At 43.3% G+C, this 144,179-nt stretch overlaps 3 protein-coding genes across 9 annotated transcripts in view; 2 read left to right on the top strand and 1 right to left on the bottom strand.

The window, feature by feature from the left end:
* LOC311223322 (tetratricopeptide repeat protein 16-like) overlaps positions 1-12,251 on the bottom strand; it is a gene marked incomplete at both ends in the record, with an annotated part of 22,408 nt that extends 10,157 nt beyond the window's left edge. Inside the window, 8 exon segments of the mRNA XM_084308114.1 lie at positions 517-682; positions 1,179-1,320; positions 2,800-3,095; positions 3,320-3,461; positions 3,866-3,996; positions 4,285-4,343; positions 4,346-4,387; positions 12,225-12,251. Coding sequence (XP_084164240.1) covers positions 517-682; positions 1,179-1,320; positions 2,800-3,095; positions 3,320-3,461; positions 3,866-3,996; positions 4,285-4,343; positions 4,346-4,387; positions 12,225-12,251 — 1,005 coding nt within the window.
* Positions 12,252-14,672: 2,421 nt separating this feature from the next.
* Positions 14,673-33,482, top strand: slc2a8 (solute carrier family 2 member 8). 5 transcript variants are annotated; one of them, XM_084338035.1, is made up of 11 exons: positions 14,673-14,788; positions 14,887-15,063; positions 15,298-15,460; positions 15,951-16,157; positions 20,735-20,834; positions 25,125-25,336; positions 25,940-26,092; positions 28,965-29,073; positions 31,377-31,553; positions 31,827-31,972; positions 33,062-33,479. In XM_084338035.1, exons 2-11 carry the CDS (start codon positions 14,966-14,968, stop codon positions 33,206-33,208), a joined length of 1,512 nt encoding a protein of 503 aa, XP_084194161.1. In that variant the 5' UTR covers positions 14,673-14,788; positions 14,887-14,965; the 3' UTR covers positions 33,209-33,479. The 5 variants fall into 5 exon arrangements, with proteins under 5 accessions (XP_084194161.1, XP_084194162.1, XP_084194160.1 ...); XM_084338036.1 differs by having other exon boundaries at positions 14,693-15,063; positions 15,303-15,460; positions 33,062-33,482; XM_084338034.1 differs by having other exon boundaries at positions 14,693-15,063; positions 33,062-33,478.
* A 33,939-nt stretch (positions 33,483-67,421) lies between these two features.
* On the top strand, positions 67,422-129,871 carry jak2b (Janus kinase 2b). 3 transcript variants are annotated; one of them, XR_014619414.1, is made up of 24 exons: positions 67,422-67,928; positions 69,288-69,524; positions 71,938-72,061; positions 72,152-72,269; positions 77,902-78,047; positions 78,660-78,951; positions 88,853-88,975; positions 90,129-90,286; positions 93,890-94,001; positions 94,160-94,346; positions 96,613-96,737; positions 96,874-97,008; positions 98,913-99,000; positions 100,413-100,540; positions 104,599-104,737; positions 108,711-108,862; positions 110,809-110,959; positions 111,549-111,685; positions 112,111-112,300; positions 115,562-115,686; positions 119,089-119,229; positions 124,209-124,326; positions 128,229-128,342; positions 128,582-128,712. XR_014619414.1 is itself a non-coding variant. In XM_084308706.1 (24 exons), exons 2-24 carry the CDS (start codon positions 69,302-69,304, stop codon positions 128,687-128,689), a joined length of 3,363 nt encoding a protein of 1,120 aa, XP_084164832.1. In that variant the 5' UTR covers positions 67,422-67,928; positions 69,288-69,301; the 3' UTR covers positions 128,690-129,871. The 3 variants fall into 3 exon arrangements, 2 of the variants coding, with proteins under 2 accessions (XP_084164832.1, XP_084164831.1); XM_084308706.1 differs by having other exon boundaries at positions 88,856-88,975; positions 119,089-119,261; positions 128,582-129,871; XM_084308705.1 differs by having other exon boundaries at positions 119,089-119,261; positions 128,582-129,871.
* The last annotated feature ends 14,308 nt before the right edge of the window (positions 129,872-144,179 follow it).

Raw genomic sequence — 144,179 nt, 5'->3', positions numbered from 1 at the left:
CTAACTTAGCACAATGATTGGAAGCGGACATGGCCGGTTAGCCATAGGCATTGTCCAACTAACACCTCTCCCGAAGGCTAACCGGCCATGTCCGCTTCCATTCATTGTGCTAAGCTAGGCTAACATGCAGCCAGATAGCTTTCTACTGAACGCACAGAGAGGAAACTGGTATCTATCTTCTTGTCTCTCTCTCTCTGGAAAAGATGGTAAGCTAATTTCCCAAAATGTTGGCGTGTTCCTTTAACCTAATGCTTGTGGGACACCACTAGGGTGTGAGTGACTGAATGAGTGACAGAATGACTGAATGACTGAATGAGTGAATTAATGAATGAATGAATGAATGAATGAATGAATGAATGAATGAATGAATGAATGAATGAATGAATGAATGAATGAATGATGCATGAATGAATGAATGAATGAATGAATGAATGAATGAATGAATGAATGAATGAATGAATGAATGAATGAATGAATGAATGAGTCTGTGACATTGCCAGCCCAAAAAGGACTCACCCCCTCATTGGTGGGGTCCAGTATAAGCGTGCTGATGACATCCTGTTTGGTCCCCTCCATGTCAAGGACTCTGTTAAAGGCCTTGGCCCTGTTCACATAGTGTTGGGCGGCTCCTGGGTTGTACTGGATGGCCAGTGAGAACCTGTCTGCCGCCTCCTGGAACTTTCTATGACATGACCATAGAGATATACAATCACGATCATCCTGTCACCTCCCAGTAAGTTTGACCAGTACAAATACCTTATCTATGAGTTTAGAAAACACAATATGAACTAGTTAAGCTAAAACAGCAGAACATCACACCCTTCTCGGGTGATACGAGGATAGCTTTTTTTTTTTATGCTCCAATATAAATGCTCTGTAAGAGGTACGCAAGAAGATTGTCCTAGTTGTATGGCGAAGTGTGTGTGTGTGTGTGTGTGTGTGTGTGTGTGTGTGTGTGTGTGTGTGTGTGTGTGTGTGTGTGTGTGTGTGTGTGTGTGTGTGTGTGTGTGTGTGTGTGTGTGTGTGTGTGTGTGTGTGTGTGTGTGTGTGTGTGTGTGTGTGTGTGTGTGTGTGTGTGTGTGTGTGTGTGTGTGTGTGTGTGTGTGTGTGTGTGTGTGTGTGTGTGTGTGTGTGTGTGTGTGTGTGTGTGTGTGTGTGTGTGTGTGTGTGAGACAGACCCCTTCAGGAAGATGTGTGTGCCCTGGGTGTTGTGTATGACAGCGAGGCGGGCCCAGATGGCTGGGTCATTAGGACTCATCTCCCCAGCCTGCTGGTAGTCAGCCAAAGCAAAGTCCCACTCCCTCTGCTGGAAGAAACAGTCTGACACACACACACGCACGCACGCACGCACACACGCACGCACGCACGCACACACACACACACACACACACACACACACACACACACACACACACACACACACACACACACACACACACACACACACACACACACACACACACACACACACACACACACACACACACACACACACACAAACCACAATGTACCTTTTCTTACTAAGAGAGGGTTGGCACCCTGAGAATTACAATGGTGACTTGCTAGTCTGACGGAACCCTATTATGTTTTGAAACAGATATCAATAGTCCTCAAGGAAATCTGTAAGGAGGAATTCTACTTTGTTTTGCTCTGTCTGGGTCCTCTAAGAATTATTAGCCTCTTATTTCCAACCTCCAACGTCACAACGCCTCAGCCACTGCCGTTTCACTTATCGGGCTATGCTTTCAGTCTGCACCTGTTTTCTTAAGATGGACAGAGTAATAAACGTCTCTTCTCTTCATCTGGCTGTTGCCCTTCTCTCAACATCCTCCCACCCATGAAAAAACAATGTCTTTATTTTCTTTTCCCGTGACTTGACACTCCAACCTAATTCAAGGTTTGGTAGACGGGTTCTTATAGATCAGTTGTGCAGACCGGGATGGTGAGTTTAGTCTGACTGAATTGTGATATATATTAAAAAAAGATAATAATAAAGCTATTAGCACCTCACCAAAACAAAAGAAAACAATGCAGATTTATTTTGCACACAACAGTTTCACACACTCATTTAGTTGTGACAGTTATTGAGAATAAATGAGTTTGAATGATGGCCACCGGTGATGTCATCAGGGACATTGAATTACATCACCATGAAATGATGTAGATACCTTGTTGTCTTATAGGAACTGCTACCTTATCATTTCATTGGGCTGTAATTAACACAACACAAAGGATTCAATGTCCCTGATGACATCACTGGTGGCCATATTCAAACGAATCTACTTTCCATAATTGTCAAACTAAATGAATGTGTGCAAAACTGTTTCGAGTTTTTGGATATGTGTGAGATTTTAAATAAATCAAGCATTGATTTTTGGTGAAGTGCCCCTTTAAGAGATTTGCACGCTGTTCTATTCACTGGCTGGCTTTTTCTGGTGTTGGACTTGGACTTGGACTTGGACTTGGACTTGGACTTGGACTTGGACTTGGACTTGGACTCAGACTTGGACTCGGACTTGGCCACTGTATGACTTGATCGTGGCTCGATCACGACTGCCTTGATCTCAGCTGGGGTAGTCCTGACTATGAAGCTGACGTGTTATATAGTGTTTTATACAATGCTTGCTACCCTGTGTCCTTGTTCACTCTTCCTCAAAGATCTGAGGGTGTGTGCTGATGATTCTGTCTCCAATCTGTGGAGAGGAGTGAACAACTTTATGGACTGGTACAAAACACTAGTTCCATATTCCTCCAAGGCTGCCTGATGCCCTAACTCACTCCTCCCTGCCGCGTCCTCACCTCCTCGGTTCATGTACAGGCCGCTCTCCTCCTTCTGATCCTGGATGGCCTTGTTGAGGAGCAGCGTTGCCTCTGGGTAGAGGCCTTTGGAGAAACAGTCCACGGCAAAGTCATTGTAGGTGAGCACCAGCTGCGCCTGGGCGTCCTCCTGGGTGGCTTTCACTTCCTGCTGGGTGTCTTGGGCCTTCGCTTGATCATCGATCTGGCCCTGGTCTCCAGCCTGCTTCTCCCTCACTTCCACAGCCAGGACCAGGTCCTCGATGGAGGAGTCTTTCAGACACCGGCACAGGATCCCCCTGGAGATAATAATATATTTTTCAAGAATCGATCACAGCCAAAACATAGAAGATACTTATCTCAAAATGTACTCAAATGCACAATTCTCCATCGAAAATAAGGAGTAATAGGCCGACACCTCATCATCAGCTCTAAGAACAACATCAGAACAGGACAAAATATGACATGAATAGAAATCGGAGGCAGCGGTATGCCAGTATCCCCGTGGCTGGGACAGGATCACCTGAAGAGGTAGTGGCGTGCGTTCTCTGGGCAGTGGTCCAGGGCCATGTTGACCTTGAATAGGGCAGTTGTGAGCTCTCCAGTCAGGGCCTTGTTGACGGCCTCCTGTCTGGCCTGCTCGCCGCCCTCCTCCAGCTGAAGCGCTGGCCTCTTGACATGCCGGGTTCAGCTCCAGGGCCGACCTCACGTCATAGTAGCACTGGGCCATCTGGAGGGAAGTGAGAGTGTTTCATCTCTGATACTATAGGTGGATACAGAAAGATATGAAAAATATAAACAGGTTTGAACATTTCTAGTATTTTCATTTATTCATTCATTTATTCAGGCGTTTTTACAGATCTGTTGATTAACTTGAGTATTTGATTGATGAAAATGATTTTTGACCCATCGTTTCTTTAATCAAGGGCACTCTTAATCACAGTTTAGCTGGAGGAGTAGAAGGATGAGGTATGTTATTGAAGTATGCCTGATATCCTCATTTGAAAACATTAGCATTTGAGTTGTGTCCCCTCCAACCTGACCATCTAGCATCAGGCTGTCTGCTGACCTGGCTGTGTTGCTTGTATAGTTGTGCTCTGAGGGTGTAAAAGGTCAGCGTTTGGTTGGTCCGACTGAATCCAGTCGTCCACCTTCTTCAGCCAGTCCTTGTACCGACCCAACGCTTTCAGACAATCAATGCTGCAACACAAACAACAGGGGGCAGAGTAACATTTGATTTGAGGTGTGCAGTAAATGTTGGATCCTTTATGAAAGATGGTAACATTGATAGATTTGTATGAGTCTGTAGCTCCTTCTGCTGGCTGCACATAGTATGGTCAGATGTATTATTATTATTATTATTATTATTATTATTATTATTATTATTATTATTATTATTATTATTATTATTGAAACCTGTATGCACGACCGAATAGTAGAGAATAGTGCAGAGGCTTCTGGTTCACTGAGAACATAGAGGATTCTGACCTTCTCATCTGATGGGACCTACAACCAGGCTTCAGCTCAGCAGCCTTGGAAAATGACTCTCAAGAGCCTCCCGGCACATCCCCATGTCATACAAACGCTGGCCCTGTGGACAACGAGAAAACATCAGGATTATTAGAATCTATCCATGTGAACAGTTCACAAAAACAATGTTACATTTCCAAGCATTAAAATAAGAGCTGGAGCAATAGTTCTGAAGTTACAGTCCAATCCGAAGTGTTATAATTGACCAATAATCCTATGATTAACCTCATTTAAAATAATTTTTCAAAATTCACAGAACAGTAAATAATAAGTCTAAATATGCAGCAATAAAATCACAAGATATGGGGGGGATAATGATACAGCCACCATGTTAAACCATGATAACAATGGTATATATGGCATACTCTTTTAAAACACATTAAAATCTTTTGTAGGAGGAGTTAAGGAGTTGTAGTGGAGAGAGTGAATCCTATAATCGATTTCATACATTCTCTTAACCCCTTCACTACCACACTACAAAGGGTTAACACTTTCACTACCACACTACAGAAGGTTAACCGTTCACTACAACACTACAGAAGGTTAACCGCTCACTGGTATTGAAAGGTTTAATGTCCTAACTCCATACTATTGAAACAATGAATAAAATAATAGTAAAATATCCCTCATCTTGCTGCAGACCTGCAACTGTCTCATTGCTTCTTCTCCGTTTGAAAAACTGCAAAGTGAAAACCATGTGAGATGCACCATTGTTTGGATTTGTGAAATCATAATATAGTAATAGTTTTCGTCATCATCGCCCCCCCCCCCCCCCCCCCACCCCACCCACCCAACCACCTCCAATGTACACTCCCCCCCCCCCCACCCCTCCTACCCAACCCCCCCCCCCCCCCCCCCCCCCACCTCCTCCAATGTACAGTTTCTTCGTCAAATGGATATACTATATATATATGTATATACTATATATACTTTTTTTTTTGAACATATACTTTCCCTTTTTTAACATAAAACTAGACTCACAATACATTAACAGTAGAAATCCACAATAAATCACAGGACTATGACCGACATAATAATAACAATAATGACAGTCCATTACTTAAATCAAAATAAATGTAGATTAAAAGATATACACGTAATAAATACAATACAATACAATACATATGCTCTTGCTTGCTCTTCCTCACTCTTTCCTTCTCCTTCCCTCCCCCCCCCCCCCCCTCAGGACCGCCTCTTGGACTATCCATCCATTATTCCGTTTAACATCAGGGATTACAAATTCATATGCTATCCTTTATCTTCTCCACCACATCTAACCAGATTGCTATGCTGGCTTCATTAACACCTAAAATTTGTGCGGTAGATATCTCTAGATAAATCACATCGAGATAGGTAAGAACCCATACCTTCCGGCACATTTTATCCGGTTGAATCCAGCGTGATGCTATCAACTTTTTGGCAGCCGTGAGACCGGATAAAATTTGTCTCTTTACATGTACAGAGGTTGATAACTGAGAAACATCATTCAACAACAATACAGAAGACAGTACAGGTATGGTCAGAAATAAGAATTCTGATAATTGAGTGGTTACTTCTTCCCAGAATATCTTAACAGGAGGGCATTCCCAATACATATGCATAAATGTACCAATATCACAGTTTAAACACAAGGAGCATCGAGGGTCCTGTTTAAGCCCCATTAGGTGCAAACGTCTAGGAGTTAAGTAAGTCCTATGAATAAAATTAAGATTAATCTGTTGATGATCCGGGTTGCGTGACGACAGCCGAACGTTTGCCCAGACTTCATCCCAATCAAAATCTACTTCCAAGTTTGGTATATCCTTCCTCCAAACTAAGTCTAGGGGAAGGACATCATATGAGGACGTAAGTAAGTGACGATAAAAGTCAGAGACGAAGCCTCTCGATGTCTCCTTTTCATAAAAGAATTTGTGATATCTGTGGTGCTCAAGTGGCATCTTTAATGAGACTACATGAGCCCTTAAAGCTGCTCTTAATTGTAGATAGAAATAATAAGTGGAGCTGGTGAGGTTAAATTTGTTAGATATATCTTTATAGCTGCAGAAACCCCGGTCATTGAAGACATCCCCCAATGTATGTATGCCCTTCTTTTCCCATTTCGTAAATCTGATAGGTTGTTGTGCAATAAGGAGTAAATTGTTATTAAATAGGGGAGAATGACTATGCCATTTATGTTGGTTAGTAAATTTTTTCTGTGTGTCACGCCATATCCGGATCACATGTGTAATAAGAGGGCCAAATTTCAAGTTGCATTGCTTAATTGATAAGTTGGTGTATACTATATCCTGCAGTCTATGTGGTGCCACTATGTTCTCCTCTAATGGTCTCCAGGATACAGATGCTTGAGAATCAAACCAGGTGATCAGTGGTCTTAAAGAGAACGCTTTAAAATAGTAGTTGAAGTCTGGAAATGCTAAACCCCCGTTGGCTTTATTTCTCTGTGCAGTGGATCTTTTTATTCATGGAGGTTTGTTGTTCCAAATAAATTTATATGCAGCGGAGTGTAATTTTTGCCAGTAACCAACAGGGGGGGGTAACGGCAACATCGAGCTGAAGAAGTTAATTCTGGGTAAAATCCATCATAAAATCCATCTTAACTATTGATGCTCGGGCCTGTACTGAGTTTTTTAGTTTTGACCACCTGCCGAAGTCATTTGTGATCCTATCTAGGAATCCGGTATAATTATACTTCACCGTTTGGCATATAGTGGGGAATATTTCAACTACAAGACATCTAAAGTGTTCTACCATTGGTATATTTACTGGGAGGGAGGTAGCCTTCGCAGTCACATTAAGTGGAAGGAAGGCCGATTTTGGCCAGTTTATCTTAAATCCCGATTGATTGCCAAAATCATCTATTACCTTGAGAAGATGAGGCAGTGAGGTGGTAGGGTTTTGCATGAACAATATTACATCGTCCGCATATAAACTAATATGATTCTGTGTGCCCTTAATTGATATCGGCTCTATGGACTGGGATTGTCTTATATACTGTGCCAAAGGCTCTAGGGATAGAGCAAATAGTCCGGGACTAAGAGGACAACCCTGTCTGGACGAATGCGACACAGGGAAGTGTGGGGAGGTGAATTTACCTGTTATAATCATGGCAGACGGATCTGTGTATAGTACTTTGATCATATTAATGAATCCATCTCCTAACCCCATCCTTCCAAGTACTGCCCATAAATAAGACCATTCCAACCTATCAAAGGCCTTCATCGCATCCAAGGATAATACAGCTATAGGAGGCTCGGCATCCTTGCTGGCGTCTATCACATGCAGTAACCGTCTAATATTATCAGTGATCAGGTGGCCTCTTATGAAGCCTGTCTGATCAGGGTGAACTAAAGATGTCATATGCTTTTGAAGTCTGATGGCTAGTACCTTAGCGTACAGCTTGAGATCGGTTCCGAGGAGGCTTAAGGGTCTATAACTACCGCATTCGGTGGGGTCTTTGTCTTTCTAAGGAGGACAGATATGAGTGCCATATTAACGTCCCTGGAGAAGTTCCCCTCTTTGATTGAGTATAAAATCATATCAAGTAATAGGGGTCCAATTACATCCCAACATGAGAGGTACAGTTCTGGTGGGATACCATCCCATCCAGGTGCCTTACCACTTTGCAATTCAAATATAGCCTCCCTAAGTTCCTCTAGTGTAATAGGTGCATCTAACTGTTTAGCATCTTCCTCTGAAAGTTTAGGTAGGTTAATTTGATCAAGAAATGTATCCAGTTTATTATGATAGAAAACCACTTCTGATTTGTACAGGTTGGAGTAAAACGCACTGAAAGTCTCGTTGATTTTTTTGGGGTCTGTAACAAGTCCCTGTTGGTCCTTAATAGCAGGGATATCAGCAAATTGTTCATTGGATCGTATCTTCATAGCTAGTAGGTGACTCGGTTTAGAGCCATGAAAGTAATAATGTTGTCTTGTACTGCATATTTGAAATTCAGATTGTTGTCTTAAAATGGAGTTAATCTCTTTTTTTAACACTTTAATTTGAGACTCCAATTGACACGAGTAGTTGCGTTGTAAAGAGGAGAACAACGACGAGTGAAGCGTTTCCAGCTCTACCAATTTGGATTGACGTTTCTTGCGGAGGTTGGAGGCAAAGACAGTAGTGTTTCCCTTGATAAAACTCTTTACCGATATCCATAACATTCTGGGGTCTTGTACCGAACCCTATACTACTATATATACTGTATATTTTTTTAACTCTTTTTGTATCACAAACAGTACTGTATTTGTAAATCTGGTATGTCATGTATGTCATTATGTTATGATGAATTGAAAATGGGGGACCCTGATGTAAACAAGATGAAAGTCTTTCTCTGGTCTGCATCCCCTTAACAATTGTGTGTATTGAGCTGTACTGTATTGTACCCGTTCTGCTATCTGTTAATAAAATTAATCAATCAATCAATCAATCAATCAATCAATCAATCAATCAATCAATGCTTACTGCTCCAAGGCTTTGCTCTTAACACATCCACCGCCAATCCCGTTGTACAGCGTGTTTGCCGGCCATGCGAATTCTGCCAAACCACGCTGTACAGCGATATTGAGATCATATTTCATTTTTTCGACATGGCATTCATAATTCCGCCACCCAGCCTCTGGTGATACAGTGGGACCCTGCACAATAGTACAACGCCTCAATACCGCCGCCTGGTGGATGATCGGGCGAGTTACAACCGGAAGTGGCCATCGGTGCATCTGGGAAATCCGTCCGGCAGTCACATATCGTTGCGGGACTACAGACAAACACTGGCGTGCATATGGATCGCTGCCATAACTCAATAATCGATATGATTTGGGCGTTTATTGCGCCATACAAACCGGAAATGGATCTAGTAGATCGACGTCAAATAAGTGGGATCTTTTTTCTCCAGTCTCATCGGCGAACGGTAAGACGACAGTAACGTTACTTTCAGCTTGATTGTTTATTCTTTTCACTGCAAAACCGATCAGATCAATATATCACCCATACTACATAAAGCATTTACTGACGATCACGGAATTATAAACAACCCCCCCCCCTTTCATCCGCGCATGATGAATCATAACGTATACGATCATGTACAGTTGAATTTTTTAATATAGCGTGTATCGGCAATAAACGCAGTTGATAATCTACGTTTATGCCTATAACTCACGTTCTATGAATTACTGCAGAAAACGATAAAAACATACTTATATTCTAGAAGGTATTTTTGGAAGAATCTATGAATGAAAAAGTATAACGTTCCTACATCCTGAACGATAGATAATCGATGTTGAATGGGCCATAGTAATGTCAATTTAACAAGTTCAAGTTCAAGTTCTTTAATAGTTGTCATACAGAAGTACAGAATACTTTCATACAAAATGCTTCTTACTGTTGCGCTCCAGAGACTGTGCTAGACAAGATAGTATCAAATAACATAATAACATAATATAGCATGAATTTAGAAGAAGAAAATGAGGTCACAGTGTTCGGTATAGACATATGTACAATGTTCTGAGTTACCATATAATATACAATACACAATACTATGCAGTGTACTAATGTACAGTACTATCTAGTGCAAAGCAGAAATGGGATGAGGTACAATTTTAGGTACAATTTACAGTAAGGTGTACGAGTTGTAGTGCAATCCTTCATCCATAAATATAAAGTGTGGGGAGTGGGTGCTACAGTGTGTTTGTTTAAAGTGGGTGTGTGCTATAAAGTGTGTGGAGTGGGTGCTACAGTGTGTTTGTTTAAAGTGAGTGTGTGCGTGTGGATGTGTGTGCTATGTGTGTTTGGTGGTTGTTGTTGTGTAGTGTTCATTCATTGTTCGTTTAGCAGCCTGATGGCCTGGGGATAGAAGCTTAACAATACAATTTAAAAAGTTATAGCCCTGCAAAGAAGGTGAACATCTCCATAGGCTTAGAGTGGTGGCAGTGAGCCTACATTGATGGATAGAAGCGTGGCAGGGAATGTGTTAATGATGAGGTCAGCTTGTAGGTGTGGTCTGCCCGGGCCTTTCTGCCCACGTGGCAGGAGAATGTTGCTGGATCCAAATAATTGATTTAGGACACTTTTCCGCCTTGCCTCCTCCAGTTTTGTTCTGACACAGCAGTGGGGAACACACATTGATCTTCTACCAGCCTGCTGGTGGTAATTCAACACAAATAAATCATTAAAGGTGCTATATAACAGTCAGCCACTTGATGTCCCACTAGACTAGAGCAGGGGTTCCCAAACTTTTCAGGCCGGGGCCCAGAAAATAAGGCGTCAGAGAGCCGCGGCCCAATGCACATCGTCTGGCTTTTTTTTATTTTTTTTGCCAGGCGACCGATTTTTTTTGCCAAATATCACTTCAATCCTATTAAGTTAGTTCAAGTTAGTTATTCATTTATATGTGCTATTTATGAGAGGGCTAACTTGTTGCAAAATAATAATGATAATAATAATAGCCTCATTAAAATACTATTGTTGCTTCGGTTGTTTTCAGCGTTTTATGTGCATAATCTGTTATTTAGTTTGAAATGTTCGTTGAAATAAGTCGATTTTTCGTTTTTGTTTATTTATTAAGTTAATATAAAACCATATAGTCACATTTTAGAATACAATAGAATAGAATTTTAGAATACAACTAGAAACACTGTCCTGGCCTGCTTCTAAGTTCAGTGGCCTGACAAAAAAAATTAAAATAAAAAAATAAAAAAATAATTTTTTTTTTTTTTTTTTTTTTTTATCATCTCGCGGCCCACCCGTGGCTGCTCGCGGCCCACCTTTGGGTCGCGACCCCGACTTTGGGAACCACTGGACTAGAGCACCAGCATGGCTCACCTAGCAGCACGTTTATCCAATCAAGTGCATGCAACATGTAGATGACATTCTTTTTGGACCAGCCAAATTTTCTTTTATAATAAATTCATAAATCAATCATTTATTTGGGAGAAAATAAACATGTTTATTCTGCACCATTCTAAAAGCTCTGTGGATGTATTATTTTTAACAAATGATGACTCTATATAAAAATCTATAGCACCTTTAAATAGGACCTTTAAATAGGACCTTTTACACTATACACAGCAGGAGTTGATACAACTAAGTCCACTGAGTAAATGGACATTCAATAGATGAGAGTCTGTATTGTAAAAGTGTCCCTCCTCCTCATCATCATCAATCCCCACCACTAATCATATTTGTGACTTATTGTGGGAACTGAAATCTTCTACTCCATATTGCACACAAAGACGATTTCAGTTGTCTTCAGTCAGCTTGTACAGACAAGAGCTGTGACTCCAGATAAGCTGGAAAAACTAAGCCAATTGTTGACATATATTCAATCAATCAATCAATCAATCAATCAATTCAATCAATCAATCACATGGTGATAACCTGGGCACCATATAACGATGTAAAGCAACATTTTGTTTGTTTGTTTGTTTGTTTATTAACACAGTTAAACAGAAGTAAAAACAATACATAATAAGTTATAACGATTGTGAAGGAGAAGTTAGAAGCCTAGAGGCTTATCAAGAACTTCCCCTGTTTTATAAAATCAAACATACAAAAATACAAAAATATGCATATTATAAAATACCAGAATACATTAAAAAGATTTGTGTTAATACAAACATACATACACACAGTACATACATGCATATACTGTGTACATAATAATATATAACAATGTGTAAATGATGTAAAGCAACATTGCATCTCATATTTCTTTTACATGGCTGCCCAAATAAGCTATATTCTTTATTTCACTCTCTCACTAAGTTTCTGTTTTTGGCATGTATGCCTATACTTTGCCCTGTCGTATTGTAACGTTAACTGAAATATGTGTACCTTCTTCAAGCACCACAACTGACAATCAAGACTTGTTAAACCAAAAGACAATTTTACAAATATCTAACCTGCTCCATTCTCACTGGAGTATCCATTGTTTAGTCCACTGATTGATTGATTGATTGATTGATTGATTGATTGATTGATTGCTTGATTGATTGATTGATTGATTGATTGAAAACGTTATTAACAGATTGCAGAATGGGTACAGTACAGTACAGCTCAATACATACAATTGTTAAGGGGGTGCAGACCAGATAAATACTTTCGTCTTGTTTACATCAGGGTCCCCCATTTTCAATTCATCATATGACATACACGACATACAGATAGAGACAGTACTGCTACATCTATACATTTATGACATACCAGATTTGCAAATACAGTACTGTTTGTGATACAAAAAGAGTCTAGAAAAGAGAGTATATACATTTGACGTAGAAACTGTACATTGGAGGAGGTTGGGTAGGTGTGGTGGGTGGGTGGGGGGGGGGGGGGGCGGGGGGACTGTACATTGGAGGTGGTTGGGTGGGGGGGGTGGGGGGGTTGGGTAGGTTGGGTAGGAGGGGTGGGTGGGGGGACACTGTACACCTGTACAAGCAAAACTGTACATTGGAATATTGACAAAACCATACTTGGTAATTTGCTGTACATTGGAGGGGATTGGGTTAGGACATTTACAGGGGCCAGTTTAGAATTGCAGTCTCCCGGATGTGTTCTTTGAGAGTGATTTTGAAAGTGGGTAGTGATTCACATTCCTTTACAGCTGTGGGTAGGGCGTTCCACATTGATGTGGCATAATTGCGAAACGTGTTGTTTAGTCCCTTGTTTGAGCCGAATCTGGGTTTAACATGATTTGTGGAGCTCCCTCTGGTGTTGTGATCGTGGTATTCACTGACCTGTTTGCGGACGACTCAGCCCTGCTGGTCTCCGACAAGAACAAGTTACAGGTTGAAAAAACCCTCAGCTCGGAACTAGGCAGAATCTGCATATGGCTCGCTGATAACAAACTATCATTACACATGGGCAAAACAGAGTCCATTCTCTTTGGTTCAAATAACAAACTCAGTAAGACCGACGGCTTCTCAGTTACAGTGGGTGACAATATTGTCACAAAGATGAAATGACCTACCTGGGTTCCATCCTAGAGACTAATCTCTCCTGTGACAAAATGGCATCCAATGTAATAAAAAAAGTCAATCAACGAACTCGATTCTTGTACCGGATCTCCTCTCTGGTAAACAGGAATACCCTGAAGACTCTGGCAGGAGCACTCATTCAAGGGTACTACGACTATGCTTGCACCTCATGGTACCAAAGCACCTCAAAGGCGCTAAAAACAAAATTACAAACATCTCAAAACTAACTGGTCAGACTACTGCTTGACCTTACTCCTAAGAACCCACCTCACCCCTGCCCACTTTGACAACCTAGGATGGCTTAGAGTAGACGACAGAGTACAGCAACTTGCAATGGGCCTGGTCTACAAGATACACTACACGACTAAGGTACCCATGTACATGTCAAAAATACTTCCCAAAGGTCAGTGAATACCACGATCACAACACCAGAGGGAGCTCCACAAATCATGTTAAACCCAGATTCGGCTCAAACAAGGGACTAAACACGTTTCGCAATTATGCCACATCAATGTGGAACGCCCTACCCAAAGCTGTAAAGGAATGTGAATCACTACCCACTTTCAAAACCACTCTCAAGGAACACCTACGGGAGACTGCAATTCGAAACTGGCCCCTGTAAATGTCCTAACCCAACCCCTCCAATGTACAGTAATTTACCTAGTATGGTTGTCAATATTCAAATGTACAGTTTTGCTTGATTGTACAGTGTTCCCCCCCCCCCAACCCCCTCCAATGTAAATTACCTAGTATGGTTGTCAATATCCCAATGTACAGTTTTGCTTGTACAGTTGTACAGTGTTTCCCCCCCCAACCCCTCCCTACCCAACCCCCCCCCCCCCCCCCCCCCCCCCCCCCCCCCCCCCCCCCTCAACCCCACCCAACCTCCTCCAATGTAGTTTTTACGTCAAATGTATATACTCCCCTTTTCTGGACTCTTTTTGTATCACAAACAGTACTGTATTTGCAAATCTGGTATGTCATAAATGTATAGATGTAGCATTACTGTCTATCTGTATGTCATGTATGTCATATATGTCCTGATGAATTGAAAATGGGGGACCCTGATGTAAACAAGACGAAAGGCTTTCTCTGGTCTGCATCCCCTTAATTAACAATTGTGTGTATTGAGCTGTACTGTATTGTACCCATTCTGCAATCTGTTAATAAAGTTTTCAATCAATCAATCACCTTTGGGAAGTATTTTGACATGTACACTGACATTGCGAGTTCGGGGTAGATTTGTGTTTGTGTTGATAAATCTCGATGTAACCAAGGAAACCCAAAGACTTCACTCTCGCAGATTGAAACTGTTGTTTTCAGCACGTACGAAGAAGACTTTTATTTTGAAAAGAGAAAAGCAGGAAGTGATATCAGGCATGCACAGATCAGCTGAGTGAAATGTTGACAATATGCGTGTCGTTGACTTTGCTCTTGAAGTTGACCTGATAGATTTGCTGCGGCAGGGAGTTGATAGATAATAATGTTTGATGGTGATCACTGTTAAAACATTATGCACGTTATTTTTTATTTAGAGTGTGTTTGGCGTGTATGTAGTTTTTAAAAGTGCACGGTCCTTTTTTGTGTTAAGACTAGAGCTTGCTAGTTGGCTTGCCTATGCGGGGTCTTCATCCATGGTCCTCGTAAGTGACGGCGGATAAGGAGTCAATATGGATATCCAAAATGAAACGAGACGGCTACTTGATCCAGAAGATGGAGATGACGAGTCCCCTACTGGAGTGCGGTCAGAGCAGGATACATATCTTGAGTGAGTTCGTTATTTATTAAGTGGATGTGCATGTAAAGTAAACTGCGAGCGCATTACCACCACCATCACAGATACTAATTGCTCCCCATCCGTTTAGCAGTTGACAGCATAGTGCTTTGTGAATTGAACTCTGCAATGCTCTATTAGTTTATACTATTCTCAGAACACTTTCTTCTGCTTGAATATACACTGACCATTGACCCGTCCGAATATTGCCTTGTTCCTTCTCAACAGCACAGTGAAGAATGGGAAGTTGTACCTCGCCACAGGTGCCGCCGTCCTGGGACCTCTGAGCTTTGGCTTCGTGTTGGGTTACAGTTCCCCTGCTATTCCAGACCTCTCCAGAATTGCAGACTCAAACTTACGACTCAACGATGTTCAAGCATCCTGGTTTGGGGTATGATGACATTCATGAATGAACAACCCTTTCACTACCACGCTACAGAAGTTAACCGTCTGTAGTGTTGTAGTGAACTGTTAACCATCTGTAGTGTGGCACTGGTAGTGAAAGGGTTAACCTTCTGTAGTGTGCGTGGTTGTGAAAGGGTTAACCCTTTGTCGTGTGGCAGTGAACGGGTTAACCTTCTGTGTTGTGAATGAATGAATGAATGAATGAATGAATGAATGAATGAATGAATGAAAACTTTATTTAACAGATTGCAGAATGGGTACAATACAGTACGGCTCAATACTCACAATTGTTAAGGGGATGCAGACCTGAAAAAGACGTTTGTCTTGTTTCCATCAGGGTCCCCCATTCGCAGTGAAAGGGTTAACCCGTTGGTAGTGTGGTAGTGAATGGGTTAAAGCCAATGTTTTAAATGTCAAATCAAGCAAATCAATGGACCTCCACAGAGCTAACTCTTTTTTTCTTGTCTGTTCTGCAGTCTATTGTGACAATTGGTGCAGCCTTTGGAGGCCTGCTGGGTGGCTGGCTGGTAGGGAAGATCGGCAGGAAGTTGAGTCTCATGTTCTGTGCCATACCCTTTGTGTTTGGCTTCACCGTCATCGTGGCAGCTCAGAATGTGTGGATGCTGTATCTGGGGAGGGTCCTCACAGGGCTGGCCAGTGGAGTCACCTCACTCGTGGTCCCAGTAAGTCACCTCACTCGTGGTCCCAGTAAGTCACCTGTTAACTGTCTGTAGTGTGGTAGTGAAAGGTTTTCTGTAGTGTGGTAGTGAAAGGGTTAAAAGAAATTGGGGTGATTAGTTAATCAAACTACACAAAAAAAACTCCTACTCTACACAACTGAAGGGCTTCTGTGATCCTGGCCTTCACAAAACAAATAATCATAATTGTGACTTGTTCTCCATTGATTAGTTGAATAAAAAAGGAAACCAAATCCAATTAGTAAAACAATTAAATAAATATCAGTAGGCTAGGGTGCGGCTACGTGGCGTAGTGGGCAAGGCGCTCGCCACGAATGCGGAGACGCTGGGCTCGCCTGTTCGAGCCCAGCGCTCCACATTGCTTTCAGTTTAGCTGGTCGTTCATACTAATACACATTGGCCGTATTAGGGGGTGGGAAACTGATGGGTGGGGATCGGGCGTTGTGGACAGCGACTCCTACAGGTCGGTTGGTGCGCCTGCGCAGTAGAATCAGGAAGTGTCGGGGGCAGCGTGAGCCTCCCACGCGTTACTCCTCGCCACTGAGAGATCGAGCTGCGCAGGTGAAAAGATGCGACTGCTGTTACCTCAAGTACCGGAGGGGACTTGTGCTATGTATGACTTAGTCCACATTGCAGCCGGCTTGTGGGAGGCAAGAAACAGCGTTCGTGACAGGGGAGGGTTGAATTGGATGATACGAAATTGGGATGGGAGGAAAATATAGAAAAATGGAAGAAAAAGTGGATAAAAAAAAGAAAAATATCAGTAGGCTGAATCATTTTTAAAAGAAAAGTGTCCTTTATTTAAACAGGCAAGCACCTTGAGACAGGGCTGTACGCTGCGATGATATCGTCGCGAATTGCCCCTTTAATTGGCCGTTGCGATTGGTAAATATTATCTGGGGGCGGGCTTGCGAGTAGTGCTTTCAAGCCTTGGATTCGCATTTCACTCCTAAATTATCCAAGGCGTGTGATGACGCGATGACGTCACTCACGCGAGCTGAGCAGTGAGCACTCAGCAGGTATGATCAGCGGGAACAATCGACTGAGCACTCACTCTGATAGACTGGCTGACTGTCTGATTTAGCTATGAAGAAAAGTAAAGTTAGTATTGCTTCATATTTTCGACGCGTTGTTCGACCTCCTATAGTGAGCCGAACTGAACTGAACTCAGACACACGGAGAGAGATGTGGCATCTGCTTCTCCTCCAGCCCTCTCGCACCCGTGGCTGTTGTAAACACTGGGACCTCGGTGAGCCTGCCAGCCGGCTAGCTACTGATAGCTATCAACAAATGCTCCAGTAAGTCTAGTAGTGCATGATAGCTTGCGTTAGCTTACTGTTCAAAACGAAACGTCCCATTAACCTGTTCCACCCCACGGCCACGGTACCGACCCCTTTTTGACATTATTATCATACAGTATATTAGTATTTTTATGAGTGCTGCAATAATTTAACGTTTTTAAAATCAAACGTTTTCAAGTATTATTATCACTACTATGTCACAAATACATGTAGAATGTAAAACGTTAGGTTGGCAATAGTTTAGCAATAGGTTAAAAGTGAGTTTATATCATTTTAAGTTTTTATTTTTCACTCGCGTTTTTGACGCTGAAGCGTAAATGGAAATGTTGAACCATGGGAATTGTAGTTTTTTTGCGGCCATTTTGAAGAGCGCATCGCCAGCTATCTGCCAGCGTCGGAATTTCTCAAAACTACACTTCCCATGGTCCGCTATGGTCGTTCAAAGTTAGGCATTCTGAATGAATCATATCAATAATTGTTATGATTCGCGATAATAAGCTACAAAAGGTAACGTTTTTGACAAATATTGAAACGCAGTCAGTTTCTCCACACTATTGTAATCATGTAGGAATAATTAGATCTGAAATTAGTTACAAAATGATTACACTGTGGGAGAAATAAAAAAGTACAGTCGATTACATTAAATATCTGTATATGTTATTATACATGCCTGGTGATACTATATCCAAATTGAACTCGGCCATTTGAAAGATACTATATGTATATATATATAAATGTGCGAATTGGCTATAATAAGGTAATGTATAAGCATATATTCTATATTCTATAATAATATTTCAAATTGCATTGGTCCGGATGGTAGAATTCAGTACTGTATATACAAAACCTTCAATTTTATCATCTTCCCTTTATTAATTTCCTTAGATCTTTTGTACACATGATCTCAAGAGGGTACTGAATTAGCTCAGTGGCAGTTTTTTAAGTTTGGTCATTATTATCATGGTTTTATTCACTGTCAAAGATGAAAAGAAAAATCATAATTCATATTTTCCTTTGTTTCATCAGAATTTAAGCAAGCCTAGTAATAGACACAATATTTCTGACACTGAGAATACATTCATTGAGGTCCATAGATGTTCCTAGATACCAAGAATATGCAAATAGCCCTTGTAGAAGTGGAGCAATATTCCATTTACCATAGGTATACATTTTATGCAGATTTCACCTGGGGTGGAACAGGTTTTAAACTAAATAGTTCAGATAGCTCCGTCCTGATATCAATGTCTTATAACACTGAGTCGATGCGTATTCGAGCTGAGGGCACGCTGAATATAGTCAATAGGGAGCAGCTGCAGCGCCGGAGAATCCTGGCCGTAGCTGGAGGCTACAGTATAGGGCCCAGCTGCAGCTCCGGAGAATCCTGGCCGTAGCTGGAGGCTACTCAGTACACACAGACAGTGGAGCTGGTTGCATATAGCGAGCATTTAGACTTGTTGCGTGGTGGCGATGTCTCGCAGATAATACAACTACAAGTATGATTATATAATATATATATTTTATTAAAAAAAATTATATAAAAACAATCGATATAAATAATGGTAAAATTGTTATTTAAAAATTTGCCCCTAAAAAATATTTTTTGCCCCTAAATTTCTCATTTAGGGGCAAGTGTGCCCCTAGTGAAAAAGCTTAGCGTACAGCCCTGTGAGACCGAGACCCGTGTACAACAGACATATAAAACACATTGGACAAACAAGTAAAAACAAACATGCATATCAAAGGAAACAAGTACAAGCAACATCTAAAATATCAGGGTTCTAAACTTCTAATGGAATTAAATGTTCTAACATCAAGGTATTCTGTAGTTCAGTCCCATTTGTATGGGACATAATATTTGAAAACAGTTTTGTCAAGCTCAGTTTTACAAGTGGTGTGTCTAAAGCAGAAGTAACCCTGTGACCTAGTACCACATGTGCTGTATTTAAAAGCAATCAGAGCAGAGATAATAGGGAAGTTTCATAAGCAGAGCCTTATAGATTAATTCAAATGCAATGCATATCCATTTGCTTAGTTAAAGAATGCCATCCCACTTTTTCATATAAAACACAATGGTGAGTGAGAAATGTATCTCCAGTGATAAAACACTGTACGCTATCGAGAGGTTTTAAGGTGGAGGGAGAGGCATGCATGTACAGAATTTCACCATAATCGGACATAATTATTAATTGTACAAGGGTCTTCCTACTGGCAGTAGAAAAGCAAAAAAAAAAATCTATACAAGAATCCAATTTTTACTTTCAACCTTTTAGAAAGGTGTTCCACGTGGGTGTAAAAACAAGTGAGCCCATTATCTAAGAAAATTCCAAAATATTTACAAGATTCTACAGTTTCAGTTTGAGAACCCTGTGGCCTGAGCTGTATGAATACTAATATTAAGAGTATTGGTCACAATACCTTGAAAATAAAATACACTTTGTTCTATCGGAATTTAAGATAAGCTTGTAGTTAATGAGAGATATCTGAAAGGTATCAAAAGCAAATTGTACATCTGTAGCGGCCAGTTTAAGAATTTCATTTCATTTTAATTTAATTTAAATGTATTAGAATGGAGTCGGTGGCATACAAGATTGTATAATTTCATCACATTATATTATTTAGATGTAATATAAATAAAAGTGGACCCGGAATAGACCCTTGTGTGACACCTTTACTAATGGATTCAAGAGAACTTGATTTTTTACCACCAGCAACAACAGCTTGAGTTCTCTCTGAGAGATAATCATAAAACCGAAAACCGCACGCTCATCCAAACTTATAGAAGATAGCTTATGTATTTAAATATGATTGTCAACAGTTTCAAACACTTTAGATAAATCAATAAAAAGTGCAGCACAGTACAAGATAGTTAACAATATTATTTATTAAGTGTTGCCGCTGTAACTCTACTCTGCCCTTGTCTAACCCCTGATTGCTCTGGTTGTTATAAGCATCCAGGAAGGCCCCTAAATGAGAATTAACTAATGATTCTAGGATTGCTTATTGCAGTTGACACTAACTAACAAAACAATCGGCTATAGTCGAATACCTATGTCATTTTTGAATAGTCAAATATTCAAATAACAATCGGGAGACATTTTGATGGATGGTCTGCATTATTTTGCAGTAACGTTACATGATTTAGGCCGGCTACTACACCCACTGGCCTCATTGTCTTAAGCTTCGTTGTTGTGATTTCTTTCCTCAGACATGAGATTGATATTCTTATTTCCCACTGTGCTTTTCCCCTCCTCCTCTGGTCAGATATACATCTCGGAGGTGGCTCATGAGCGTGTCCGCGGGACATTGGGCTCCTGTGTTCAGCTCATGGTGGTGGTAGGCATCATGGGAGCATATATCGGAGGTATGTGCACTAGCTGCGAGTTTGGTTGATTGATTGATTGATAACTTTATTAACAGATTGCAGAATGGGTACAATACAGTACAGCTCAATACACACAATAGACCTATCTCAAACCCTGCCCCTTTTCTTGATCCTCCAATCACAGCTGTCGCTTACCTCGGACAAACTTTGTTTGTACGAGGAAGTCCGAGGTAAGCGACAGCTGTGATTGGAGGATCAAGAAAAGAGGGCAGGGTTTGAGATGGGTCCATTGTTAAGGGGATGCAGACCAGAGAAAGACTTTCGTCTTTGTTTGCTTTGTTCGCTGAACAAGTCAGAAATTCAACCTTTTTATTGTGTTCAAAGGCTATCTGGTCAACAGCGAAATGTACAAGCTGTAACTCATTCAGGAGTTTTTCCCGTCATATAACCTGTAACTTTTATAACACCCGCCATTACAACGGCAGTCATGTGGTGTAAACTTCACTAAATGACGTATCCTTTAAAGGCTCTTGGGCTGATTCAGGGTTGAGTTGTTCCCAGGGCTGGTTCAAAAGCCAGTTGAAAGAGTGAACTAAAGCGACCTGGGAGCCTGACTCTGACGCTCATGTGATGTGATCGGTAAGCATGACCAAAAATTCCTCCCTCCCCTAGCCGATAGTGCTGTGCTGTCGTTGGTTCTGGCGTGTTCATAATTTGCTGCCATGTCCAATCTTGTTGGTGGCATGCCACTCGTGTAACTCGATTACCATCGCTCAATAGAGGCTACTATTGTATCATTGCCCAGCTAGGAAGGTTGTGTTGTGTCCCTTGGTGTTGTGGTGGAAAATAGGCGAAGCTAATAACTTACTCGATCCAAAGAGACCTGGTTAATATGATTTATTAACTCAATACATTTATTTATCATTTTATCAATACAAAATAGTAAGAGTTAGGCTGGATGACTCGCAACGAGGTGTTTAGCTAAGACACCACGGGAAGAGAGAGACCCCTCACCTGATCTTGAAACATCTAACTGAAAGGGGTTGGGGTCACGGGAATACACAACTTATAGGGGTGTCGTGACATTTTGGGGACATGGAATGGGGGGAGGAAGGAAAGATTGGTAGAGGGAGATCATCAAAGAGATGGGGGAAGGCCCACAGTGTCCTCTGTTGTATGGAGAATGGGTAATTCTCAGAGAAAATCTTGTCATCAGGGAAATGAGAAGGTGTTTTGGCTGTGCATACTCCTGCTGTCCTCTTACCGGTATGTCCCTCCCAACACCCTACCGTAGGGCTTGGCGATGGCCAAACTGTCATATGCCAAGTCAAAGTCAATGTGTTTGTTTGAGGGGACATAATACAAGTACACGACTGATTGATTGATTGAAAACTTTATTAACAGATTGCAGAATTGGTACAACACAGTACGGCTACAAACAATTGTTAAGGGGATGCAGACCAGAAAAAGACTTTCGTCTTGTTTACATCAGGGTCCCCCATTTTCAATTCATCAAGACATTTATGACATACATGACATACAGATATACAGTACTGTTTCATCCTGACATTTATGACATACAAGATATATACAGTACTGTTTAAAGAAAGAGATCATAAAAAAAAATATATATACATTCGAGGGGGAAGAAACTGTACATTGGAGGGGGGTGTGTGTGGGGGGGGGGGGGGGTCTGGACATTTACCGGGGCCAGTTTCGAATTGCAGCCACCCGTAGGTGCTCTTTGAGAGCGGTTTTGAAGGAGGGTAGGGATTCACATTATTTTACGGCTGTGGGTAGGGCATTCCACATTGTTGTGGCATAATTGCGAAACGTGTTTAGTTCCTTGTTTGAGCCCAATCTGGGTTGAACATGATTTGTGGAACTCCCTCTGGTGTTGTGGTCGTGGAATTCACTGACCTTTTGGGAACTATTTCGACATGTACATGGGTATCTTAGTGGTGTAGTGTATCTTGTAGACCAGGCCCATTGCAAGTTGCTGTACTCTGTACGGTGGAGCAGTGTTGCTTCACAGCAAGAAGGTTCTTCTATGGCCGGGGCCATTTCTGTGTGGAGTTTGCATGTTCTCCCCATGTTTCTGTGTGGAGTTAGCATGTTCTCCCCATGTTTGTGTGGAGTTGGCATGTTCTCCCCTCATTTGTGCGGAGTTGGCATGTTCTCCCCGTGTTTGTGTGGTGTTTCCTCCCGCACCAAAACGCATGCATGCTAGGTTTCCTGCCGCTGCCCTTAATAATATAACTTTATTTGTATAGCAGTTTTAATAGTTCATAGTCATCTTTACCTTCTGTTTGGCATCCACAGTTTAAAACCTGACAGTCTTCCCTCTTGTTTGATACCCACTTTGACCCTTCGAACCTCCCACTCAGGGCAAACCTTCATCTCAGGGCGCAGTTCACTCTCTCAGGGCGTGGTTCTTGGCCTGGGTCTTACACAGTTTTAAAGCCTGACGGTCTTTCCTTGACCAAGGTACTGGCATTACAACTGGAGTTGGTCCCCAGAATATAAAAGAATTGCAACAAAAAGCTATTTAATATGGTTGGCGATGGTATTGTAAAAATGTATACCTTTGTGCAGATTCATACTGGTAAACCTTAAAGGGGAATGCTGCACATTTTCAACATTGAAATATGTTTTTTTACTTACCTTCGGCAAGTACTATGATGATAAACAACCAACCAGAGTCCAAATGAAACAGTAAAGTACAATAGTAATATACAATGTACAGGTGATCTAAAATAATATATACATTTGGATTATAAGCAGGTATGTACAGACAGATATATATATATATATATTAATGCTGTCAATATATAAAAAGAATTTTAGTAATTAATCTCTCAATTTTCTGTAATTAATCTAGATTAAAAATAGCATTTTTCTACTTAAAACCGAAGCTTGTAACAGATATTTACTTGAGTAAAATCATGGAATTAATGTAAAATCAACACAAAGAAAGTATATTTAGATTCATTTCTTATTTCCGCTGCGCTTAGATTTTTCACTCCATAGATTAATCTAGATTAATTTATTTTAATGCTTTAAATAATTTAAATTAATCTCAAGTTAAAGCATTAATTTTGACAGCCCTATATATATATATATATATATATTAGTGCTGTCAAACGCTGTCAAACGATTAAAATATTTAACTTGATTAATCGCATGATTGTCCATAGTTAACTCGCGATTAATCGCAAATTAATCGCATTTTTTTTTTTTTTTTTTTTTTTTTTACCTTAAACAGATCTTTTTCAAGTTCCAAGTTTTAATACTCTTATCAACATGCGAGTCAACAAATGCTTGCTTTGTGCAGCCATTTAACACAAAAGGATGACCCTCATGCATTGCAAATTTGCATCAAATTCAAAACAGAGTGATGCACAAAATAACTTAAAAGAAAATAATAATTTAAAACAATGAATAAAGTGTGCATGAAATAATAGGGGAAAGAAAACGTTAGGAACTTGTTACATTCACACACACAAGGGCTGATTAATCACACACCCCCCTCTCTCCCTCACACACACACTCTCCCAGCTCTTTTTCTCTTTTGCTCCTTCCTCATCTCTCTCACCCCCCTCTCTCTCTATATCTCACACACGCACACACACACACACACACACACACACACACACACACACACACACACTTCAGAAACAAACATAGTATCAATGAGAGAATCAATAATACACCTGAGTGAAGTCTAGTTAAAAAAAATAAAAATAAAAATTTTAGTTAATCTTGAGTTAAAAAAAATTGTGGCATTAATAGAATCGGGAGTTAACGCGATATTAACGCGATATGTTTGACAGCCTTAATATATATATATATATATATATATATACGGTATATACAGCACTATTGTACATGCTATCATACAGAGTTATATGGGTAGACTATAGTATGAGGTAGGTAGTTATGATTACAGTCTAGGGCAGTTTTAGACAGTGAAAGCAGTAGGTAGGTATAAATTGAGTATAGGCAACAGAGTTTAAAGTTCGTACAGTATGGGTAACAGAGCCTAGGGTATAGGCAATGGAGTTCAGAGTTTATATGGTATGAGGGGAGGGGGTTGGGGGGGCTGTTCAGGGAGATGACAGCTGAGGGAAAGAAGTTGTTCCTAAGTTTGCTTGACTTGGAGTGGAGGTTCCTGTAGCGCCTCCCAGAGGGGAGGAGGGCAGTCCATGTCCAATTGTTTTTTTAATCAATTGTCAATGCACATTGACAGGCAAAGAGCCGCATGGCACGGGTTGGCCACCCCTGCTCTATCCTTTCCCCACAACCCACACCTGACCTGTCCTCTTCTAGGGCACTTTCTGGACTGGCGCTGGCTGGCTATCTGCAGCTCCGTCCCCCCAACCGTGATGATGGTCTGCATGTGCTTCATGCCCGAGACCCCCAGGTACCTGCTGTCCCAGGGCAAGAGGCGGGAGGCAGAGGAGGCGCTGCGCTTCCTGCGAGGGCCAGACGCCTCCGCCGAGTGGGAGTGTGCCCGCATTGAGGACGCCAGCGACGAACAGGTGAGTGAACCTGGGTCGGCCTGCCGATGAAACTGAAAGACAAAGAGACCAGCATTGTAGACGTTGTCAGGTTTATGGAGTCTGTTAATGATTATTAAAAAGAAGCTTAAAAGTAATTTCACTTTAGTAGAACTTGTCAAGTTTCATCAGTCTTACCTTTATGTAAATCCACAAGTAAGCTAGCAACCACTGCTATCCCTGTCGTTCGCTGTCTTAACACCACCATTCCTCCCAGGTTTCAGGCTCCTGATTCATACAATTTTGGGGACCTAGTCTAAATATAATTTAGCCTCATTCGAGATAGTTGAGTTTATATAGTGTCTGCAGTTCACCGTGTGTGTGTGTGTGTGTGTGTGCGCGTGTTCGTTCGTTCGTAAGACCCAGAACACGGCACATTTTTACGTCTGATTATCACATGTCCTCATCACAACAGGATGATAGGATTCAGGTAAAAAAATAGTTTTATTGGTCCAAAGAAGCACGACGACACTGTTAAGTCCAAATATATATTCGGCTTCATCACTAGTGCCCCTGTGATCTTTGTACTGTAATGTGCAAAGCGTGTGTTGCTTAATGACTCGTCATCTCTATGGCAATCCACAGGGGAATCATTTTCAAATGGCTGACCTGAAGGACCCCGGGGTCTACAAACCTCTCTGCATTGGAGTCATGCTGATGCTGTTCCAGCAATTTACCGGCATCAACGCCATTATGTTCTACGCCGAGACCATATTTGAAGATGCCCATTCCCCTTTGGTCCGTTCCGAGATCTGATGCGAACTCCCCCCTCCCTCTCCCCCCTCTAGTTTGTGTACACACTTCAGTCTTGGTTCGCTCCGGGTTCTGTTTACGGTTTGCGTTTTGAGCGTTTACGCTTGCCGTAGGCGATGATGTCACGTTCGAAAATGTAAACAGGAAGTGTTTTAACACGACGGCGGAGACTAGATGCTGATATAAAATGAACAAATAACTAATAAATATGAAGTTATATTTGAACCTCTGTTGTCAAGCCTTGTCAATATAACCCACCCCATTTTATCACGAATGGATGGTGTTGTAGAGTTCGCTTTTGAGCGTTTCCCAGGGCTAACGCTAAGCTAACGGCTAATGCTAGTTAGCTTAGCCTAGTACTAGTCTAGTATAGCCACTGGCACTGTAGCACTTATTTTTCAGCAAAGAACGTGCAATAAACAAAACGGATACATTCACTGCGTGTTCTGCCTCTCAACAAAACAAAACTAACATCAACACAATTGAACACCAAAAGCTGAGTTTAATCTCGTCGGCGCTGATTTTGTTAGCTTACATGCTAACGTGAATGGAATATGCCAGTATAACAGTATAGCATTGTGGCCTAATGCGAGCCAGGGAAGTGCTGTGCTTTGTAACGCGGCTTCATGTTTTCATCCACTGAGCTGTGAGGCTCCACATGCTTGTTTTTGGTTGAGGTCTGAACTCTCAAATTCCCCATAAATATCGTTTTTGTGGGTATTGTCCAGTTGTTGCTGTGTGGTTTTAACTGCCCAAAATTCAAGCAAGCATGAAAAGCATTACAGTAACGACGTTGTGTGTGTCACGCCCCCCGCTCCCACTGGCCCGCACCCGAGACCACCTATTTCAAGAGTCCCAGGTTCAGCGGGGGGTTTTCCGAATCAGCGCCGCTTCGCACCCAAAAGGGGAGTGTCCGTCTGAGTGAGAACACTCCTCCCCGTCCCCGGGGGCGCTGATTCGACCCCGATTGGTGAGTGAGAAAGGGCCCTAAAATCCAGGCATCTCGTGTATATAATATATATATAGACCCACCCCTACCTCAACCCTCACACACCCCAACTTAATCACCCATGGAATGCAGTGCATGACACAATATGAGATGCCTGGACCCTCATTTATCAACGTTGCGTACGTAACCCCCGTGCGTACGATCATTTCTAAGCAAAGTGTGTGACTTATCAATTTGAACGTGAACTTGACTTTGTGCGTATATTTTCGCTCAGCTCAGGGCATGCGTACCTGGCGCCCAGCGGTAGAATATGGATACTGCAGACGGACGGCATATGCTCTCATCAGTTTCATGCATTAGTTTCAACGCGGAAATAAGCTTTTGTGCATTAGTTTGACTGACGTGTTCTGTATGACCCCCGTAATTCATTATAGTTAATTGTAAAATAGCAACAGTAGTGTAATTATGGTCAAAACCCTATAAATAGCATTTGGAATAATAGGTCTTTCCTTCTGAATGAATGCAGCATGGTTTATATATAGCGTTATCGGAATATACGGGGTGTACTGACTGCGCTCCGCGTAACTCAACTTGTTATTATTTTGCGCATATATTGCAGAAATAAGGGAACGTTTTGATTATATTTAAAAGGCTTTGCCATTGTTAAACGAAACAAGTGGAATTTCGAAGCTGTAAGCAGAATACAAGTCATATGAACACCCACGATAGTGTTCTTCCCCCTTCCTACTGTATAAGAAAGAATTAAAAACGCATTGCAACGAGAACAGAGGTTATTTGTTGAGTTTGTGTAATACAAAACCGTTGCAATAAATGTGTCTTAAATTAATGAAAAGCATACATGCTCTGGATACAGGTAGCATATATCGTGTGGGTGATATGACTTGTATTCTGCTTGCAGCTTCAAAATTCCACTTAGTTCGTTTTGTGTCAAAGCCTTTTAAATATAAATCAAAATGTTCCCGTATTTCTGCAATCAATGCGCAAAATAATAACGAGTTGAGTTCTAACAAAGAACGTAATACATGCTGGTAGGCTGATGGAGTAAACTGTAAATGAAATAGCCTATAACATTATAAAGGATAGGCTATGAGAGCAGGGTCTTCCCAACCTTTATTCCCCAGAGCCCCACGATTCCTGGGAGACATATAGGAATATGATATGATATATTATATATGCGCAAGTTACTGTTTCATAATGTAGGCTATGGCTGCTATTATATGTAATTCATATAGGCTACCTAATACCGACAACAAAATAGATTGTATGCCTCTACAAATCATATGCAGGTAGAACATTGACGGAAAATCCATCGCGATTTGGAATGAAATTGAGGAGAACTTTAATCCCTGGGTATTAATGGAACAAAACGGAAAAAGGCAGTCATATTCCAGCACGGTCTTTATTAGTTAATATGGTCTTTAAGTTAATAGATATCATATCCGACATCACCGTACATGTCTGTCAGCCTGTCACGTATTTCTCCCATAGTGTAGACGGCTTAGTCCACTTTTCCACATTTCATGGGGGTGTTTCATTACCGTATATGGTTAATTACGGGGGGTGCTATATGCAAATACTTAAAATCGTGCACGAGCGCGGAGCGTAGAACAAGTGGCATTTATCAACACGGAGTACTTGCCGGTGTGCGTGGGACACGTCTACGCATGTGATAAATCCTGATTTTTTTTTGTGCGTACACACATTCTAAATTCTGTGCTTACGAACGAAAGTAGAACACTTTCTAAGAACTGTTGATAAATGAGGGCCCTGGTTTTTAGTGAATCACGTTTTTGGTATGGTATGAAGTTCAGAGTTTTGGTATAGTATCTTTTTGGTATGTCATGGAGAGGACTAAGCATGAACAAAGGGGTGTTTTGTCTGTTTCAGAATGGTGACCTGGCTGCAGTGATAGTGGCTTTGATCCAGGTAGTGTTCACAGCGGTAGCGGCACTAATCATGGACAAGGCTGGAAGAAAGGTCCTTCTCATTATCTCAGGTGTGCAGTGACTGCATGCGAAATCACCGCTACTGTAACTATACACAGATGTTAGTACCTTTTCCAAGGGGAAGCCTTGGGGGAGGTTCTACCATTGCTTTTGTCTGTGTGTGTCCAGGACATATCAAGTAGTGGCAGTGTTGTCATGAAGTTTGCTGTGCACATTCATGACCCTATTCATTTGGTGACCCCATGACCTTTCCTCTAGCTCCACCATCAGGCCCATGTGTGTCTGTGACATATCTCAACAAGTAATGACCGGATTGCCATGAAATCCATGACGCATTGAGGAGGAAACCTGTTGATTTCGGTGACCCCATGGTGTTTCCTGTAGTGCCACCATCGGGCCAAACTGAGAACAAGATATCTCAAAGTAATGTCGGGATTGCCATGCCACTCGCTGTACACATTCATGACCACCAGAGGAAGAAACCTATTGATTTTGGTGACCAGAAGACCTTTACTCTAGCGCCACCATCAGGCCGAATTGAAAGGTTATAGCTGGATTGGAACGCTACATAAGCTTGCTCTCTCCACTGGGTCTAAACGTGGCCCCTGCCAAGAAGTAAAATAGCCTCCCAGTGAAAATGGTCACCATTGGTGATGTGTTGCATTGTCCCTCACCTCGTAATAAGGCTGAGATGGTATGCCATTTGGAAGAATCGATAAATCGGGACAAAATTATCGATAAATATCGATATTTTTATTAGTATTTAAAAATAAATTATGTGGGGCGTCCTGCCGCCCTCGTGGCTCGCACACCCACACGGCGTGTCGTTGCCGCCATCTTTAGTGTTACAGATTTCCCCATTCAAAACTACCACAGTGATCCTTCTCATTTTATAGTCGGTGGGCTCTGGACGGATGTGATGGCGGAGTGCACTGCATATTGAGTGCAGAGTTGCAATTCAACTGAATTTACATGAAATGGGGATGTTTTAACTAAAACATGCCACAAGACCTAGTATTTTAGTATAGTATAAAAAATTTGTTTTAAATACATCGCCACTTATCGATTTCACGCAGTTATCGATAAATCGATAAGTGGTCTCAGCCTTATACTCAACCATCATAAAGTATTGAAAAGAATGTACTTTGGGGGTTTTCAGACGGCCATTATGCTGATATCTTTTCGGTACCTGGAGGCCAACTGACTTGACTGGCTGACTCCCCATTTTGAAATGTAATGGCTGGATCCGGCTTAACTAGGCTTTGCATAGTCTTGTTATGTGCTCATTTTTAGTCATTGGTCATTGTTTTTAACAACCTTTTTTTATCTGAACTGTTTATCTCTTTTGTCTGTTCTCTTATCTGCTCATGTTGTGCTGTGAATGAGGTGTGTGTGTGTGTGTGTGTGTGTGTGTGTGTGTGTGTGTGTTATAAGGCTCTAATATCCCTTTAGGATAATAAAGTGCATCTACGGTATCCATCTATTTAGGCATGGTTTCTTCAGTGTGTGTAATGTTCCGATTGAATTTGGTCGCGCACCGTTGGTGGGCAGTCAGTGGGTATTGGAATGTTTTTTTTCCAACTTTGCACTGAATGAATAAAGGCTTTGTGGAGGTACTGCTTCAAAATGGAGTGGCTGAAACAACACATTATCAAGCCAGACATCCGTTTAGCACACATAGCAACAGCATTATCAAGCTAGACATCCGTTTAGCACACATAGCAACAGCATTATCAAGCTAGACATCCATCTACTGCACATAGCAACAGCATTATCAAGCTAGACATCCATTTAGCACACATAGCAACAGCATTATCAAGCTAGACATCCATTTAGCACACATAGCAACAGCATTATCAAGCTAGACATCCATTTAGCACACATAGCAACAGCATTATCAAGCTAGACATCCATTTAGCACACATAGCAACAGCATTATCAAGCTAGACATCCATCTACTGCACATAGCAACAGCATTATCAAGCTAGACATCCGTTTACCACATATAACAGTATTATCAAGCTAGACATCCGTTTACCACACATAACAGTATTATCAAGCTAGACATCAGTCTACCACACATGGCAACAGCAGCAACATAGAACTCACGTATATCATTTATTTTGCCTTACCTTTACCTCAGCACGGGAAAATTAATGGGTTATTAAACTAGCTTTGGCGGGATACACACATGCTCTCTTTACCTTGAACGAGGCCTTCTGATATTGATTTCTCTCACTGATGAGGCAGGGGATTTAGAACTCGTATGTCCTGTTTGTACTTGGCTACTCCGATAAAGTTCTTCCAAATATTGTTGATTTTATTCCCCCTCTTGTTCCTTTTCTTAACCAAGGCATTGCCATGTGCATTAGCACAGCAGTCTTTGGGCTTTACTTCCATTTGACAACCAAGCTGCACAACAATGCTTCAGAGAGCAGCCTAGCATGGACTTCCCAGAGCCAATTAGCCCAGGAGACCCCGTTTGACCTGTCCTGGCTGGCACTAGCTAGCATGGGCCTCTTCATCACAGGTGAGCTGACTGCATCCATTCATAGTATTATCATGACGTGTCTTCAATCAGTATGGTGCAATGTCACAGCTCATCTGTTGTCATTTAATGATAATCGCCTGCTAAATGATTAATTGACTGCTTTTTGTCAACCAAGATGTCTGCAATGGAATACTATGAATAGCTTGTTTGTTACACTCTCCACACCATTATGCACCAGTATTTACCTTAGATCATAATCATGTCCAACAAAGGTTGCCACCATATCCCTTCATTCTTTTTGTTTTGTTTTAGGATTTGCCTTAGGCTGGGGTCCCATTCCCTGGTTGGTGATGTCTGAGATTTTTCCCACTAAAGTGAGGGGCTTTGCCAGTGCTGCCTGTGTCCTCGCCAACTGGGGCACTGCTTTCATCATCACCAAGAATTTCCAAGACCTGATGGTGAGTGGTGCTGATGAAAAATATTATTACATGACAGATATTTGACGGAGTCAAAAACTGCATTTCAGAGAGTTACATAACCTATTGTGGTCTTCCCCTTTAGGCAACATGAAATGTCGACCTCCAGGCAAAGGAGCCCCGCTTGGTATTGCATTTTATTTAATGTTTTTGTTTTGGTCTAATGTGTGGGTTGGAGTTGAGTGGGCATAGTTGAGGTTGCTATTTCTGGCCACACCTCAGGCTCTGCCAAGAGAGGTCTGGAGAAATTCATAGTATAATAAGTTAATAACCTCCAATCCACATATTGGACCAAAGAATTTAGGCAAACAAAGTGCTATACAAGTGGGGTGCTTTTTCCTAGAGGTTGTTGTTTGGCGGCATTGCAGATTCTACCTTAAGGCCCAGTTTAGACGGAAACGCTAGCAGGTGAATCCGCAAAAAAGAAATTTCGGATTTGCCTTTCGTTTTTACGGGGTGAAACCGCAAAAAAGTGAGACTACCTTCCAGGGTGGAATTCCTAGAAACGATAAACCTTTGCGTTCTCATCTAAACTGTCAAACCGCATAAAACGATGACGAAAGGGTTGTCAAGGCTCTCGTCGCGTGTACTGCTTACATCACAGGCATGCGCCAGTAGCCTAGAAGCGTAAACAAAGCATGTCTGATTCTATCCATGGCGATCACCTGAAGGCTTCATTGGCAGTACTTTTAAATACACAAGAATCTGTCCCGCGGCGTGACTGGACCCACTGTCTGTGAGTGACTCTGCTTTGGTCCAATCACATTCCCCACCCACAGTCTGCGAATCAGAGGCAGAGTAGGGTGGGTCTTCACAGCACGTCATAAACGCAAAATTAAAAGTGAACCCGTAAGACGACTTTTGCGGTTTCTGTTCAGACTCTCTCCGTCTAAACGTAGCCTAAGAGGCAGTATAGTCTTAGCTTCTGAATTAGGTTTGAATTGAAGCAGTCAAGATGCATATTCCTTCGTTTGTGTATATTTAGCAGCCACTGGGAACTTCGGGTTTGATTTGAGGAAATTATGTTAGGAAATGTTGATGTTAATCACTGTCTATTCTGATCTCTTCTAGGGTCTTATAACCAGCGCTGGGACATTCTGGCTGTTTTCCTGCATGTGCGCTCTCAACATAATCTTTACCATCATCTTTGTCCCTGAAACCAAAGGCAAGACGCTAGAGCAAATTCAAGCCTGTTTCAGAGGGACACCAGTCCTATAAACTGACCAGAAGCCAACACCAACATCACGTGCAAAGATAACGTAATAGGTACATTTATTCAAACCTCACATATATGAACTGACGAGTGTACTGTATGGGCATACTGGGGGTAAAATGGGGCAATGTAAAAACATTCTATTACGTGTGTTTTGGAATTTCTTTGTTGACACGTGCATTTAAAGGCATTTCTGCTACAAATGGGATTGTGCAGGTAGGGCTGGGTAATATGGAGGGGGTGTGGGGACAGGGGGGAACAATTTCACAATGTTTAGAATTAGAAGGGCTTCTTCCAATATACAGTATATCACAATATCTGCATAATATTGGAAATCACGTGATGGATAATCCAATCGATGTTCATCATATTGGACTGTGTGGTAATGGTGATACACCATTGAACTACATTCTCAAATAAAAATAATTTTGTGAGAAATATGACATAATATATTATTCACTTCATCATTCATTTAGACAACAAAATTGTGTATCAAAATTCACAATGATTTTTTTTTTTAAATAAATAAAAGATCCCACTTGATATGATAATACAGATAATATAAATTCCCGGATATTGCCCAGCCCAAGTAGAGGGCATTTTCGAATACACGTGCATGCCATATTTTCTAATTGGGATTACATTTAATTTGTCTCTGTATTTCAGTCATCTGAAGGTTTCTCTATTCTGAATGACCTCCATTCCCTAGGGGTTGGCATTACTGTGGCTCTGCTGTATACATACATACTGTAGATTTGGAGAATTCATTAGGCCTCGAGGACAATTCTTGTTAAGAACTGAAAAATGTAAAGCTTTACGCGCAATATATATTTATCACTGCCATTCTCATACATGGCAATGGTGCTATATGAGCTATAGGCCTTTTGGAGTCTGGTGTTTAATGGTGTTTTTGTTTATTTCCCTTCCCCACAAGTAGGCTATTCAATATGTTGGCATACAGAGATTCTCTCAATGTGTAGTTGCTTTATAAGGTATCTATCCACCTACATTTTCTTTTGCATTTTATTCTGCAACAATTTAATTTGAAATGGCTTTTTTTTTTTATTATTATTATGACAGGCTGGTACTGGTAAAAGTCTTTGCAACTTTCAGATCTGACTGCTATTCAAAATAGTGGTCCATTTAGCTACTGTACAAAAAACATACACATACAAATGTACAACAACAAAGCACATAATATGGTGGCTGAGATGGCCATTTTGTACTTCTCTGAACCTGTTGAAAGCCGTTTTAGGGAATTTTGAGTGTTTAGGGAAGAAATCCATATGATTAAGTATTGCTAAGATCAATTTATTAAGATATATCTGAGTTATGCTATATATAAAATACAAACATGGCAAATTTGAAGCTATTGTACGCTGCTGTTTCAGATACAGGGGGTTTATACTGTATGTCACTGCTGATTCGGTTAACATCCCGACACCCCCACCAAACGGGAGCATTGCACACCATTTGGAGGAAACATCGTTCAACCCGGAAACTGTAGCAAAACGTTTTCAGATTGAACATGCCCCTAGCTCAAGTACATTCCCAACCGTGGAGTATTGCAAACAAAAACGCACAAATAAAAACATCTTGGAATCCTTTTCCTAGCACAACTAAATGTGAAAAGATATTTACTGAGGTGAATTACATTGCATGGTGACTGTATTGTTTACACTGTTACTGTTTTTAATATAACTTTCCAAAGTTTACAGTACATTATTTTGAGATGCACCGTATAGCTATTTTATTCATAGTATTTGCATGACATGTGTTGCCACAATTCATTGGCCACGGTTGTCATTGTTAATGATAATCACCTGCTAGTTGAATACAATCGCCTGTTTGCTGAACATGTCTGTGATGGAATACTGTGAATAAAACTTTTCATAGAACTTTTATAGCTACTTCCACTGGCTGCCCCCATTAATTGAGATTCACTAAAAACGTGGTATCTTATGTACAGTCATGCACTGCGTCCAATGGGCGGTAGGTCCAATGAAATTAAGGTTAGGATTGGGGTTATACATGAGATACCAAGTTTTTAATGGAGTCTTCCCATTAATGAGTCACTCAGTCCTTCTAATCTACCCCACAATGCAAAGCATTCAACACACCCTCTTATGTAGCCCCTTTCGTGACTGTGATGCACGCCAACAAGGTTTGGCCGAGTGAATCCAAAAGGGGCTACCTCTTATGCTGTTCGCTAGAGTTTGCAGCCATTAGCTACCAAAATGTTGCCACTAACGCTAGCTATTGTTAATCAAAGATACATTTGATTAATGCTAATTAGCTGTAGTTGTAATATTTGGTTGCTGACATAGCAGTTCTAATGTTTGGTTGCAAATGTTAGTGGGGTGACCGTGGCTCAGGAGATAGAGCAGTCGTCTGGTAATCGGTCTGTTAATTGGAAGGGTCCTGGTTCGATACCGGTGAATGTAAGGCATTAAGTTAAAGGGCTCTGGATAAAGGCGCTATATAAATGCAGTCCATTTAGTTTGCATTGTGGGACAGACAGGCAATTTTCTATGGCTTCAAACATAGGGGCAGCCTTAAGTCTCCAATTAGAAGGAACACATATACTCTAGGCTAGGACTCTAAAACAGAAAACTGGACATATTTTGATACCTTTTGAAAGTATAAACTGATATGCTGTTTCATTCTGTATTAATCATGTATTTGGCATGGAAATGTATTTGCTAAGACCTTTTTTTTTATCTAGTTTTAAAGGGGCAGTTGAAAATGTGTGATTTTCAGAGTTTTAGATAGCATTCCGGGTAAAAGGAATATTTTCTTGGAATTTTTGGTGAATTTCCCCTTTAAGATTTTGTCTACACAAACTGCATTGTTATTACCAAACAGTTGTTAGCTATTCAAACGAATCTAATAGACTGTTAGCTATTATGTCTACAGGAAGCATTTTCTAAATTAAGGAAAAATAAAAGATGAATGGTAATTTTTTTTCCTTTTTATTATTTTTATGTAGTTTTACCCTTCCTCCCCAGTCCCCACAGTCATGCACACATTATTTTTGGTACAACTTGACCATGAAACGTACACAAGCTAGCTCTCAATTGGGTGAGTAATCATGGATCAAACCCAAACCTGCCAACATGCCCGTTTTCCCTAGGTCTCTTTCATTTGAACCTCGTCTCCCGCTGTCCTCCCTATTTATCATTACTCCCATGTCCTGTATTTGGAGCAATTTTCATTTCTCTGCACCTGTAACTTGGACTGATTGAACTGACTGGTTGCATGTACGCTCCTTCGCACATTCCCAATTTGGATATAAATGCAAGGAGTGATATGGGTTAAAAGAATATAGGAAATATTGGGAGGTAAATAATGGTATTGCCATCATAACGTCTAACACACACAGCTGTAGCCACTTTTGTGCAAATCAGTGAGAATAAGAAAACATTGGTTAATGAATGGGCGGCAGAATGCATTTATGTGCAGAAGACATGAGCAGTGAATTGAATCGGTAGGATACAAATTATGACCTCAATTCACATTGTGACAACCAACCCCATCATGGGGATGGTTGTCACAGACTATGGGGTTGGTTGTCACACTATGTGTCAGTGTCTTTGATAGGTGATTAACTCTTTGTTACAATACGTTGGAAAATGAGAGGGATACACATTTCAAGCCAACATCTTAACACTTTGGATGCCAGCGACGCGTTTTGTCGTTAGTTCATGCCGATCTATGAATGCCACCAACGCTATATAGCGTTTGTTTGTCGTATTTTTTTTTATTGGCGATTTGAATTCATATTTCATCAGTCGAGCCTCAGGTTAGTGCTGCAGAGTCTCTCTGAGCTCAATTGGGAAGATACCGCCCCCTATCGTTTCTCCCTGTGTAACTGCACCCCATTAGTTTAGACCAGGGGTCTCAAACTCAATTTACCTGGGGGCCGCTGGAGGTAGAGTCTGGGTGAGGCTGGGCCGCATCAAATATTCCACAAAAAAAGGGTTTCAAGCATTCAAAAAAAAAGTACAACTGATCCAATCTTCTCAATCCTTAGCAATAACATTTTAGAACATGAACAGTTCTTCAGAACATGAATGGTTCTTCAGAACATAGGCTTCTCAGTGGTGTCAGTGGACTCATCCACAGCTATGGAAATGCACTGCATTTTTTTTAATTCTAATACAAAGCTGTTTAATCAAATCACCAGCCAGTATTTCAGTTGTTCTGGTTGCTGTGCGATCTGAGGGGGCTTTGCTTTTGTTTGCCTTCAAACATGGTCTCCATCACTCAGTCATACATTCTTTTCAAATTGCCACCCTTCACAAGAGCTACCGTTTCTTGGCATATAGTCACATTGGTTTGGTGCTGGGACTCAGGATGAATGCATATTTTTCAGTCCATTCACCTTTGAATTGCAGTCAACTTTTCTTTACTGACCATCTTTGAAAATGGCTAGAAACTAGGCTAGTACAGTAACTACATTTATCTCACGGAGATAAAACTGGGAGCGAGTTTACTGTAGATGCGCTGCCAACTGACTCGGACTGAAAGAGAGAGAAGAGTAGACGACTTGCATTCCGTGAAGACCCGCCCTACTCCCCTACTCTGCATCTGATTCGCAGACTGTGGGTGAGGGGGGGGAACGCTGACGGGATGCTGAATGTGATTGGACCAGACCCGTACACAGACACAGACACAGACAGTGTGGCAGTGCAGCCAGCCGCTTATGCAGAGCACTGCTCGCAGTCAGAGGAGATAGCGAGGATGCATTTGTCTTCCACTTTACTTGATATCACTCCGGAATCACGTTTCAACCAAGTCACTAACATAACGTTGCTGTCATGAGCCTGCGCTATGGTAGCCTACAAGTGATAATATAAATAAAACGTCCAACTCTCGCGCAACGTCTCGGCAAACAGTAGGGCGCGGGCCACATTAACACTACACTTTGATGTCAAGTAGGGGCCGCAAAATATCATCCCTCGGGCTACAATTGGGCCGCGAGTTTGAGACCCCTGGTTTAGACTGATTGGGGGGGGGGGCGGGCCAGTTTCCTCATTTTACTTTTCCGTCAAGCCAACTGAAGAGACCCAAGTTGATCGCCGACCCCAGAACAGCATGGATTATGTATTTCCAGCACCCAACGCTGAATCAATAAACACGATCGATATTTGGAATGGCGATCAGGAATTGGAATAATCTTTTTGGATAACATCTGATCTGAGGTAATGAATCTATTTTACCAGTCTTGGGATAATCAGAGCTTTTTTCACAGATATATCAACGTGTCCCATATGTGTGTCTGTGTGCCGCTGATTAGGAAATGAGAGAATCGATATTTCAGCCCGCTTCTATAGCGTGCATAAGTACTTTTATACTATCGATAATCTAGCGTTTATTTGAAAACGATTCATAAATAGGCCGAAAAATGACAACCTTTTTGTGTATGCCAGAATATTCCAGTAAATGCCGTTTATCACTGAATCTTTATATTTTCCTGAAAAACGAGGGCTTTTCAAAATGCTATCAAACGGAAATGAAGCGATAAAAAAAAAATCGTTTCGACAATGTTGACTGCAAACAAGTCATTGATAAGCGACGGGCAGATTAGACACATAGCCATAATTTAAGACAGAGATTATGCGTTCACAACGCTATCATTGAAGTGGGTGCTGGCATTTAACCACGTTTTACCATGTTAACCAGTGGTAATCAAAGTGTTAAGCTTCAATTTAATGTAGGAATGACTATTGAAAGATGTTTTGATGATGAGCAATTCACACTAGAGTAAAAAGTGTGACAAAAGAAATCTTAAAAAGAAGACAAGAAGGCAGAACTAAATTTGAAAGTTTAATTGCATTAACAAGTTGACAAAAATATATAACTTAATGCATCTTAACATGAACAGGAAACATCTTTAGGCCATCCTATATAACAAAATAAGAACACAATAAATCGGCCTAACAATAATAGCCTACACAACATGTGACAACCAACCCCAAATCAAATGTGACGACCAACCCCAACTGGAATGTCTTGATAGCATCAAGGCTAACAGCCATCTAACAACTAAACTATAGCTATCCCTTCACACATTTTAAAGGGTAATAATTGTTTCATTATAAACCAATTGTGTAAAAGCCTAGAAGAAAAATACTGAAGAGTGGAATATTTGCAAATGGACATGAAAAACACAAAGTCCTCTCACCTCAAATTCAGCTTGTTTCACTCCAAAGATGACAATGTAGGTTAACTCTGACCCCAATGCTGGACATTTAAATACCAAAGTATGGGAGACAGGACCCTCTGGTAGTGAAATATAATGAATGTGACAACCTACCCGTGTGACAACGTCCCCCGTTCTCCCCTAGATGTGCTTCCATGATCCAAGAATGCATAAGTTTCCAATAATAATAATAATCTTTATTTATATAGCATCTTACACGGAGTGCAGCTCAAAGTGCTTAACAGGGCAAAGGAAAAAAATGCAGCATTTTACAATAAAGCAAAAAAAAAGTAAAGAAAAGAAAAGTAGGATTTTAAGACCAGCAAAACATGATTAAGAAAATGGCTAAAAAGCATAAATGACAACAGGGATTTTAAAATCAGCTAAAAGCAAGAGTATAAAATATGTATTGAGCTGTGCTTTTCAAAGTGCTTAACGGGGCAATGAAATAAAAATACAACATTTTACAATAAAGCAAAAAAAAAGTAAAGAAAAGAAAAGCAGGATTTTAAGACCAGCAAAACATGATTAAGAAAATAGCTAAAAAGCATAAATGACAACAGGGATTTTAAAATCAGCTAAAAGCAATGCTTTAAAGCTATCCACAGAGGCTGTCTGTTTTATATGTAGTGGGAGATTATTCCATGCCGTCGGCCCATAGAAACAAAAAGCTGCTTCGCCATATTTTTTTATATTTCATTGTACTTCATTTATACTGTGTGTCCCCCTTGTGGCTCTTTACCTGTACTGATACTATGGAGAAGAGGGAGGTTTCATCACCGGCCCCTGTGAGGTGAGATGACAGCATTGTTTCCTATTGATTCCTGTTTCATTTGTTCAATGTGGAGTATATCGGGATGTTTTTGTGTACCACAAGTTAAATGACTTTTGCAGTCTCTGCTTAAGTGTCCTCTTTTCTAACAGCAAAAACAGACTCCCCTTTCTATCTTCTCTGTTTTTTCTTCTTCATCTGTGGACACCGCTCCAATGTGTGACCACTTTTATTGCAGAACAGACAAGAATTGTGAGAATTGATTAATACATTTCTTTCCACTCCATTTGACTCCACTGCTGTTTCCATGGGTGTTACTGCTTCTTGGACCTTTCTCTTGGTTTAATGATGGTTGAGGTTTTGACAGTTGAAGTCTGTTTAGCATCCTGGATGTTTCCAAAAAGCGGGTCAGACAGTATTTTCACCTGTCTCTCTATGAAATTTACCAGGTTTGAAAACATAGCACGATGGGGGCGGACCTAGCACATTTGGTGCCCTAGGCGAGCTTCACCACTGCGCCCCCCCCCCCCCCCCCCCCCAAATCAAAACATCTTAACAGTTATACAGTAAAGTATTGCACCTTTATTTTTTTACAAGCAAGAACAAGAGCTAAGAATAAATGTTAAGTGCACACTAAAGAATTTAAACAAATAAACAACTTAGCTAACACACAATAATAATAACAATAACAACAATAAAATGTGCAAATTTGCTTTCAAAGAAAATTAAGAAATGTAAAGTGCACACTAAAGAATTAAAACAAACAACTTAGCTAACAATCAATAATAATAATAATAATAACAAACAATAAAATAATGTGCAAATTTGCTTTGAAATAAAATTATGTATTGTAAAATATGTTACACATATATAATCAAAATATAATATGCTAAATAAACAAACTAATAAATAAAAATTACAAATTCACTTTGTCTCAAGAACTATTTACATTCCACTCCCTATCATCACACTTCAAGGTTAGCCTGTAGCTCCTACTGGTTTCCATTTACAGTGCAATCCTTCTGGCCTTCCTCGCTGCAAAATCATCAATCACCACTGAGGCGTTCTTGAGCCATGGTTGACCTCGGGTATGTTTCCAAGAGTTTTAATTTGGAAGCTACTGTTACTGGTAGAGTTGCACTGATCCGCAGAGCAATACACAAGTTGGGATATATTTCTGTGAGCTGCTTTGTGTATGAATTTCAACAACTCAAGAGTTGTCATGCTCTGATGGCAAGTCAGGTACATTTTCCAACTCCTGAGCCAGCTCCTTCCCATCCAAATCAGATTGCCCTCCATTGTTTACGGTGTGTACAAGTGCCTCTGCTTGCTTCATCAGCTCTTGGTGTGGCAGGTCTTGGAAGTTGTACAAAATTGCATACCTTTCACCTTGAATGAATGAACATTTTATTTAACAGATTGCAGAATGGGTACAATACAGTACGGCGCAATACACACTTGTTTTTTAATTTTATTTGTTTACTGTCTTTTTTCCCCTCCTTTTTCCGATTTTTCTCCCATCCCACTGTTAGTCGTTATGCCAATTCCCAACCCCCTTCCTGGTTGTTGCACACCCCCCCCCTACTGTTGGTCCGGGAGGCCGGAGACTGTCGCATGCTTTCCTCCGACACATGTGCAGCCAGCCGGCAGCCAGCCTGGCAGCGCAGATTCTCACCGGGAGAGTGTAACGTGTGGAAGGTCACACTACCTTTCTCCAGATCCTACCCTCGCTGTGCAGGCGCCCCGACCGAACTGTAGGGGTCTGTGTCCACAATGCCCAGGACCCACCCATCAGCTTTCCCACCCCTAACACTGCCAAATGTGTTAGTATGAGCGACCAGCCAAGCTGATAGCAACGCCAAGAGCTGGGCTCGAACCCAGCGTCTCCAGCGTTGGTGGCGAGCGACTTGCCCACTACACCACCTAGCCACCCTCACACAATTGTTAAGGGGATGCAGACCAGAGAAAGACATTTGTCTTGTTTACATTAGGGTCCCCCTTTTTCAATTCATCAGGACATATGACATACTGATAGACAGTACTGCTACATCTATACATTTATGACATACCAGATTTGCAAATACAGTACTGTTTGTGATACAAAAAGAGTCCAGTAAAGAGAGTATATACATTTGACGTAAAAACTGTACATTGGAGGAGGTTGGGTGGGGGGGGTTGGGTACATTGGGATATTGACAACCATACTGGGTAATTTACATTGGAGGTGGTTGGGGTGGGGGGGGGGGAGACACACTGTATAAACAAGCAAAACTGTACATTGAGGGGGGGGGGGGGGGAGACACTGTACAAACAATCAAAATTGTACATTGGACTATTGACCACCATACTAGGTAAATTACTGTACATTGGAGGGGGTTGGGTTAGGATATTTACAGGGGCCAGTTTTGAATTGCAGTCTCCCGTAGGTGTCCCTTGAGAGAGGTTTTGAAAGTGGGTAGTGATCCACATTCCTTTACAGCTTTGGGTAGGGCGTTCCACATTGATGTGGCATAATTGCGAAACGTGTTCAGTCCCTTATTTGAGCCGAATCTGGGTTTAACATGATTTGTGGAGCTCCCTCTGGTGTTGTGATCGTGGTATTCACTGACCTTTGGGAAGTATTTTGACATGTACATGGGTACCTTGGTCGCGTAGTGTATCTTGTAGACCAGGCCCATTGCAAGTTGCTGTACTCTGTCGTCTACTCTAAGCCATCCTAGGTTGTCAAAGTGGGCAGGGGTGAGGTGGGTTCTAGGAGTAAGGTCAAGCAGTAGTCTGACCAGTTTGTTTTGAGATGTTTGTAATTTTGTTTTTAGCGCCTTTGAGGTGCTTTGGTACCATGAGGTGCAAGCATAGTCGTAGTACCCCTGAATGAGTGCTCCTGCCAGAGTCTTCAGGGTATTCTTGTTTACCAGAGAGGAGATCCGGTACAAGAATCGAGTTCGTTGGTTGACTTTTTTTTATTACATTGGATGCCATTTTGTCACAGGAGAGATTAGCCTCTAGGATGGAACCCTAGAGTGCCTAAGCTTAACCAGTGTAGAAACAGGCATCGGCCAATCAGAGAGCGTCTTGCCAGAAATGCGGCTAGGTTTAGAAATAACGCGACTAGGGGCCTCCACACTACACACTAGTACTAAATACCTATATGTCCCTATGCCATAAATGTCATGTATGTTGTGTATGTCATAAATGTCTATATGAATTGAAAATGGGGGACCCTGATGTAAACAAGACAAACGTCTTTCTCAGGTCTGCATCCCCTGCCTTAACAATTGTGTGTATTGAGCCGTACTGTATTGTACCCATTCTGCAATCTGTTAAATAAAGTTTTCATTCATTCATTCAGTAAAAAAAATAAAAGAGATACGAAAATTAGAAATATAGGCCTCTCTCTTATACATGCCTCCTCCTAATACAAGCCTGGTATCCACTACAGTTGAAACAAATACAAGCCGGGGTTACTATTAGAGGAATTACGGTATTCTATATATTTTTTAAAGTGACATATAAAAACGCCACTGTGCGTGTGTGTGGGGGGGCCTCCACAAGAATCTGGCCCAGGGGCCTCTGAAGTCTTAATCTGGCCTTGTATATACTATAGGTCATTACGATGGACTCCTAATTGGAGACAGGGGTTATGCATGCAAGCCCTACTTCATGACCCCCTATCCAGAGCCAGCACCAGGGCCTGAAGCCCGTTTCAACGGGGCTCATGCTCGGACGAGAGCCCGGATAGAAATGACCTTCGGCCAACTGAAGGCCAGATTCACGTGTCTGCGCGGGCTGCGGGTGGCACCAGACAGGGCATGTGACATCACTGTGGCCTGTGCAGTGCTCCACAATGTGGCAACACTGAGGAAGGAGAGGGTCCCAGTCATCCTGGACCATCCTGAGGATGACCTACAGCCAGTCCACTTGGACGAGCAGACCGGACAGGCTGCAAGGAACAGAATTGCCCACCATCATTTTGGTTAGGTGTTGAGTTAATTTAGGTTATTACATGGCGTTTTCACATTCGCCGAAATGCTTGCTTGTGATTGGTCAACAGCCCCCCGACTGCGGTCATTATTTTTCAATAATGACCGCAGATTTTTCAATAATGACCGCAGAGCGCAGCTGTTCGCAATCAAGCCCACTGACACACTGTTTCAGTGCAATTAGACACTGCCGTGCCGGCGATGACGGGGGCGGAGCGACGAGCAGAACACAGCGGAGCCAGAACACAGAGGCTGCCCGCCAGGCCCGGACTGGCCATCGGGAGCACCGGGAGTTTTCCCGGTGGCCTGGCATGCACAGATAAAAAAAAAATTAAAAAGAAATTATAATTTTTTTTTTTTATAATTATAATTTTTTTTTGTCAGGCCATTGTTTCTAGTTGTGGCGGCGGCGCAGCGCGATAGTTAGATAACCTAGGTGGGTGGGGAACAACCAGGATTTCACTGTGTGCGACAGAGTTGGAGAACTATCTGACTCTCTCCCTCGGATCACACACACACAATGGAGCCGTGCTGCCGCTTGTGATTGGTGGAGGCGGGACCAGGCGATACAACTGATTGACAGTGGAGGCGGCGAATGGAATGGCAAATGGCACTCTGCAGAATACTGTAACAGCCAGGCAGTGAGCCAGGTAGTTTTGTAATAATGAAAGGTCTGTTATTTAATGTTTGTGTAAGGGCTATTTTAACTGTTGATGGGTAGTGCATCAGTAAAGTGAATATGGTATTGTGCTCTTGCTCTGTTTGAATAGGTGGAGAGAGTGGTTAACTGTATTATAATAGTAAATAGACAAATATGTTGTGCTCTTGCTTTTTTCTTTTTGAAGGTGGAGAGAGTAGCATTGCTAGTGCCACAACAGTTGTATTTGAGGTTCATAACAGTACATTGTACTAAGCAATTGTTGGCTCATTAGTTTGTGATTCACATGCACTAAAATTCACCAGAATGCAGGAAATTAAGTCTTTGTAACAAAAAAAATCCTGGTGGGGGACCCCCAGACCCCCCGCTTAAAAAGTGGCCTGACTGGGGCTATATTTCACGCTATATCTCCCGGTATGAATTGTTTCCCCAGTCCGGCCCTGCTGCCCGCGATAATAATAATCACTTTATTTGGGCTGACAGAGCCACAGAACAACTGCGATTTGTCAAATGAATTAGGTATATTGTTAGTAAGTTAGCCATGTAATAAGCGGGATAATGTATAGCCTACTCGGTCATTGTCGCAAAATAATTGACCTTCACTACGTTTAAAACACCTCGGTGCGGCGCCTCGGTATTTTAAACTCCGTGTCGGTCAATTATTTTGCGACAATGACCTCGTAGGCATACATTATCCCTTACTTAATGTTGGACTCATTTTACGTTTTCCTCTTTTTATGTTTGCATGTTTAATTTATATGGTTATAGGCTTTGCCACCCTCTTTGCTTTCAAGTTATACCCATTCATAGAGGAACATGTACAAGAAGAAGAAGAGATCCATGTTGTAGAATAAAGCCTTTATTTATTTTGACTGCTGTCCGCCTGTAAATGAAAGTGCACACAAAAAAGAATTTCAGTTAAGTTGCATTTCATGCCAAAGCTCACAAATGCTTTAGGCAAAGCTTCACAACTTACATCCAGCTGCCGATCAAGCAATGCTATTTCTTTGTGGAGTTTGCGCATCTTGAGCCGGCGGTACTCGACGCCCGACTCCAAGAATAGGATCTCCGCCCTCAACTTGCGCTTGTACAGTGACTGCACACTTTCACAGTCGTTCTAAATTAAAAGAAAGAAAATGAATGTGTGGTGGTCAGATGGCAACTAAACTCAGACCTCCCCTCACAATGTGAGGGTATTAAATGATAACTCACCTCCCCATCCCCAGCAGAGTGAGAGGGGCCAGGCTCCGGCCGTGGTCCAGTACCTGCCTAAAGGAATGCATTAATTTAGTCCAAATACCACTCACAGCAGGGAGTGAGTTGGATAGGAGTATAGTTTCCACAACTTGTTTTTACCACATCACCGGAACACGCAGTCAAAGTGTCCTCGTCATCGTCTGGACTGTCCGCCTGTTAGTGAATTAGGAATTATTAGGAACTTTGGAGAATTGTCTTTGGTTTTTTAAAAGACACACACAATGAGCATGTATGAATTGATGGTTTTATTTCAGTCTTTTACAAAGCAAAGTAGTAGAACCTTTTATAAAAGAAAGAAAATGACCGAAAACGTGTAGGCTGAAGCAGAGGCTTATAATTGCTATATACCCTTTTTACATTACATTATTTACCAAAAACACCGACATAATTCAGTAGATAAAATTGCAATGGTTTGGGATATTTTTCAATAATCTTCTGATTATTGATTTTTTTATTGATGCAGCAATGTCAACTTACATCAGTGGTCTCCTCTCCGACCAACATGGGTGGTGGCTGCAGCACTGTCATGGAAGGTCCAGACACTGCAAAATGTGACTATGGTTAACTAAATGAATAATTATGAAAGAAACTCATAGAATGAAGTGCACCTATACCTTTGAGATGAGGGCTCCTTGTATCACTCCCAACCTCTCCGGAGGAGATGCCCCCAGCTACACCCTCCATGATGAGTCTACCCCTATTGTGCTGGAGGGCCAGCTCCTCGGCAGGAGTTAAATCTGGAGTCTTGGGTCCTCCCCCCGTCTTGGCCATGTCAGCCCTCTTTTTGTTTGCTGAAATATGAAGGATCATACGACATTGACAAGCTGTTCAATACAATACCATGGCACAAATTGTATTCATTCACTCACTCACCATTCTGAATGATATATTTGTGCTTGGTTTTAACTTGCTCCCATGTCCGTTTGGACTCTGGGTTGTTTCTATACATGGGGGTTGAAAGCACTCATAATTATATGACTGTTAGTAGTACTAGTACACCATAGCATATCATTATTGTAGAAAATGATTAAGGTGGACTCATGAATCATGATAAGAATAGAGAGAATCACACGCAATTTCATTTCACTGCTGTATTGAATTTCTGACCTAATACATATCCTCATATACGTATCTATTAATTCGTATCAATTATATGAATACGCTTTGGGCTTTTGTATCTACCTATTCTGAAAGTTGAAATAATAAATAATATACATTTGCCCAACACTTACACATTTCTTATCGGCAATATGTTGCCACGCACCCTGCCTTGCCCTCGCAGCGGTGGCAGTGTTAGACTTCGCTATTATTATGTGTTTGTAATAATCCTCATATGTATGCATAAGCATTTCCTGCTCCGCAGGGTTGAAAAAGGTCACTCTAACTTTAGCCATTTTCGCCGAACATCTGCATTTCTGCAATCGACCTCTGATGCCTTTTTAAGGTGATGCGGCCGCGCGCAATTATCCAGAGTAGTCAAGTCTGGTTTGAATTAACGAGAGTCAATCGGCCTTCGAGGAACATGAATAGCCTGGCTTCAATCATCTCGTTAATTGAATCTGGATAATGGGACTTTTGATCGACAATTGGCCCCGTTTAGACGGAAACGCTAGCAGGTGAATCCGCAAAAATATTTTTACGGATGTGCCTTTCGTTTATACGGAAACTGCGTTTTTACGGGGTGAAACCGCAAAAAAGTGAGACTACCTTCCAGGGTGGAATTCCTAGAAACGCAAAAGCTTTGCGCTCTCGTCTAAACTGTTAAACCCTATAAATCTGTTAAAACGATGACGAAAGGGTTGTCACGGCTCTGGTCGCGCGTACTGCTTACGTCACAGGTAGCAGGTATGCGCCAGTAGCCGAGACGTAAACAAAGCAAGTATGTCTGACTAACAATCAACGGAGATCACCTGAAGGCTACATTGGCAGTACTTTTAACCCTTTCACTGCCACACGACAGAAGGTTAACCCTTTACTATCACACAACCGGCTGTCGTGTGGCAGTGAAAGGGTTAAATACACAAGAATCTGTCCCGCGGCGTGAGTGGACCCACTGTCTGTGAGTGACTCTGATTTGGTCCAATCACATTCCCCATCCACAGTCTGCGAATCAGAGGCAGAGTAGGGCGGGTCTTCATAGCACGTCATGTGACATATGCGCCAATCGTGTGACAGCGGTTCTCCGTCGTTACAGCCTCGTCTGCACAGAGAATTCCACCCCAAAACGCTCGTCTAAACGCAAAATTAAAAGTGAAACCGCAAGATGACTTTTGCGGTTTCTGTTCACAAAACGCTCGTCTAAACGTAGCCTCAGTTGAACCAGGTACAGGGAATAGGGCCCAGGTGTCCAATAATAACAAATAATAAATAATATGCCACCATCATAATGGCTCCTACAGTGTGTACTGTATTGAGCTGTAGGCCCTACTGTATTGTACCCATTCTGCAATCTGTTAATAAAATGTTCAATCAATCAATCAATCCCCCATTTTCAATTCATCAATACATATGACATACATCATATACAGATACAGTACTGTTTCATCAAGAACATTTATGACATACAAGACATATACACAATATACAGTACTGTTTAAGAGAAAGATCTTAAGAAAAATATATTGATTGATTGATTGATTGATTGAAAACGTTTAACAGATTGCAGAATGGGTACAGTACAGCTCAATAGACACAATTGTTAAGGGGATGCAGACCAGAGAAAGACGTTCGTCTTGTTTACATCAGGGTCCCCCATTTTCAATTCATAATGACATTTATGACATACACAACATACAGATATACAGATATAAAAATCGAATCTAATCATGACATTTATGACATACAGATATACAGTAGTTACATTTGTGACATACAAGATATGCACATATACAGTACTTAGTCTAGTAGATAGAGGGGGGTATCATGCACCCGAAAAAAGGTGAGAAAAATGATAGACTATGTTAACAACTTAACAAGTTGTCAGAGTGTCCCATGTATAATTTATATGCAAATTAAGGACCGGATTATAAAAAAATCGCAAAGAAATCTGTTTCATATATCTCAGCCAATATTAGAATAGATAGAATAGAATAGATCTTTATTTGTCATTGTTGGTACAACGAAAATTTGTTAGGAACATCACCACTGGCATACAAACATAAGATATAGCATGTGCAAAATAATAATGTCAATAATAATAGTAATATAATAATAAAGTATCAATGTCCCAATGTCCTCAATAATAACATACCATCAAGTATTGTCCCAAGTGCATTTAGTGCTAGTGCAAATAAATAAATATAAATATTTCAGTGATAGTCCAGTGAGTTAATGGAAGGAGGGGGGGGGGGGGGGCGTTGACTTGCAATGGATGAAATAGTGTATAGTGCAGCAATGCAATTAAGTCCGGTTCACAGTTATTGTTGTAATGTGGAAGTGGGAGTTATGTCACCGGGGGTTGGGGACGGGGGATGCGGGGGGGGGGGGGGGCAAGTTGATGTTGATCGTTGAGCAGCCTGACAGCCCGTGGATAGAGGCTGTTGGTCAGTCTGCTGGTTCCGGACTGGATGGACCTATACCTTCTTCCAGAGGGCAGCAGTTTAAAAAGATGGTGTGTGTGTGGTATTGCAGATAACTATTTCAGCCAATATTGCAAATAACTGAACAAGTAGGTTGTCTAGACCCATATTTTGAGGGTCAAAAATCATAATAAAACTATTCCCAGAATGATCACCTGTTTGTGGCGAGCTAGTATGCAAATTAGTGTAACCTTTACAAAGAATAAAGCATTTTTACCAATAAAGACACATCATATTGTAGATGTCTGAACAAAAAAAATATGTGGACTCATGTTTTGAGGGTTAAAGATGGTAATACAATTTCTGAAGTGGTCACATATATCTCTGGCATGCTTATATACAAGAGTGCTGCTTTCACTGCCATTTCTTACGTAGGTCTACATGTATATAATACGGTAAATACGTCCTCTGTTCTGGATATCTTCTTTGTTGACACAACATTAAAGTATTTTTTTCTATTTGTATTTTGTGCCCTAAACTACTAATCATCATCATCACTAAAACAATTGTCAAAGTCTATCTCTTCGATCTCCATCTCTTCCTCCGCCTCATCACACTCGTACTCTCCATCCTCCTCATCCATGTTATTTTTTGCATAATCTGCCTCCTTATCAAGAGCTTCTTGCTCTTCTGACTCCACTTTCTGGGCCAGTACCTCAACAAGAGAAGGACGGAGGATGGGTCCAACCGTCCAGACAGGCTCTAACACCTCCTCATCCATTGTTTTTCCCAGTCCATACTTTGATCATAGGCTTTGGGCCTCTTGAATATTGGCTGTTCTGCTCTTTTGTAGCAGGCGACTCTGAAGTTGGCTCGCTGTACATGTGGGATGAGACAGACCTTGGGAGGAGGCAGGCGTTCAAGGTCTACTTTGGAGTTTGCATCCAGGACTTTATCAGCACCCATCATTTTCTGCAGCATCTTGGCTCACACAGCATCAACTGACTTCATCCGACCATGGCCATCCATAATGCATGTGAAGGACTCTATCTCCTGTTGGAGCTCATCTGTTACCAGCGACAATGCGCCAAGCTGACTAAAAACCTTCTGGAATCTAGCGTTCTTCTGCAGCTTATTCAACGGATTCACCCGTCTCTTTCCTTTTAAAGCGCTGGCACAGTCATCCCCAGAAAAGTCATAGTATCCCAGCAGAGTGCTACTCTGAGCCCAGAGACTCAGCCAGTTCGGGAGTTGTGGTCGGGGAGCCAGTGCCGTGGTCCAGGTATCTGGAGAGGTTGGTCATGCTGACATGGTAGATGAGGATCATCAGTATATAGAGGTTGGTCATGCTAACATGGTAGATGAGGATTTGTTTATTTGTTTATTTAAACTGATCCCCATTAGCTGATGCCTTAGCGGCAGCTAGTCTTCCTGGGGTCCAACAACATACATATACAAGATAACATACACCGATACACCGAACATAAGAAAGCATATATCATCATTTATGGGAGTGGATGTACACTGCCACCTGGTAGTGGGAACGCAGCAGAGCTGGGTCCGGCTGAGTCCCCGACTGTAGGCCAGGAATATTGGAGTGGAGGTTTAGCAGAGGGAGTGGATGGGGCCTAGGATTCACTAACCTAGGGGGGTGGTGCGCTGGTCCTTCTTGCCCTCCAGGGCGATTAGCAGCAGCTCCCCCACACCCACACTTCCCCCAATACTTCCTGTGCCCTCCCACACCCGATGGCAGTAATGATGGATGATATGCTTTCTCCCCAAAGCAGTACCCTTCCTGATTGGCGAGTAGAGACCTGTCCCAATGATGCATAGGCAGGGAGGTGGGGAAAGGGTTAAACAATAATGAGCATTACCCGGAAAGAAAAGGGTTAGACAGAATGCACATTAACAGACACACACAAGCGGTGCAGGGGTAAGGCTAAGAGAATCATCAAGGACTCCAGCCACCCGAACAACTGCCTCTTTGAACTGCTGCGGTCAGGCAAGCGATACCGGAGTCTCAAGGCGAGCACAGAAAGACTCAGAAGAAGCTTCTATCCCCAGGCCATCAGGCTGCTCAATGAACAATAAACACTATGCAACAACCATCAAATGCACACAGCACACACATCCACACGCACACGCACACACTCACTTTAAACAAACAACACACTGCAGCACCCACTCTCCACACTTTAGATCACCTAAACACACTTTATATTTATTGGTAAAGGATTTGCACTACAACTCGTACACCTTACTGTAAATTGTACCTAAATTGTACCTCATCCCATTTCTGCTTTGCACTATATAGTATTGTATATTAGTACATTGCATAGTATATTGTATATTGTATGGTAACTCAGTTACTTCTATTCTGCATCGAACATTGTACATATGTCTATACTGAACACTGTGACCTCTATTTTTACTTCTATTTTACATGCTATACTATTTTATTTCATACTTATCTTGTCTAGCACAGTCTCTGGAGCGTAACAGTAAGAAGCATTTTGTATAAAAGTATTCTGTACTTCTGTATGACAACTATTAAAGAAACTTGAAACTTGAAACACACAGTGTTCCCATTTAGCTCTCTTTTACTGAAAGTCTTTCTTTGACATGTATTACACAAGGCACAAGAATCAAAGCTCTTTCCACACTGGGCACCTAGTGCTCTCACTCTACGGCAATGACTAAAGTTCTTCCCACACTGGGCAAGACACAGTAATAAAACCCGTCCCTTTAAGGGTTTAGATACTTGTTCGTCTCCCTGTAGGTGGGGAGAGAGGGGAGGAAGAGGGGGAGGGATACAGGAGCTACTCAATGGGAATTTTATAAAAGAACACACGTTATCACACCACATTCAACCAAAAGACAGTGGGCCCACGTTGAAAACAAAAGTCCTATCTATAGCCGGCTTCCCCAAAATAATAAATGTCGGGGCGCCCCTAAACACTGTTACCAGTGTCAGTTCAAAGTACTGCTTCTCTTCGCCATTAAAGGGCCCGCTCTGCACAAAGAGAATGTCTACCGATAAAGTTCCAGCACTCGGAGCGCTCACTGTAACTGGCTTGAGTGTACTTAACCAAGGGCGGGCCTGCTCCCACCACCGAACGTCCGTGTGGTGAGATGGCCGTCGAGAGGTCCCGTGATAGCAGGCGGCGGGGCTGGATAGACGTTAGGCAGGTGACTGCTGGGGTAGCAGCTCGGAGGGGCTGGAGGTGCGTGCAGTGCAGTGACGTCCGCTGCTGAGCTGGAGGGGTGGGGCGACACGTGGGCTAAACTGTGGTGCTAGCCTAACTGAAGCTAAGCTGTGGGTCGGGACGCGTGTATGCCTTCTACGACGGAACTGCGTTTCCGTGTTCGAGTTTTGCGCTCTGATTGGCCAGGTCATGTGACATGTGCACCAATCGTGGGACAGCAAGTTCTGCGCCTATTTCCGGGTCTAACAGCCTGCAAACTACCTGGCGTTCTATCGCCATGCTCTAAGACAAACTCTAACCTTAACCAACTTCGAAAGAGTGCCTAAGCTTAACCGTCGGAATCAGGGCAGGCGTTCTATCGCCATGCTCTAAGACAAACTCTAACCTTAACCAACTTCGAACGAGCGCCTAAGCTTAACCAGGCTAGAAACTTGCGGTCCCACGATTGGGCGTACATGTCACATGACCAGAAATGACCTGGCCAATCAGAGACGCGGAAACGCAGTTCTGTTGTAGAAGGCATTCAGGCGGTCGGGACGACCCCCTGTCATGACGCCTATACTTTAGCTAAAACGCAACGCGTACAATATCTACCACACTCTTCGGCAGTAGCTTGTCTGCTTCTTTATTCTAGTCAAGTTAGACCGCGCTCTCAAGTTCTGATACTGGGTGCTGTAATCCCATAAAATTGAGTATATCAAAAAGCAGGGTAGCCGGACCAGCACTCTCAGGTTCAATGTTTTTAATGGCAGCCTGAATAGGAAACAGACATGTTTCGGACTATGTCCTTCTTCAGTGATATGGCTAGCAATGGAAATACATTCAAGATGGTAGTTATATACACCTGGCAGGTAATTACATGACACGGCAGGAAATTACATCACGACGCAGGTGTGCCTGTGCAATGTGACCAAAGGAATGACCTATCAAAGTAGAGTCCAATCATAAATCCTCAAATTATACATACTGTATATATAAATATATCTATATCAAAAACATATCTATATTATTAACAAAACAAAATTACCAGAAACTTGATATATAACATATAACATGCCCTTAGTTTCTAGGGCTAATTGAGTCCCTTTACATATTTAATTAAATAGTTTCAAATTATACATTGAGCATCCTTGAGAAACATACCTCTTGTTTAGAAACAAACAACAACTTTATTAAACCAGAAATAATAATGTAGGTATAAGGAGGTTAGAGGAAACAGGTTAAACCGTTCTCTTCATTCATTCCGCTAGGTTCGATGCAATTGAACAGGTGGATATAATAACATTCACGTTGCAACAGCAACTCGTGTCTGTCTCCACCTCTCGCGGGCCTGAGTACTAACTCTAGTCCCATATATTTGAGATTGTTGACGGTATGTTTACACTTGGAGAAATGTCGAGCTACCGACGACTTGACATCTGAATTTCTTACAGCACATTTGTGTTCACTGATTCTTGATTTAAAGGCTCTCGTTGTTTTGCCCACATAAGAAAAATTACAAGGACATTTTAGCAAATACACCAGATTAGACGAATTACACGTAATCCGTCCTTTGACAGGTATATTTTTCCCGGTTTTAGGGTGTGCGAGAAATGTACCTTTAATCATGCCTTGGCACTGTACACAGGCTTGACAGGGAAAATTACCATCTGGGCACACTAGTTTTTTTTTATCCACTTTTTCTCCCATTTTCTATATTTTCTCCCATCCCAATTTCGTATCATCCAATTCAACCCTCCCCTGTCACGAACGCTGTTTCTTGCCTCCCACAAGCCGGCTGCAATGTGGACTAAGTCATACATAGCACAAGTCCCCTCCGGTACTTGAGGTAACAGCAGTCGCATCTTTTCACCTGCGCAGCTCGATCTCTCAGTGGCGAGGAGTAACGCGTGGGAGGCTCACGCTGCCCCCGACACTTCCTGATTCTACTGCGCAGGCGCACCAACCGACCTGTAGGAGTCGCTGTCCACAACGCCCGATCCCCACCCATCAGTTTCCCACCCCCTAATACGGCCAATGTGTATTAGTATGAACGACCAGCTAAACTGAAAGCAATGTGGAGCGCTGGGCTCGAACAGACAAGCCCAGCGTCTCCGTCATTCATGGCGAGCGCCTTGCCCACTACGCCACGTAGCTGCCCATTGAGGCACACTAGTTACAACTATATTTCAAACAGGCACTCCATGTCAAAAAGGTTGCTGACCCCTGATGTAGACCTACGTAAGAAATGGCATTGTCCACAATCCACATCTTTTTTTGTTCAGTCATCTACAATATGATGTGTCTTTATTGGTAAAAATGCTTTATTCTTTGTAAAGGTGCCACTAATTTGCATACTAGCTCGCCACAAACAGGTGATCATTCTGGCAATAGTTTTATTATGATTTTTGACCCTCAAAATATGGGTCTAGACAACCTACTTGTTCAGTTATTTGCAACATTGGCTGAAATAGCGACATTCGTTTTTTGACGATGGCGTCATTAATTTGCATATAAATGATACATGGGACACTGACAGATTTTTAACATAGCCTATCATTTTCTACAAATTATTTCCAATCTAGAAACACTGGTTAACAATATATTTCCAGGGGGTGCATGATAGTATCCGCTTTCCTACTCAACTAATTGGTAATGTGATTCTTTTGTATTGACGGCACAGATTTGCATAGGCTACTTACATAGAACATGTGATCACTCTAGGGATAGTGTTATTGTGATCTTTGACCCTCAAAACATGGGTCTAGACACCTCATTTGTTCAGTTATCTGCAATATTGGCTGAGATATATTAAACTGATCTTTTTGCGATTTTTTGATAATCGCGTCCTGAGCAGGGACTCAGTCGGCGGTCATTATTGAACTCAGGTGTTACTGATTGCGGGCGGGGATGAGACGCTGAGACTATTGATAAGCCAGTGGGACTCGGATATCGAGGTCGGAGCACCTCGCTACATTTGGCATCAGCACCCTGTTAGGATTCCAGGGGGGAGGGGTCGATCATGGTTAGGTAGGACCACCGGCGACGAAGAAAAGACAGCGAGCAGCCACAGGTTCTGTATAGTGATAGGAGGGGAGGCCTATCCTCCTGAAGCTATACGAGGGACCGGGAAATAGAGGGTGCTGCTGTATCTAGCTCCCATAACACTACACTCGAACGTTCTTGCGAATGCGAGTCTGACTGCCAGGGTAAAAGCCACAACCTGGTGTACATGCCGTCAACCGTCGTTTTCCCGGAGCGTTGGACGGTGTCCAAAGAACAGACCCCCCGGGAGGGTCGCGCCGCGAGGGCGAGTTAAGTCCACTCATACCATTTTGTACTGCACATTTGATATTGTATTGTATATCGTGTACTTTATCCTGTGTTATATCGTGTCTCCTAATGTAAACCGGCATATTAGCCTTTATTTAATATATGCCCTTATTGTATAGCTCAGGCCGATATATTTTATATATATTGTGACCAGTTGAAGGGTGACAGGGGAAAGCGAGAGGGAGGGGTAATTAGTACCTGGAGAGTATTCCGTAATTAGATTGATACAGTTGATCTATTGTCTATTTGCAGTGCCTATTTGAGAGGGTGGTTAGCGGGCCGTGTGTGATTAGGCATATACCTTGTTCAAAGTGCAGTGCCTCTTAAAGAGGGTGTTTAGCGTGTGTGATAGGACATACCGTGTTCACATTTGCAGTGCCTCCTATAGAGGGTGAGTTACGTATATACCAGAAAACCTTTACGGTACCGGATTATTCCCCCTGATTAGAGACCCCTGGTCCCCTGTATGAATTGATTATGTTGTGTAGTAATGTGTCCTATTGTGCATGAGGGCTGAGTACTAATATACCTAGTTGGATGGTGGCGGAGGACGAGCAGAGAGGGAGGGTTGACTGGTAGCGGGAGGTGATTCCCTAATATTCACATGGACCAGTTGGTCGGCTGTAGAGTGTGTGTGTAACTATAATAAGTGCATTGTTCAAACTAAGGGTTTTTACCTATATAAAAGTGTGCTGTGATATGTGCTCTACCTAGAGGTGAAGGGTTTTACCTATATATAAGTGCTGTAATTTATAGTGTGCTTAACCTAGAGGTGATATAATTTACCTAAGGGACGCCTGGCTGTACCCGCTGCATTCTCTGGTTCTGCTAACCCCGTCATGTCTCAGGAGGGGATATTAGTATCGGCTTCATGGCTCATGTTTTAATTAATAAACCTTGTATCTTTCGTAACCTGGTTGTGCTGTTGACTCATTGACGGGCTTTGACAAAAGAGCAGCTTCCCCTGCTAATGAGCAGTTTCTCCTGCTCATAGTATAACTCACGTTTTTATTACAATATATACATACGGTGAGCTGGATTCGCCTGTTCGAATCCAGCTCACAGCTCCGGGGTTGTCACCAGCTTGGTTGGCCGTCCACACTAATACAATTGGCTGTATTAGAGGGTGGGAGAAGCTGGCGGGGTGGGTCCGGGTCGTTGTAAACAGCGACCCCTACAGTTCGGTCGGGGCGCCTGCTAAGCGCGGATAGGACTTGAGGGGGATAGTGTGATCCTCCCACACGCTACGCCCTCTCAATGAGAATCCGCGCTGCCAGGTGAAAAGAAGCGGTGATTGGCTGGACGTGTGTCGGAGGAAGCACGTGGTAGCCTCCACTCTCCCAGATGATCTGACTGTGGGGGGTAAGTGCGCAGCGACCAGGAAGGGACTGGGAATTGGCATACGCCATACGACTAACATTGGGATGTGAGAAAATCGGAGGAAAATGGAGGAGGAAAAAGACCAATAAAAAAGAATATATATATATATATACATACGAGGGGGAGGGAACTGTACATTAGGAGGGGGTGGGTGGGAGGGGGGTTCAGACATTTACGGGGGCCAGTTTCGAATTGTAGCCTCCCGTAGGTGCTCTTTGAGAGCGGTTTTGAAGGTGGGTAGGGATTACATTTTTTCTTTTTTACGGCTGTGGGTAGGGCATTCCACATTGATGTGGCATAATTGCGAAACGTGTTTAGTCCCTTGTTTGAGCCGAATCTGGGTTGGACATGATTTGTGGAACTCCCTCGGGTGTTGTGGTCGTGGTATTCACTGACCTTTGGGAAGTATTTTGACATGTACATGGGTACCTTAGTCGTGTAGTGTATCTTGTAGACCAGGCCCATTGCAAGTTGTGGTACTCTATCCATAGGTGCCTAAATGCCTAGTCTGGTAATTAAGAGTAATTTCAGTTAATAGAAAAGTATTTTGGACCTGTATTTCATGGTGTTTAAATAGATGGATATTATTATTAGTACAGAAGTTAAAATGTTAAGACAATTCATGTTTATTGGTAAGAATGATTTCTTTGTTAAGAGTTTGTTTCTTACGTGATATTTGGCTGATAGGCCGAGGGACTTTTAGTTTGACAGGATAACCGTGATGTCATTGATTACTGTCAGGTGCGGCAGGGTGACAGAATTTGTTTAGAAGGAAAATAACGCAGATTGGACTGACGGTCAGGCCGGGTGATGAGCGAGTGGAGCCAGACCGTTTTTAGACCTCTCTCTCTCTCTTTACCTAGAATTAACTTTATTCATCTCGCTCTACAAGTTTAGGAAACAAGAAAGTGTATAACCCGAATTGGACATTAAATAGTTAATACTACGTCGTGGTCAGTGGCTTTCTTGCGTGTGGATGTGGAACGGGAGTGTTGAAGGCAGAGGTTCTGTGTAGGATTGTTAGTAACTGTCTAACTGCATATAACTGTTTACACTAGTAACTGTCTAACTGCATATATAACTGTTTCCACTAGAGAGCGCTCTAGGCGGAGACTCTCAGGAACACCACCAGGTGGCGAGTATAAATAGAGGTGTCTTCTCCCACTTCTTTCTCTTTCCCCCAGTCTCTCAGTGAGAGAAGACCTGTAGTGTTACTGCTCTGCCATGTGAATAATTACATAATTAATAATAATAATATTTTTTTTATTTTATTTTTTTTTATAAATGGAAATGTATGGTTGAAACATGCACACGTTCAAACGCACACACTAATAAGCATTGGAGGCTTTTAACCAGGGCCGGACTGGGGAAATCATTCAGGCCAGGAAATATAGTGCAAAATATAGCCCCAGTCAGGACACTTTTTAAGCAGGGGGTCTGGGGGTCCCCCACCAGGACATTTCTTGTTACAAAGACTTCATTTCCTGCATTCTGGTGCAGGATTTTTTTTTATTTGTACCCTTTAAATGCCAGTGTTTGTGATGGCATCACAAATTATTGTTAAAAAACAGACTAGCATATGTATGATTAGCAACAACACTGATTTTGATGGATTTTCAGTTTTTTTGTAATGTCAGATTGAAAATAATACAATCTTTTATTCAACTTCAGCCCTGATCATAACACCACATATTAATTTTATAATTCTAACCCTTTAAATGCCAGTGTGTGTGATGGCATATATTTGCAATATATCAAATGCAAAGTAGATTTTTCTGGGGGGGATTATTACAGGCTAGCATGTGTCAATGATTAGCAACAACAGTTTTTTGTAAGGGTCCCGCCTCCACCAATCACATGCGGCTCCTTTTGTGTGTGTGTGTGTGAGAGCAAGAGAGAGAGAGAGTTCTCCAACTTGTGTGAGTTGCAGTGATCTCCTGGTTGTTCCCCACCTAGGTTATCTAACTATTGCGCTGCTGCAACTAGAAACACTGCCCTGGCCTGCTTCTAAGTTATATTTCGTATTTGCATCGCGTCCCGCTCTGAGCCTTACGAGATACTTCTATCTCCTGTGATACTTAATGTATCTCCCACGAATAAAAAACACATGCACCCCACCTGTATGGGGCCCCGTCCCTTATGGTGGCACCACCCATATAACCATGACTCTGGTCATGAAACACCCTTCCTCTGTTTTCGTCCCAGCGTATTGGATGCGTGCACCATACGAGTCTAGCGGAATGAAAAGATTAAGGAAGATTAATAATGTTGAGGGCTTACCGGAGAGTTGTTTTTCCCTGGATTCTCCGGAGCTTGTTTCGGCGACACATGAGACCTGTGCTGGTGGTTCCTCGGTTGACGGCGACGGACCGAGGGGCAGCGTACAAGGTTTGGCTAACGGGTCGGCTTGTACAAAGGTGAGGTCTGTGTCAGTAGGCATCGATGTCGGTGTTGGTCGTGCTGTGGAGTATGTTTCGGCACCAGGGCCGGGGCGGCTTGGCGATCGTTCCACTGTAGTGGGCGATGTCTTGGCGATCCTGGAACATGCTGTTGACGCTAATGCTAATGCTATTGCTAATGCTAATGCTACTACTGCTTCTTCTGCTAACGCTGATGTTGACGCTGGAATGTCTAATAATCCCCGCCGCGGGATTCCGCTTTTCCCTCCTCTTGCCAGCTTCATTGATGAAGGTCAGTCGGTGGTGGGTGGGGGGGGGTTCGCTGAGCTCTATTTACCTTTTTTGCGGGTGAAGGGGCTGACGACGGGGTGCAGCCCGGGGGTACCTTGGCTAAGTAGCCAGGTAGCTTCTTTTTTGTGCCCAGGCGGGGATGAACGACGTTCCGCCCGGCCGTTGCTTGATAGCATGTCGGCTCGGAGGGTGGCAGTATGGACGAATGAGTGGTATACTGCTGCAGGATGGCATTTAGCGGCGGCCAGTGTTGTGGCTCAGCTGGCTACTTTCCTATCCAAGATGGCGTCGGGTTGTAGGTCTTTGGGTCCAACCGACACTATGAACGTGATTCATGTTTGTGGTGTTATAGAGATCTTGACTCAGTCGCAAGCTATAACTGCGGGGAGGATTCGGATGCTATCAACTTTGGTTGTTAGGCATGTTTGGTTGGAGCAGTCTCCTCTTGGGGAAGAGGATAGGTTTTCTCTCCTCACGACTCCTTTTTCCACAGATAGTCTTTTTGGGCGTTCTGTGGAGGCGCAGGCGGTTTTTGATTCGGGTCCTACACCGCCTCACGCTGTGCAGCCAGGGGTGGGAGCACGGTCTCGTCAACGACTGTGGCGAGATCCTCGACAGGCGGCCATGTTTCCCCCGCCAGTGGTGCCCTGGTTGGAGAATCGACAGGGTATCGCAAGGCCGACAGTCTTGGCGGCCGAGGGATCGGCCATTTTGGGTGATTTCGGGGTTGGTAAACCACCCCGTCGTCATTTTGCCGCGAGCAGCCCGCTCCCCGTTCAGTCCGCTTTCTGTTACCCTCAGAAGCGGGGCTCTGAGTGTTCTCCTTTGGCTGCGGGCCGCGAACCTTCTTTGAAGCGTATGCGGCCCCATTCTTCACTTCTCATGGAGACAGGGGCTGACACCCAGTTGATGGCTGAGCCTGGGTCTGTCCGTGAGAATGTTCCGTCGTCGCGTGGTTCCTACACCACAGGTTGTGGGTGGGTGGAACCTGGTGTCACAGCTGCCACTAGCTCCAGTGGTCAGCAGGGGGACTCGGTGCCTCTTCTGTTGAATGCTCAGCAGGGGTTACCCCGGCTTCGCCCTCGCCAGGCGGGGTATCGCGCTGTTGCCTCCCACTCCCGTCAAACCGGCAGTGGTCTGCAAAGGAGAGGCTGGCGTGATTTGAGTGGTAGCAATATCACTGCAGGGCTTCGGCGTGTAGGAGCCCATGGGGTCCTCAGGCCTTGCGTGTCTGGCTGCGGAACGACTCCTCAGCGTGTGCTGGAGGGGTGTTCAGGGGGTGAGTGTGTGTCCACAAGTTTGATGACCGCTCCTCCCGTATCAAACCGGCCCTTTCTGTCGGGGTCCCCCCTTGGGTGCTTTGCACGACGGGGGGGACCGGGCCAATTATCTGCTGTTCCTTGCGGCCCAGCGTCAGTTGACGGCGGGGGCGCTGTGGGATTATATTCACATATGGCGACGGGAATGTCCCTTGAATCGGTGGATGAGGAGAACGTTAGAGGCGGGGCTGGTTTTGCAGTTTGCGCGGCCCCATCCTCCGTTCTCAGGTTTGGTGCCGACCCTATTGTTAGGGTCGGGCGCGGTGACAGCCCTGGCCGACGAGATCCAATCTCTGTTGGCGAAGCAGGCCGTCGTTGTGGTCCCGAGAGAGGACGCAATGTCAGGCGTCTACTCCCGTTATTTTCTGGTGCCCAAGAAAACTGGGGGGGTCAGACCTATACTGAATCTGTCCATGTTCAATCGGTTGATTGTAGTGAGACCGTTCAGGATGTTGACCGTCCGACTCCTTCTGCTTGCTGTCAGGAGGGGGGACTGGTTCACCTCCATAGACCTGAAGGATGCGTATTTTCACATACCCATTTTCCCTCCTCACAGGAAGTTCCTACGGTTCCTGTTTCAGGGCGTAGCGTACGAGTACCACAGAATGCCGTTCGGTTATTCTCTGGCTCCCCGCACATTCACCAAGTGCGTGGCGGCTGCTCTGGGGCCTTTACGTCGTCGGGGGATACGAGTTCTGTTCTATCTCGACGACATTCTGCTCCTCAGCCGTTCAGAGGAGGTTGCCAGGTCTCATACTCGACTGGTGGTGGAATTCCTCACCAGCCTGGGTTTTGCTGTGAATTGGAAGAAGAGTACCCCTCTTCCCAGTCAACAGGTGGAGTACTTGGGCTTGACATTGAGGTCGAAGCCCATGCTTGCGACCCTCTCGGAGCAGCGTCGGGGGGATCTCCGTCACGCGCTCGGGGGTTTCCGTCTGGGAGGGACGGTTACGGCGCTGCAGGTGATGCGTCTGCTGGGCCTTATGTCGGCGGCCCACACGGTGGTTCCTCTTGGCCTCCTCTTTATGAGGTGGATACAGAGGTGGTTTCTCTCTTTGAGAATAGATCCGGTGTGGGGCAAAGGGAGACGGTTGACGGTTCCTTTGTCGATATGGGGGGATCTCGCCCACTGGGGGAGGCTGGGTATCCTCTCCGCTGGGGTCCCCATGGGCAGCAGTGGCTCCCACGTCACGGTTTTCACCGACGCCTCTCTCACAGGTTGGGGAGGGGCGTTTCGGACCCACGCAGTGGGGGGCAGCTGGACGGGTCATGCCGACCCAGCTGTCCTGCATATCAATGTGTTGGAGTTGAAGGCGGTCCTCCTGGTCCTCAAACGGCTCGGCCACCTGGTGGTAGGCGAACACGTTTTGATCAGGACGGACAATGTGACGGCGGCGGCGTATATCAACAGGCAGGGTGGGACTCGTTCCGCCCGCCTGCTCCGGGTGGCGCGCGAACTGTTGCTATGGGCATCCCGCAGGCTGCGCAGTCTGCGGGCGCTCCACGTTCCTGGTACGGAAAATGTGGCGGCGGATATAATGTCTCGGGGCGGTCCTCGTCGCGACGAGTGGGAACTCCGCCCCGACATAGTCAGACAGATCTGGGATCGGTTCGGGGAGGCCTCGGTAGATCTGTTTGCGTGCCGACGTTCTCACAAGTGCCCCTTGTGGTTCTCGCTCAGTCGAGCGGATCATCCCCCCTTGGGGGTGGATGCCTTCTCGACCTTTCCGTGGCCGCCCGGTCTTCTGTACGCCTTCCCTCCTGTACAGCTGTTGAGTCAGCTGTTGGAGCGGATACGGAGGGAGCGCAGGACGGTGATCCTGGTCACGCCGGACCGGGGCACGTCAGTGTGGTTCCCGGTCTTAATCCAGCTTCTGGTCGCTCCTCCTTGGGTCATTCCGTGGTCAGCGACGGCCCTCTCGCAGCACAACGGAGTGCTTGTCCAGCCTCCGGTGTTGGGTCAACGCCTGGTGGTGTGGCTGGTGGGAGGGTGAGTCTGGAGAGGATGGATCCCGCAGTGGTTGATACCATCCGGTGTGCGCATGCTCCCTCCACTGTCGCGGTTTACGCGGGCAGGTGGCGTGCGTTCCAAGAATGGTGTAAGGGGGGGGGGGGCTGGGACCCAGTCTCCTGCCCCCTGGATGCTGTTCTGGGTTATCTCCAGTCTCTTCTTGGTAGGCTGTCGGCTTCGACAGTGAGGGTATATGCGGCAGCTATATCCTCCTGTCATGAGGGTTTTGAGGGGACTGTTTTGTTCAGCCACCCTCTTATGAAGCGTTTCCTGCTTGGCGCTCGACGCGTTAAGCCGGTGCAACGCTCCTTGGCTCCGACTTGGGATCTTCAATTGGTCCTCGGTCGGTTGTCCTTGGCCCCGTTTGAGCCGCTCGAGCAGGCGCCGTTGGGACGGCTGTCTTTCAAGACCGCGTTCCTACTGGCTGTCACTTCCGCTAAACGCGTGGGTGAGCTCTGTGCTCTCTCGGTACGTCCAGAGTGCCTGTCTTTTCGGACCGATTGCGGTGCCACTCTGCGACCTAATCCTGCTTTCGTGCCTAAGAATATCCGGAGTTCCTTCCGCTCCCGGGATATTGTGGTTCAGGCTTTTCGTCCTCCTCCTCACACTAGTGAGTTAGATGCGGGCCTTCACCTGTCATGTCCAGTCCGTGCTTTGGGGATTTACCTCAGCCGTACTCAGGACTTCAGGGTTACCGACCAGCTTTTTGTCTGTTACGGTGGGGCTCGTGCTGGTAAGGCACTGTCGAAGCAGCGCCTGTCCCATTGGTTGTGCGAGGGTATTGCCCTCTGCTACACGTTGGCTGGGCAGGATCCCCCTGGGGGCGTCAGGGCGCACTCCACTCGTGGGGTGGCTGCCTCTGCCGCTCTCCTGGGTGGGGCCTCGGTGGAGGACATCTGTGCTGCAGCTTCATGGTCCTCACCGGGCCCCTTTGTAAGGTTTTACCTCATGGACATGACCGGGGGTTCTGTCTCCCAGGCGGTTCTGGGGTCAGTGGACTTTCCTGCTTCCCGTCCTTTGGTCGGGTAGCAGGAGTGTATGGGTATGGGCCACAGTGTGTTGAGTCACACGTGGTTCCGCCTGTACGGTGTGTTCAAGGGGTTCTAGCTCCCTCTTGTTCGCATTCAGGTGGAGTTGACTGCGCCCCCCCTTCGTTAGGAAGCTCCCCGCACCCCTTGATGTGGGCTTACGGGTCCTCAGGGGGTACATCTGTCGGGTCTCGCGCCCGCTCTTCCCCATTATCTCGTAAGGCTCAGAGCGGGACGCGATGCAAATACGAAATATAACGATAGGTTATGTAGATAACCTAGTTATATTAGTATTGGCTGAGCGTCCCGCTCTGCGCGCCCTGAGTTCCCTCTTGAGGGATCTTTTCCTGGGACGGGTTTTTGGCGAGGAAGGGTGTTTCATGACCAGAGTCATGGTTATATGGGTGGTGCCACCATAAGGGGCGGGGCCCCATACAGGTGGGGTGCATGTGTTTTTTATTCGTGGGAGATACATTAAGTATCACAGGAGATAGAAGTATCTCGTAAGGCTCAGAGCGGGACGCTCAGCCAATACTAATATAACTAGGTTATCTACATAACCTATCGTTCAGTGGCCTGACCAAAAAGAAAATTGATTTTTTTTTGTAATCATCTGGCGACCCACCAGCGGCGGCTCGCGACCCTCCTTTGGGTCGCGACCCCGACTTTGGGAACCACTGCTCTAAGCCATCCTAGGTAGTCAAAGTGGGCAGGGGTGAGGTGGGTTCTAACTTATAGGAGTAAGCAATACAAATTCTAGACGAGAAACCATTCAGGTACCATCATTGTCACATTCTAAAAAATATATAATCTACTCAGTTGGGAAATCCTGACTCTATATCAAAACGTCTGTCTAGTTTTTAAAATAAAATGTGGATTGGCTCCTCCTCCTTTGTCTGGTTTCATCAACCTCAAGTCTGCCTCGACCAGGAACACTAGAGGTGCGGCAAGGGGGGACTGTACAATCCCTTTAAAAAAAAAAAGTGTATTTGGCCAGGCCGTCTTCTCATACAGAGCATCCCACCAATGGAACTCAATTCCTCAAACAATTAGTGTCCACATGATCATATCACATTCAAGTGCAGGGTTAGGGAATGGCTCATTGAAAACCAGTATGTGGATATGGTGTGTCTGTCTATGTCTGGGTCTCTTAATAATATATTATATATATAATATTATGTCATGATGTGCTCTGTCCTTGTGTCCATGACTGTATTGTGACCTGTATTCCTATCGTATGTCTATGTGCTTTTGTTGTGTTTTTATTCTAATGCTATTTATCTTGATTTTATTCTGTTTTTATTGCTAACCCTTTTTTCACACCGGATTTTAGCCTGTACCTTCTGGCAGGTGGGGGACTGCCAATGGAAATTAGCCTTTTGGCTCAAATTGAGTGGATTTACATTTGTAAGATATTTTATTCATGTACACTGTCCCCCTTGAACAAATAAAGTAAACCTAACGTAACCTAAAACCTAAGGTCAAGCAGTAGTCTGACCAGTTTGTTTTGTGATGTTTGTAATCTTGTTTTTAGCGCCTTTTGAGGTGCTTTGGTACCATGAGGTGCAAGCATAGTCGTAGTACCCTTGAATGGGTGCTCCTGTTCGTCTTCAGCCGGGGAAGAAACTGTACATTGGAGGGGGTTTGGGCATTTACCGGGGCCAGTTTCTAATTGCAGGTTCTCTGCGTGTTCAACAAATACTAACTGGACTCAATAGTCTCCTGGGGGCACAATTGATTGATTGATTGATTGAAAACTTTATTAACAGATTGCAGAATGGGTACAGTACAGTACAGCTCAATACATACAATTGTTAAGGGGATGCAGACCAGAGAAAGACTTTCGTCTTGTTTACATCAGGGTCCCCCATTTTCAATTCATCGTAACATATATGACATACAGATAGACAGTAGCCTACTGCTACATCTATACATTTATAACATACCAGATTTGCAAATACAGTACTGTTTGTGATACGAAAAGAGTCCAGAAAAGAAGTATATACATTTGACGTAGAAACTGTACATTGGAGGAGGTTGGGTAGGTGGGGGGGGGGGTACTGTACACTGGAGGTGGTTGGGTGGGTGGGGGGAGGTTGGGTAGGAGTGGGGGGAGGTTGGGTAGGAGGGGTGGGTGGGGGACACTGTACAACTGTACAAGCAACACTGTACATTGGAATATTGACAAGACCGTACTTGGTCATTTTTACTGTACATTGGAGGGGGTTGTTAGGACATTTACAGGGGCCAGTTTCGAATTGCAGTCTCCCGTAGGTGTTTTTTGAGAGTGTTTTTTTAAAGTGGGTAGCGTAGTGATTCACATTCCTTTACAGCTTTTGGTAGGGCGTTCCACATTGATGTGGCATAATTGCGAAACGTGTTTAGTCCCTTGTTTGAGCCGAATCTGGGTTTAACATGATTTGTGGAGCTCCCTCTGGTGTTGTGATCGTGGTATTTATTCACTGACCTTTGGGAAGTATTTTGACATGTACATGGGTACCTTGGTCGTGTAGTGTATCTTGTAGACCAGGCCCATTGCAAGTTGCTGTACTCTGTCGTCTACTCTAAGCCATCCTAGGTTGTCAAAGTGGGCAGGGGTGAGGGCCGAGGTGGGTTCTAGGAGTAGTCTGACCAGTTTGTTTTGAGATGTTTGTAATTTATACAATAATAATAACCTCTTAAAATGGGTGGCATTTCCCTTTAAAGCTATCATTGAATGGGACTTTGTGCTGCCTGCACCCATAGCTGTAGTGCAACTGCACGATTGGTTTGGTTTGGTGGGAGAGGCTGGTTCGTTGACTGACGGGACTTGGACGACAACTGCTGGTCGACCGCACTCACTTCACTGTATGCAGTTGGGTTGAGTCTAGCCTCCTAACACAATACTAGCTCTATGGGCTGCTGTGTGTGTGTACAGCTGACAAGTTATCATGTGTCAACGTTACTCTCGTAGCTCATGTATTCGTAGCTTGTGTAACTAACCAGCGAACGGTTTATTTGGCCACTATTCGACCAATAGTCTTAACTCTTAGCGCTGTGTTTTTGAGCTGCACTCGGCTAACTAACTAACTGAAGCTAAAGTAACGTCCGATTATTTGCCAAAATAGACGAGCTAGCAAGTTGACTGCTGCTATCCATGCCCGACGTTCAGTAGCAAGTAGAGGGGGGAGCTGGAGCTATAGCCATATCCGTTAACATTAGCTACTACTGCCTTTTAAAGATAACCGAACCGAAAGACAGTCGACTTTTCATTTGTTTTTGGACAAACATTTGAATATTGGGACGTCGAAAACTGGACCTGGCTGGATCAGTCACCAACACTGGCTCCTCTCTCATCCTGGCTGCAGCGCTGGCTAGCTAGCTGCAGGGTTAGCTGATCATCCACCAGAGTAAGTTTGCTTGTAGTAGTAGTAGTTATTATTAACATTTGCAATCCGTATGTTGCACTACACATAGAAAAGCAACTAACTGTGCAAAGCTGAGATGCTTTTTTGAACATCGTCAATGTTTCAACAGTGTGTGTGTCTGGCCACTGGATGGCTAACAGGTAGCTGACTGTTAGCCATGGTGTGATCTGGGCCCCGAGAAGTTCTCACTGCTAGTGTTCGAGCTAAACTGTTTGACTGGAATAACCTAACATCGCATTTCTACGAATGCAGCAACATGCAACGGAAACCAAAGGTTGTTTATAGTCCATCGACTTAGTTAGCCAGTGTCAGACTATGTGCAAACAAATGTATTTTTATTAAATAATAAACGAATGCAGCTGCAGTCATAACTCTACTATACACTCCGCTAGCTATTGTCATCATAGAGCTATTCCTCTGAACTCTACACAGACATTCGTTTCTTCTAAATTAGTCATCTTGTTCAACACTTTCAGAGAGCGATCTATCCCATTAATAAAACTCAGGTGACCCAAACACGCCAACATGTAACGTTAGTGAACAGTGAACAACAGACGCGGGTATATTAGTCGATGCTCAATCAAATGCGATTGATTGCCAAACCTCATCTAAACTTGTGCAGCCCAATAATATCGTGGACTTTAGAGTTGCTGCAAACCAAACCATAGCTTGTAATGGGCATTTTTCTGAAGTGTTTCCTGTAAAGCTGCCCGTCTGCCATGGTTCAATTCCTGTAGGTGGTTGTTGTGTGACACTGTGTGTTTGCAGGTTAGTGTAAAGCAAGGTGGGAAATTGCACTGTGTGTATTGTATCTAATGATCTATTGTGTATTCAAACATGCATTTGTCTTCAGATTTAGAGTAGACAGATGAAATGTATGAAGTGTCCTATCAGAGTCAGGCAAAGCATATTCAATCACCGTATTAATGAGCTCGCATACATTTAATCTTGAATGTAATTAAATCACCACCATCATGACAGTGGAAACTGGTTGTATCATAAGCCTGGTATAATTTGGTTGATTCACTTGAATGGACAGCATTGAACAACTCCCTAGATTTAGACTCCAGAGTTTAAATAAAGTATAAATAAATGAAAGTAGCCTAATATCAGAATTTGATTTACAAATGAAATGACATAGGATGCGCACATAATGGTTATTTATGTACTGTGACACATTCATCTATATGACCGTTTATGAAGGCAATTTGAGCACATCTACTGTAATGGCTTATCATGACTTGGAAGATCTCGGGCACAGGATGCGGTCTTATGCACACTGTTTTCCAGATGCCGTCATCATTCTAAGTGTGGGGGATTTTGTTTGTTTATTGATTGAAGGTGCTACATTGTGGATGTCCTGCATCCCAACCATGGCCACACAGACACCCACGTGCCCCCCGGTGCACCAGAATGGGACAGCCAATCGGGAGCCTCAGGGGACCGGGCCAGTCACCCCTGTCCTGAGGCTCCACCTCTACCACAGTGGTCAGGGAGGGGCCAACTGCAGCCCCCTCAGCTACCCACCCGGGGATTATGTGGCTGAACAGCTGTGCATTGATGCAGCCAGAGAGTGCAGTGAGTATTTGAGCTCTGCAAAACTCCAGTAATTTCCATTCCGCACATACTATTTAGTAGTATTGACTTATGTTATTCACTGAGGGCCTCGGACCCCATGCAAAGTTATCAAGAAGCTATACTTAAATTATCAGGACAAATGCAACTGAGTTGCACATTGCACACTGAACAACTCTGTCTGTTTATTTACTTGAAAACAGTTAATGCGCTAAACCTGTTCAGATGACAACTGGTGCTACTCAGACCATAGTAGTCATCAAAAAGGAAGGTACTGGAGCACACGGGTCATCTTTAGAAAAACAAATGCTTACTCTGAAGAAAACACTCTTGTGTCGAAAAGTTAGTGATTTTTGCACCCTATTAAAGTTTTTCTGAAGATGATCCAGTACCTTCCTTTTTCATGACTATTCTGTTTATTTACTGTATTCCGAGGATAAGCAAAAAAAAATAATGGTACCAGCTCTGTCCGAGTCTGGTGGCCTTTTCTAGATGCACACTTGAATGGTCTATAAAAGCATAAAGCCAACGAGCGGGGAAAGTGGACTTGCCTGCATGTTGGCATAATCACATGTTGGATGTTTGATGATAAACAAAACATGGCTGACATTTTAGCCCAACTTTATTGCCCCTTTGTTCATCTATGTCTATACTACAAACAAATGGCGTGCTAATGTGTGTCCGGAATGTGTCTGTTGTCTAATGCTCTGGATTGGTCCTAAATTGACTTATCTCTGCACACTCTTTTCTTGATCCTTGAATCCCAACCGTTGCTTTCCTCTGACTTTGGAGGATCAAGAAAAGAGGGCTGTGTTTGAGATGGGTCAATTGTGGTCTGTGTGAACCCAAGGATATATGTCAGGGCTCTACAGTGCGACCATATTGCTCGCATATGCCCCTAAAAATATGTGTGTGCGAACCTGAAAAATCAATTACTCGCACGGCGTGCGAATGCAGATTACAGCCTCATTCGTTCTTTTTTTTCTCCCCTGCGAGAATCGTTAAAAAACTACAAGTCCCACAGTCCACAGCCGCATAAACGTTCCAATCACAGTCGAGTTTCCTGTGGTCACGCGACTGGAAACTGAAAGTAATGATCAGCGTCTGTCTGAGTCAGACAATACAGCCATGTCAAAGCCCATTAATTTTTATTTTGCGCGAAAGATACCGGAGAATGAGAAGTCAGGCGAGGCAGCTCATGTTACAGAGGTGATAGTTAACGTTAACCAAGATACTGACGCTAGCCAGCATGCTAGCGAAGTTGGCCAAGCTAGCAAGGCTACACCCACTACTACCCCCACTGTAGCACCCAATGTACCCACTGTAGCTAGCGAAGCTACACCCACTGGAGCCGGAGGGAAGACATACAAATTTAACGTGAATTGGCTAAACATTTTCCCATGGTTAGAGTTCGAAAACAATGTCATGTTTAGTAAATATTGCAAAGTAGGATCGATGCATTGCAATGCATTGTTACACCCCTACACCAAAGTAACTGGCCCACTGTGTATGCGTGTACAGCTAACTTGGCTAGCGTTATCAACCGCAGAGGTGGGCAATAGGGTCCAGCTTCAGTGCCGGACGGCCAGAGTGCAAGCAGCAGAGGTGGGCAATAGGGTCCAGCTGCAGCGCCGGACGGCCAGAGTGCAAGCGGTGTGACGTCGTAATTGGCAGAATCGACTGTCAATCAATGTTCTACCTGACACGCAAACTCATAAACAATGTTTCTGTACTGGAGGTGTACAGTATTTCAATAGGCAACCCTGAAAGGATTATTTTTCTAGAAGAGCAACACTAGCTCCCCCCTCTACTGATGGCCCTGGTGGTAATGCCAGTGTCTCCTTTTTGTTCAATGTCAGTGCCTTTCTTATTAGGCCTAGTTGTTGGCTACAACTTTGCCACAGTAGGCATTAATCACTTAATTAATAGTTCAAATGTCTGTGTCCCATTCCCGTTTGCACACGCAGATGATACACACACACGCACACAGTGGGCCACACAGTGACTTTGGTGGTATGTGCTATTGCACAGATGTGTGTCCCGTTCTTGTTTGCACATGCATGCACAGTACAAATATACATTTATTTAACTCTTATTTGAAATATTTTCACTGTGCCCCTAAATATTTTTGGGTGCTCCTAAATTTCTTTGTGTGCTCCTAAATTTTTTCATTTAGGAGCACCTGTGCCCCTAGTGAAAAAGGTTAGCGTAGAGCCCTGTATGTCTGTGTAGTGTTCTGCACAACCACTTCATTGATGAAAACAAATTGAGCCTCAGTTTGAGAAAGATGGGTTATGAGGAACCTTATTCCAGTGTTCCTAGTGCCTTTTTTAAAGCACGAAAAGCGACTTGCAAGCAGACACGTTCTTAAGTTCACTTTACTGCTGTCATCATGTTTTTGTCCCGTCTGTTGTAGGCGTGTCACCTCTGTACTGCAGCCTTTTCGCTCTTTTCCGAGAGCAAGATGGCTTGTGGTTCTCACCCAACCACATCTTCCAGCTCGACCAATCAACCACAGAGGATGTGTTCTTTAGAATAAGGTAGCGTACAGAGTTTACAGCAATTATTCCCCAGATCTACATGTTCAAAAAGAGAAAATGCAACATCTCTCTTGTCTCTCTCTCTCTCAGATACTATTTCCCTGGCTGGTATAGTGGTGGGGGATCCAGAGCCTATCGATATGGGGTCACCAAGGGTTTGGAGAGTCCTGTCCTCGATGACTTTGTCATGGCGTACCTCTTTGCCCAGGTAAACGCTTTAATATAAAGCTACAAATGTAACTAGTGGTGCCAGCACTGCAGTCCCTTTTTATATTTAATATGGTGTTCTGCCAGTTTGAGGATAAACCAAGAACACAGTGGCTTTCCACTAGGGATAGGCCGACGGACAATACTTTATTCCCAAATATCATTATACTGTATATCATCTCCAAAACTGAAGCATCAATGGTATTATTCACAACAGCAACTAAATAAATGTGTACCCCTGTGTCAAGTTGAAACAGTGTTCCATTCTCTTATTCAGATCTAACATGTCTATTTAGACAAATGTCTTTGTTGGAAAGAAACATGTGTATAGATGAGAGCACGAATGCTGTTCTTCAGCAATGCCCTGCTTCACAGTTACATTCACACCTGGGAACTGCCCAGTACAACCATAGTCTGACACTGTTGCCACTGAGCAACTCTATTGGAGAAGTTGGCGGTTAAGTGCCTTGCTCAAGGGCATTTTAGCGGTTGGTATTTAGGCACGGGAGAGAGTTATTAATGTCCCCTATTTGACTTTTTCTGCATAATGAAGCCTTTTGACAAACCAGCCCTGGATACGCAGGAAGCCGACTAACTAATCAGGACATGGTGTGCTTACATAACAGAAAATGTATCTACCAAGTCACATTTGATTAACTGTGTTTGAAATGAATCTATGGGCATGAACATAAACAGAGCCGAGTATTGTCGTGCTATTTATTTTCTTTTTTCTTTCCTTTTTCTTGCATCCCCCAATTGAGTCATTATGCCAAGTCCCCCCTGGTCGATGCACTGCCCTACTGTCGGTCTGGGAAGGGGTAGACTACCACATGCTTCCTCTGATACACGTGGATTTGCCACTTTCTTTTCACCTGACAGCTATGAGTTTCACTGGGAGAGTAACACGTGTGGGGGTTTACACCATCTTCCCCGGATCCCTTCCTTGCTGAACAGGTGCCCTGACTGACCAGTAGAAGTTGCTATTGCTTTCCACCTGCGAACACTGCCGGGAATTCAACCTGCGTCTCTGCGGTGTGAGTGCTTAGACCTCTACGCTACCCAACTGCCCCGGCGTGCTATTTTTGAGATCCAATATTAATTAAAGGGGACATGCGTTGCTATTCCTAGCACTATTTGGGCAACTTTACACAATTCCTGTGAGTCTATTGAAGACATCTGTAAGTTTTTTTTTTTTTAAATTCATTGTTTTATATTTCTAATCAAGTACTCAAAACCATCATTTTTCAGCTTCAAGATTTCAGGCTGTTATGGCCTGGCTCCGCCCATAAGCACTTTGAGTGACAGTCAGTCCACACAGTCTGCGACAGAGAGAGAGAGAGTCTCCCTCCCTCTCGGGTGTGCCGCGCGGCAGCTTGTGGGGGGAGCCCTCCCTTCCTCCCTCTCTCTTCCTTTTTTTCCCCTCACTCTCCCGTGTGCCGCGCGGCAGGTCCCCCCGCGTGAATATTTTAGGCAACCAACTTGTGTTTAGCGTTTCTCTGATTGCTCTCTCTCTCCAGAGTGCATGCAGAGTATGAGGAAGTGGTTTCCACTCGCTGTGTACAGTCAGTCTACTGTAGGTAGATTGTGGGCGGGCATTAGCTACAACCACAGAGCCAATCACATCACTGTCTGCTACCCAGAGCCTGAGTAACGTCACGCAGGCCTTCAAATCAGGATGGCCTAATTTACTGGAGCAGGAAATGATCTGAGCTGAATCAGAGCAATCCGCCAATATGGTATTTAGACACTAAAACACATTGATACTAACTCCTATTACTATAATACAATGCTAGAGACTGAAAAATGACATTTATAATGCATGTCACCTTTAAATTGATTTCTAGCATTTAGATGAATCCACGTAACTCAAAGCTAGATTATGACCTGGACTGAACTCTTGAGTGAGCTAAAGGATTATATGGATTCACATTGTGCAGAGAATACAAAGCTCCGCATTGGCTTCGGCCACCGCAGTGTGCAGCTGCTTGCTAGCTGTCGGATGCTCCACACACCAGCTCCCATGGCAATGTGTGGTCATCTAAGCTGTGGAGCTGTTTAGCTGCAAGAGTACGGTATATTGGCTGCAATGTATTTGACTTTTTCTATTTTCAAGTCTGCATTCACTTTCAGTATTCACTTTCAGTATACTGCTCAGGGTTTCCGTTAGAAAATATTGTTGCCGGGGCGGTCAGGTGGCGTAGCGGAGATTGTGTTCGTCACCAACACCGGAGACGCTGGATTCGCCTGTTCGAATCCAGCTCACAGCTCCGGCGTTGTCACCAGCTTGGCTGGCCGTTCACACTAATACAATTGGCTGTATTAGAGGGTGGGAAAGCTGGCGGGGTGGGTCCGGGTCGTTGTAAACAGCGACTCCTACAGTTCGGTCGGGGCGCCTGCTCAGCGCGGATAGGATCTAAGGGGGGTAGTGTGATCCTTCCACACGTTACACCCTCTCAGTGAGAGTCCGCGCTGCCAGGTGAAAAGAAGCGGTTGATTGGCTAGACGTGTGTCGGAGGAAGCACATGATAGCCTCCACTCTCCCAGACCGACTGTGGGGGGTAAGTGCGCAGCGACCAGGAAGGGGATTGGGAATTGGCATAACGACTAACATTGGGATGGGAGAAAATCGGAGGAAAAAGGAGGGGGAAAAAGTATATAAAAGAAATTATATATTGTTGCCGGTCTCCGTGTCCTGGAAGATTTCAATCTCCCGGACAAATGTGAGAAATTCCGGTCAGTTTATTGAGCTTAAAAACAATTGATAGGCAGGCTATATAAAGAATGACATCCTCAAGGCATGTAGATTTATAATATTTTAACTTAAAACTAGGCTACTTTTCCATATACAGTCATTATATTCCAAATAAAATAAGTCCCTCGAGACTCCGTGCTGCTGCTGACTTGAAATCAAATAGGTGTCTGGGCAGTCGGCCCGACATTAAACAGCAGTCTGTTATAATCACATTTTTATGAGCTAACGAATTCCGTTATATTGGACATTTGTATTAATTATATCACGCGAAGAACTGAGAAATTTGGCAGAGAGAGACGGCAACATTATCGTGGGGTTCACTGAAACGTTCAACGAAGCGATAAACTAATCCCAATCGTATGCAACTGCAGAGCCGCAGAGCCAGCGGCGCTTTCAGGTCCGGTCTGGGGACCGCTCAGCAGCGCCACCCACCCAGTGGCTGAATTGCCAATGGCTGAATTGGAGTATTGCACTGTGCGGGCACAACTGTGAGCTCTGCGGCTCTGCAGTTGCATGCTTCTCGCTAATCCAGCATCAAGCTCCTGCCCCGCCATTCTCATCAGCAAACCACAGGTCGCGCTGCAAACTTGCTGTGCGCGTGATATGATATAGGAACACACATCGTTGTCATTATTAGACCTGCTTCGTGAAGCAACAATGAAACAAATGTAACTATTTTAATACATTCAAATTGTGCTTAGAGGGAATTATTTTCACAGGACATTATGACCGGAGATATTTAAATGTCGGACTTCAACAGTTTTCCCCGGTAAAAAAAACGGTAATTACCGGACAACGGAAACCCTGATACTGCTGCCTTGACATGAATTAGAATATCTTTACTTGCCAAGTACATTTTTGCATATACCAGGAATTTGTCTTCTGCATTTAACACATCTATTTAGGAGCAGTGGACCTCCATAGTCCGGTACCCGGGGACTAATGTCAAAGTGAAGCATTCAAATGATCTGCTAGATGAACAACACCACTTACCCTTAACTGCTAGAGGTGTACCCTCTTGCTGACTTAAATCGCTTTGGATAAAAGCGTCCGCTAAATGTAATTGTAATTCCAGTTTGAATGCCAGTGCCTCGGTCAAGGGCAATGGTGGGAGAATGCAGCTAGCATGCATGTCTTATATGGTGAGGGAGGAAACCAGGGAACACATGGAGAACATGGGAAACTCACAGGCCCTACCAGAACCGTTTTGCTCTGGGGCAACGGGGCAAACCACTGTGCCCTGAGTCACGTCAGTTGTGTTTTGCTTCATACACATGTGGACGTGTTTAGACCTGAAGGGTTTCAAGGCTATACTGCATTTGTCAGTTGAAGTTTAAATGATGTAATACATCAACAGTAACAACTTTAACGATCATTTCCCCAAGGTTAAACTTTTCCAAGTCTTGCCATAGCAGTGCTGGAAATGAACGTTTAGCTTTTTATAAACCTTTTGCGCCCCATGACGGGTTTTTTGGGTGTAATTCTTCACTATTTATGTGGAAGTTTAATCAACACCCTTGTTTATATTATTGGAACTTTCACCCTATAAGACTTGTGACACCCTTGCAATACCACAAGCTCTACTTCCATTTTTTCTATAGGATGGGTCAGAGTTGTCATAAACTGCCTTACTTATGGTCATATCTTTCATAGCAGTCGAATTCAAAATCGCATTTCCTGAATAAATATTCCCTGATGACCCAAAACTGATTATTGTCTAATAGGACAAACCTGATCCTCCTTTTAGACTGCTACAGCTCTAGCCTACTGCGTTTTATTCAACATGCCATTTTCAATGGCCTTTGGCTTCATATGATACTTCCAGAGAATTATTAGGTGACTCATTTTGTGTTTTGTGTTTGTCTGCTATGATAACCTCTACTAGGGCTAGACCGATATTCTTGGCTCCCATACCACATTTTTTTAAAAATAGACTAACCTTTAAAATATCCATTATTTTTTAACTTACAATGTCTTGTATGTGTAATATAATTTTTTTTTTTACATATATAAATAGCTGTATGCTTAAAATAAGTACAGCTATATCAAGAACAATCATGTTCTATTAGAACCAAAACATGGAACAAGATATATCTGTGGCACTTTTGCATATGATTTATATATCGGTAAAAGACTGTTCATCTGTCTAACCCTACTCTCTCATTCCTTTCTGAGCAGTGGAGGAGTGCATCTGAGGAGTGGAGGAGTGTATCTGTCTAACCCTACTCTCTCATTCCCTTCTGAGCAGTGGAGGAGTGCATCTGTCTGAGCAGTGGAGGAGTGCATCTGTCTGAGCAGTGGAGGAGTGCATCTGTCTGACCCTACTCTCTCTTCTCTCTGAGCAGTGGAGGAGTGTCTGGGCATGGCTGTCTGACCCTACTCTCTCTTCTCTCTGAGCAGTGGAGGAGTGTCTGGGCATGGCTGTCTGACCCTACTCTCTCTTCTCTCTGAGTAGTGGAGGAGTGTCTGGGCATGGCTGTCTGACCCTACTCTCTCTTCTCTCTGAGCAGTGGAGGAGTGACTGGGCATGGCTGTCTGACCCTACTCTCTCTTCTCTCTGAGCAGTGGAGGAGTGTCTGGGCATGGCTGTCTGACCCTACTCTCTCTTCTCTCTGAGCAGTGGAGGAGTGTCTGGGCATGGCTGTCTGACCCTACTCTCTCTGAGCAGTGGAGGAGTGTCTGGGCATGGCTGTCTGACCCTACTCTCTCTTCTCTCTGAGCAGTGGAGGAGTGTCTGGGCATGGCTGTCTGACCCTACTCTCTCTGAGCAGTGGAGGAGTGTCTGGGCATGGCTGTCTGACCCTACTCTCTCTTCTCTCTGAGCAGTGGAGGAGTGTCTGGGCATGGCTGTCTGACCCTACTCTCTCTTCTCTCTGAGCAGTGGAGGAGTGACTTTGTGAACGGCTTGGTGAAGGTCTCCAGCTCCCACGAGGTGCAGGAGGAGTGCCTGGGCATGGCGGTCCTGGACATGATGAGGACGGCCAAGGAGACGCAGATGTCACCGCTGGACATCTATCACACTACAAGGTACTAGGTTCCACCTCATTCCAGTGCTGTAGGACTCGAGTCCTGGACTGAATTTCAGGACCCGTGACTCGACTTGGACTTGAGCACTGATGACTTGGACTTGTTAATTGATAAATAGTTTTTAATTTTTTTATTTATTTTGTAATAGGCTCTAATCATTTGGCATAAGATATTTATGGCTAGTGCATTTGTTTGGCCATATATTGTGTCACAAAGTAAATAAACTCCCATTGAAACGGTGACCGCTGTGTCATTCATGTAGACCTTTTTTATTTGTATGTCAGCTCTGACTGCCAGAGTGGAGTGGACTCGACCTTGATGACTCGTACTCGGACTCGGGTAATGGGGACTCGACTCGGGCTCTTCTTTGGTGACTTGGACTTGGACTCGGACTCCAACACTCGAGACTACTCGGACTCGAGATTTAGTGACTTGTCTACAACACTGCCTCATTCCTGGATCTTTTAAAAGCCTGAGTTGTACCAATAGACGGAACCAAAGCCTGGGTTTGAAGTTGGAAGTTTGAAGTTGCATAGGTTTCTCATGGGGCTCTAGCACTTATAGCTGCAACAAAGAAAAAACAAATGTCCTTTCTCTTTTCCTCACCTGTAGCTACAAGTCCTTCCTGCCCAAGGCCATGAGAGCTCAGATCCAGGACTGTAACTTTGTGACCCGCAAGCGAATCCGCTTTCGCTTCAAGCGCTTCATCCAACAGTTCAGCCAGTGCCGTGCCACAGCACGTGACCTCAAGCTCAAGTATCTCATCAGCATGGAGTCCCTGGAGAAGACCTTCTACACAGAGACCTTCCAGGTCAGGGAACCCGCCAGCGGGCGCCTTACCATCCTAGTGGCGGCGGACACCGGCATCCAGTGGTGTCGTGACCGGCACAAAGACTCTGAGCAGGTTGGTACCGACGAGTCTCACAGTTGTCCGCAGTAAGGTTTGATAATGGTTGGGAAGTTTAAGTATACTGTAGACCTGGATTTTTAGGACCAATACTGATATTGGAGAATACAATTTTTTTGATATTAATATACAATATACACATACATTTAAATGTTATATATATATTTAGTTATATATATTTTTTTGTTGCACATGTTACTACTTCCACCCTGAGCCACCTGTAAAAAAAAAAAAGTTAGAGACTTAAGTTAATTATATTTTAGCTGGAACCATTGCATTGCATGTTCTATTCTATATTATATTCTAAATAGTTTAATCTTCCCTAATGATAAAAATAAAGTTTTCATATCGGCCCACATATACACTGGAACCAGTCACACTAAAAAGCCATACTAGGGAGCAAAGTGTATTAGAAGTGAGAATTAAGAGTCATGATTAGATCGGCAGTGGCTTAAATTGCTAATGCTCTTAATATTAATAATCACTATTATGGGCCCATAAAAAATTTATTCAGCACTTTTGAATGCATACATTAATTCCAGACAGACTGCTGAAAGATTGTACAATTTAAACATTTTCTCTTTGCATACAACAAAATGTGCATTTTATGTATCCTTTATTTATCCAGGAATGTCTCATTGAGATAAAAGATCTCTTCTTCCAGGGAGTCCTGAATTAAAGTCAAGTGCATTTTCTTTTCTCTGTAGGATAAGTAACTACAACAAAGTGCATTCAGAACAAAGCCAAGGTGCTTTAAAGTGCATAAAGATCTGCATAAAGACACACGTGCTAGCCTGAAGGACTGTTGTATTTACTACATCTCCTGTGACTCTTAGCGGGGGATGACGTAGCTTACGAGAGACGGGTCAAAGAAGACTGGAAGCATTGTTAGCTAGCTTAACGCTAATATTAAAGGAGCTCCCGTCTTATACGGAGCTACTGAGAAATCTTGATCCCCAGTTAGACTGGCTGACACGCAGTTATATTCCTGGTCTCATACCAAACAGTCCTTGTCCCAATGACACAATGCAGGCAGCTTTCTTGGAAAATGATATTTATTTGCTTCACCGTGCAAACAGAATATCCTTGTTTTTGTTCCTTAAACTGATTAAACGATAATGAATATGATACCTAATTGGATACAAACATTTCGACCTGAGACCTGCGTCGTACGTGCGGTCAAAAACCATTGCATTTTCCGGGTCAAAACTCCTCCTCCTACAGGTGTACCTGACGCTTATATAAAAGAAGCGCCACCCCCTGGTCACATAAATCCATTGCACATTAAGTCCATTTTGGCCGTTACACACCGGCCCCTAATTGTTAAGGCAGGCAGACATAACAATTCAAAAAATAAATAAACAAAACAAATAAGAGCCAAAACATGTCATGGATTAAGTGCATTTACATTTCATGAACCAAACACAGTTTGGTCACCGGCCTTACAATGGTGCTACTTTTAGTCTGCAATTTCACAGACCGCACCAGACCTTGTTTGTCTGGAAAGACCTCCAGAACCCTGCCAAGTGGCCAGGACCCACGAGGAGCTGAAGAGTCCATGATGACCACAATATCACCAGCTGTCAAACTCCTTTTCCTCTGGTTCCACTTTTGCCTCTCTTGAAGCAAGGGCAAGTACTCACGTACCCATCTTTTCCAGAAAAGATCTGAAAGATACTGGACTTGCCGCCATCGTCTTCTTACATACTGGTCATGTGGATCGAACACTCCAGGTGGCAAAGCTGGTTTACCCTTCAAGAGAAGAAGATGGTTCGGTGTAAGTGGCTCCAGGTCGTTGGGATCATCCGAGAGCTTGGTTATTGGACGGTCATTCAAAATGGCCTCCACTTCACAAAACACTGTATGAAGCCCATCATCATCCAACCTCTGCTGACGTAGGACAGAACTGAGAACCCTTCTCACCAGGCGGATCATCCGTTCCCAGACGCCACCGTGATGTGAACCTGCCGGTGGATTAAAGCTCCAACGGATTCCAACTTGTGCCAGAACTCCATGAATCTTGTCTTGATTCAAAACGGCCAGAGCCTCCTTCAGTTCTCGTTCTGACCCAACGAAATTGGTACCATTATCGGACCGTAAGTGCGCCACTTGTCCTCTCCTGCTGATAAAACGCCTCAGAGCATTGATGCATGCGTCTGTGTCCAATGACACTGCGACCTCCAGATGGATGGCCCTGCTTGCCATACAGGTAAATATGACTCCATACCTCTTACAGGTTGATCTTCCTTTCTTCACTTCGACTGGTCCAAAGTAATCTACCCCTGTGTTGGTAAAAGGTGGTAGGTCAGGAAGGATTCTATCTGCCGGAAGATCTGCCATCTTTTGCTCCACTGCTCTGCCATTGTAGCGTTTGCAAAAGCTGCATTCAGCGATGATCTTCCTAACAGCTGCATGGGCGTTGGTGATCCAAAATCTCTTCCTCACTTTGGACAGTGTGTGAGTCCTTCCACCATGTCCCAGATTCTGGTGTACGTGCTTGAGAATGAGCATTGAAACATGCTGGTCCTTGGAGAGAATGAGCGGATGTTTAGCTTCCTCTGGCATTGATCCTCTGCTCAGTCTTCCTCCAACTCTCAAGAGTCCATCTTCAAACACTGGATCCAGCTTATATATGGGACTCTGTCGACTCACTGCCGCCTTCCCAGATGTTAAAGCAGCAATCTCTTCACCGAATCTCAGTCGCTGACAGTAGCCAACGATGGCAACCTCTGCTCTCTGCAGATCCTCCAGCGTCAAAGTGCTGCTCATAGATGTTGCTGTGAGCTTTTGACTTGCAGCCTGCTTTCTCAGACGGCTCTGTTCCAACAACATGACCCTCAACCTGAGGAACCAGGCAACTGCAGTCTTCAGCCTCTTCCAGTCTGAGAAGTAGGAAATTAGCTGGTAAGTAGGACTGGCTATGTCACCCACACTGATGGCGTTTACTGTTGCCTCCTTTTTGACCTCCTGGTCATTTGAATCCACTGAGACGTCCAACACAGTTTTGGGCCACTCCACTGCTGGCTTCCAAAGAAATGCAGGACCTTCAAGCCACCTGCTGCCATTCAGGAAGTCCAAGACTCTCATTCCTCTTGACGCATCGTCAGCTGGATTGTCTTTGGAACAGACATGTCTCCACTGTGAGGGTTCAGACCTTTCTCTGATGGTCGAGACCCTATTGGCTACAAATGTGTGGAAACGCCTGTCCTCATTGTTAATATACTTCAACACTGAAGTGCTGTCAGTCCAAAATACCGACTCCTCCAACTGGAACTTCAGCTCTGCCTTCAACAGTGAGTCCACTCTGACAGCAAGGACAGCAGCCGTCAACTCCAGCCGAGGAATAGTCACAGCTTTCAGTGGTGTTACTCTGGCTTTGCCAAGTAGAAAGGTAACCTGGATGTGGTTTTCCTGTCTCAACATCCGGACATACGATACCGTTCCATATCCACCTTCACTGGCATCGGCAAAGTGGTGTAGTTGGGCATGTCTGACCTTCCCAAAAGCCACTGGCTTAATGCACCTATTCGTCTGGAATGCAGCCAGCTGCTCCAATTCCTCCAACCACCTTTTCCATTGGTGTATGATGTCCCGTGGCAAGTCATCATCCCACCCACATCCTCTTCTGCAGAGTTCCTGCTGCATTATTTTTGCACGCAAAGTGACTGGTGCCAGGAAACCTAGAGGATCGTATACTGAGCTGGCAATGGACAGCATACCACGTCTGGTGAGAGACTGTTGTTTCAACTCGATCTTGAACCTGAAAGAGTCCGTCTCCACACACCATAGTAGGCCAAGAGCCCTTTCCATTGGAAGTTTGTCTCTGTCCAGATCCAACTCCTTTAGATCCTTGGCCCTTTGCTCTGCTACGATGGACTGTAAAACACCACGACTGTTGCTGATCCACTTCTCCAAGATGAAGCCCCCCTTGCGACACAGAACAATAAGATCCGTTATCATCTGGATAGCTTCTTCTTCAGTCGCTGAGCTCTTCAAACAGTCATCCACATAGAAATTCTGCTTGACAGATTGGGTGACTTCAGCTGAGAACTCAGCCTGATTATCATCAGCAGTTTTCCTCAGGGCGTAGCTTGCGCAACTAGGGGATGATGCAGCGCCAAACAGGTGCACAGTCATCCTGTACTCCTCCAGATCCCTAGTGACATCTCCCTCTGGCCACCAGAGGAAGCGCAGAAAATCCCTGTCCTCCTCAGCGACCTTCACCTGGTGGAACATGGCTTGAATGTCACCCATGAATGCCACTGGTTCCTCTCTGAAGCGAGATAGCACTTCAAGCAGTAAACTGGTAAGGTTAGGACCCTGCAGAAGTTCACTGTTCAGGGATGCTCCTTGGAATGTGGCTCCACAGTCAAACACCACACGGAGGTTTCCTTTCCTCGGATGGTAGACACCATGGTGTGGGATGTACCACACTTTTCCTTTCTCACCATGCAGTTGTTGCTGCGGTACTTTCTCTGCATAGTTCTTCCCAATAAGCTTGTTCATGTATGCTGCATACTCCTGGTGCAAGCTTTTGTTATTTAGGAACCGTTTCCTCAATCCCTGGATCCTTTGCCTAGCGACTCCCACATTGTTGGGCAGACAGACCTCCTTGTTCCTAAAAGGCAATTTCAAACAGTACCTCCCTTCCTGAAGCACTGCTGAACTTTCCACAATTTCCAGAAACCTTAAGTCTTCCCTGGACATTTCCTTCTCCTTCACAGCTACTTCATTGAAGTCGTGATTGTACTGATTGGCCAACATTTCTTCCAGTCTGCACACTGAGATCCTGTTGACCATAGCAGAGGGAAACTCTGTCCCCACAACACCACTGTTTCCATTCAGTGGACCATTAACGACCCATCCCAGCACCGTCCTTATAGCATACGGGCCATTCCCGTGACTGTTGACGACCTCCCAAGGTTCCAATATCTTGGGAGCGTTGGTTCCAATCAACAGGTCGACATTTGCTCTTAGGCGTGGGATGTGTACGTTGGACAAATATGGCCATTCCGACAGTTCTTCAGGTGTCACCATGTTCTCAGCCGTGACTGGCATTTTCTTCTGTGAGAGAACTTCCGGAAGAACATAAAAGTCATCGCTGTCCAAACCAGCTATCTCCAACCCAGTCAAGGAGTAAGCTGGAACAACTGTCTCTTGCCCCATGGTGCTCAACAGGAAGTTGGTTCTTCTGCCTGTGATATTCAGCCTCTGCATTAGGCGTTCAGAGCAGAATGTGGCTGAGCTACCAGGGTCTAAGAAGGCGTAGGTTTGTATGATGGCATTTCCTTTTGCTGCTTTCACACGTACAGGGAGAATGGATAACACACACCGGTCCTTACCGGCCCCTGTATGTCCACATGTTTGCAGTGACGTTGGTTGCTTTAACTGTTCTGGAGAAGATGGTTGCCTTTTAATGTGAAGCAGGGTGGGGTGAGTTTGACCACAGACTTTGCATTCCAAGCGCCTTTCGCAATCTCTGCTCATGTGACCAACACATAAGCATGCAAAGCAAACTCCCTTTTCCCTCAGAAAGTGTATTTTCTCCTTGTGCCGCTTTTCCTGAAGTTGTTTGCACTCCTCCAATGAGTGACTGCGAGCACAGAAAAGGCATCCAGCTCTCCTAGCATTCATTGTACTTGATGTTGGTGATGTTAGCTCCTTGGCTCTCTCCGATATGTCCATGGTTGTTACTGTGGTGGCGACAATATTTCCTTTTACTCTGTTGGGTGGATATGATTTAAACCTGGTGAGAGATTTTGTGCCAACCACACCAGAATTTGGATCCTGTATGTCACCAAACAGAGGGTCAGAAAGAATACCGACACGTCGCTCCACAAACCTGATCATATCACCGAAGTGAGCTCTTTCCTGTGTATTTTCCATTATGCCATGAGCCGTACTCCTCCATTGCTCCCTCATCTTGAATGGCAATTTTGATATAATGGCCCTCATGTTGACAGGCATGTCCAACTCCTGCATGTACTGAAGCTCCTCCATTGCATTGCAGCAGCCACGCAAGAATAAGGAGTAGGCTTGAAGTGCCTTGACATCCTCAGATTTTATTGTTTGCCATGCCAAGGCCTTTTGCATGTAGGCACTTCCTATTTTGTACTGGTTTCCAAAGTGTTCTTTAAGAAGACCCTTTGCCACTGCGTAACCACGCTCAGGAGCCATATGCTGGCAGCTACGCACCAATTCCTGTGGCTGTCCCCTTGTGAACTGCTCCAGATAATACAAAGCATCAGCGTCTGTTGCCTTTTCCTCCACTCCTTGTTCAAATGCTTTGATGAATGTTCTGTATTGGAGAGGGTCACCTTCAAATGTTGGGATATTTCGTGGTGGCAGAGACCTGGAATGCTGTTGCTGCACCAGAGCAGCAGTTATCTCATTTTGCCTCTCCATGATGGTAAGCATGTTTGCAGGTTGGTTTGAATTGATTTGAACATTGTCAGTTGTTCCCATTCTGCTTTCCTGTTCCTTGTGGTTGTGATTATATTGGCGGTTAGCAGCAGTGCTATGCCATTGACCACGTTCCTTTGGTCTCACATCCACAGGCTTGTTTGGTGGTATTGACAATTGTGTCAATTTACTTCGTTGTGTTAATGTTCCAGGTTGGTATTCTCTTGCAACAGGATTTAGCTTGTGGTGTTCCCTTTCAAAATAGGAATTCATTGCATTTGAAGGTGCACGAGATGAACGCTTACTTTCAGAGGAGTGCAACACGGCCAACCTTGCAGTGCTTGCAGCCAATTCAGTGTCCACCTCTAGTTGTTCCTTTTTTCTTTTCAACTGATGCTCCTGCTCCTCCAAAGCATGTTTTTCTTTTAGAGAATCAGCACGAGCGAGAAGTGCAGCTCTATCGGCTTCAGCTAAAATCTTGGCAGATGACCTGCTACTTGTTTTAGAATATTTGCTCACAATGTTTGACACACTGTCATTTGGAGCAATACCATCATCCATTAAATGCAAATCACCTTCAGTTGTTTTACCATCATATTTATCATGTACATTCGTTATACCTTCAATATTTGAAACCCACAGTTTTGCATTTGAAATACACTCATTGATTGACAACATTTTTGCTTTAAACCAGGTGTCTTGTTCTTCTTTTTCATCATGTAACGTATAACCCAACAGAAGATTGTCATGTATGCATTTCGCCTCATAACACACCTGATTCAAATCTGTAAGAGCATTCTCTACTTTTTCCTTCTCATTATTTAACATGAAACCAAGAATTGAATCTTTTATCTTGGCTGCCATGTTAAATTTACGTTTTCTACTGGCATCCAATTTGCCACAATGTTCTGCAACAGCCTTGGCAGTCATTTTAACGACACGTTTCCCAGTGACGTCACCGCTAACAGCGGAGTGCGCTGTGGTCTCCATGGAAACGTTTGATGCCGTTTTGCGCGCCGCCATGTTATTAGATTGTCTGAATTAAAACGAGACGGTTGGTGACGAGTCGCGCAACATAGTCACTACAAAAAAGGTCCGCGTAGTCAAGTGTTATTCCTCTTCAGCAACCATGGATTTACGCTCAACCCCAAGTTATGTGTGCACACAATTTTACATGGCCATGTATTTATATAGCGCTATTCACATACCTCCTTGCGTTGGGTACCATGATGTCGCCTCACGGATCAGTACTCGCGGTCCAGTACTGATCCTCAGCCACTTCGGGTCAGCACCGGTGTCTTCCTCCTCCACGAACGGCTGCAGGCGGATCCGCGATGCAGCAGCAACAGTAGAATCCTCTTCCTCCACACAACAACAACAGCAGCTCCTCGCCTTCCTCCGGTGGAGATTCTCCGACGTCCCCTAACGCATCGAATCTTCCCCAGTCTCCAAGCAAGAGTCCAACTGGTGCGTGGGTTTTTGACTAATATTAAAGGAGCTCCCGTCTTATACGGAGCTACTGAGAAATCTTGATCCCCAGTTAGACTGGCTGACGCGCAGTTATATTCCTGGTCTCATACCAAACAGTCCTTGTCCCAATGACACAATGCAGGCAGCTTTCTTGGAAAATGATATTTATTTGCTTCACCGTGCAAACAGAATATCCTTGTTTTTGTTCCTTAAACTGATTAAACGATAATGAATATGATACCTAATTGGATACAAACATTTCGACCTGAGACCTGCGTCGTACGTGCGGTCAAAAACCATTGCATTTTCCGGGTCAAAACTCCTCCTCCTACAGGTGTACCTGACGCTTATATAAAAGAAGCGCCACCCCCTGGTCACATAAATCCATTGCACATTAAGTCCATTTTGGCCGTTACAGCTAACGTTAGTTAAAACGGTTTTAACCGCGACGGGCATATAGTAATGGCGAGGATATAAATCATGTTAAAGACGCATTTATTGGATGCGTTGCTCGTGGAGTTTACATAGAAACAGCACGACTCCCAAGAGGAGTTAGTTATTACGGGCTGCAGAATGCAGGAAGAGCTGCCAAGCTGCTCACGTAGCCGCGTTTTGATTACGTCATCACAACAACACTTTAGGTTACGAACGTAACGTAACCCTGTTCTTTGACATTCAGTGATATATTTTTGGTGCTAAAACCCGTTTGGCCGAAAGCCGAAAATGCATTTTTAACCATTTTCGGCCGATAATTTTCGGCGGCCGAATATTCTGTGCATCCCTAATATAATCACTACAACTAAAATGAAGAGTGTTATAATTTGACGAAGCATAATTAAAAAATCAATACAGCTCTTGCTTTCAATGAGAGGCCATTTACTCACCTTTTCGTTTTAAAAAGAAAAAGTAAGTATAGGAGACTGTTCAACACAAAGCCTGCTTTAGATCTTTGTGAATGACCTTTACACCTCAAAGAGCCAAAGGGTTTAAGTCAAGTAAGTGAAGCTGTGGCTCTCATACAGGCTTGTTCTTATTGTAAAATCCCTGGCAACCTGCAACAGGAAAAGTTTCATATCAAGGGAGCTATGCCAAAGCCTTTCTTGTATTTCTCTTATCAACGACAGACTTCTCTCTTATCTTAGATATGACAGACTTGCGTGTTGCAAATTTTGGGCAAGCTTGGCTTGCTAATCTTATTGAGAGATTGAGAGTGGTTGTCTGGTTAAGACGCTTAACCCATAACTGCACCTTGCACGTTGCCTCCGCCGTTGGTGAATGTGTGAGTAAATGGGTGAATGTGAGGCATAACTTTGGATAAAAGTGCTATATAAATGCAGTCCATTTACCATTTTATTGACTTGCATGTTATTCTTCTTGAAGGTTGTCACTATCATTTATCCTCTTAGCAGAAATTAAATTGAGCAAGTCTTCCAACAGCAGCAGATTTCTTGTTACAAAATAATGACCATCGACTTAATCAGTCATTTTCAGTACAGCAGAAATGTATCGGCCGATTACTGAACCCATTTCTCTCTCCCTGTGTTTGTTTGTGTGTGTCTGTCTGTGCGTGTGTGTGTGTGTCTGTGGCGTGCTTCAATACACCAAGCTGACTTGGCAGTGTTTAATGAGCGTTTGAGTCACCTCTAACATTAGTCACTTGGTAGATGATATGAGCAGGCTGTGCAAGTGAACAATTTTGAAATAAAATAAGTACACTGCATTAACAAGAGTGCAGATCTACTTAAATAAACAGAGATAATGCAGACGGACAATGACATTTGTCTTAAATAAATATTAATTTAAGTTTTAGAAATGTTTTGTCTAATTTGTTATTGGTATAAAATTGTTGTATTTTGTCGGATAAAAAAAAAAAAAAAACATCTCCATCTGCCATTGAAAAACCCATATTGGTCGACCACTATTGTTAACTCGAGTCTAACATCAAGTGACCCAGAACGTCAGAACCTCTCTTCTAAAAAGAGCCATCTCTTGTACACTGAGGTATTTGTGATTTTGATTTGGCCAGCAGGAGCTGCAGACTCTGTGTGACTTCCCAGACGTCACTGACATCAGCATCAAGCAGGCCAACAAGGACGGCACCATGGAGAGTCGGGTGGTCACCGTCAACAAGCAAGACGGCAAGAATCTGGTAAGACTCGTCTGCCCTCCAGATCCTCTGACCATGTTCTCCTGCCATGTAAATAGCATTAAAAAATGTTCATGTATCCTTTTACAGATGGTTGGAGAATAATATTACATTTCCTGTTGATGTGACAGAATCCTGTTGACGTAATTCTGCCGCTGTTGATCACGTCAAGTCAAGTTTATTAGCATGTCCCAAACTGGGCAATTCATGTTACAGCAGATAATAACTCCAAAAACACAGTAAACATACATACAAGAAGAACATAGACGGACATGTACATGGTCACAAGATCAGATAATGATAACAGCTAAATAAGCTACTACATGACCCCACCCGCCCACCTCAAAGCTACCGTCTCCTGCTTCCTTTATTGATGGCACAAATGGAGGTAGGTATAAATGAGAGCTTTTTGCTGCAGGGGTCTCTAAACGTTGGCCGGAAGGCAATAATTGATATCCCGGATGCCTGAATACTTTTACCAATGGATTTCCAGTTCCGCGTTCTGCACGCTGATTGGCCACTGGCGTTTCTGGTCGCGCCAATCGTGTGACGGCAAGTTCTGCCACCGGTTAAGCTTAGGCACTCTTTCGAAGTTGGTTAAGGTTAGAGTTTGTCTTAGAGCAGGGCGATAGAACACCAGCCCTGATTCCAAACTCTAACCTTAACCAACTTCGAAAGAGTCGCCTAAGCTTAACCAGTGATAAACTAGGCGTTAGGTAGTTTGCTGCTGTTCGAGGCGGAAATGGGCGCATCACGCGATTGGGCGCACATGTCACATGACCAGAAACGTCAGTGGCCAATCAGATCGCACCAGAAACGTCGGTGGCCAATCAGATCGCAGAACGCGAACGTGGAACTGGAAATCCGTTGGTAAAAGAATAGACGCATCCCGGATTTAGGGGGTGATAAGCTGTCTGCTCTAATAGATGATGCTTTCTTGAGCACCTGCTCGTCATATATATGACCCAGACAGCTAAATTGTACCCCCACAATCTTGTAGCCCCCCTCACTATCCCGTTAAGGGCATTATTTTGTTTTAACGCCAAGGTTTCCATACCAACAAATGGCAGCAAAGGAAACGACACTCTACGAAAGGCCTGTAGAACTAAATCATCAAAGACTTATCCACCTTAAATTTGATGTTCTTCTGTCTCAGGAGCTGGAGTTCCAGAGCCTCGCCGAAGCCCTGTCCTTCGTGTCCCTTATCGATGGCTACTACCGCCTCACGTCAGACGCACATCACTACCTCTGTAAGGAAGTAGCGCCCCCTAGGCTTGTGGAGACCATCACTTGCCATTGCCACGGCCCCATCTCGTAAGTGATGTTGAGAATTCTTGCTTGAACTGGACCAAAAGCATCACACCTTTCACAGCTTAGCTAATCATTTTGGTTAAAAAGCTGACATCTTTTATTTTTTAATTTGTTTATAGTGGGGATTTGTGATGTTCAGTTCACCCTTCGCTAAACTCCTCCTGTGAGTGATGGATGTCTGACACGTTTTTTCCCCCACTAAAGCATTCGTCCTTTTAGTAATTTACCTAGTTGCCAGTGGTGAATGTGTTACATTAATTGCTCATTAACACATTCAGGGACATTGGGGCCCGTCTAATCCCACTCTATGAGGCCAGCTTTTCATTACAAGTTTTCACTGCGTGAGGTTGTTTGTAGAGCTAAATCTATATTTTATATTATTGCTATGTGTCCATTGTCAATTGACGGTATCAACCTTCCCTTCAATATGCCATAAAGATTTTTTTTTCATCAATACGTTCCCATTTTATAGCGTTGTGAATATGAACTATATACCGCAATGTTCTGGGGTAATTCCTGCAAAGCTACCAGTAGTTATAGGGCGCTAAGCTAATAACGTTAAATAGATTGGCGTTTCGGCCCAACACAAGCTAGAGTTAAAAATCAAATGCATATGATCGGTATCATGGTCCACCATGAATGCATGAAAGGGGGGGGGGGAGTCGTTTCTGATTATTGATTACTAAAATAACGGCATTCGTTATTGCAACATCATACGCTGACCGGGTGGATGGCTATGAGAACAAGCCCCGATCAGACTGAAATTGACGTCAAATCGCTCTTACCTGTGGCCGGTTGGATTCCAAAAAGAATTTCAGTTATTTGATCGCCATCTGGTAGATCGATATGTCCATTGGCTGATGCTATATTCCTTTACTGCATACTGAATTCGGCGTCGCAAAAAGTATTCCAGGCGATCTGGCAAAGCCATAGCTTCAGGCTAACAGAAAAGCTAACCTGGAATGAAAAAAAAGTGACACCCGGTCTGCAACAGGGGAAACTGCATTATCCAGACGGCGCCAATACCAGCATCTGGCCGGTACTGCACTTTCGGAGTCCTCATATGCCGTTTCCAGCCAAAATACAGATCCGTGACATTGAGTAGGATATTAAAATGGAATAAAAGCAAAACCGAGTGGTAACACGTATTACGTGGTTGGCCTTTTAAGGATGGCGCCCAATCACGTATTTATTTTGGCCAGGAATGTGTTAAGTTAATTGCTCTGGCAATCAGCTTGCAACATTGTTGGTGGACTATCGGCTGTTGTGTTTTGGTCTTGATATGCTGCTAGCCAGCTAACAAGCCTGTAGAGCTAGATTATTGGAGTATGTCATAATTGAATGTGTACACGGTAAGGCTGTCAAAGTTATCTCGTTATTAACGAGTTAACGCAAAATTATTTTAATGGCACAATTATTTTTGACGCAACATTAACACTTTGAGTGCCGACGACGTGTATTGTCGTTTGATTTCTTTATTAGCGATCTGAATTCATATTTCATCAACCGAGTCTCCCGTTGGTACAGCAGACCCTCTAGGAGCTCAGATGGGAAAATACCGCCCCCTATCGTCTATCCCTGTGTAACTGCAGGCCATTCGATTATACTGGGAGATCCCTGTGGGGGAGCCTACTGGCTCCATTATGCTGGCGATGGATCTGATGGTGAGGGAAGTGATCGCGAGTTGGAAAGCAGCGTGGAATATATATTTACAGCAGCCAATAATCAATCAATAAACGGCGATCAGGAATTGGAATAATCTTTTTGGAGAACATCTGATCTAAGGTAAGGAGTCTATGTTACCAGTTTTAGGATAATCAGAGCTGTATTCACTGAGATATCAGCATGTGCCATGTGTGTGTGTGTGTGATGCTGAGGAAATGAGAGAATAGATTTTTCAGCCCGCTTCTATAGCGTGCATAAGTACCGTACTTTTCGCACTATAAGCCGCACCTGACTATAAGCCGCAGCAGCTAAATTGAATGATGTGTACATATATAAGCCGCACTGGACTATAAGCCGCATGTGTTTTTAATGTTTAATTACCATATGTAAGGAGTGGAGCCTGCGGCTTCATTTAACTCAACACGGGAAACCTCACCCGGCCCGGACACGGAAAGGATTGACAGATTGATTGCTCTTTCTCGATTCTGTGAGTGGTGGTGCATGGCCGTTCTTATATTGAGCTTTAAGTTCCCACCTCTACAGAGAATGACTCCCATTGGGACACAATACTGTCGGACAAATAACATTAACTCATTTACAAGTTGTATTAAGTTTAGCAAATAAGGGAACAGATAAATAACATTTCAATGCAGTAAAAAAAGCAATATTTTGATTTTCGGGTTTTGTCCACATATAAGCCGCACCGTTATATAAGCCGCAGGGTCAAAAAATGGGGAAAAAAGCCGCGGCTTATAGTCCGAAAAGTACGGTACACATATACTATCGATAATCTAGCGTTTATTTGAAAACGATTCATAAATAGGCCGACAAATGACAACGTGTCTAGTGTATTCGAGAATATTCCAATAAATGCCGTTTATGGGGGAATCTTTCAATTTTCCGGAAATTTTCGAGAGAACGATAGCTTTTCGAAATGCTATAAAAAGGATATGAACCGATAAAAAAAAACAGTTTCGACAATGTTGACTGCAAACAAATTGATAAGCAACGGGCAGATTAGACACATAGCCATAATTTAAAACATAGATTATGCGGTTTTTTTACGCTAACGTTGAAGTGGATGATGGCATTCAAGGGGGTAAAAAGGAAAACAAGGCTGGCACTGATAGTGTTAATGGGCTGTTTATTTATTTATTTAATTTTTTATAATAAAAATATGTTTTACCTTTATTTACCCAGGGTAGGTTCGATACTCTTATTGATATTATGTTTGTTTCTGACTCAACGAGGGGTGTGAGAGAGAGAGGGGGTGAGTCCTCAGCCCTTGTGTGGGTGACTGTAACAAGTTCCTAACTTATTCTTTCCCCTATTATTTCATGCACACTTTATTCATTGTTTAAAATTATTATTTTAGTTATTTTGTGCATCACTCTGTTTTTTTTTATTTGGTGCAAATTTTCAATGCATGAGGGTCATCCTTTTGTGTTAAATGGCTGCTTAAACAAAAAAATGGGGATGAATAGTTCAAGTGTAAAGTTCAACACACTACTGCGTTAGTTGGGCTTTTATTTAATTTGTTCATGATTTCAGCATTTTGTTTTACAATGCAGTTTGCACATCTTAGTTACTTGATGATTCTGGACAGTATTTCTCATTGTGGCAATAAATAAATATGATTTTTTTGCATAAAGCAAGCATTTGTCTACTCATGTTGATAAGAGTATTAAAACTTGAAAAATATCAGTTTAAGGTAGATTTATAACGGATAAAAAATATGCGATTCATTTGCGATTAATCACGATTAACATACATGGCTGTACATGGCTTTTTTAGCGATGGGAGAATCGCATACAAGACTAACTCCAGAGGCGAGTGTGTGTGTGTGTGGAGTTTGTTGCTGGCCAGTGTTGGAGCTCATGGCAGGCCATATCGTCTGCCTTGACCTGTGTTCATGTGATATAATGTGTTTGTTATTCACAGAATGGAGTTTGCTATTCACCGACTGCATAAATCTGGAAACAAGCGGGGATTATACATCTTGCGATGCAGCCCCAAAGACTACAACAAGTATTTTCTGACCTTCCCTGTGGGGGTATGTGACATTTAAAAGATTTGATACACATTGGATGTACGTAATGGTGAAATAACTTGACGACACACTGAAATTCAGATTGATTTAAAAAAGTTTTTTTTATAAATTATTATTATTCTATGTAATGGTCTCTCCCTCCCTGGTGTGTTTCACACTAGGTGTGTGATGCCGTAGAGTACAAGCACTGCCAGATCACCAGATCTGCCCGCGGTGAGTTCAACCTCAGTGGAACCAAAAGGAACTTCAGCAGCCTGCAGGAACTGCTGGGCTGTTACCAGAAGGAAACCGTACGCTCCGACGGCATCGTTTTCCAATTCAGCAAGTGCTGCCCACCCAAATCCAAAGGTACTAAAAACATCCAGAGGTTTTACTGCATCTGATTTCATTGTTTTTGGTTGCTTCTATAATAATAATAATGCAGGACCTGTCGCAGAGGTCTTTATTCGGCATGCAACAACTCAATGTTTTAGCGGCACACACAGTGGTTAGTTTTTAACACACACACTACTGTGTGTAAACTGAAAAGTAAAACCTTTTATAATATAAGTTAGCCGTTGGCCTGTGCAGCCGGTGCAACACACTTTACAACCGTCTGCCGGCGTCACTCTGTAATTGTCTATCAACCAACACATCGGTTGAAAGCTAAAATGGCCATAGTTTGATTGACACACCACTTGACCTATTACGTGCTTCCAATCTCGGGTTATAAAACCCAACGAGCATCAGTTTGGAAAAAGTTACCACCTCCGGTTTCGCCCCTCAATGACCGGACAAATCACCACTGATGCTGAAAATGATTGACTGTTTGTGTAGCCAATGAAAGTCTGAAAAAGAATGACATCTTACTTGAGTTGGTTTTCTGAGACCGAGAAGCGGTAAAATCGTACCGTACGCAAGAGAACAAACGTGCGCCTGTCTCTCCGGAGCACAAATTGCGCTAATCTGTTCTTGATCTGTTGTTGTGTGAGAAGGGGTGCGGGTGGTGTATGTGACAAGAGATTAGTGGGGGAGGGGGAGAGAGGACTGAGGTAGTGTTGACTCTTCTCACAAATTCTTGGAAAAACGCCTAAACATACCATTACATAAAGATGTGTAAAACACAAATTCTTTGTGATATTGTTATCGACATCTTCTAGATAAGACTACAGGCTATGGCCCCAGCAGTGTTTTCAGCTAATAACTATAGAGTAGATAGATCTGCAGGCATCTGTTTGCAAAATAATTCAGACGAAAATGAAAAACCTTTATTTCAGTGTGTTCAAACCTAACTCTATGACGATAGCACCTGTTGTGGAGTGTTTCCTTTCAAAAGAGGCCAGACCTATGCATCTGCTACAAATTCAATTCAATTAAAAAAAACGTTATTTATGGTTTCAGAATGGCTTCCAATTTACTTTCGGTACACAATCGACAGGCGTTTTATGCTAAATTTGCAGGACTGTTAAGAGGTGAAAATCTCTATTACTGTTGGTCAGATCGCAGTCACTCTTGTGTGTGTGTGTGTATGTCTTTAAGAATTAAAAGGCGGCTGCTGATTATTGGCAGCATTTCAAGTTTGTTTTTATTTGTCACGTATAAAGTACATGTACATTACAGTGAAATGCTTGGTTCTGTATGAGCCCCCTGAAAATGTGCTTCATAAAGTAAAAAAGAATAAAGTCCAAACATTATACAAAATATACAAACTAATGTACAAAATACAAACTGAGGTACAAAATACAAACTTTTAAAATGCAAAAATGAGGTATGGATGTAGTGCAAATCTTTATGTAATAAATAGATACAATATGGTGTGTTAAAAGTGTAAGTGAATGTTAAAGGTGAGTGTTTGTTTAAAGTGAGTGTGTGCAATGGATGAAGATGGGTGGTTGGTGATTCATAGTCATTGAATGTCATGATGGCCTGGAGATGGAAGCTCCTTTTGAGTCTCTGTACTGGCCATGAGACTCCGGTAGCGCTTGCCTGACCACAGCAGTGGAAAGAGGCAGTTATTTGGGTGGCTACTGGCTAGAGTATTTTGACTATTCTCTTAGCCTTGACCCTGCAACGCCTGGTGTAAATGTCCTGGAGAGTGGGAAGCCCACCTCCATTTGTGCGATCGGCTGATCGAGTCACTCTCTGCAGTCTGCTGCGGTCGTGTGCTCTTTAAGTTCTTTAAGATCTTCTGACTCACTTTGAATTTTTTTAGGCTCTGACGGGCCTTCTTCACTACACTATGTGTGTGTGGTCCATGTCAAGTCCTGGGATATGTGGACTCCGAGGTGATTTCTAACTTATACCTTGACAGTAATGAATGGTATTTATTTATATAGATAAAATAAAAACATTTGACACTATTCCGGTAAGGGGCAGGAGCTAAAACGACATCCAATCAAATGAACGACCAAGTCAAATGATTGGAATGAGCGAGCCGTCTATCAAACCCTCAAGTGACGAAGGCCTGCTGCTAACGCATAGCTATCCAGCAGGGTGTGGCTTTGGAGGCCCCCTGATGCGTTCTGATTGGGAAGGGCGTTGTTGAATTCTGCTTTTTTAATATCTAAATAATCCTTTTTAATTAATGTATTGTGATTTAATATAGATTAAGTTGTTGTTTTGTTTCTGCTGACAGAAAAGTCCTGCCTGATGGTGTGCAGGAGCAACAAGGGCTCAGAAGTGCCTCTGTCCCCCTCGCTACAGCGACACAACGTCAGCCAAATGGTGTTCCACAAGATAAGAAAAGACGACCTGGAATTTGTAAGCTGCACGCCACACATCTTTATGTTTATGCAACAGTATATACACGACTGTGTGTCAGGATCATGACAGCCCTGCATTCAGGGGGTTTATTTTGCCAACATAAAAGTTGATATCTGTGTGTCTCCCTTTTCAGACAGAGAGTCTGGGTCAAGGGACATTTACCAAGATCTTCAAAGGTGTCCGCAAGGAGCTGGGTGACTATGGGCTTGTGCACCAGACGGACGTCATCATGAAGGTCCTGGACCAGGCCCACAGGAATTACTCTGAGGTCTGTGCAAGAACGGTGTAGGGATGGGCATGGTTGTTCTAAATTGACGTAGGTATTCAACTATAGCTGATTGCTTTGTTTGTGGTTTTAGTTTTGGTTTCCTTATTTATTTGACTAAATATATTTATAAATATATTTATTGTAAATATGATTATTTGTTTAGTGAAGGTGACGATCACAGAAGCCCTCTAGGCTACATTATGGGAGGGGGGTAGTTTGGTTAACCAATCAAACTATTTTTTTTAACTGTGACCAGCAGCTCTATAGTTCGCTCTGTTGGTTGGTTAGTCGTCCACAAAAGTGTCCCCCACCCTCTAATGGCCACAGTTTTTGCCCTAGGAGGCTGAAACTTGTAATGGAGGAGGGTGTGTGTGTGTCAGGCCACGTGAGCGGATCGGCGCGGCCGAGAAATCCGCTCTTCGCTCTTTAAAGCTTGGTCCGCTCCGCTAATCGATCATGTTGACCCCGCCCCCAAGTCGCTCTCCGCTCGCTCCCCGCTCACCTTGAATCGAGCCCCGCGCCAGATCGCTCGGCAGATTTTTTTTTTTTTTTGAGCATGGTGTAAATCAGCTCAAACTACAACAGTCTACACCCCCTGGGCCCCTTAACAATTGTTTGTATTGAGCCGCATTGTAATTGTACCCATTCTGCAATGTTAAATAACGTTGTTTATCCATCCACTAGCTCTATTAAGCGATGATAGGCTAGCCGAGCCACAATGCTATGGTCGCTGCCATTAACGTTAGCATGTAAGCTAACGTCAACAACAATGGCGTCGATACGTTTTCTATCAGGAGTGAAGGTGCGTTCACGTCAGGTGGGAAGAAGCGGACGAACCAGATGACATCTCGTTGCTACAACTAGGAAGCATTCACGCGTTGAACTCGAGGAAACGCCCACATCCAAGATGGCGATCTTAGCCTACTGCTAACCTATTGCTACAAGTCGTTAACAAGTTACGTTAAAATCAACTGTAGACGAACAGCAGCAAGTATAGCTCGTTTTTCATATGAAGAGTACAGCAGTATGATTGTATTATTCTGATTATGTGATCAAAGTGATCATTTTGATTTGTATTTACCTTGTATTGCCGACATCGCCATCAAGCTTGCTGCCATGATGGTTGATACTTCCGCATTTCGGGACGCGAAGTGGGAGATATCGGGGTATATAAAAAACTCCCATATGACCTAGTAGGAATTACCACTAGGAGGCTGACGTGAATGGCTTTTCCCAGTCGGAAGCTGGTTCTTCCGCTTCTTCCCACCTGACGTGAACGCACCATGAGTGTGGGCGTCTCTACAGTGACAAAGCCTGAACCGGATATCACAGGTTCACCCTTCTCATTGGTTGAAAATGGCCTTCATGTTTGTACATCGCCATCTGTTGCTTTGGCATTGTACTGCATGTATATTACATCAACAGTGTTAAACCACTGTGAGCGACCTGGAGTGGATTGGAGCGGAGGAGAACTCTCGCTCCGGACGTCGCGCCGACCCATTTAAAAACCCACTCCTCGCTCACGTCAAAACCGCCCGCTCCGCGCCCCGCGCCGCTCACGCTCCGATCCGCTCACATGGCCTGGTGTGTGTATGTGTGTACATGGATACTTGCACGTCGTACACCGTCATAGCTATTGCGAATTCAAGCTTGTTTTAATAGAATATTCGAAAATGTATTTGCCTTCAAATGCTCATCCCTTGTATACACAGTTTATTACATGGTTTGGAAAACGTTTGGAATTCTCTTATATTCTTATTCTCTTATATTCAAGCAAAACATGTAGGAAAGGACCTGGAAGTGATGGAAATGCCTTATCAGCTTCACAGTGCCAACTTACTGTCTTTGTGATTAGTAAATGTGAACAATTCAGGTAATCCGTTTTCTCTGTCTCTCCGCTACAGTCTTTTTTTGAAGCCGCCAGCATGATGAGCCAATTGTCTCATAAGCACCTTGTCCTTACCTATGGTGTGTGTGTCTGCGGGGAAGATAGTAAGTGTGACACGTACACTCACTCACTCACTCACTCACTCACTCACTCACTCACTCTTAAACACATACCAGTCAATCTGATTTATAGACACACCGTTTCCAGTCATCCTGCTTTCTAAACGCCAGTTATTATGGTTTAATTGTACCAGGAGCGTGCCAACTAATGCTGTCACCCACTTTTATTCTCCTAGGAGGCTCGGTGGTGTGATAATCTTAGGAGGATTACAATAGCCAGCTCAGTGAAACCCTGTTACCTGCCACACAAGACTTGTTGCTGTATGATCTATACCTGATATAGCCTAGCTGTAGTGCACCATGTATCTGTATAAGAAATGTAGGATCAGTGACGAAAATGTTGATGGAATTGTTATCAAAGGTTTAAAGTGGTGTAATCCCCAACCTGATTGGTTTAACCTCAACACTCATGAAATGGGGCAGATTTATTAATCTCATCTCACACACATCCCAGAACTGAAAAACTTGTCTCGTTCAAATTACTGACACATTCCAGGACGTATTAAATACAGCTCAGTGAAATTCTGAAAATGAAAAAATATCACAACCATGGTGTGTGATAAACGGTTCCTGGGAAGGCATATATATGCACAGGCCTTGATATTTATTTTTGTATTTTATTTTCATTCGCTGAGCTCAGTTCGCTGAGCTGTATTTCATCCTCACAGTTTCTGTGTTATGTGATTCTGTGTTTCTCAAGTTCAAGTTCAAGTTCTTTAATAGTTGTCATACAGAAGTACCGAATACTTTCATACAAAATGCTTCTTACTGTTACGCTCCAGAGACTGTGCTAGACAAGATAGTAAACACAGTCTCGACGGAGCGAACAGAGAGGCAGCCGGTCGGAGCGGCGCCAGTTAGTTTCTGTGTTAAGTCTTTAATTCGTCAAACTAGACTCTAGTTTTGGATGTGTGAAATTATGGACATCATAAATCTGCTTTTATTTCTTTGGGTGGAAGAGTGTTCCTTTCAAAGAGTAATGGAAGAGTGTTCCTTTCAAAGAGTAATGGAAGAGTGTTCCTTTCAAAGAGTAATGGAAGAGTGTTCCTTTCAAAGAGTAATAGAAGAGTGTTCCTTTCAAAGAGTAATGGAAGAGTGTTCCTTTCAAAGAGTAATGGAATAACATGTGAATTCTTAAAATGGGTGCCATTTTTTTTAACCCTTTCACTACCACACTACCAAAGGGTTAACCCTTCCACTGCAACAATACATAAGGTTAACCCTTTCACAACCACACTACAGAAGGTTAACCCTTTCACTACCACACTACAGACTGTTAACCGTCTGTACTCTGTAGTGTGGTAGTGAAAGGTTAAGTGTTGTAATGCCATTTCTTTGGTTGTAATCCCCATCTTAACAGGTTGTGTTTTAACCATACCTTAAAAACGTGCTTTCAGACATCATGGTGCAGGAGTATGTGAAGTTTGGCTCCCTTGACACCTACCTGAAGAAGAACAAGAACTTGGTCAACATCTTGTGGAAACTGGAAGTGGCCAGGCAGCTGGCCTGGGCCATGAACTTCCTGGTACGATTTACCGCACGGTGGGAACTGTGGTGGTGTCGGAACCAATGCATTGATCAGTCGATCATTAAGTATTGATGAAACCTTAGAAACGCTTTGTTCACTCACTGAATACAAGAATTTGTCTTTGTAACACATAATACAAAGACATTCTAAACACCTTACACAGGGTTCGCACAAGGTCCTTGAAGTGCTTAAAGTGCTTGGTTTTTGTTAAAAAAAGACAGTCAAGCCCTGGAATTCCTTGAAAACGGCAAACAAATTTAAGAAGGTGCTTAAAAAGTAATTGAAATTCAAATGAACCATTTGCATTGAATGTTTTGGTCATCCATGATAAAAATAGTTCTGAATCAAGAAATATAATCTTTTTTATCTAAAGTGTAACTAATTGTCGGAAATGGGTTTTAAGCCATAAATATTCGATCAGATTTTCTTTTCAATCAAAAACAGCATTTAAAAGTGAATTATGGGGCGCCCCAGTGGCGAACCACATAGTGCGCTCACAGGCGCGACCCGGGTTCGATTCCCGAACCCGTCGTTATTTCCCGAATGTCTTCCCCCCACTCTGTCTCCCATTCCTCCTCTGTCTCTCCCTACTGGACTGCCCAGTAGAAATAAAGCGATAAAACGCCAAAAAATAAATCTTAAAAAAAAAATGTGAATTATATCCCTTTAAATGCCCGTTTAAAATGGTGCTTAGAAAAGTACTTGAAAGTCCTTGAATTTCTTTTTGCAATGTCTGTGGGAACCCTGCTTACATGATGTATACAACTTGCACAGAACAAAAAACAGGACAGACTTCACATCTCTCTCTTTGGCGTATGTCCTTAGACCTTCAGCTCCGTTGAGGCAAGCCAGTCCAACGTGTCATCATCCAGGTCGATTAGACCACGGTCGCCATTCGGTGGCTGGTGTTTGGGGGCAGCTGCTCATTATATGTTCCACAGTTTGTAATGGGTCCCCGCATTTGCACTGGAAACTGTCCACGAGACTTCACATATAGTTCATAGAAGACTGACTGTAGGGCTCTGATTCAATTCAATATCAGTTAGGGATATTTCAGTTACAATACCCATTTTTCTTGGACATGAAGAGATTCTTAGAACTAATCACCTAACCTGGTGCATTTAAAAATTGAAATATGAATGTTTACATTCAAGGAGCACTTCACCAAAAAACAACGCTGATTTATTTTGCACAATATCTCACACACATACAGAAACAGTTATGCACACATTCAACAGTTATTGAGAGTAAATCAGTTTGAATATGGCCACCAGTGAAGTCATCGGGGACATTGAATCCTTGTGTTGTTAATTACATCTCAATGAAATGATAAGGTATAGGTATAGAATAGAATAGAAATACTTTTATTATCCCGTGGGAAATTTGACACTGCAAATCGCTCAACATTTAAACATTTAGACAGGACGGGTCACGAATTAGAATAATAACACAAATCAAATTGCCTAGGATAAGAGTAGAGTAAAATAGAATAAAAATGGAATAAAATATACAGTAAATAAATACAGTAAAATATACTGAGCATGGGGGAAGGGGGGGGACAGGTAGTAAAAACAACACAAGCAGTGTAAACAAATTGGTCAATATAGTATAATTAACTATCTAACTAACTGAAATATATATTCAGTGTCACATAAGGTGCAGTATGCATCAGGTAGTGTTATTGCCTCCTTGGGTTCCTAGGTCAATGTCTGGCAGCAGTCGCTGCCCCCTGTTGTGGAGCCTGGAGGCCGCTAGCCGCTCTGTGCTCAGTGATGCAGTGAGGCACAGTGATGCATTGTATAGTCTGATGGCTGTTGGAATGAAGGACTTCCTGTGCCGTTCAGTGCTGCATTTGGGTAGTGTGAGCCTAGCACTGAACATGCTCCTCCTGTCAGCCAAGTCTGTGTATAGTGGGTGGGTGGGGTTTTCCCTGATGGGCTGGAGATTAGCAAGGCTCCTCCTCTCCGCCACCCTCGCTAGAGAGTCCAGCCCTATAAAACATGGTATTGCTATTTTTTCATCTACATAACTTCCTGGAGCTGTAATTAACATAACACAAGGATTCAATGTCCTAAATCAGGATACAATTATTTGAATCAGGATTTATTTTTTTAATCCAGCCCTAGAAGACTGTACTCGCCACTCCATATGCTGTACCTTTGGTACTAAGGCTGTATACTCTAGTCCAGGGGTGGCCAACCAGTCAGAGACTAAGAGCCACAAAAATGACTGTGGTACCACAAAGAGCCACACCATATACCAGCGTTTCTCAGCCTTTTTTTTCAGTCACGGCACCCTTCATGTGTTTATAGGTCTCACCCTCTGGCCTCTGAAGTTGCTAATGTCTTTTTTATTTGGGCCTCACAGGGTTAAAAGTACCCTGTGAGACCCACGGTTGCAAAATTACAAAAACACTTTTAGCCATTTAAAAAAATAATGTTTATTTAAAAAATGTTAAAGGGGAACTATTTTACTATTTCTTTCACTATTTGGGCACTTTTACACAATTCCTGTGAGTCTATGGAACACCTAGATTTTTTTCAAAAAAAAATACATTGTTTTGTATTTCTAATCAAGTACTAAAAACCGCATTTTTCTACCTCAAGATCTTAAGCCGTTTTGAGGCTGGGCGTCAACCACTGTGTGGCCTGGTGCCAACTGCCACATCAACTGCCACATTATTATGCAGCTGAGAAATCTCTGACATCACAGATATGCACATTTTCAGATGACTCAGTTCAGTGAGGGTGAATATTGTGAGAGAATTGGAAGAATGCGCCAATATGAGAATTAGAGACATATATCCTATTAATATAAGTCCACATAGCTAAGAAACAATGGTAAACACTGAAAAAGGCCATTTATAAGATAGTTCCCCTTTAAGCACATGTATAGTCAATTGGTCCTGTTGTTCAGCCTCACAATGCTATTTTATAGTAAATGTGTTTATATGTCCCACCCTCTGGCCTCTGAAGTTGCTAATTTCTTTTTAATTTGGGCCTCACAGGGTTAACCTCTTAAGCCCGAGATATACAGTAAAAGTGTATATTTTCAGCATTACGTTTGTTTACCAATTATTTTAACTGTTATTAGTGAAATATAAGATTATAGAAATCTCAGGGCATTGAGTCGGAAACCGGCGCATATTGACAGGAGGAAGTGGCACAGCCAAAAGTGAGTGTAGTCTTTTGAAGGAAGAGACTCAGGGCTTTCAAATTTCGAAAAACTACCCTACCCAGCTCACACCAGCCCCTGTCAATCATCTGACTTCTGGATTTACTTTTTAATTTCTCTTATTTTTTCGGATTATCTCCCACAAACCTGAACGTTATTGCCATAAAACAGAACGCAGTTAGTTTCTCTACCTTTCTGTGAACGTCTTGCAAAAAACGGTGTTGCAATATGATGAAAAATGGTGGAGAAATTTACATTATAAAAAAGATGGCAGAATTCAGTACTGTATCTACAAAACCTTCTGTTTAATCATCTTCCCTTTATTCATTTGCTTAGATTTTTCAGGTCTGGTCAATTTTAGCATGGTGTTATTCACAGTCAAAGATAATTTTTTTTTTAAATAGAATTGATATTCTCCTTTGGTTCATTACGATTTACTCAAGCCTAGTAACAGACACACTATTTCTGACACTGATCCATATATGTCCCTAGATTCAGATACCAAGAACATGCAAATGGACCATTTAAAAATAAATTGTAAATGTTTATTCTACGTCCTTATGGAATGAGTGACATAAAAAAAAAATTAAAAAATAATAATTTTTTTTTATTTTTTTTTTATGGATGGAAGAGCCGCACATTGACGGGCAAAGAGCCGCATGCGGCTCGCGAGCCGCGGGTTGGCCACCCCTGCTCTAGTCTGTACCACTAGATCACATCAACATCTCATCAGCCCATCAGCGACAGTGATTTAGAATGATTTACAGTAGTTATCACAAAGTATTGTGGGGGAGAGGGGGAAAAAACTATAATGTGTGATTTGAGATTATGCCAATCTTGGCAGGATTCTCTGAACCTCATCCCCTTCTTTGAACCGACAGGAGGAGAAGAACCTGGCCCACGGGAACGTCTGCGCTAAAAACATTCTGCTGATCAGGGAAGAGGACCGGAAGTCGGGGAACCCCCCCTTCATCAAACTCAGTGACCCTGGCATCGGCATCACTGTCCTTCCTAAAGAAAGTGAGTTACCTGTTCCTCCTCTGCCAATCAACACAGTTGGTGTGGTACCACTCCTCCACCACAAGGGGGCAACGTTTGACCATTTATTCAGCTGCACTGATGTTTTTATTGTTGAATGAAATTGCTTTGTATTGGAGTAGGGCTGTGTAATTATGGACAGAAATCATTACATGCTACGTTTTCATATTGGTTGATGTGAGATATTGCTTGATTGTGATTTTTATGTAAGATGGAACAATACTTTCTGAATATCTCAAACATGAGGAAAACAAATTACGCCATACAGATTCTCACTCATCTTTGGTTTGAGTAAATCATATTTATATATAGAATATGCTCAAATATCGGACTTGATCGCAATAACTGATGTGTTTTGCCTGGCCCTACACAAGTTTATGTTACTAGAATCCTTCAGAATTTCTGAACGTAAATGCACATTATCAATCTCTTGCTAATGTTGTGGAATATTTTAAATGAGCCGAGACAGTGAGGTGTAGAAATTCAGATGAGTCAAGTTGTAAAAAAATTAACATCGGTTTATTTTCCGTGATCACAGAAAAAGTCCTCAGTTTACAAATCAGAGACAAGTGTGTGTACACAAGTGTCTGACCAGGAAAGTGAGAACGTGCTCTGGTCAGAATTACAATAAATACATAATTGACATGACTGACATAAGATGACAAATTAATAACAAATATGACAAGAAAGGTAAACAAAGATGAGAAAATTAAAACAAAGATGGGTTTTGTCGTATCTGACTGGAGTCAAGATTAACAAGAAAAGAACAAGATGGGATTTACTTGGACATGTCATATCTAAGTCGATCTGTCCTGGGCCGTTGTTTTAAGAACACTGTCGAACTGTTGCCTAGTGACTTGACTAGTTGAACTAGTTAAAGCTTTGTACACAAAAATATGTATTTATAACGGAGCTATGAAACATGTCCAATAAGCTGTACAAATGATGTAACATATAATAAATTACCATTGAATGAAAACTTTTATTTAAAATGGACACCACAGCTACATTGGACCAGTCACAGTGGACAGACCAGGGCCCTAATTTATTATCAACGTTGCGTACGCACAGATATGTGCGTAACCCGTGCGTACGATCATTTCTAAGCAAAGTGTGGGACTTATCAATTTGAACGTGTGCTTGACTTTGTGAGTATATTTACGCTCAGCTCAGGGCATGCGTACCTGGCGCCCAGCGGTAGTCGGTAGAATATGGATACTGCAGACGGACGGCATATGCTTTCATCAGTTTCATGCATTAGTTTCAACGCGGAAATAAGCTTTCGTTCATTAGTTTGACTGACGTGTTCTGTATGACCCCCGTAATTCATTATAGTTAATTGTAAAATAGCGACAGTAGTGCAATTATGGTCAAAACCCTATAAATAGCATTTGGAATAATAGGTCTTTCTTTCTGAATGAATGCAGCATGGTTTATATAGCGTTATCGGAATATACAGGGTGTACTGACTGCGCTCCGCGTAATTCAACTCGTTATTATTTTGCGCATAGATTGCAGAAATACAGGAACGTTTTGATTATATTTCAAATGCTTTGCCATTGTTAAACGAAATAAGTGGAATTTCGAAGCTGTAAGCAGAATACAAGTCATATGAACACGCACAATATAGTGTTCTTCCCCCTTCCTACTGTATAAGAAAGAATTAAAAACGCATTGCAACGAGACCAGAGGTTATTTGTGAGTTTTATATGTATTACAAAACCCTTGCAATAAATGTGTCTTAAATGAATGAAAAGCATACATGCTCTGGATATACAGGTAGCATATATCGTGTGGGTGATATGACTTGTATTCTGCTTACATAACTTCGAAATTCCACTTATTTCGTTTTACAATGTCAAAGCCTTTTAAATATAAATCAAAACGTTTCCGTATTTCTGCATGCGCAAAATAATAACGAGTTGAGTTTGAACAAAGAACGTATTACATGCTGGGTAGGCTGATAGAGTAAACTGTAAATGAAATAGCCTATAACATTATAAAGGATAGGCTATAATAGCAGGGTCTTCCCAACCTTTATTCCCCAGGTCCAGAGCCCCACGATTCCTGGGAGACATATAGGAATATGATATGATATAAGGTATACTGGTCCGTCAGCGAGGAGATTTAGCCCACAGCGGATAGCCATTAAATGCCATTTGAGAATATAGGCTATTAATGCAAAACGACGGCCTATAGCCTATACATATTATTTAATGTTTTCATAAGCGTAAAGATACAACAGCTAGATTAACGATCAAGTTAGTTTACTGTGCAGGCTTCGCAGGGCTGTGCCATGTGCTATTATATATGCGCAAGTTACTGTTGCATAATGTAGGCTATGGCTGCTATTATATGTAATTCATATAGGCTAATACCGACAACAAAATAGATTGTATGCCTCTACAAATCATATTATACCCGGTAGCCAATCGAATGAAACTAATAAAGGCATTCATATTCCAGCATGGTTATAATGACACACTAAACAGTGGTTAACGGTCTTTATTAGTATTTTGAGCTGTCCAGGCAGAATTGCAGCAATGGTCTTAGGGAGTTGTTGATATCTGACATCACTGTGTACAAGTCCGCCAGCCTTTTATTTATCCCATAACACGGGTTGTGTCTTCTTGGTTCGACAGCGCCTCCATGAACAATCTCGCTCGTGAAGTTTCTCAGAGTTCGCTCGGGTTAGTCCATTATTGTACATCCCATCGGGGGTGTTTCATTACCATATATGGATAATCATGCACGAGCATTGACGGTAAGAACAAATGGTATTTATCAATACGGAGTGTGCGTAGGACCCGTGTACACACGGTTGATAAATCCCGATATTTCTGTGCGTACACGCATTCTAAATTCCGTGCGTAGGAACGGAAATAGAACACTTTCTACGCAACGTTGATAAATGAGGGCCCAGATGTGTTGTTTTGCGTGTTTATAGCACAAGTGCTAGTTTTCAACACTAGTCCATTGAGGCTTTTCTAAAAGATAGAATCAAATTAACAGTATAATACAGAATAAAAATCAGAACAAATGTTACCAGAACAAGAGTCCATGATCAAAATAACAAAACCAGTCCGCGTGTGAGCACTGCTGCTTTGATTTCGGCCATACCTTGAGTCCTCTGCTGAAGACGTTGGCATTGGACTCCAGTTTTAAGCCACTGAGAGATCTCCTCGCCACTGAGAGATTGCGCTGTACAGGTGAAAAGATGCGACAGCTGCCTCCTCGTGTACCGGAGGGGACAAGTGATGCAAGGCTTGGTGCTCACTGCAGCCGACCAGTGGGAGGCATAGTCTAGCAACGTTAGAGACAGGGGAGGGGAGAATTGGCAAGGCGAAATTGGGATGGGAGAAAAATAGAAAAATAAGGAGAAAAGGTGGATAAAAAAACTGCATCAATCGAGTACAGCAACAATAAATAACAGAAAAACTAATAATAGCGGTTAGGTGGCGTAGCGGAGATTGCGTTCGTCACCAACCCCGGAGCTGTGAGCTGGATTCGCCTGTTCGAATCCAGCTCACAGCTCCGGGGTTGTCACCAGCTTGGCTGGCCATTCACACTAATACAATTGGCTGTATTAGAGGGTGGGAGAAGCTGGCGGGGTGGGTCCGGGTCGTTGTAAACAGCGACTCCTACAGTTCGGTCGGGGCGCCTGCTAAGCGCGGATAGGACCTGAGTGGGATAGTGTGATCCTTCCACACGCTACGCCCTCTCAGGGAGGATCGTGATAGCCTCCACTCTCCCAGATGATCTGACTGTGGGGGGTAAGTGCGCAGCGACCAGGAAGGGGATTGGGAATTGGCATACGACTAACATTGGGATGGGAGAAAATCGGAGGAAAATGGAGGGGGAAAAAGATAAAAAAAAATAAAAAAAAACGAATAATAGTTTTCATGAAATGGTTGAGGATCAGGCTTGATTGTTTCCCCGGTGTGTCTGTGGCCAGTCCTGCTGGAGCGGATCCCATGGGTCCCTCCTGAGTGCATAGAGGACCCTGCTAACCTGAGCCTGGCGGGGGACAAGTGGAGCTTCGGGACCACGCTGTGGGAGATCTGCAGCGGAGGAGAGAGGCCCCTGGGAACACTAGACAACTCTAAGGTGATAGTTGGACAATGCTAACCGGCACTGTCCGCTTCCATTCATTGTGCTAAGCTAGGCTAACGTGCAGCCAGATAGCTTTCTACTGAACGCACAGAGAGGAAACTTTTATCTATCTTCTTGTCTCTCTCTGAAGACGGTAAGCTAATTTGACAAAATGTTGGCGTGTTCTTTTAAGTCGAAGATTTCTGGGTATACCGCCAGGAAATTGCATTGGAACAGCCAACCAAGTGGTAAATACCAGTGGTAAAGGTTCCATGATACCCGAGTTTAACCCTTTCACTACCACACTACAGAAGGTTAACCCTTTTCTGTAGTGTGGTAGTGAAAGGGTTAACCTTCTGTAGTGTGGTAGTGAAAGGGTTAAGAGTTGTGCCATATCAGTGACCTTTCACCTTACATAATTTATTATGCACATCGAGTATCACAATACATCATCAGAAATATGATGTTGACATACTGGGATTCCTCAAAATTGGTTAAACCACCTGCATCAAGGAAGAAAGTTTGAATAATCTTACTGAATCTGCTGCCTCCGTTCTGATTCGTCCTGCCTTTCCGACCAAACTAAGCACACCTGAACGCTACCACCTCTTGTATACACGATTTGGTTATGTGGTAAATTTTTTACTTACAAGAACTGACCGGACGCACCATAAGCTTTGGTCATCATTATTATTATTGACCTGTTAATACGGACTGTATTGATCTATTTGTGCAATGTTAAATAAATCTCGGCTCTGTACCGGGCCGATCAGGCTTAACACTTTGAGTGCCACTCACGAGATTTCTCTGGTTTTTTTTATAGGTGGTTGCTAGCCACTCACGAGATTTCTCTGAATTTTTATTATTTTATTTTTTTAGCGATCTGAAAAATTATTGCATCACCCGAGCCTACCCGAGTATAGCCGAGCGGCGCCAGCGATCACTGTGGAAAAAAGCGCCCCCTGTCGTCTCCCAGATGACATAAGTGATTTTGGAATGGACTCAATGAAAATGAATGGGGAAAAAAATCCGGTACTCCACATTTTCCAGTTCACTGATCCAGCCGGGGTTACCACAGTTCATTCTGGAACCTCAGATCCCCGCTGATCATGGAGATCTACAGTATCGCGTTGGATCCATACACGTATCGATTTTTTCGAATGGTGATCAGGAATTGGAATATACCAGTTGGATACCATCTGATGTCAGGTAAGGACTCTATGTTATCAGTGTTAGGATAATCAGAGTAAGTTTGATGAAGTTATAAGCTGTTTTGTGAAATGTCTTCTTTCGGTTTCACTGTAAAAGTCCGTGAGGAAATCAACGGAGCGATTATCCGTGCGCGGCCATAATGTGCTTGCGTGCACGTATAATATTGATCATCTAGCGTTTATTTGAAAACGATTCATAAAAAGGCAGACGAATATCAACGTTGTGGAATATTCCACTAAAAGACGATTTTCATAGAATGCTCCAGAATGAGCTGTTTTTTATATCAAAACGGGGGCTTTTCTAACTGCTCTGAAACGGAAACGACGCGATAAAAAAACAATCTGCCTTGACAGCACTGACTGGAAAATAGTCTTTGATAATGCGATGGGCAGATTAGACACATAGCCATAATTTAAAACATAGATTAGGCGATATTAACGTTAACATTGGCGCCGATGGTGGCATTCAGCCGGTAAAACGGAAAACCAGGCATGGCGCTCAAAGTGTTAAGGGGTTAAGCACTCGATATGAAGAGGTCCTTATTCATTCAATAGAAGAATAATGATCATTGCAATTCTACAGATTGTTGACGAACTGAGTACGTAGTTGATTTCATTCACAAAAGTCCTATGACTATTGGTTGACCTAGGAATTTCTTTACTTGAGGACATTTCTAACTTGTGTGTTTACATGTGACTGTGACCTTTTCATCACCCAGACGCATAGTAACGGTTCATTCTCTGCTACAGAAAAGGCTGTTTTACGAGGATCGCCACCAGCTACCTGCCCCTAAGTGGACTGAGCTGGCTAACCTGATCACCAGCTGCATGGACTACGAGCCAGCGTTCAGGCCTACTTTTCGAGCCGTCATCCGTGACCTTCACAGCCTCTTTACACCCGGTCAGTGCATACCTCCGCCAGCCAGCCAGCCAGCCACTGTTCATGTCACACCGGGAATCTAGGTCACACTAGCATGGAATCTCAAATGTATTCTCAGCAACCCCCAGTGCAACACACTCTCTGTCCTCAGAATTTGCCGGGGCAGAGGAGCCTGGGTTCCTCTCTCTCTCAGTGGGTTTGAGGAAGAAGCAAGGATAGAGGGAGTGACTGCTGGGGGGGCAGGGCTTCTACCTTTCTCATCTTTTAATGTTGAAGATTTGGCTTTTGCTTTTGCTTTCTCATGCTTTTGAGATTGTGAACCCAAATAGGGAGTCGCAGCGCACATTCATATTGAGAGCATTCCCATATTTAAATGATCCTCTGTGAAACGAAGATAAAAAGCAAAGTGTAACAAGTAGAATGGAATTCTTACTCATTAATGACTTATTTTCTAGTATCAAATGGGGATTGATTTATTATGCTTAATGAATTATCCACATAAGTGATTTTTAATCTGTCAATAGATTGTTATTTGCCAGAGGTCCGAATGCATCTCTCTGGGCCGCCAACAGAATGTCATCGTCTTACATGTTGTGATCTGTGTCCACAGACTATGAGTTGATCGTGGAGAGTGACATTCTGCCCAATAGGACGGTGTGCCCTGGCTGGGTCAGCGGGGCCTTGGAGAACCAGGAGCCGGCCCAGTTTGAAGAGAGACACCTCATATTCCTGCAGCTGCTGGGCAAGGTAATGGACTGCCCCTTCACTTACACTCAAACTGAACGCCGTTGCTTGTGACCATTGATGGCCATTCTAGGGATGTGTATAGAAACCTGCTCCCTGATGGATGTCACAATTATATTTTAAATTGTATTTATTTTTTATTGTCATTTGGGAAAACTCATGTGCTACATAAGTTCAGTTCTTATTTTCCTGTGTGTGTGTTCCATCTTCCATTTTTCAACATTTCAGTTGAAACTGAAAGTTGACCACATATTCTTTAAATACATATGAAATATATTTTGGATACATGGATAAATAAATATAAGTGATCAAAAATACAATGCAAATACAAAACTATTTGGTCTCATCACCTTGCACTTCCACCCAAATAATGACATTGCTATTTTAACAAATGTCCCCCTATTTCCTTTGCCGGCGTCGTCCATCAGGGCAACTTTGGCAGCGTGGAGATGTGCCGGTACGACCCGCTGCAGGACAACACGGGGGAGGTGGTGGCCGTGAAGAAGCTGCAGCACAGCACCGCGGAGCACATGCGCGACTTCGAGCGGGAGATCGAGATCCTCAAGTCTCTTCAGCACGAGAACATTGTCAAGTACAAAGGCGTGTGCTACAGTGCAGGTACAGTAATAATCTCTTAACATTTTCATATAAATACATTTATATTTTGCCACTCTCTGTTGCCAACTAATATAACACAATAGTGATTCTACCAATAACGCATACTGCACCTTGTGATACTGTGAATACTGTATATTTCAGTTAGTTAGATAGTTAGATGGTAAATTATTTTGACTTATTTGTTTACACTGCTTGTGTTGTTTTTACTACCTGTACCCCTCCCCCATGCTGCTATGATGCCTGAATTTCCCCAAGGGGATCAATAAAGGAATATCTTATATTATCTTATCTTAACCAGTTCTTGAATGTTTTTACATTTGTGGTCCTTGGCTGTTCTAAACACTGGTGCCTGGTAGGACATTCCCGGGAAAATCGTCCTGGCACACAGGAAGTGATGTGTTTTACTTCACCAGCAGCAACGGCAGATTAAATCAGTAGTTGGCATGAATTCTCAAATTTTAAGCAAGTCAATACAGTGCAAAACTGCAACAGCAATGCCCACTTATCACCAATAGATGTCGCCAAAATAAACAAATGAGGATCTTAACCTCTTAAACCCTAGCCCTATTTTCTGAAAATCCGCCTAGAAATACATACCTAAGTAAACGGAAGATTGCTCCACTTCTACAAGGCCCATTTGCATGTTCTTGGTATCTAGAGACATCTGTGGATCTCAGGGAATGTATTCCCATTGTCAGAGATATTGTGTCCGTTACTAGGCTTGAGTACATTTTAATGAACCAAAGGAGAATATGATTTTTTTTTTCATCTTTGACGGTGAATAACACCATGCTAAAATTTACCAGACATGAAAATTCAAACGACAAACCTGAGCATCCATAGTTTTGCTGCACAATACATCCAATCTTTTAAATCCAAACCATCTCCAAATAAATGAGCGATTTTGGGGGCGTAGGAATAACAATGTGAATGGGTGGCATTTCCCTTTTTTAAGACCTGAACCCTACAGAAAGACTAACTAACATAACCAACATGATCTTAAGGATTAGAATGGGGATTTTTGGACATTAAGTTGTATGAAATACTTAGTGTAGTAGTGCAGTTGAAAAGCTATTCCGTTATTTACAGAGTCCCATGGCCCGGTTCTGAGCCAACTGGGATGTTTTGATAGGCAGCAGATTGCAGGAATGGGTCTTGAAGCCAAAGCTTTTAAATCTACAACATGCAGGCAAAATGGTTACCTAGCTATTTCTAACATGAAATCATTGTCCTCCAGAATTGTGAAATAGCTGATGTAGTGCTGTCAGGCGATTAAAAAAATTTATCTAATTAATTACAGGATTTGTAATTAATTAATCGCATTTTAATCGCATAACCATTTTATGCCTGATATTCTATATTCTATAATCATATTTCAAATTGCATGTGTCCAGATGGCAGAATTCAGTACTGTATCTACAAAACCTTCTGTTTAATCATCTTCCATCTATTAATTTGCTTAGATTTTTCAGGTCTGGTCAGTTTGAGCATGGTGTTATTCACAGTCAAAGATAAAAAAAAAATTATTGATATTCTCATTTGGTTCATTACAATTGACTCAAAATAAGATTTTCATTCAATCAATCACAGCGCAGATTGATTGATTGAATGAAAATGTTATTAACAGATTGCAGAATGGGTACAATACAGTACGGCTCAATACACACAATTGTTAAGGGCATGCAGACCAGAGAAAGACTTTCGTCTTGTTTACATCAGGGTCCCCCATTTTCAATTCATAATGAATTGTAAGTAAGGGTGCAACTTGCACCGTGCAATCCATTCTTTGTGGATCTAGCCCACAGTATTTCTGACACTGGGAATACATTCCCTGAGATTCATAGATGTCCCTAGAATCAGATACCAAGAACATGCAAATGGACCATATTAAAAAAAAGTCTGTAAATGTGTATTCTACATTATCATGGAATGAATGAGATACAACATTTTTTTTTTTTTTTTTTTGTAATAAATTGAGTTAATTTTCATAACGCGATAATTTGCTGTGTAATTAATTAATCTAATTAACACGATAAACTGACAGCCCTAAGCTGATGTGTTGCATTACCTGTGAACGGCTCCAACGTGTAATAATACTGCAGCTTTTTCCAAGCAACAAAATAAGTGCTGGAGGGCGATGATTTTGTGTTAGAAAGAAGGAACCCTTTTGCCTGCATGTTGTGGTGTGGATGTCGATATACTGGCAAGTATTTCATAGAACTTAATGTCCAAAAATACAAACTCTCCCTTTAACACATTGGGCGCCGGGCATTGTGCCCATCATTATACCCAGTCTGCCAGCACTGTAACCCTATGGAGATGTTTACCTTCTTTGCAGGGCTATAACTTTTTAAATATTATATCTATATTGACATTACTATGGCCCATTCAACATCGATTATCTATCGTTCAGGATGTGGGAACGTTATATTTTTTTCATTCATACATTGTTTTGTTAATACCTTCGAGAATATAAATGTTTTTAAGCTTTTCTGCTGTAATTCCAAAAATGCTAGTTATAGGCCCTGACACATATGATAGATTATCGATTGGCGTTTCTTTCCTATACACGCTATATTAAAAAATTCAAATGTATATGATCGGTATACATTATGCTTCATCATGCGTGAAGGAAAGGGGGGGGGGGGTCGTTTATAATTCCTTGATCGTCAGTAACGGCTTTATTTAGTATGGGTTGATATATTGATCAGACTGATTGCAAACAAGGAAATAGACAATCGGGCTGAAAATAACATTAGTGTCCTCTTACCGTTCGCCGATGAGACTGGAGGAAAAAGATCCCAATTATTTGACGCCGATCTCCTAGATCAATTTCCGGTTTGTATGGCGCAATAAACGCCGAAATCATATAGATTATTGCGGTTCGAAAGCTATCCAAATGCACTCGAGTGTTTGTCTGGATCCACGTAACAAGATATGACTGCCGGAGGGATTTCCTCGATGCACCGACCGCCACTTCCGGTTTGACGCGAGTGTAACTCGCCCGACCATCCACCAGGCGGCGGTATTGAGGCGTTGCAATCTCAGACAGGGTGCCGCTGCAGTCCGGAGGGAGGCTGGATGAATTATGAATGCCATGTCGAAAAAATGAAATATTGATCCCAAAAACGAGTTACGCCGTTGTTGGCGTTCAACGCATGGCGGGCAATAACTACTTACGCCGTTTATGGCGCACAATGTGTAAATGCAGTTGAGGTCGAAGGGTTATTCTTTTTCTCCTTTTTTTTCGGCTCCCTTCAGGTCGAAGGAATCTGCGCCTGGTGATGGAATACCTGCCGTTTGGAAGCCTGCGAGATTACCTCATCAAGAACAAGGAGAGGATCGACCACAAGAAGCTGGTGCATTACACCTCCCAGATCTGCAAGGTTAGATGCTCTCGCCTTTTAGAAATGTTCCTTTTCCTCTCAGTTTAATACAACCGCCTCTCAAGCTTCATCGGGTTATTTATTATTATTCCTTTTCCTCTCAACCTAATACAGCTGCCTCTCAAGCTTCATCAAGTAATTTATTATTATTCCTAGACCTATTCTAACTAATGTTAGATTATTTTATAATGATACTTGGGATTAGGGATGATCCGATCACATGATCGGGATCGGGAGCCGATCACATGATTTTCAGAAGATCGGGATCGGGAAAGAAAAATCGGGAGTAGAAATGTGTATTCAACAAACATGACCATGTTCACGTCTTAAACTCATACTGAGGCCTTAGTTTTTCATTTGTTTATTGTCGCACAGAGCAGAAGAATTTGCCAAAACAAACGCATTCCCTTTGATTTACACCGTCGCACGCCGAAAATAGCAGACCTACAAGCTCACAACGCGTCGCTCCCACAACACCGGCAGGTTATGTCAAGTTTCTTTAATAGTTGTCATACAGAAGTACAGAATACTTTTGTACAAAATGCTTCTTACTGTTGCGCTCCAGAGACTGTGCAAGACAAGATAAGTATGAAATAAAAACATAGTAAAATTAGAAGTAAAAAAAAAATAGGTCACAGTGTTCAGTTTAGACATATGTACAATGTTCGATGCAGAATAGACGTAGTTACCATACAATACTGTGCAGTGTACTAATATACAATACTATATAGTGCAAGGCAGAAATGGAGAAATGGGACGAGGTGCAATTTAGGTACAATTCACAGTAGGTGTACGAGTTGTAGTGCAAATCCTTTATCAATAAATATAAAGTGTAAGTGTGTTTGTGTGATCTAAAGTGTGGAGAGTGGGTGCTGCAGTGTGTTGTTTGTTTGAGTGAGTGTGTGCGTGTGGGTGTGTGTGCTGTGTGCATTTGATGGTTGTTGCATAGTGATTATTGTTCGTTTAGCGATTATTGTTCGTTTAGCAGCCTGATGGCCTGGGGATAGAAGCTTCTTCTGAGTCTTTCTGTGCTCGCCTTAAGACTCCGGTATCGCTTGCCTGACCGCAGCAGTTCAAAGAGGCAGTTGTTCGGGTGGCTTGGAGCAGCTAGACAAAATGTCAGAAGTTTGGAAGCATTTTAAAATTGAAACCGAAGCCAGTCCAATAGCCAGTTGCAATGTTTGCAAGGCGGACGTTCCGCGTGGAGGAAAGAACAGAGCTGCGTTCAACACAACCAATCTAATATGCCACCTGAGAAACAGCCACAAACAACAAAGGAATGGGGGAGGCGGCTGGTGCTTTGCCAAACAGCTGTATTGATTGCAATGCCTTGCTTGAATAAAGTTAAAGAAGTTAGTTAAAAATCTAACCCTAACTAACCTTACTGTCATGCACTTGTCCTAATAAACTAACCTACACTGTAGCACGCAACACTTTGATGAACATTGTTACTCAGCTGATAGAGTTGTACCCTTCCTGATGACTTGACATACAGAACTTGTAAGTCGCTTATTTAAACTTTTTTGGCCGTGCACCCCCTGTCACCTCCCGACCTAACTGACGCACCCCCCAATGGGTTTCTGTTAGAAAAAATTGTTGCTGGTCTCCGTGCACAGATGAAGCACACCTGTGTCAGACACGCCCGAGACATTATTGTTTATTATTATTATTAAAAACGTACGTTTTTTATTAAAACGTTTCTTGAATTTCATGATTTACACAGTGAAAATCCCCATTTGAAATATTGTATATTAGTTATATTTATTAGGCATAAAACAAATATTGTTTGGTTCCTGTTGGTTGTCAGTTAAGGCTAGGGGTGGGACGATACATCGATCCAGATCGATACATCGATGTAATTATCAACAATCGAATCGGATCGATGCGATGTAATAAGATCGATTCATATCGATACTCTTATTTTGAAAATCCTGTGGCGAGTCTCATATCCGCCCAAGAACAACAGCAGTAGCTCCGTGTGTGTAGACGTTACAGCATAGCATTCTCCCTTTCTGTGTGTGTGTGTGCGCGCGTCTTTGGAAAGACCAGATGAGGTCAGAGGAGTTTGATGTTTAAATGTTATTTAAACATAAACAATATAATACATAATAAATGTAGGCCTATACATGATCATGCAACATCAACAAATTGTTGTAGGAACGGTTTGGGAGAGGGAGGTTGTGAGTTTTGAGTTCCAAAAAATGTAGCTTAAAGTTTAAAGCTCAATATATAAAAACGTGGCACTTTACAGTGAACAGGAGGTCTATTTGTATTAAAAACAATAGATTGATTTTCCTTTAAATGTCTGGAAGAGCTCAAAAATACAAATGTCAAATGATATTTTCATTACCTTTTTTTTGTTGATCTAAATGTTACTGATTGTGTTAAATGGGCATATGATATCATCTCATATCGATCGCAGGCACCTGAATCTAATCGTATCGTATTGTATCGTGAGAGACTTTGTGATATCGGCAAATATTGTATCGTTGTCCAAAGAATCGATATCGTATCGTATCATGATGAAACTGGTGATTCCCACCCCTAGTTAAGGCCATGAGTAGGTAGGGAATTTATTGAATTTTTTATTTGATCTCTTCCCACAGCGACTGGATAGGGAATTTCTTTATTTAATTAAAATGTTCACGACAACATGGATGCATGTACTCTGCCAGCATGTTTAATATCCATAATACTAAAGGTTTGACTAAGATTTTTATGAAATTTTATTGTAAAAAAAAAAATAATAATAATAATTAGATTTACCACCATTAGCCTTTTCATGTCACGCACCACCTAGAGGGCGCTCGCGCACCACAAGGGGTGCACGCACCACAGTTTGGGAACCACTGCAATAGACTATCGGAGTAGGTTGATCATTGGGAGGGCTCATCTCTAATATAATTTACCATGAATGAATTAGAACAATGTAACCAGTGGCCAGTTACAGTCGGAGCATCACAAGTGATTGCCCAGAATTATTTATGTAGACCTTTTCTAACATGACAATAGAAACATTCTAAATGGGTGTTTGCTGACAAACTTGGGCCTAAGCTATTCCCCTAGCAACGGAATTGACCTGTCTCAAACCCCGCCCTCTTTTCTTGATCACAACTGTTACTTCCCTCTGAAAAACGTGTGTATGAGAGATATGGGGTAAGTGAGGTAGATGGATAGGAATGAGTCATGTATGAGTCACGTAGTACAGACTGTATGCCGGTAACTCGGATAGAATACTCAAGTATCCCAAATATGATCAGAATCTTGTATGTAAACACACTTACATTTGTTTTGGCTGGAAGCCATTTTATGATGACCAGTAACATGCCACGTGTGAAGGGTGAATACCAGTATGTTTACCATTGTTTTATTTATAAATGTATCTCTGCTGTGTTTGTGCAGGGTATGGAATACCTGTCAACTAAGCGCTACATCCATAGAGACCTGGCAACTCGCAACATCCTGGTGGAGAGTGAGCTGAGGGTGAAGATCGGAGACTTCGGCCTCACGAAGGTTCTGCCCCAGGACAAGGAGTACTACATGGTGAAGGAGCCGGGAGAGAGCCCCATATTCTGGTCAGAGTCCTCTCTTTACTCTTGAGGTGCTCCCATGGTCGAGCGGACTGGACTCTGCGAGGTCCGTGTGGACTCTTTGAGCTTTCATAGTCGAGCGGACCTCCGCGGACCAATTTCCTACATGTCTTGCGCCAGTTTACACAATTTTTCCCACGCTGTTCAACTTCTGTCATGTCGTCGTCATCCAATGTCAAAATAAAGAGTGTTATCTCCGTTTCCAATATTTCGATAATAAAACTGGCAGTTTTAGACACTTCGTTTAGAAAAGCCATTCTCTTTTGCGAGTGGAAAAGCGAGTGGTCAGAGTAAAATGCAGATCGGCGTCACATTAAATGCAAGTCGATGTCAACCAAAACGCAGAGCAGCGTTTTGTGTGACACCAAGTCAGCGCATTCGAAAATTGGACCTTCGCACTCAGAGTCCGCTTTGGGTCCGCGTGAGTCCGCTCCGCGTACGGTCGACTATGGGAGCACCTTTACTGTTACATGGTGAAGGAGCCGGGAGAGAGCCCCATATTCTGGTCAGACTCCTCCTTACTCTTACTGTTGGTGTTGATTACATAATAACTTACTCGGTCAATGGAGATCCGGTTTATACAATTTATTAACTCGGAATGAAAGGATCAAATACAAAGTTCGAGAATAAAGCTTGGATGGCCCACACCCTGAGTGAGCAGCTTTGACACCAGGAGACAAGAGACCGATTCACAGGAAGCGGCCGTTATTTATACCCAGAAGAGGTGTTATGATCGCTAAATTCTTATTTAGGCATGACTCTGACACAATGCGGTTGCACCATGAAAATGTGTTCAAATGTAACCCTAAGTAGCAACTAGATATTTGCACGACTCCCTAATGAATGAAGGTGTATAAACGATATGACGTCACAGAGTTCAAGCACGGTGCAGGTGGTAGCTGCGACAATACACCACATAAAACATAAAAAGACACATGGAAAACGACTAAACACACAACGTAAGATAGTCAAGAAAGAAATAAACTCCATACTTAAACAACAATCTGAGTTCTTGATACATAGGACAAGAAAAAATTACTACTTTCACGGCTCCAGGCCTAGCCATCTATTGGCAATGAAAATACGCTCGAATGATCATTTCTCGGATATCCCCTCGATCAAGACGAGACAGGGTACAGTCACTACTAGGGATGCTCGATATTGGCTTTTTTACCGATACCGATATTCCGATATTGTCCAACTCTTAATTTCGATACCGATACCGATATCAACCGATACCGATATATGCAGGGTTTCCCCCCAAAAAAACGGAATAATTTCAGGTAACTAATAATTTCACTGGATGCATTCAAAAGGCTTTCTAAATGTAAGCATTATCTGTGCAAAATATGATAATTAAAAAAGTAAAAATTAACATTACATATCTCTTGTTGTTGAATTAAACCAAAATGCATACTTTTGACAATAAAAAAGAAATAATTTTTTTTTTTTTTTTTTTTACCGATGTTTTCCGAGATCACATTTTACTGCCGATATCGGCCGATAATATCGGTCGGCCGATAATATCGGACATCCCTAGTCACTACTGATTCGAAAAAGATCAACGACACTTTTAAAGAGTTTTACTCACAGTTATATAGCTCAGAGGTTAATCTCGATGACTCTAAATTTGAATCGTTCATTGGCGGGCTTGAGATACCCCACATTTCTGAGGAAGAGGCCAAGGAACTGGGGAAACCGATCACTCTTATGGAATTGAGGGAGACGATTGCTGAAATGCAGAGGGGTAAGGCACCAGGCTGGGATGGTATTCCACCCGAGGTGTATTTAGCTTTCTGGGACCAACTGGGTCCATTGATGCTCGATATGATCAATTATGCTATCGAACAAGGGGAGTTCTCAAGAGATGTCAACATGGCGTTGATTTCCTTACTTCTCAAGAAGGACAAAGATCCCAATGATTGTGGTAGCTATAGGCCCTTGAGTCTTCTCTGGGCCGATTTAAAAGTGTTTGCCAAGGTGCTGGCCCGCCGCCTGCAGAGATTTATAACGGTATTGGTACACTGCGATCAAACTGGTTTTATCCCGGGGCGCCTGGCTGCAGATAATCTTAGGAGGCTGTTGCATGTAATCGATAACAGTAAAGACAATACAGCTCCGTCCACAGTTCTGTCTTTGGATGCCATGAAGGCGTTTGACAGACTTGAGTGGTCATACCTGTGGAAGGTACTTGAGGTTATGGGTCTTGGAAAGAGTTTTATTCATATGATTAAAGTCCTGTATGCCTCGCCGTCTGCGATGATACTGACAGGCAAAAACTGTTCCACACTCTTTCCAGTCTCCAGATCTTCTAGACAGGGTTGTCCTCTGAGCCCAGGACTGTTCGCGCTTTCCCTCGAACCATTGGCCCAATTTATTAGGCAATCGGAGGACATCGTCCCCATAATGGTCAATAATACTCCACACAAAATTGCTCTCTATGCGGATGACCTGCTGATTTTTATGGACGACCCCTCCCGGTCGGCCACAAAATTATTGGGAATAATCGACGACTTTGGTAAAATGTCAGGCTTTAAGATTAACTGGAACAAATCAGCCTGCCTACCTCTTAATGAGCTGGCCAAGGCGGTGCGACTACCAGCTGATATCCCCATAGTGGAACATTTTAAATACTTAGGTATAGAGATATTCCCCACGCTGAGTCAAACTACTAAGTACAACTTCACGGGTACTTATGATAAAATACGCCAGGATCTAGACGTCCCTTCCTAACTCCTTATAAGCCCGAGCTTCCATAATCAAAATGAACGTTCTGCCTAGGATACATTTTGTTAGCTCAATGCTCCCCCTGCCCCCTCCAATAGACCACTGGCGCAAGGTACAATCGATGGTATCTAAGTTTATCTGGAATAACAAACGCCCGAGAATCAAAAGAGCTACTACTCAACGTAGGAAACAAGATGGGGGGGCCTCGCAATCCCTGATTTTAAGCTTTATTTCTGGTCCTTCTCACTGAGACCTCTGATGTGCTGGCTAGACCCTGTAGATGCTGTATCTTGGCGCTCCTTAGAAGCGGCGGCGGTCTCACCGCTAAGATTGCAGGATGTGGTGTTCTCCACTGTCTCTATTTCGAAATGCCGGCTGAGGTATGGACCGATCATAACTCACGTGATCCAAACGTGGCGTAATGTACAGAGGTCGTGTGGGGTCAAATGCCCATGGCACCTGGACTCTCCAATTTTTAATAACCAGCAATTACTTGTTGGGCACAAGCCGGTTAATATTCCTCAATGGCAAAGGAGGGGAGTTCATACTCTGGAGGATATTTATGATAAGAACGGCCTCCGTGCGTTTCAGGACTTAAGAGAATTTTATGATCTTCCCGGCGAGTCCTTCTTTCTTTACCTTCAACTAAGGTCAGCACTGAGGGCGCATGGCGTGCCGTGGGCTCAAGCTTTGCACTCACACCCCTTCCTCAGGCTCATAGTGGACAGGACGATCTCCAGAGCGGTTGTCTCAGACTTTTATACGCTCTTAATTCAATCCACGTATAAAAATGTATCATTGGATACAATCTGGCATGTTGATATCCCGGAGTTGGACCCCGAGTTTGACTGGGATGATGTTTGGGCAAATGTGGCATTATCTTCCCGCAACCCCAATCACCAGCAAATTAATTTTAATTATATTCATAGGACCTATCTTACACCTAGGAAGCTATTTGCTATGGGACTGATAACCGACTCTCGGTGCACTTTGTGCTCTCAAAAGGCCACTGGCACTTATATGCATATGTATTGGGATTGCCCACCAGTGGCCCGCTTCTGGAGGTCAATAACGGACAAACTTTCAGATCTGTGTGGCTTAACTATCCCATTCACAGCTGTTACGCTACTCCTGAACGATATAACGACACTACCTGCGTCCGTTCAACTAAAAAGGGTTGTCCTAGCGGGTGGCACAGCAGCGAAGAAGCTAATAGCAATGAGATGGAAGGAGCCTGAGAAGCTTACAGTGATTAACTGGTCCCTAACACTATTGGATGGGGGGGTCGCTAATGATTTTGTTTGCGCGTGTGATGTTTGTGTATGGAGTCTAGGGTGGGGAGTTTGCAGTTGATTATTTTGGATGCCCTTTTTATGATCATGTCTAGTCTGTGTAGTGCAGTGTTTGGGTGTGTTGCCGTACCATACAGTGATGGATAATGAAATAATGTTTTGTATTATGGCTGTGTAGAATTGTACCATTAAGTTCTTCCTAACCTTGTATTTCTTGAGTTGTCTCAGATGAAATAGTCTTTGATTGGCTGTTTTGAGTAGATGAGTGGTGTGATGGTCCCAGTTTAGTTTATTGCTGATGTATGTTCCTAGGTATTTGAATGTGTCTGTGGCTGAAATCGGTTGATTGTTGATGAGCATGGGTGTTTTAGTGGGTGTGGTTTTCCTAAAGTCAATGATGAGTTCAACCATAGATATATATAGAACACTAGATAGCTTAAGGCGTAGTCACCAGCGTCGCTGAACCGCCGCCATCTTGCCCCAGTCAGCCTTGAGTGAGGGTGAGTGATCTGCACAGACAAAAATACTCATAACTCGCTGAAATATTGATGGATTTACAAACTGTTTGGTTTATTACAAGCATTATTAACGTGGCTATGATTCAAGCGGTTTGTAAAAAAACATATAAAAAAATATATATATAAGTATGCAGTATCATAACTACATCTTTGATGTTTATAGCAAACCAACCCGTTTGAAAATCGGTAAAGAATTGAGCAATCTATGGTTATTTAAATAGTACATGCACCATAGACATTAATGTTATCAGTAGCTGAGCTGCCTGGGGCAAGATGGCCGCCCTACGACGACGTCACTCTCCATTGGCCGGCAGCGCGGGTAAGCTATCTAGTGTTCTATATCTGAGTTAAACAGTCTTGCTTTCATTGAGTAAGTTGTTGTTGTTGTTGTACAGGTACGCCCCGGAGTCCCTGACCGAGAGCAAGTTCTCTGTGGCGTCGGACGTGTGGAGCTTCGGAGTGGTGCTCTACGAACTCTTCACGCACAGCGACAAGAACTGCAGCCCTCCTGCCGTAAGGAACAACACACATTCCCTCCCTCTTTAATAATAATAACTCTTTGTATAGCACCTTTCATACAGGGGACTGCAGTTCAAAGTGCTCGACATCAGTAAGAAATCTGTGAAAAACAGGCGGCAAGACCATATAGTTTCCAATACCAATAATATACAAGAGATATTGGGACCAGGACATGAAATAATAAACAAATCAATAGGTTTTTTATCAAAATATTGTCATGTTGTTTACAGTGATAACAACTCTCTGAAAGCGGTCTGCTTTGAAACCTTTGTGCTTGTTGGCCACAACAGCTGTTTAGATTACAGGAGAAAGCGTAAAGGTATGTTTCACTTGGGAAGGAGAGCCTCTCCCTCCCGCTCCTAACAGCTAAAGAGGTGAAGCCACAACACAGTCGAAGCCACACTGTAGGCTGGAGGACGAGACGCGCCACTTGAGTTCAAAACATTACATTTGTTTATTCTGAAAACATGGGTGACGTGTCGGCCTGTCAACCTTTGTGAGGCCTGATGAGGGTAGATGGACTGCCGCCTGTGTATACTGCCCTGCAGAAGCTTTTTTTATTATTATTATTATTTTATTTTTTAAATCTTTAAGTCCGGTGAAATTGAACTTCTATCCGTTGTATCTTGTGACAAAGTTTCAGAGTTCAATGTTTGAGAGAAAAAGGGTATAACGAATTGCAGTAACTACAAAATTACTGGATAGTCAAAGAACTTTTAAAGCCATTTTTCGCTCTCTAGAACCTGGCCAACTGATACTCTGCTGTCTAGAACCTGGCCAACTGGTACTCTGCTCTCTAGAACCTGGCCAACTGATCCTCTGCTCTCTAGAACCTGGCCAACTGATACTCTGCTGTCTAGAACCTGGCCAACTGATACTCTGCTCTCTAGAACCTGGCCAACTGATACTCTGCTGTCTAGAACCTGGCCAAAATGTTAACAAGAATATCATGGGACCAGTGAGATTGTCTGCTTGGGCAGATTAGCGTTGGCATTTTATGATAGCAGGTGATAAATCAAGTGTCATTGTGGCTGGGAGATACCTACCACTAAAATTTGTTTAATTACCAGTTTGATCACTAGTCGGCTGATATTCAATAAGGACGTTGAGATTTTACACTTTGACGTCAGATTTTCCCTCGTCAGGCTCCCGATTCTGGGCCCATATTTATCACACTTACAAGAGTAGGGGTACTGATCTACGACCAGTGTTCAGGTCACATGACCATATACACCTCCCTATGAGCTGATCTGTGATCAGCGCTCCTCTGCACTTCAAGACGCTCGGTATGAACACAGGCTCTGGTCTCGTGTAGAGCCACGTGAACCCTTTCACTGCTGCACTACCAAACGGTTAACCCTTTCACTGCGACAATCCACAGAAGGTTAACCCTTTCACTGCCACGAGACAGCAGATTAACCCTTTCACTGCCACGAGACAGCAGGTTAGCCCTTTCACTGCCACACTACAGAAGGTTAACCCTTTACTATCACAGTAAAGGTAGTGTGATAGTAAAGGGTTAGCCTTCTGTAGTGTGGCAGTGAAAGGGTTAAACGCAAAGCTACTAGGATGTAGTGTTGTCACGATACTGGAATTTCGACTTCGATACGATACCTTGAAAAGTATCGATACTTCGATACCATTTCGATACCCAAAACTTTTTTTTTTTTTTTTTTTTTTTAAACAAATTTAGCTTTTGTTGCTGGTTGATTCTCCTCAGCTTCTCTCTGGTACTATAAGAGAAGATAAATATAACACTTTTAAAACCCTTTGTTTATCTTTAGATCACACATTTAAAAATAACTGTTCATCTCACTTCAATCATTTTTATTGCAAATGCAGAACATGGTATTTTCTCAAGCAGACAGATGAGAGAGAGAGAGAGAGAGAGAGAGGCTATGCTCGGAGCATTTTAGTAACGTTACATTTTCAACAAGATTGCTGCTATTTAACCTGTTCCACTCGACGGGGTCGGTACCGACCCCTTTTGACATTATTATCATATAGGCATATTTTTATGAATGATGAAAATAATTTGTGATTTTAAAATCAACCGTTTTCAAGTATTAACATCACTACTATGTCACAAATGCATGTAGAATGTAAAACGTTAGGTTGGCAATAGTTTAGCAATAGGTTAAAAGTGTACTTATATCATTTTAAGTTTTCTATTTGCGATCGTCTATTCTGACCCGGAAATGGAAATGTTGAACCATGGGAATTGTAGTTTTTTGTGGCCATTTTGTAGAGGAGATCGCTAGCTATCGGCCAGCGTTGAAATTTCTCCGATCTACACTTCCTGTCACATACTATGGTGGTTCAAAGTTCAGCGTTCTGAATGAATCATATCAATAATTGTTATGATTCGCGATAATAAGCTACAAAAGGTAACGTTTTTGACAAATATTGAAACGCAGTCAGTTTCTCCACACTATTGTTACCATGTAGGAAGAATTAGATCTGAAATTAGTTTCAAAATGGTTACACTGTGGGGGAAATAAAATAGTACAGTCGATTACAGTAAATATCAGTATCTGTTATTATGCACGCCTGGTGATACTATATCCAAATTGAACTCGGCCATTTGAAAGATACTATATGTATATATATATAAATGTGCGAATTGGCTATAATAAGGTAATGTATAAGCATATATTCTATATTCTATAATAATATTTCAAATTGCATTGGTCCGGATGGGAGAATTCAGTACTGTATATACAGAACCTTCAGTTTGATCATATTCCCTTTATCAATTTCCTTAGATCTCTTGTACACATGATCTCAAGAGGGTACTGAATGAGCTCAGTGGCAGTTTTTTAAGTTTGGTCATTATTATCATGGTTTTATTCACTGTCAAAGATGAAAAGAAAAATCATAATTCATATTTTCCTTTGTTTCATCACAATTTAAGCAAGCCTAGTAATAGACACAATATTTCTGACACTGAGAATACATTCATTGAGGTCCATAGATGTTCCTAGATACCAAGAATATGCAAATAGCCCTTGTAGAAGTGGAGCAATATTCCATTTACCTAGGTATACATTTTATGCAGATTTTCACCTGGGGTGGAACAGGTTTTAAACACTTGATGGAAACGGGGTAACGTTAACCTTATGTCGACTGTAGTATTGTATGACCTCGACATAACGTTTAAACGTTAACGTTACTCCGTTTCCATGCAGTAATTATAAATGGGCAGCTAAGCTAACGGAGCTAACTGCTAGCAGTAGCTAACGTTAGCTGAAAGCTGTAACGTTACAACGAATCAGCTGTTGATATTATGCGCCATCAGTAGACAACGTATCATGTATTAAACTAGAGTTAATGGTTTAATGCTTCAGTCACAGTGACGTTGAAAGAGCAGCTGTCACGAACCTCTCATTTCTTTATGGAGATCCGCGCTGGCACTGCTCTGCACCGCTTGCAAATAGCATTGGGGCAGCTTTAGCTTGTCCTTCGTTGTTGTTCAAACCTGAAGTACCTCCAAACAGCACTTCTGCTGTTTTCTTTATCCACAAGCACAAGTTGCGGAGGCTCTGCATTTGCCATGATCTTCATCTAAAATGTTTGTTTACTAACTGAAGACGGCTCTGTGAGGGGGAGGGCTGGACTCGGAGGAGGCGGAGGGGCAAGCGTGCTCTGAACAGCGCGTCAAGTCAAGTCAAGAGTTTTATTTGTCACGGCATACAAGTATACAATGAAATGCGGGAACTCAATAACTTGCTGTAGAACACTCGCCAGCTGGTACCGATACTGCAGAAAGTATCGGTACTTCGGGAAATGAGTATCGAAGCCGTTTTAAATATTCAGTATCGATACTTCGATATTTTTGACAACACTACTAGGATGTAGTGTGTGTTCCTCCTCTTCTGACCCGCTCTCCTCCTCAGGTCTTCATGGGGATGATGGGGAATGACAAGCAGGGGCAGCTCATCGTCTACCACCTCATGGAGCTTCTCAAGTCGGGCAGCAGGCTGCCTCAACCCCTGGGATGTCCTCTGGAGGTACGAGAGAGGTCACTCCTCTCGGCTCACTGCTTAGTCACCGTTCATAGTCATGTGTTCTTTCTAAGGATGTCTTTGTTTGATAATCCAGTTTTGTATCATCAACATTCATTTCAGAAATTGTATTGTAAAACTATGGCATTTTGTCGAGAGCCCAGTCCAGCGCAGCAGTGTTTGATTTGTTTGCTTGTTATTAAAACCAGTGTTTCCCTAAAATATGTTTCCCCTCTGGCTCTCAGATGCACGAGATCATGCAGGAATGCTGGGACATTGACCTGTGCTTACGACCCTCCTTTAAGGAGCTGGCCTTACGTGTCGACCTGTTCAGGGACAGCAAGGAGACATGAAGAGAAAATGCCCTAAGTGCCGTCACTACCCGCTTTTTACCAGAGACTGTTATATCCCTCATTCACGTAGCTGCCATGTCAGTGCCCTGTTTGTGGCAAAGGGATGAAGCCCTCACCAGGGCCCTCTCCTGCTGTGTGCCATCGCTTGGAAAGAGCTCAGACCCTCTCCTGTGGTGTGCCATCGCTTGGAAAGAGCTCGGACCCTCTCCTGTGGTGTGCCATCGCTTGGAAAGAGCTCAGGCCCTCTCCTGCTGTGTGCCATCGCTTGGAAAGAGCTCGGACCCTCTCCTGCTGTGTGCCATCGCTTGGAAAGAGCTCGGGCCCTCTCCTGCTGTGTGCCATCGCTTGGAAAGAGCTCGGACCCTCTCCTGCTGTGTGCCATCGCTTGGAAAGAGCTCGGACCCTCTCCTGCTGTGTGCCATCGCTTGGAAAGAGCTCGGACCCTCTCCTGCTGTGTGCCATCGCTTGGAAAGAGCTCGGGCCCTCTCCTGTGGTGTGCCATCGCTTGGAAATAGCTCGGACCCTCTCCTGTGGTGTGCCATCGCTTGGAAAGAGCTCGGGCCCTCTCCTGTGGTGTGCCATCGCTTGGAAAGAGCTCTGGCCCTCTCCTGCTGTGTGCCATCGCTTGGAAAGAGCTCGGACCCTCTCCTGCTGTGTGCCATCGCTTGGAAAGAGCTCGGGCCCTCTCCTGTGGTGTGCCATCGCTTGGAAATAGCTCGGACCCCCTCCTGTGGTGTGCCATCGCTTGGAAAGAGCTCGGACCCTCTCCTGCTGTGTGCCATCGCTTGGAAAGAGCGCAGACTCAAAAATGGTCTATTGCCAGGACTAAAGCTAGAGGTGCTTGTGTCAAACAAGGTCTCCATTTGTTTGTCTGTGTGTGTGCTTACAGTATGTATGTGTATGTTTGTGTTTGAACAGCTAGCAGGGCTAGCTGACACCATCCCTTTTCCCCTACGTAAAGAATGATGGACTGATGGAGCCGAATGCAATTTTTTTTCTATGTATGTAAATACATGTATTGTTGTGTACATATGTGCAAAAGATTTTATAATTTTATAAAATGAAAAATATACTTCAGACTATATTTGGACTGATGGCGAGCAGTCATTGTAAATGAAGTACATACGGAGGTGATTTAAGAAGAATACAGTATTGTTTTTTTGTTCTGTTTTTCCATTGTGAAGCAGATGGTGTGAGAATAAAAAATATATCAATTTCATTGAACAAGTCAAACGTTTGATTAGCGCGAACATGCTTTTTTTTGTGACTTTGAAAGTTTGAAACAGTTTACTGTTCAAAAGCATTGATATGTTACAGAGAGCACTGCACAGTGTACACATGCATTTTTATTTATTTACCATCTAGAATTCTGAGTATTTGATCCGAGACCAGACAGACTCATAAGTCTTAGTGAAGTGTATAATGGTTAGTGTTAACTACTGGGACGACACTTTGAGGATTAGAAAAAGGAATTATATTATTGATTTTATTTTTACATGTCACTTAATTTTGTGTTATAATTTTGTGTTACTTTGCAGATTTTCTTTTAATATGATTAAGAAATGTTTTTAAACTAAAGAGAACTTATATTTCCCCACCTGCAAAAATAGCACTATATATATATAATTTACAGTAACCGTCACTAGGAACAAATCCTACAGACCTTTAAGTGGAATTGTGTTGCTAGGGGACCGCTTAGGCCCACGTTTACTTCCTGTCTGCTATTGATGTAGGACAACACTGTTGCTAGGGGACCGCTTAGGCCCACGTTTACTTCCCGTCTGCTATTGATGGAGGACAACACTGTTGCTAGGGGACAGCTTAGGCCCACGTTTACTTCCTGTCGGCTATTGATGTAGGACAACACTGCAACAGGACGTAAACTTGGGCCCATATAGAATGTATACGTTAAAGGAACACGCCAACATTTTGGGAAATTAGCTTACAGTCTTCTCCAGAGAGAGAAGAGAAGATGGATACCAGCACAATGAATGGAAGCGGACGGTGCCGGTTAGCCTAGGCATTGTCCAACTAACACTTCTCCCGAAGGCTAACCGGTCATGTCCTCTTCCATTCATTGTGCTAAGCTAGGCTAACATGCAGCCAGATAGCTTTCTACTGAACGCACAGATGGGAAACTGGTAGGGCTGTAATGAATGCGTCAAAGCTTCGATCATAATGTTGACATTCGAATTCTAAATCAACATTCTTATTTTTTATAAATATATATATATATATATTTTTTTATTCTGTCAATTCAATCTGTTTAAACCAATGGGGGTTTTCTTCACAGTTGCAGTTAAAGATTAGGCTATACTAATATACTAATATTATATTATAAGACGTCGCCATCACTTTCATACCAACCGTGCCCTTATTGGATTATTTATGTTGACGAAACTGATAAAGAAAGTTTATTTAATAAAAAAAATACTAATTTAATCAGATTAATCACTTTATTCAAATTGAGGGTTTAGTTTGAAAAAAAAATTAAAAACGTATTTATTTATTTTTTAATGAATTTATTTTTTGTATAGACATTCGAAGCTTCGTTCCAATACTTCAATAGAAGCTTTGAATGTTCAAAAATGACATTCGGTACAGCCCTAGAAACTGGTATCTATCTTCTTGTCTCTGGAGAAGACGGTAAGCTAATTTCCCAAAATGTTGGCGTGTTCCTTTTTAAGTTTGAAATGGTCAACAGCTTTCACAAATTCACACTCCTAAAAAAAACGCCACACATAACATGCATGTCTAAGACGGACCTGACAACCAAAAGTGTGACTGAACAAAAAGTGAAAACACAAGGATGCTCTTTCCAACAGGCCTATAATAAAACTCAATAAGCTTAATTTTGTGTTCTTGTAGTAATAGATTGTAAGGGTTGACAATGACATTTCACCATCTCATTCTAATCGGTATTTTTATTTCCTCATTTATTTCAGATGGGAAATGTAGCCCCCAAAGGGAGGTTTATCAGACCCCACAGGTATTGGTACACGGACCAAGGTCAGACTGACTTCATCACAATGTGATGTGATCCACTGATGACATTTTGGAGCATCATTATGCCTCAAGGCACAGCAGTTTACTTACTTGGCCAACATGTCCCACTTGGCTGTTAAATGTTTTATGAAAATGTATTTTTTTTTAAAGAAGAAAAAAAAGCATTGTACCAAAATTCACATTTAGGTTGTATTTCCCTATGATGTGCCAAGATTTATTTTCTCTTAGTTTTGAGTTATGAGTACTTATATTGATGGAAATGCAATCCTATGACATCATCAAATTGCATCGACTGAAATGGTGGGAAGAGAACATTTTATGACCACTCATGTTCCCGTACGTAGTGTATGTCAACATGTTTTTCCCCCTCTATAATTATCTCCACTAGGTGGAAACCTGGGGGCAGATTCTGTAATCGATTATGCGTGTTTGTCTTATCTGTCCCCAGATACTCTCGCAAACCACAGACAATTCGGATGAAACGGTCCACATAGTCCAACAGCAGGCCAATGACCTATTTTTCAGATTATAAGTATTTAATTTTAATTAATTTACATCATTGTCCATTGAAATACTATTCAGTATGAAATTACACCTTTTGAAGGCAAGAGGGTGATACTACACAGGTTCACTGGTAATCTCTCTGGCACCTGTTGCCATATTGAACCTATAGTCGTTGATATACCTATGACACAGTCAATCACTTCCTGTTTCCTGTTACACATAAGCATGCTAACACTAACAGCCACACAGACAAACACACATACCTCTCTCCAATAATATAGTTAGCATGCTAACGCTAATTATTCTGCCTGTGCCTCTTCGTTAGTCACTCACTTCCTGTTCCCTGTTTACGCATTTAGGCATTAGCATGCTATGGCTAACAAACACTGACCCCTCTCCTATTATAGTTATTAGCATTAGCCTGCTTACATTAAATGGTAAGAATGCTTCTGCCTGTGCCTCTTCCTCTTGTCACTCACTTCCTGTTTACCCCAGCTCTGCTTTTATTTGGTTTTATTCATATTCATTTAAACAGGTTAATACCTTGGATATCAGAATCAGCTATTTGTTGCACTGTTAACTAGCTATATATGATATAAGGGGTGTAACGGTACTAGGGCTGACCCCTATTAGTCAAATAGTCGACTAATCGATCGAAAGGAGCCGTAGTCGACTGCCAACCTCTTAGTCGAATGCAAACAAAAATATTCATTAGTCGACTAATAGTCGACTATCCAAATCCTTAGTCGGGGACAGCCCTAAACGGTACACAGAAGCCACGGTTTGGTACGTACCTCGGGTTTGGGGTCATGGTTCGGTACGAGTTCAGTACAACGGGGGAAAAATATGTATAATTATATATTTATAATAATTATTAAATATAATTATTTTCTATTAAGTTATACTTAGTTCCACATAGGCTTGCCACGGTAGTCAGTGATACCAGTGTCATTCTGTGTGCAGGCATCCACTGAGTAAATTAATTTTAAGTTTTAGTTTAACTTCACGTGAAGCGGAGAAAGAAGACTAGAGAAGATATGATATGTTACACAACAATGGCAGAGGATTTATCAATATTTTTGCATTTAAACACAGCAGCAGCTTGACTGGAGAGGAGCTCAGATGATCAGTCCGGGGAAAGTATGTAGTGCGTTAGTATTTTTTTCTCTCTGATCAGCTGTGACTGAAAGTCTGCGGGAGAAAGTTGGTGTGTGTCTTTCCATTGGTTAACATTTTTGGGCTGAACATTTTCAGCCTATTATAATGACCCTGCTGTGTCCTCATCCTCCTGGACCTTTCTGCAGCCTTCTATACAGTTTCCCATTCCATCTTCCTCAACCGCCTATCGACCACCTTGGCATCACTGGCTCAACACTCCGGGTTTCAACCCTACCTCACCACCCGTTCATCCCCATCGGCGATTCCAGTTCCACCCCGGCCCCAGTCAACCAAGTCGTCCCCCAATCTGTACTTGTCCCAATTCTGTTCACCATCTACATGCTCCCCCTCAGATCATCCGGCGCCATGGCCTCAGTTTCCACTCATATGCAGACGACACACAACTATACCTCTCCACCCAGCTCCCCCCACGCTCCCTTGTCAACCGCCTCCATGAAATAAAAACCTAGATGTCATCTAACCTCAAACTGAACAACAATAAAACTGAGCTCATGGTTGTGGCACCCAAGGCCCTGCTCCGGAAGGTTGGGGATCTCACCCTGGACATAGACGGCTGCTCCATCTGCCCTTCCCCAAAGGTCCACAACCTGGGCATCCTCCAGTTGTCAGTTCTGTCACCAAATCCGCCTTCTATCACCTCAGAAACATCTCCAGACTCCGACCATCACTTTCCGACTCCACAGCTGAGACCCTCATCCATGCCTTCGTCACCTCCCGCCTTGACTACTGCAATGGGGTCCTGTCCGGGGTTCCAAGCAAAACCCTGGACAGGCTCCAGTATGTTCAAAACTCAGCTGCCAGGGTTCTCACTCGCACCAAACCCTGGCAGCACATCACCCCCAACCTCATCCACCTCCACTGGCTCCCCATCAAATCCTGCATCACCTACAAAACCCTCCTGCTCACTTACAAGTCCCTCCATACTCTGACACCTCAGTACCTCACTGACCTCCTACACCCCCACACCCAGTCACGGTCCCTGCGATCCTCAGACACTGGTCAGCTCTCCAATCCCCGAACCAGACTGGGGACAGAGCTTTCAGCGTGGCAGCTCCCACCAAGAACTCCGCAATGCACAACTCTGGACTCCTTCAAAAAACTCCTCAAAACCCACCTCTTCAACATGGCCTTTGACCCCTAATTTCCTACATTGAATGTTGTGTCTGTCCACCATGTTTGTTGTGGTCCTTCCCCCTATGTAAAGCGACCTTGGGTTTTATGAAAGGCGCTATATAAAATGAAGTTATTATTATTACAAACATCATTCATGGTTTTGTTTCAGGGACACCTGTATAGCGGAGGAGGGGAGAAACAGCCCAGTGCAGAGTGTGCGGTTGTTAATTTGTTCTGTCAAGCTTCAACGTTTTATTCGTCATCTAAATTTGGCAATACAAGCTTAATATTCAATGTTAACACATTGGGTGCCAATGACGAGAAATCTCGTTATTTAATCGTTATTTCTTTTATTAGCGATATCCATACATTTTTCATCCATCCAGCCTCACGTTATCATTGGGACTGGCTCTGAGCTCGAAAAGGGCAAATACCGCCCCCTATTGTCTCCCGGATGGTATTGCACCCATTGGAATGGAGTCAATGGGAATGCATCAGGAAAAAAAACTCCGGGCTCCACATTTTACTTCTGAGGCAATGTAACCTGAGACTATTGCATCCACTGACGGAACTGGAAGAAGCGTCCATTATGTGTTTCAAGGTTTAACTTGGATCAATAAACGCGATCGATATGGAATGGCGATCAGGAATTGGATTAATCTTTTTGCAGAACATCTGATGTGAGGTAAGGACTTTATTTTACCAGTATTGGGTTAATCGGAGTTTTTTTTTCACAGTGTTCACAACGTGTCTCCTATGTGTGTAGGTGTGTGTGTGTAACATTAGTGCCAGGCAGGCCATAGATAATCGATTTTTCAGCCCGCTTCTCTAGCTTGCATAAGTACACATATACTATCGATAATCTAGCGTTTATTTGAAAACTATTCATAAATAGGCCGAAAGATTACGTGTTTTGTGTATTCCACTAAAGGGCTATTTTCGTGGATTTTTCTGGAATCACTAGAAATCTTCAAAACTATACTCGTATTCAAAACGGTATAAAACGGAAATGTACTGATGAAAAAACAATCTGTTTCGTACATGTTGACTGCAAGCAAGTCATTGATAAGCGAGGGGTGCATTAGACACATAGCCATAATTTAAGATATAGTTTATGCATTCGCAAATGTCCTCGTCCTCTCATTGACTAAAGCGCTGGCACTCAAGCGATAAATCGTGCACCCCCTGCTGGCAACCAATGTGTTAAAGATCAAAGTAAGCCAGTGTAAAGTCAAGTAAAGATATTGAGCATTAATTTGTAAAATGTGCAACCCTAGTTTCACCTAGTGTCGCATGAGATGTATTCGTCGTATAGCTGGATGTACCAAACCGTGACGTCTACCGTGAAGTCACGGGACTAATACGTATACTGTTACACCCCTAATATATATATATATATATATATATATGAAACTCTGCCTTCAATGGTTTATGCTGCTGCCTGGTTAGAGATGTGCACTCTACTGAGCACACCTTTCTAGTTCTCTAGATGTTAAACGGGTACTACTTTTGAAGAATTACAACCTAAAAGTAAATTTCAGTGGTGTAACTGAGGGGTTACAAAACCCTGACTGTATTAAAGATTGTGATAGATTAAACCACTACTAAATATTATTATTACTTCAGACAGTACAGTTAAATATGGCAGACACTCAATAGACGGCACGGTGACAAAGAGATAACGTTTACAGTATTTTATTAGCAATATCAAATGTACAACTGAGAATTAGTACGTTGCTCTTTTATGGCGAATGATAGTAGAATGTCAGAGTATCAAAGTCAGTGGGAATGAATAATTCCTAGGCTAATAATACTAGACCGGAACGCTGCATGGAGTGAGATGGCGATATAGGGGCAAACGAGGGTATAGCTGGAGACTGGTGATTTCCCCCACGGAGTGGTAAGCTCCAGAGGAATTGAAGAATAGGCGGATACTCCTGCTGATCACTGAAGAAAGGGGGTCTCATACGGATCCAATCCTTGTAATCCAAGTGCTCGATAGCAGGGTAATAGCTCTTAATCCAATGCCCGACGGCAGTGATGATAGCTAGCTAGCTTCGTCCTCGAAGCTAGCCCGATGCAGATCTTCAGGTGTAGTTAAATCCAAACGACAATGGTATTAACGATGCTCTTCTCCACGTTACTACGTTTACACAATTCACTATAATACGCCAACAATGGTTCTACAATATCAAGGTCGTATCTAAGGAGCTACTAGTTATCCGTAACGATACACCGCGGGTAGGTTCCACTGCTCACATGTCCAATAGTTCTGCTGCTAGGTTCACCTCGTGTTCTGATACTAATTACGTTAAGTCCACACACACTTGCTAAGGTTCACACTAGTTACTGGGTTCACTTCGCACTTCACAAACTCTAAGGACGAACTGCACACTACGTTAGATTAGGTTCACACTTCACTGCTGCGCCTTCCACAATATATACTTAGAGTGATTTCTAGGGCGCAACCGAATCTCTTGTCCGGAATCAATGCGCTGGCCAAGGGCATGTCTCAACTTGTCCGGACTCGTCTTTGAACTTGTCTGGGGGGCGCGACTGTTGGCGCCGTCAATGCCAAGGGCGTTGTCCAATGAGGAAAGCGAATAATGCTATGATTCAAATGGAGGCTTAAAGGTATATAGCTTATATATATAAATAATATACAAGTTATATAAAATAATAAACGTAGATTCTCAGTGTTAATCTGGCCCTTCAGAACAGCCGCCTCCTAATTAGTCCGCACCTAATTAGTAAATAAAGGGGCACAGATTAATATTAGTGTCCAGTCAACTTCTCCATACTTTGTTATGAGGAGTTGGAACAATCTACAAAGTCAGTGGGTCATGGTCGTCGTCAGGGGAGTCAGGGATCTCCGGCAGCTCTATCAACTTAGCTACAGGTCGGGTGTAAGTCCGCCCTTGGACGATGACTTCTGCCGCTCTGACCTTCCCATCGGAACCAGTAATCACTCTGCTCACACGGCCGGCCGGCCACGTAGCTCGGGGTAGTGACTGGTCTATTATCATGACGACTGTGTCCACTTTCAGGTTGTCCCTGTCTTTAACCCACTTCTGACGGGCTTGAAGGGATGGTAGGTAGCGTAGGAGGAAGCGGGCCCAAGACTGGTCGGACAGTACTTGGCTGTGTCTCCACATCCCCCTTGCTTTCATCTCGTCCTGTCTGTACACCGTCTGAGCAAGGGCCGGGTCCGGCCGCCCCATCAAGAGGTAGTTTGGGGTGATGGGTTCGATGTCAGCTACGTCGCTTGGAGCGTAGCTGAGGGGGGTGGAGTTCGGAACTCCCTCTTCTTGAGCCCTCAGGTAGGCCACTATTCCGTACGCCACCTCTGAGGTGTCGCTGAAGACGTGCAGGTCTGTCTGACCCTTCTCCAGTCGCACGGTAGGGGGGGAGTGACTCCGCGGGATGGCCACCTCGCGGAGTGAGATAAGTTCACCCTCCCACTCTCTCCATGGGGTAGCTAGGTACTCGGGTATGGGGTCTTCCCAGCCCTGCTCCTTGGCCCACGGTTCTCTCACCGGCATCTTCGCCTGCTTCAAGAGTGGGGTTGCGTATCTGAACACTCCGTCGACCTTGACTCTCGTAGTCTTCTGATCTAGTAGGGCGATGGCATACTTGTCCTCTTTGGGCCGAACCATTTTGCGTTCGGTCTTGAATGGCATCGCGTCTAGTGTCCATAGCCTCTCAACGGGCTGTAAGAGAGTGTTGTCTGTGTCGCTCACCTTGGTGTAAAGGCAGCGGGTGGACGTTGGTTGGCTGGCAGGTCCGTAGAGGGGGCCCTGGAGCGTCCACCCCAGTCGGGTCTTAACCGCGGCTGGGCATCCTTTGGGTCCGGTGTGGGCCGCCTTGATGGGGACAATGAGGTCCGCGTGGTCGGAGCCAATGAGTAGGGTCGGCGTAGCTCCGCTGATGAGCGGTATGGGCAGTAGGCGTAGGTGGTCGTACTTCTCCATCAGCTGTGGGATGGGGTAGTCGTAGCTTGACAAACCTATGTCGTCGCTCATGAGCGCCTTGCTGATGCTGTACCGCTTCTCCGGGTGGTCAATCGCAGCAATGGTGAACGAGACGTTTTCACCTTTTATTGTCTTTAAGTCTCGACTAATGGTACGGAGGGTCATCGTCTCCTCTGGGCCCCGCAGGTCCAACTGGGTCGCGGCGGAGGCGAGGAGGAGTGTCTTCTCCGACCCGTCGTCGAGGACGGCATAGGTGTCGAGTACCTTGTCTCCGTGGCTGAGGAGTACTCGTACTACCTTGATGAGCACTCTGGGGCTCCCACTATACGCGGGGTCGATGTGGAGCACTTCTGTTGGTGAGTTGCCTTGTAGAGCTAATCTTCGCTTGGGGGCCTCGCACAGTGATTCGCGGTAAGTGGCGTCTGGGGGGTCAGCCTCAATCCACTGATCCATTTCGGCGATGGTCAGTCCCTTGAATGCGTCGCACTGTGCCAGCCAGTGTCCTCTGTTGCAGTAATAACATGCGATCTTCCATTCCTCTTTGGCGGGGGGGTTGTGACTCTTCTGTGTCAGATAAATATTCCATTCCTCTGTGGCGGGGGAGTTGTGACTCGTCTGTGGTGACACCGACTCGGCCTGGTACGCGTAGCACCGTGACTCCCAGTGTCCGCTGCGGCAGTCAGTACACCAGGGGGGGGGGTCAAGACTGGTCTGTGGTGACACCGACTCAGCCTGGTACATCACTGTGATGGGCCTACTTTGGTCTCCTGGTGGGCGTTTATTGCTCTCGTGCAGTACTTCGAGGTGGGCGCCGTCACACTTGCCACACCGCTTCTTAAGGCGGCATTCTGCTGCCATGTGACCGCGCGCGCAGCGGAAGCAGCTGCGGTTATCTTTAAGCCACTGACTTATTTCGGCTGTAGTCAGTCCTCTGAAGGCGTCGCACTGTGACAGCCAGTGTTCACTGTTGCAGTATTGACAGGCAACCTTCCATTTCTCCTTGGCGTGGGGGTTGTGACTCGTCTGCCGTGACACCGCCTTGGCCTGGTGCATCACGGTGATGGGCCTGCTTTGGTCTTTAAACCTTCTCGGTCCCTCTTTAGTGTTAGAGCCGCCCCACGCGAAGGTGTCGATCCGTAGGCTGCTGACCTCTCTGGCTAGGAAGTCAGCAAGGTCTAGGGGTGATTGTTCTGGGCCGTTGGGGTCACGGTGATCTTTTTGCCGCTGAAAACGTTCTTGGCGGGATGGGGGGAGCTTCTCTAATATCCGCTCCACATTGGAGTTGGCGTACAACTCGTACATCCCCTTCTCTCGTTGTGACCCGAGCATCCCTACCAGGGATTGTACTTTAATGGAGAGGTCGTCAAGGGATTGATTGTCTTTAGCTGGGGGGAGACGTTCAATCTCCCGTATCTCCTGAATGACATAGTCCCATGTACGTCCGTAACCCGCGTCGAGGGCCACCAGGGCATCAGAGTAGGGAGTCTGTGAATTAGAGTATGCCAGCGCTATGTTGTGCGCTCTGGTTACTTTGAGGTGTTTAAGGAGGATGGCATATTTGTAGGACTCGTCCTGTACTCCGGCCATAATGGTCTCTAAACACATGCGCAGTTCGGTATACTGCGCTCTGTCTTCTCGCGTAAAGTCTGGGAAGGTGGGTGTCCCAATGTAGGATGCCATGGATGGCTGTGACACTGATGCGCGTAGGGGGAGGGGCCTCCTTGGCGAGTCTCCCCGTACGTGGGGTCGTGGGTTCGTGCTGGGTGGGAACCAGAGGCCGGGCCCCCAGGTACTGCTCCTCGGTGCTGTCTGTTGCTTAAACTCACCCCTGGGATGGGTTGGGGGTTCGTAACGCAGCGTGTCGGGGCTGAGATCGGGGCTGTACTGTTCCTCCTGGTCTGAGACGGGTTCGTGCATGGGGGCTTTGTGTCCTCCCTCGTCCTCCGCTAGGCTTTGTAGTTGCTTGGTTAGTTTCTCGGCGACGTAAGCAGGTTCTTCCCGTGGGCTGGGTCCCGTGTAGATTGGTCGGGGAGGGGAAGGTGCCCTCGACCCTTGTCGTGACGATCTCCGGGAGCTCCGGGTGGAGGAGTGGGGAGTCACTCTCTGGAGCGCTTGCTCCATCATTTGCGCCTGTAGACGGTCTCGTTCCGCCTCGCGCTGTGCATTGGCGGCGTCGCGCTGTGCATTGGCGCGGTCTCGCTCCATGGTTTCTTCAGCCTGGAGGCGCCTCTCTTCCAGTCTGATGGTCATCGCGGCGTCAGCCTGGAGGCGACTCTCTTCCAGTCTGAGGTGTTCGCGCTCGCTCTGGAGGCGGTTACGCTCACTCTCTTGTTGCGCCTGGAGGCGGTCACGCTCACCCTGGAGGCGGTCTCTTTCGGTTGAAGCTGTCAGCGTGGCGATCAGGACTTGAGCTAGCCTCTGGTCGGCCTCGCTTGGGGATGACGCTGATGATGGTGATCTGGAGTTGACATGGCTTGGCGTTGACCTGTTCTCTTTACGCGCTCCGAGGTCCATCTCGGGGGCGCTGTATCTTATCTTCTCCCGCGCTCCGAGGTCCATCTCGGAGGCGCGGTACTCTTTTCTCTGGTGCGCGCCGAGGTCCATCTCGGGGGCGCGTTCTTTATCCTCTTGCGCTCCGAGGTCCATCTCGGGGGCGCGTTCTGTACCGTCTTGCGCTCCGAGGTCCATCTCAGAGGCGCGGTCTTTATCTTCTGGCGCTCCGAGGTCCATCTCGGGGGCGCGGTGGTCTATGGGCATAGTCAAGTCATGTCCCGCTTGTCCCCCCCCCCGTGAGCTAAGTCAGTTTCGCTTAAACCAGCTTGGGTCTCTACCAGTGGGGCTGACAGGTCGATAAGGTTGGGCATACTTAAGCTACTAATTTTATCCGTGCTTAACGTCCTTTTAGATAAGCTAGGAGGTAGATCTACAGCGTAGTTCTCCAAGTGTGGAGGGGGCTGACGCTGGCGCCTAGGGCGCTCTAGTTTGAGAGAGCCGTTTGGAGAGTGTCCACCGCTGGCCATATTATTATTAATATGATTATTATTACTGATACCCTCCGGCTCGAAGGACCAATTGTAACTGAGGGGTTACAAAACCCTGACTGTATTAAAGATTGTGATAGATTAAACCACTACTAAATATTAGTATTACTTGCCAGACAGTACAGTTAAATATAGCAGACACTCAATAGACGGCACGGTGACAAAGAGATAACGTTTACAGTATTTTATTAGCAATATCAAATGTACAACTGAGAATTAGTACGTTGCTCTTTTATGGCGAATGATAGTAGAATGTCAGAGTATCAAAGTCAGTGGGAATGAATAATTCCTAGGCTAATAATACTAGACCGGAACGCTGCATGGAGTGAGATGGCGATATAGGGGCAAATGAGGGTATAGCTGGAGACTGGTGATTTCCCCCACGGAGTGGTAAGCTCCAGAGGAATTGAAGAATAGGCGGATACTCCTGCTGATCACTGAAGAAAGGGGGTCTCATACGGATCCAATCCTTGTAATCCAAGTGCTCGATAGCAGGGTAATAGCTCTTAATCCAATGCCCGACGGCAGTGATGATAGCTAGCTAGCTTCGTCCTCGAAGCTAGCCCGATGCAGATCTTCAGGTGTAGTTAAATCCAAACGACAATGGTATTAACGATGCTCTTCTCCACGTTACTACGTTTACACAATTCACTATAATACGCCAACAATGGTTCTACAATATCAAGGTCGTATCTAAGGAGCTACTAGTTATCCGTAACGATACACCGCGGGTAGGTTCCACTGCTCACATGTCCAATAGTTCTGCTGCTAGGTTCACCTCGTGTTCTGATACTAATTACGTTAAGTCCACACACACTTGCTAAGGTTCACACTAGTTACTGGGTTCACTTCGCACTTCACTTCACGAACTCTAAGGACGAACTGCACACTACGTTAGATTAGGTTCACACTTCACTGCTGCGCCTTCCACAATATATACTTAGAGTGATTTCTAGGGCGCAACCGAATATCTTGTCCGGAATCAATGCGCTGGCCAAGGGCATGTCTCAACTTGTCTGGGGGGCGCGACTGTTGGCGCCGTCAATGCCAAGGGTGTTGTCCAATGAGGAAAGCGAATAATGCTATGATTCAAACGGAGGCTTAAAGGTATATAGCTTATATATAAATAATATACAAGTTATATAAAATAATAAACGTAGATTCTCAGTGTTAATCTGGCCCTTCAGAACAAGTGGAATAAACCTTTAAATAAATGGTGCCTATATAGTCTTCTGTCCCATTCTCCTACGCAGAGAGTTGGACGACCTTCCACCTGCATTCCACTGTCACATATTTTTAGCAGGCTGTGTGAGTACAGAGAGACAGCTCTGTATGGAGTGTGCTTCTGTGCCTAGGCTAGGACGTAGAGATATGTCTATACTCTAAAGCAGGGGTAGGCAACCCTAGGCACACGTTTTTTCTTTATTTTTTTGCTTTGAAATATTATAGTGAAATATTTTGCACTGTTGTCGCATTTATCTTGTTGAAATCCTCCCACAGGTTCTTTTTACTATACCACATATTTAATTGAGACCCTTTATTTGTTTATTATTTCAATTTAGCTGGAAATACATTGCTACATCATTCAGTAACATTTGCAGAGCCTTATAACAAAAACATTATTACGGTCACCATTGTGACCAGTGGGATTAATCAACAAATTTTATTATTTATAGGGCGGCTAGGTGGTGTAGTGGGCAAGGCACTCGCCACCAGTGTGGAGACGCTAGGATTCGCGTGTTCGAATCCAGCTCTCCACATTGTTTTCAGTTTAGCTGGTCGTCCGCAGTAATACACATTGGCCGTATTACGGGGAGGGAAACTGAAGGGTGGGGATCGGGCGTTGTGAACAAGCGACTCCTACAAGTCGGTTGGTGCGCCTGCGCAGTAGAATCAGGAAGTGTCGGGGGCAGCGTGAGCCTCCCACGCGTTACTCCTCGACACTGAGAGATCGAGCTGCGCAGGTGAAAAGATGCGACTGCTGTTACCTCAAGTACCGGAGGGGACTTGTGCTATGTATGACTTAGTCCACATTGCAGCCGGCTTGTGGGAGGCAAGAAACAGCGTTCGTGACAGGGGAGGGTTGAATTGGATGATACGAAATTGGGATGGGAGAAAATATAGAAAAATGGGAGAAAAAGTGGATCAAAAAAAATTATTATTTATTTTTCTATTTCATTGAACATTGCACATGTTAAAAGCCATTTTTGTACTCAAAATGTGAGTATTACCAAGTCAACTTGTGTTCTTAAAACAATGACAATAAACATAGTTTTATTAGGTTGAAATAATGTGGTTGTGTACTTATTTTTCTGTTAACTTATTATGGATTGAAAACTGAAAACCTTAATGCACAGTAACTGAACTCAATATTTTTAAGTTCTGGTAACTTATTATAAAAAAAATTACAGTGTAGTCTTGCGATCAATCAAAACTTATTTACACAATATACCTCACATTCACCCTCCATTCACATCCTGATGTTCTCCTGGTGTTCTCCATTAGGCCTGTAGGTGGAGCTATGACAGCGCACGTACAGTACACACACCGATGGTGTGTGATGTGTCCAAAAATGAATGGGCAAATGTGAGTGAAATGGTCGCACTGTATGCAGCTGTTTGTCTGCATTGCATCCCCCCCCCCCCCCCCCAACTCAGATTTAGGGTTGATACAACC

This window comes from Notolepis coatsorum (assembly GCF_963971535.1).
Source record: "Notolepis coatsorum genome assembly, chromosome: 2".
In the NCBI taxonomy this organism is placed as follows: Eukaryota; Metazoa; Chordata; class Actinopteri; order Aulopiformes; family Paralepididae; genus Notolepis; species Notolepis coatsorum.
This window is presented reverse-complemented; position numbering and strand designations above follow the sequence as displayed.

Bases quoted from the DNA above. Each gene is read 5' to 3' on its own strand.
- slc2a8 (XM_084338035.1), top strand. From the start codon at position 14,966: ATGGATATCCAAAATGAAACGAGACGGCTACTTGATCCAGAAGATGGA. The intron at 15,064-15,297 runs GTGAGTTCGTTA...CCTTCTCAACAG, and splicing joins GAGCAGGATACATATCTTGA to CACAGTGAAGAATGGGAAGT. The intron at 31,973-33,061 runs GTGAGTGGTGCT...GATCTCTTCTAG, and splicing joins AGAATTTCCAAGACCTGATG to GGTCTTATAACCAGCGCTGG.
- jak2b (XM_084308705.1), top strand. From the start codon at position 69,302: ATGTCCTGCATCCCAACCATGGCCACACAGACACCCACGTGCCCCCCG. The intron at 104,738-108,710 runs GTGAGTTACCTG...GTCTGTGGCCAG, and splicing joins CACTGTCCTTCCTAAAGAAA to TCCTGCTGGAGCGGATCCCA. The intron at 108,863-110,808 runs GTGATAGTTGGA...TCTCTGCTACAG, and splicing joins GAACACTAGACAACTCTAAG to AAAAGGCTGTTTTACGAGGA.